We start from the raw sequence: 144,179 nt of genomic DNA, 5'->3' as shown, positions 1-144,179 counted from the left end.
GGATAAAACCTTTGCTATTCCTTATCTGTGTCTCATTATTTTATTAACCTACATAAGGTCATCCCTCAACCTCTTACCTTCCCGTGAAAGAAGTTCCCACCAATCCAGCGTATTTTTATAACTCAACGCCTCCATTCTCGGCAATATCCTGGTAAGTGTTTTTCCAAACCCACTCCAGTTTAGCAATATTCTTCCCAGAACAGGACAACCAGAGCAGCACACAGTTCTCCAGAAGAGGACTCTCCATCATCACTTCCCAGCTCCTGTACTCAGGCCTGAGCAATGAAGATAAGTGTGCTAAATGCCTTCCACATACCGTGTCTACCTGTGATGCAAATTTCAAATAATTATGTGCCTGAAACCCTCGGTTTTTTCTGATCTGCAACACTACCCAGAGCCCAACCATTAATTGTGTCAGTCCTGCCTTTTGAAGTATTGCGTTGTGGTAAAACAAACATTTATCCAAACAAAATTCAATCTGCCATTCCTCAGCCCATTGCCCCAATTGATCAAGATCTCTCTGAAACCCAGAAAGCTACGAGGCCATCTCCCTTACTTTGACAACAAATAATAATCAGTGAAATGATGTTCTCCTTCATTTGTACAAGGAAGGGGTCAGACCAAATCTCGAATACCATATGCAGGTTTTGGTCTTCTGTTGTTTTATTCAAAGTGGCTCAGAGGAGGTTTACTAGATTGAAACCTGGAATCAGTGGGTTGTCTGAGGAAGATGGATTGGGCAGGAAAGAGGGAAAAGGGTTTGTCAGGAGCTGCTGATTAAAACAGGAAGCTGACGTGAGCCAGGATATAGGGTGTATTGTATTTTATAAGGTGAATTTATTCAAACTTGTGCCGCATGCATGCGGAAGAGGTCTATAAGCCTAGCTCGGAGACACTCTTCCATTTCCAGCTACTCGGAAACGGCATATTAAGGCATTTTCACGTCAGAATGGTTGCATGTAACATTGATATAAAATAAATTTCAATGTCAGTTACTTACTACAAAACAGGATGCCGTTCAGTTTCTGTCAACGTTCTGAGTCCTCGAATTTCAACAGGACTGCCACTTCCATACTATCTTCAGAGCTTCTCTACCCCACCGTCAGCTCACAGCTGGGTGAGTAATACTTACATGACTATCAGAAGCTATACAGATAGTTTCAGAGCCCTAAGTAACTGTTGATGTTTCGCTGTTATGGACCTGCAGTTAAACTGTCTGAGAGATGTTAATGTGAAATCATCTCATTCATTTACATACTTCTATAAATTAAAGTCTTTTGTCTTCATTTGATTCCTACGCAGAGGCTTTAATTTATAGAAGTAAACTCTTATCTACCGACACATCGGTATGCAGACACTGCCCTGAAACTTCCTGCCCAGCTCGGAATTCAGTGTAATGCTTTTGTAACTCCTTATCTTCTCACACATCGGTATGCAGACACTGTCTTAAGCTTCCTGACTAAATTAAAACTAGAATCAAACTGTTTCAAATAGGGTTCGGTGGGGAAATTTTGTAAAGGTGTGAAACCTCTGAAGCATGTAACTTCTGTCACTGGCAAAGGGGCCAGGGCACTGATTTGGTTCTAGCAAGACAAACTGGCCACTTGAAATCTCAATCTGTCCCAGTCAACAACTCGAAATTGCCTCCTGCCATTAGCAGCCACTTTACTAGCAATCGATACTGTATCCTGGTCTTTTATGTTGTTGATGTAATAATTGTTTGGTATCCTGATTTTGTCTGTTGTAGTAATCGTTTTCTGTATCATGTCATTGTAAGTTGTGAAATCGTTTTATGTATCATGTCTTTTGTAAGTATAAAAAGCGGGGACTGTCCGCTGCTCGGGGAAAATTACTTGCGAGACTCCGCACTCTGAGTACAGTGATTCTCCACAGCTTGTGCTTGCTTGGTAATAAAGGGATTTGTGTTTTTTAAACAGGTCAGTGTCTTGTTGTTATTGCAGCAAGTCCATGAGGGTCTCCAAAAACGAACTTGACATTTGGCGCAAGAGCAGGGTTCCAACATGTACAGCAGTCTCACCTGGAGGGCTGAATAAGTGATCGTTCGAGTGTCAGTGGAGTCAGACAGATGGGCCCGCAAGGTACGATTCACCTTGGTCTCTCTTACTAACCTGCCATCTGTGCGACCCCCTCATCCCTGCGTGTCTCTGTACTGACGGAACCCGGGATAACTCATGGCCTTGAACACTGCTAAATCCTGATGCCTGGAGGTTCGAGTCCCCTGGTGGCCGGGGTTGGAGTCCCCAGGTCAGATAACGGGTAATTTTATAAATCCAGGAGGATAGATTTCACCCGGTGACCGGGGGGTGAAATCCTGTGTCGGGCAATAGGGAAAAGGTAGGGCGTTTCTTGTAAGACCTAGGTACAGTGTAGTTACCGTGTCTGTCTGTTTCCACCACCCTGCGTTCGACCGGTTGTTAAGAGGGGAAATCCCCCACGCGAAGGTCAGGACCCTGAAGTGGGTGTTGAGACTAAGTGCACTGCGGTAGTATACAGGGATAGTAAAAAGTGAAAGCGCTAATAAAAAAAAAGCAAAGGAAAAAATGGGACAAACACTGGATAAATGAGGTGTTGGCACTCCTTTACATCGATTATGCTGGGATAATCCCGAAAATGAAGTACAGTACAGACGCCTGTCAGCATGCTTAAACAAAAGATTGGGAAATGAGAATTGGCCATTGGGGAGAACGCGGGATATCGATCTATGCACTAAAGCAGGAGAGGCACTGGAAAGGGTTAATGTCATTCCAGAGAAAGAGAGCTGAGGAGCTGACTGAAAAATCAAAACTGGCCAGTTGGGTGGATAATGCACGTAGCAGAGGGATCAGTGCCTGTGATAACGAGGGGAAACCAAAAACTTGGGAAGTTTTAAAACTGCAGTGTGAGGATCATGAGATGATGAAAGGGAAAGAGTTAACCAAGAAAGACAGGAGAGAGAACAACGAGACAAGGAATGGGGGCTAGAGCGGCAGGCCGCATTGACAGAAAACAAAAAAAAATCGAAGGTACCTCCTAACGTATCTGGCATGCCGATGTTCCAAATTAATGACATGGATGAGCAAGACCGAGGAGGACTGGGGAAGGCATCCCTGTGCCTCATCGGGACTGCTTCCCCCTCCAGAACCCTACCCGTCCTTGGCCAATCTACATCTGCAGGCAGCCCAACACCGCCATCAGTCCCAGCAACCGCCACCGTACGCTGCCCAAACTAAACCTCCCATAGAATCTCCAAGCGCTTCAGTAGGCAGCCCACATGAATCCCCTGGCAAGCCCACGGCTTGTACAGACCCAAACCTCCTGTCATACCAGATCTAAAACAAAACAGGGAAACAGGAAACAGGGCGCAGGCCAGACGGTCAGTGAGCAAAAGGAGGGACGACAGGATCCTTTTAAAACCCATGAGAAGCCCAGGAAGACATAAGTCCTGGGTGCAGCCTCCTTGACCCTCTAACGACTGTTTACTGTTTCCTGGGGATTCCACAAGTAGTGAAGAATATGATCGTCCCAACTCACATGCAGAGGATAGTGAATGTGAGGACAGAGTTTGGAAGAGATCCTCGAATAGCCCTCGCCTAAAGAAGGACCCCTGTCAGAAAATAAACCCGGCAATTCCCTAATCTCAGACTCTCACCCGAGCCCAGAACAAGGGGGTCAAAATGCAATGCAAATCGATGCGCCTTCGAAGCCACAAAAGATGTGTTTAATTATGTCAAGGGCTCCTGATCGAGCCTGTGCTGCATCTATGCTGCGCTCTCCAGCCCGAGGGGTCAGTCCCAGGAACTTGACCTCCCTCAACCCTATCTGTGCCGCCTTCGGGTTTACCTTCAACTCGCTGTTGCGCAGGAAATGTAGCAACTCCCTCAGTAGGGGGCCATGTTCCTCACTCTTGTCTGTGAACAACAGGATGTCATCCACGTACTGTGCAAGCCTGTGTGGCTCACTGAAATCTTTTAAACAGTCTGCCATACACTGGTGGAGAATGCTGGGGCTATAATGGAAACCCTGTGGCAGACAGCTCCACGTGTACTGTTGTCCTGTAAAAGTAAATGCAAATTTGCACTGGTCCTGCCGAACCGGGATAGACCAGAAACCATTCGAGATATCCAGCACTGTGAAATTCCACCCCACCCCGTCGCTTTAAGGCAGGAGAGCGCCTTTCCATCAATGGCACACGCCACTGTTTTGAAACTCACGCCCATTTCTCCAGGTAATGGATACCTCTTGAAACTTGCAGTTTCTCCCATAGCTATGGCTCCGCTGGGTCCGAGGGCCCACCTGCAACATTAATTCTTTTTTTCCCAAGAATTTCTGATTTTTGTGTCTGGTAAATTTTTGGGGTTTTTTTTAGCATGTATAAATCCAACTCTAGCTTGAAAATTTTTGAACGAACTTTAGTTTCCTTCCCCTCCTGCCACACTCTAAGTTCAGGACACCATTGTAATGTTAGTGCCCACACTGCCTCCCTGGTTCAGTTTGGTAAATGGGATATGGTGACACTGTGCAAATGAGACATGACACGGGGCAGAGATTCCTCCTGTGTGCTCACCCTGTTGCCCTTCCTCCTGACTGATAGCAATCGTCATGCGGAGTGGGTATTGAAACTGCCCTACCCCGTGTGGTACTACATCACTTACACACGCACAGACATCATACCGAAACTGACAGGTTTACAATAGCCCTTTAAACTTGAATTATAACGACCAGTTGCCTCCTACTCCACTCATCTGGACACTGTATCTCAGGGATTACCCCCTTGTTCCCAGGTTCTCCCTGCGATTTGTTCCTTATCTCTTCCTGCTCCAGTATTAACCCAGCCACATTTCTGAGCGAACCCCCACATGACTGCCTGCTGAGAAACCAATTTCTAACCTCTCCCTGCCCGGCCCTTACTGATGCCCCACTTCCTTCTCCGGATCCGGTGTGGATTTTTAACGTCCTCAGGTACACCCACCCAGGATTCCCTGTCTGTTGAAAACCTCCAGGCATTCCTCCTCCCTAAACAATTTCACACTTAAATCTAAACAATTGGCTATTCTCAAATGCGCTGCCCATGTCTCTGTTGATTCAGTAGTTACTCGGGGCAGCGCTTGGGCTGCTCTGGCTGCTAAACAGGCTGCTGCAGACCAAATTTTTATGATACCCTCTATGAACAAGCAGGCGGTAAATCGCACGCCTTCAGACAAGACGGGCATGCCAGATATGGTCACTGTTCGGCACTTACAGGGGGACGCCCCTGCTTCTGAAAAGAATATTTGGAAGACGCATGGATGTTTTCATTCTGCGTCCTCAGGCCTTTGGGTTACACCAATCGGCCAAGTGTGCGTACCTGATACTTTATTACCTATGCTTGGTGACTGTGTGCTTCTGACACCCACATTGACAAGGAGGGAATGAGTGGTATTATGCTACGTACCTGGTGGCAACCCTGAATGACTGAGGCAGCCCAGTCTCGTATAGCATCTTGTCCCACATGCCAGCAAAACAATGTGGGTCAGGGGGTGAGACGCTCACCAGGAAAAGCACCCTTGCCAGGTGGGCCGTTTGAATGCATTCAGCTAGATTTTATTGAACTGCCACGCGTAAACTGTTACGAATATTGTCTTGTCATCGTAGATGTATTCAGTAGGTGGATAGAGGCTTTCCCAAAGACAAACAACAAAGCCTCAACACTAGTAAAACTGTTATTAACTGAAATAGTACCAAGGTTTGGAGTACCGCGACAAATTAGTTCGGAAGACGGCTCTCACGTTGTGGGGAAAATTAATAAGGAACTGTGTGGTACATTACACATCCAACAACGATTCCACTGTGCCTACCACCCTCGGGCAGCAGGGATAGTAGAGAGAGCTAATGCAACACTTAAAACCAAACTAACCAAGTTGACATCCGAAACCGGCCTTAATTGGTTAAAGGTTTTGCCACGAGCCTTGTATCACATGCGAATAACACCCCACTCTACTACTGGGCTCTCAGCAGCGGAAATAGTCTATGACTGACCCAGCAGAACAACATGGGATGCCAATACCAGCCCACCCAGCAAAACAGACCTAAATGTGATGGGAGAAGAAATGCGAAGACACTTCTGACAACTAACATCATCTTGAAAGTTTCTCCATTTGCCGGTGAAGTGCGCCTTCGGACCACCTCCGCAGACACCGGAACAAGGCCTCGAGATTCAGGATCGATCATCATGGCCGCAGATTGGAGATTTTGTACTTGTCCGGGACTGGGGTCGCCCCAAGGTGGAAAGGACCGTACCAAGTGTTTCTTCAGACTCCGACAGCTCTTAAAGTTAAAGGACAGAATCGCTGGATCCACTTAAGTGACTCTAAATGATGGATTTCCTCATCGGCATGCAGTTAACCATTGGACTGAGTATTAGTCTGACCATGCATGGCCAGCAGGACAATTTTGTTTTATAAAACACACATACGGCTGCACGGGAATCGGACAGCATGTTACCCGTTGGCACGATCTGTAGAAGCATTATTTGTGGCAACATCTGCCTGGAACCCTAGTCAGCTTTATGAAATAGAGTATTCCGGTAAGCCTTGCTGAAGGGAGAGGGGATGTTGGACACAGGTGTGCAGGGTACATGTGTGAAACTGGTAGTTAGTGGTCTCTCTGGTTGTGTGGACACTCGACCTGGGCATGGGAAGGAAGGGGCTAGCTGTACAAATCCCAACAGCTATCTGTTTTGCTTTAATGGAACTGGAACTTGTTGCGTGCCTGCTCTCGTTACTCATCACCCCCAAAATACTTCCTGGCCCCATCGGTGCATAAAGAGAAATTGCACCACTATAGGAGAATTGTTGAATTGCCCCTGCTTAGAATCTAAGCCCATATCTGTGACCCCGGGCATACAGTAGAGTTGTGGGGATTGCAATGGCACTCATGTAGAAACAGACTATGGGTCATTTCCATTTAACTCCACAAGTTTCCATCCACGTAAGGATCAGTCCTCCTGGCACAGCTATCAAGAAATACGTGAGTCTGTTTGCCTTCTTAACGAGACCTTCACTGCTACCACTCCAACTCTGCCAGTGCTGTTTGCTGTTGGGACCATTGAGCCCCTCACTGTCCCTTGTCCCCAACAAGTACAAATTCAATGGCGAATTGTCACACGATTCCTGAGCTGGGAGTTTTGCGCTGCATGGCAGAATCCAGTTGTGTTGGGCTCTTCCTTAGGATATGGTTTCCTGGGAACTGTCGGCTTGGGATGCTCTCCTGGGGTGGTGGCCACAAAGGAAAATTCGAAATTACCTTGTATGTTGACTCACCGCCTTGGGAAACAGCACAATGACGGCATTGGAGGCAGTCAACCAAGAATTAGCCGAACTTTGGCTCTATGATCAGCAAACCCAATATGCAGTGGACTATCAGCTGGCTCAGCAAGGAGGTGTATGCACTATTATTGGGGAAAAGTGCATTACCTACGTCACCAACGAGTCCTATAACATTACCCAGGCTATCCAAGCCATACAGGGGCAGTTGGAACAGTACAGTGAGGGAGTCCAGCCTGGACAGGGTTTGTTGGGATGGCTTCTGGGTGGTTCTTGGGGTTCATATTTGCTGCATGGGTCAGTTGTTCTAGTGGTTGACATAGCTGCCTGCTGTACATTTATGGCATGCATGAGCCCTTGCTGCAGATTTGTGTTTGACAGGTTAGCAGCTCTCCTCTCGGCCCTGTTATAAGTTATCATGAAATGATAGAAGGAGGGAATGAGCTGTTAATGTGATAACATCTCATTGATTTCTATACTTCTATAAATTAAAGTCTTTGTATAGGAATCAAATGCAGATAAGAGACTTTAATCTATAGAAGTAAACTCTTATCTACCGAAACATAGGTATGCATGCACTGCCCTGAAGCTTCCTGCCCAGCTAGGAATTCAGTGTAAAGCTTTTGTAACTCCTTTTCTTCTCACACATCGGTATGCAGACACTGTCTTAAGCTTCCTGACTGAATTAAAATTAGAACCAAACTGTTTCAAATAGGGTTAGGTGGGGAAAATTGGTAAAGGTATGAAACCTCTGAAGCATGTAACTCCTGTCGCTGGCAAAGGGGCCAGGGCACTGATTTGGTTCTAGCCAGACACACTGGCAACTTGAAATCAGAATCTGTCCCGGACAGCAACTCGAAATCGCCTCTTGCCATTAGCAGCTACTTCACAAGCAATCGCTACTGTATCCTGGTCTTTTATGTTGTTGATGTAATAATTGCTTGGTATCCTGTTTTTGTCTGTTTGTAGTAATTGTTTTATGTATCGTGTCATGGTAAATTGTGAAATCGTTTTCTGTATCATGTCTTTTGTAAAGTATAAAAAGCGGGGACTGTCCGCTGCTCGGGGAGAATTGCTTGCGAGACTCTGCACTCTGTGCTGGGTAACTACAGTGATTCTCCACAGCTTGTACTTGCTTGGTAACAAAGGGATTTGTGTTTTTTTCTAAACAGGTCACTGTCTTGTTATTGCAGCAAGTCTGTGAGGGTCTCCGAAAACAAAATTGACATGTGACACAGAAATAAGAGGAGGCCATTCAGCCTTTCGAGACTCTTACAGAGCAACAAGAAGCCACTCAGCCTCTTGAGCCTGTTACACATGAACAGGAAGAGTTCGTTAGACCTCCCAAACCTGCCACAGTGTAATAGGCCATTGAGCATCTTGAGCCTTTCACAGGTGAACCTGAGGTGGCCATTCAGCCTCTCGAATCCAAGGATGATTGATGAACAAGATTTACTGTGTTACAGAGATAGCAGGAGCTGCCGATGGTGGAGATCTGAGATAAGGTGTCGAGCTGGATGAACACAGCAGGCCAAGCAGCATCAGAGGAGCCTGCTGTGTTCATCTCGCCTCACACCGTGTTATCTAAGATTTAGTCTGTGTTCGGATGATAGAAATTATTGAATGAGGTTTTCTTCTGTGGCGTTGTAACTGGGAGTGGAATCAGAGCATTTGACTCCTTTTGGCTAAATCTTACATTAATATGGTGGTGTCATTTTCATTGTGTTTGACGGAGGGTTTCTCTCTGCGAGGCCAGGCTGGTTTTCTGGTGCTATCTTATTGACCTCCCTTCATGATATACCTACCTCACACCATGACATCCATTTCAGTCAATGCCAGCCCCATTCTCCCACCCATCACGGCTGAAGCTACTTCCTATTGCCGGGTGCTGCTGGATATTCAATTATCCCTGGCACAGGTGCCATCTTTAAAATGCCAATGGGTACATGGTTGAGCTTTCTCATTTCAGTGCTGCCAGACTCAGTTTGCTGCAGCCTGGCTGGGCAGGGGCAATGGAAAAAAAAAATGCAATGGAAAGCTCGCTGCCGTGGAAAGGCTGCCAATATCATCAAAGACCAATTGCACCCCGGTGATGATCTTCAACAACCTCTTCCATCAGGCAGTAGATAATGAAGCCTGAACACGCGCACGCACGTGTAGGCTCAGGAGCAGCTTTATCCTGACCATCGTTGGACTGATGAATGTATTTTTTCATCTCAAATGATGCTGTTCTTGCAAATGTTGGTCTTGCCAAATACACACCGGTGCATTGCAACCTGTCTGCCTCTGTCTAAGTCTATTTGATCTGTCCATCCTTTGCTTTCTGTGATCTGCCTGTGAGATAAACCCAAGTTTCTCCAACCTCTCCTCGTAGATAATGCCCTCTATACCAGGAAACATCCTGGTAAATCTTTTTCTCTACTCTTTCCAAAGCCACCACACCCTTCTGGTAGTGTGGCAACCAGAACTGAACACAATATTCCAAATGCAGCCTAACTAAGGTTCTATGAAGCTGCGACATTCCCTGCCAATTTTTACCCTCAATGCCTAGGCTGAGATAGGCAAGCATGCCATCTACCTTGCTGACTACCTTTTCCATCTGTGTAGCCACTTGCAGTGACCTGTGTACCTGGACACACAGATCCCACTGCCTATCAGAAATCTTTAGGGTTCTGCCATTTACTGTGTATTTTCCATCCGGATTAGAACTTCCAAAATGCATTACCTCACATGTTTCTGGAATGAACTCCATCTGCCATCTCTCTGTCCAAGTCACCATCTAATCTATATTCAGCTGTATCCTTTGACGGCCCTCATCGCTGTCCGCAATTCCACCAACCCTTGTGTCATCGGCAAACTTACTGATCAGACCAGTCATATTCTCCTCCAAATCATTTACATACATTACAAATAGCAATGGTCCCAACACTGATTCTTGAGAAACACCACGAGTCACTGCCCTCCACTCAGAAACACAGCCTTCCACTGCTACCCTCTGTCTTCTATGACTGATCCAGTTTGTTTTCTTTTTCTATCCATTTTTCAAGCTCACATCTAACCTGGTGCAACTTTACCATCTCTATCAGTCTGCCATCAGGGACCGTGTTAATGGCTTTACTGAAGTCCATGTAAACAACATCCACTGCTCTACCCTCATCGATTATCTTAGTCGCTTCCTCAAAAAACTCAACGAAGTTAGTGAGACACAACCTCCCCTTCACAAAACCATGTTGCCTCTCGCTAATACGCCCATTGATTTCCAGGTGGAAGTAAATCCTGTCTCAAAGAATCCTCTCCAAGAATTTCCCTCCCACTGACATAAGGTTCATCAGCCTGTAAATAGCTGGATTATCCTTGCCACCCTGCTTAGACAAAGGAGCAACATTGGCTATTGTCCATTCCTCTGGGACCTCCCCTGTAGCCAGGGAGGATACGAAGATTTGTCTCAAGGCCAGAGAAATTTCCTCCCTTGCCTCTCTCAGTATTCTGGGGTCTATCCCATCAGGCCTTGGGGACTTGTCTACATTAATGTTTCTCAAGGTCCCCAATCCCTCCTCCTTTTTGATCTCAAAATGAGCCAAACGATCTGTACACCCTTCCCCAGACTCATCATCTGCCAAGTCCTTCTCTTTGGAGCATACTGATGCAAAGTACTCAGTTAATACCTCGCCATATTCCTCTGGCTCCACACATAAACTCCCTTCCCTGTCCTTGTTTGGGCCAACCCCCTCCCTTGCTACCCTCTTGCTCTTTATATGCATATATGGGATTTTCCTTCATCTTGTTGGTCAATGACTTTTCATGACCCCTTTTTAGCCTTCCTGACTCATCGCTTAAATTTCGTTAATCTTTCCTTGTATTCCACACTCGCTTCATAACTTCCCAACCTCCTGGCATTAATAAATGCTTCCTTTTTCTTTTTGATTAGGCTGACAATATCTCTCGTTATCCAAGGTTCCCTAAACTTGCCGTACTTTTCCTTCATCCTTTCAGTAATGTGCTTGCCTGGAATTCCCAGCAGCTTACAATTGAAAGCCTCTCAATACCAAATGTTAATTTTCCCTCAAACATCTGTCCCAATCTACATTCTTCAGTTCCTGCCTAATAATGTTATAATTAGCCTTTCCCCAATTTAACACTTTTACTTGATAAATACAACTGTCAGTATCCATCAGTACCCTTTAGCTTACTGAGTTGTTATTTCTGTTTCTGAGCTATTCCCCTCGCGAGACATCGACCACTTGGCCAAGTTCATTCCCCAATACTAGGTCCAGTAAGGCCCCTTTCCTAGTTGGACTATCTACATTGTTTTTGAAGAAGCCATCCTGGATGCTCCTTACCATCTCCACCCCATCTGAGCCCCAAGCACTAAGTGAATCCCAGTCAATATACGGGAAGTTAAAGTCATCCACAACAACAACCCTGTTACTTTCAGAGCTTGCCAAGTTCTGGCTACATGTCTGTTCTTCTATCTCCTGCTGGCTGTTGGGAGGGTTATAGTAAACCCCAAACATTGTGATTGCACCCTTCCTGTTCCTGAGCTTTACCCATATTCCATCACTGTATGAGCCATCTGAGGTGCTCTCCCGCAGTACAGCTGTGATATTCCCTTTTGCAATTAGTTCAACGTCCCCACGCCTTCTCAACTCCCTCAATCCCGCCTGAAACATCTTTTTCCTCGAACGTTAAGCTATCAATCCTGTCCCTCCATTAACCACATCTCTGTAATAGCAACAACATCATAGTTCTATGTACTAATCCAAGCTCCAAGTTTTTTTGCCCTACCTGTTACACTTCTTGCATTGAAATGGGTGAACTTCAGTCTACTAGACCTGCTTGGAACAGCAACTACACCCAGTCTGTTCTTTCTCTGAGCCTTACTGGCCCTATTCTCCAGTTCCCTTTCAGTCCATTCACTTTGCATTGATTCCCACACCCCTGCTAAGCTAATTTAAATCCTCCCGAGTGACACCAGCAAACCTCCCAGCCAGAATATGTGTGCCCTTCCAGTTTAGATGTAACCCGTCCTTCTTGTACAGGTCCAGCTGCCCTGGAAGAGACCTAATGGTCCAGATATCTGAAACACTCCCTCCCACACCGTCTGATTAGCCACATGTTGAGCTGTACTATCTTCCTATTTCCAGCCTCACTGGCACGTGGCACAGGGAGTATTCCCGAGATTACAACCTTGGAGGTCCTGCTTTTTAAACTTTCTACCTAACTCCCTGAACTGCTGCTGCAGGACCTCGTCACTCAGCCTACCTGTGCTGTTAGTACCAATATGTATCACAATCTCTGCCTGTTCACCCTCTCCCTTCAGAATACTTTCTACCCGTCCAGAGACATCCTGGACCCTGGCACCAGGTGGGCAACATACCATCATGGAGTCTCTTTTACATCCACAGAAATGCCTATCTGTACACCTAAGTATAAATTGCCCTATAACTACTGCTTTAGTGCTCTTTGTCCTTCCCTTCTTGGGAACAGAGCCAGCCCTGTGTGCCTGCTGCTGCTGTTACCCTCTGATAGGTCATTCCCCCCAACAATGTCCAAAACAGTATGCTTGTTACAGAGGGGATTCCTGTACTGGCTGCCAGCTCCTTCTAGCAGACACCCATCTATCTGCCTGCACCTTGGGTCAACACATCTCTAAAACTATTGTCTATGGCACTTTCTGCCATCCTTGTGCTCCGAAGTGCATCCGATTACTGCTCCAACCTTTCAATAGGGTCCGCAAGGAGCTGCAATTGGGTGCACTTCCTGCAGATGTAAGCATCACCAATCTCCCACATCTCAACAGTGCAGTACTTAACCCCACTGAATGATACTTCTATTCCCAAACCAGAAAGTTTATTTAACACTTAACCTTACTCATTGCTGCAAACATCCAATGTAGGTCTACCCTCACTCACCTTCCCAGGCTGCAAACCCCATCCCCCTCTTTGCCTTTGCTGTCACTTTACGACAGCCCCTCCACAAACCATCTTCTGGAAGAAGTGAATGCGCTGATGCAGATCTTCCCATGTTGGCAGATCAGCATTCACACTCTGCTGCCATCTTGAAGGTGACTTGTTTTCAACTTTTCAATAACCTGTGCTCATGTACATCGAGGACGCTCTGCTCCTGAAACCACTTTGTAACAGTACAGCCTATTTTATATTGTCTTTCCACCAACTGCATCGCATCACTCTGACCTATATTGGTCCTCTTCTGCCATACACTTGAACACGATACCACCTTGTCTCTGTCCTGTTGGTTTTCCGCACTGTCCTTCACACACTTTACAATCCTTCTAGGTTTGGTGTCTTCAGGCATTGAATTGGTAACATCGCCCCCTCAGAGCAACAGAAATATTGACACACACACACCAGACAGATTGAGTGAAATATTGAGAAAATCATCACAGAACAAAATAAATGTTAGCAGACACCCCTTATCCGTATAAATGTCAGTGCATTAGTTTGTATATCTGTATTTCTCTATTAGTGCCTGTGTGTCTTTGACTGTGGTCTGTGTGTGTGTGTGTGTGTGTGTGTGTGTATGTGTGTGTTGGGGTGGGGGCGGTGGGTCTGGCAGACTCTGCGGTGCGTAATGTGATGCAATGTTTCCCTCTGCTGGCCTTTACACCATAATGCACCAAGGGCAACTGAAGGTGAAAAGGGATTCATTCAGTCTGTGAGGGAGAGTGGGAGGGCAGCAGCTCAGAGCACAATCTAAACTGACAGCCCATCAACACAGCCATACACACAGACATACACATACAAGGCTAATGTCGGGAGGATTGCATTTGTACTAAGGTCCTGAACAATCGGAAATGCTCATGTGGAGAACTGTCTCTGCCCTCCCTGCAAGGTGGAAGTGATTTGTCTTTGGACATTATTTGTGGCTCTTGGTGTACACATTAAAGAGTATTTCCACTGCAATTGTATCCAAACAATTCTGAGTGAACCATTTTGTAAGGAGATGAATTGAATTTCATTCCATGGTCTTTAGCTTGCAATGTTTTGTAATGAACTCTTACAAATTAAAAGTGAGAAAGGATTGTAAAGTGCTAAAACATACACGACGGTGATGATAATGTGTCAAGAACAACGTCGCTAGTTATCGAATGAGACTGATTTGTGCCTCCAAGGATATTATTGAAGAAACAAAAGGTCGTATAATGTAAGAGATTCAGTGTTTGATGTTGTCTCAAAGAAAACTGCAAACTGTGTAGTGGTGTAGGGAGGCCAGCAGGGGGAGAGATTGTGTGATTGTAAACACAGCAGGAACAGACAGCGTGAACGAGTGGAGATAACAAGGTGTAGAGCTGGATGAACACAGCAGGCCAAGCAGGGAAGCTGACGTTTCGGACGTAGACCCTTCTTCAGAAATGGGGAAGGGGAAGGGGTATCTGAAATAAATAAGGAGAAGGGGGAGGCGGACAGAAGATGGATAAAGGAGGGAATAGGTGGAGAAGATACGGACCAGTCAAAGAGGCAGGGATGGAGCCAGTCAAGGTGAGTATAGGGGGAGGGGAAATTTTAAAGCTTGTGAAGCCCACATTGACACCATTGGGCTGCAGGGTTCCCAAGCGGAATATGAGTTGCTGTTCCTGCAACCTTCGGGTGGCATCATTGTGGCACTGCAGGAGGCCGAGGATAGACAAGTCATCTGAGGAACGGGAGGGGGAGTTGAAATGGTTCACGGCTGGGAGGTGCAGTTGTTTAGTGCAAACCGAGCGTAGGTGTTCTTGAAAGCAATCCCCAAGCCTCCGCTCGGTTTCTCCGATGTACAGGAGGCCACAACGGTTACAGCGGTGGAGTGGGTTTGATTCCTATTTCATTGGATTTCCTGCAAACACAAGTGGCCTCATTGCACAGGGATGCAGATAGTGATTCACACACGAATACACACAATACATATGCACAGAGATATGACACACATCAAATGCAAATACATAAACAAACGCATACACACGGACACAATGGTGTCTTTAAGACAGAGATCATATGTTTTCCATCAATAAGGGGATCATTGGTCAGTTATAGAAGGCAAGGGAATGGGGTTGAGAAAAAAAGCAGACATGATCAAATGGCATTGCAGACTTGACAAGCCGAGTAGCCTAATTCAAAATGCTGCTTGGCCTGCTGAGTTCATCCAGCTCCACATTTTGTTATTATTGTCCCTGGACTTGTCTTTCTGTGATTACAGTGGAGGTTAAATTCATTAAGTAATTCATTAAGACCGTACCCGAAACGTCAGCCTTCCTGCTCCTCTCGTGCTGCTTGGCCGGCTATGTACATCCAGCTCTACACCTTGTTATCGCAGATTGCAGCATCAGCAACTCCGACTATCTCTGAGGAAAATCTAGAATGAAACCAGTTCACTTGATGGCCATTGTCAGTACTGCCCTCTCCCTGGTGCATATATGGCGCACTCTGTCAGTGTTGAAAATGCCTTGCTCTCCTTAGTTTATTTTCTTGGCTGATAAACCGTTATATCCCTATGCAGTTGCAGAAGCCTGAAATATTAATTGGCCTGCTCTTAATAGCAGCTGTTGACAATGTAATTGCACAATTTTCTGTACCAGTCACGATAATAGCACCACTATTGCTGCTGGAATTGACTGGTGATGTTGGGAATGGGATGGCCTTGTGTTACTATTTCTAACTATAAATCCACGAACCCGGGTAATGACCCAGACCCCGATTCAAATCCTGCCACGGCAGAATGTGGAATTTGAATTGAATGAAATACCTGGAATGGTGAAACTATTAAGCCATCGTTGATCGTTGGAAAAACCCACCAGGCTCACTAACAGCCTTCAGGGAAGGAAATCTGCCATCCTCACCTGGTCTGGCCTACACGTGACTCCAGGCCAACGGCAATGTGATTACCTCTCAACTGCCTTTTGGAATGACCAAGCCAGCCACTCAGTTATATCTGTCACCACAAAGTCTCAAAGGAATGACACAGGACAGACCTATGTACCAGCAATGTCGTGATTCAAGAAAGCAGCTCACAGATACCTTCTCAAGGGCAACGAGGAAAGGGAAATAAACGCTGGCACAGCCAGTCACACCCACATCCCATTAATGAATAAGTGAAGATGACCACACTCAGGGAAGACAGACTGAGGGGTCATAACTTACTTTAGACAGGGATTTCGAGGTTTACCTACATGGGCATGAGATTCACGAATATGGGAAAAGGTGAAAAATGAATGTAATTAATTTCGCATTTTATTTCCATCCACCTGATCATCAACAATCCCTTTCTCTGATTTTCTTTTCCCTCTATCTCTCTTTCTCTATTCAATTCATTCCTTCTCCCCTTCCAAACTAATATCCCTGTCACCAGCATAAATCACAGCAGTTACCAGCTGATTTCAGTTCTGATGTCTGTTCAGTGGAATTGAAGTGCGAACGCTGTTTAAATTTCATCAGAGCCTGTCAAACCTGTTCATTTTCCTCAGCACTTTGTTCCTTTTTGTTTCAGATCTCTGACATCTTTTTTTCTTTGATTTAAATGTTATTTTTTTTATTTCATGGGATGTCAGAATCACTGGCAAGAGCAGCATTTGTTAACTATTGTTAATTACCTTTAACTGTGACCATTCCACAAGGCAGTTTGGAGCCAAACACATTGTTGTGGGTCTGAATTCACACTTAATCCAGACCAGGTAAAAATGTTAGATTTCTTTACCAGAGAAGGTCAGTGAAATGAGATGGGTTTTTAGACAAAATGCTGCTGGTTTTATGGCTGCTATTAGTGAAACTCACTTTGTTTACAAATCTGATCATTAGAATTTAAGCTCTACCACCGACTGTGGAGTTATTTGAAACAGTATCTTTAGTGTAATAACCCTTGTATCTGACTTACCTGCTGAGTGACTTAACTACTCTGACATGGTGTCTCTATCATTAGTTACTTTAAAAACAAGAACAAGGGTGTGATCAAATTATTTGTAACTTGGAAGACTGGTCAGAAGACAGCTGGAACCATAAAGTCTTAATTTTACCACAGCGCAGACAATGGTTTATCCAGGCACAGCACAGAGACAGAGGGGGAGAGTGGCGATGTTATGCAGCTGCTGTTGGACAAATTTGGTGATGGAGACAACAGTAAGACATAAATTAAAAAAGGCCGTCAATGTTGTGAACAAGCCTTGTTCTCAGATGCTTGCGAAGGATGAGTCTGAAATTCATGTACAATGAAGTGAGGTTTTAATTGAAACTGAAGATAATTTTTTCCATCTTTTCCAAATACAGGTAACAGAAACAGCAATAAAGTTGTATATGCCTTATGGAAGTAATAACTGGACAGAGATAGAGAGACTTACCAGGAACACCACTTATAGCGAGAATGGGATAGTAACCAGCCTGAATTATCATCAGTACAGCTCCTATCCGAACTAGCAATAATGACCAATACACACTGAGATAGTAAAGACCCAAGGATAAACTCCTGTCCATTGTTGTAACATTCCAGTCTATTGTTCTCAGATTCTGATCCATTGTTGTAACATTCCAGTCTATTGTTGTCAGATTCTGATCCATTGATGTAACATTCCAGTCTATTGTTCTCAGATTCTGATCCATTGATGTAACATTCCAGTCTATTGTTCTCAGATTCTGATCCATTGTTGTAACATTCCAGTCTATTGTTGTCAGATTCTGATCCATTGATGTAACATTCCAGTCTATTGTTCTCAGATTCTGATCCATTGTTGTAACATTCCAGTCTATTGTTCTCAGATTCTGATCCATTGATGTAACATTCCAGTCTATTGTTCTCAGATTCTGATCTCTCCGCCCCCTCTCTCTGCAGCTGCTGATCCCTGTTAGTGCTGTCGCTGATGCTCCCACTCATACTATGGGATAACAAACTGAATGGAACCCTTTAGTAATAGAAGAGGGAAAGCCTCCTCTGACACAGCTAGAATCCATGGAGACTGACATCAATCACAGTCACTGAGCAAACATTCCAGTCAACACATTTCAATACACCTTCAGTGAACCTTCAGGTCACAATGAAAACTGGACTGGATTACATGTTAGTGATAATGGGAACTGCAGATGCTGGAGAATCCATGATAATAAAGTGTGAAGCTGAATGAACACAGCAGGCCCAGCAGCATCTCAGGAGCACAAAAGCTGCTCCTGAGATGCTGCTTGGCCTGCTGTGTTCATCCAGCTTCACACTTTATTATCTTGGATTACATGTTAACATTGTTGGCTATAATCTGAGAAACCATCGCCAATTGTTCTAACAATATCTGTGGTGAGGGAGAATGATGGACGTTTTCATTTTGCAGGCTAACTGGTTCTGCCCTGTTATCCATGTGCAATGCTGTAACCACCTGCATCTACACCCTCCCCCTCCAAAAAAATCAAAATGTTATTACTGTGCTGATTACCTTTACACAACCAATGGAAAAAGAGATCGCTGGCATAGGTGGGCTGACCTTGCAGAGAATGTGTGGATTTCTCACTGATGTAACAAAACAATGTATCTTCAACATGCAAAGTTCTTCATTGCAGTTTATGTGCTTTAAAACGTAACATTTACATTTCTTGATTCATTTCACCAGAACTATAATCAAACATGGTGTGTACAATGATGTTGTTCATTAAAGCACACCGACTGAAGAGCCAGGGACAGAATGAATGTGACATTGGTTCGGAGACAGAGAGGAATGGGGGCAGTGGCTGTAGAGACTGGACAGGACAGTGAGATCCCAATGTCGCCAGTATTTGACTCACACTTACGCTAACAGACAGAATGAAATGTCATGCAGAGCAAGAAAACAGGTTATATTTGGGAGATGGAATGCCAATGAATGATGTGAACACACCATGATAATTTTAAATGTGATGCAGGAGATGAAATATCAGGAAAACACTGTTTAATCGTGGGGTGTGCAGAATGATAAAATTGCTCATATGTGCACAGTATATTCAGAATTAGAAGCAGACAAAGATTTCAAAATGTTAGGTGTATAGGGAGATTACAGGATAATAATAGTCGGGATATCATTCACCCCCAGCTGGTGCGGAGATGATGGACTGAGTGACCACTGTAATTATTGCCGTAATTATTCTGAGATATGTATGAAAAGTTTTCAGAGCCTGAGGGGAAACACTTTCAGGAGAGGCACTAGTTGTGCCACCATGAGTAAGCCATTTCTGTTGTCTCGTGAATTGCAGCTGCCTCTAAAATTTATTTTTAATCAATATCGATTTCCTGAAATTCATGCATTTAGGAGGGTATTCGCAATTTTGTTTTGGAACTTAAATAAGGGACAGACCCTGATGTAATACAAATGTAATCAGCACAATAGCTCTAATGGAAACGGGAATGGATGATATTGCCCAAATATAGCCAAGTCAAGCATCTGGGTGCATCAAGAAACGCAAAATACTGGAGATTACGGAAATCTGAAATGGAAACAGAAATTGGTGGAGAAACACAATAGATGAGGCAACATCTGGAGACAGGTTTTGAGTTAACATTTCCAGTCTGTTATGAACCTGTTCTGAAAAAGTCACATTGCAGATGCTGCTAGACTTGATTTTTTTTTATTCCAGCATTTCTTTTCTTTGTTTTGCACTGCCACAATTGGACTGTCTGATCTGAACCAGAACAGTGAAACTGCCATTTGAGTTGACACTCAAGTATTTGTGAATGGCCATTAATTGAGGCATTTTTTCATAAAGATCCGTAAAATCGATGGCGCGTTGCATTGAGATAAATAGCCATGAAAAGTTTGAACTCAGTGGCACTGATATTGCACGATCAGTCCTCTCATTGAAAACGATGCAGACCCTTACCTCAATGTCATGATGCACTTATGATATCGTTGGGGTTACACTCATCTAGCAAAGTGTTACCTTTCTGAGACTTTAGACTAAACTGTGAAAATATAAAATATCTTGATCTTTCTAATAGGACACACTTCTCCATGGGTTTTAGTGGGCACGAGCAACGGCTAAGTTTGTTTGACATCACCAATATCTCTGGAGAAAATAACATAGAGCTGCCTTCGTGAAACACTTCTAATCCAAGTGCTGCAGAAGTAGACACAAAGTTGTTTATAAGGGGTTCAATGATTTTTTTTCAATACCTCATATAGTCAAGGAGCAGCAGTTTAATGCCTATCCAGGATGACAAGTGACTTGAATGACAACTTTCAGAGATTGATTTTCCCTTTGTTCAATCGAGGACATTACTCGTGCAGGATTCTCCCCAATTCGCATCGGGCACATTTTTGTTCGGGGTCCTTGATGCTGCAATGACAGAAGTAACATGGGCGGCATGGGAAGTTACTCTGATCTCACTTCAAATGATGTTGGAACATTGGCTGAAACAATAAAGAGCGAAAGTACAGATCACCGTGCTCACTGTCCTCATAATATTCCAAAGAAATTTTCGGTATGGACTTCGGATTCTGTCAGGAGACGTTTGTCCTATTTGTGATGAGACTATGTGCTGTCTGGAATCCACTGCTTAGGAGGGTGGCTGAGGCAGGCAACATCCCAAACTTTAGAAAGCACTTGTATCAGCACCTGGTGGTGCAACCTCAATGAGTCTTTTCTCAATTGTATGATTCCATGTGGTAGCAGCCATGAAAGGTCTGATATATTCAGACGTAGTAGCCAATGGCACTTGTTTGTCTCTTCCATCAACTGTGCTCAGAAAGTGTTTCTTTTTCAAAACCACATCGCTCATAAAGTGTCAGCACTTTCTCAGCCTAGGAAAGTCCAGCTATCTCTGAAAACATCCAGGATTTTTCAATGGTCAGTGCCAGATTATTCCAGCAGTTTATTGCCATTATTTTAATGAAACCAATAAAATGGATACAGTTTTCCCTTCATTATAATAAAGTATTTTCGCTGTTACGGTGTCATTCCTCAAAGGAAGAATCAACTCCTTCTTCTCATGTAAAAATTTTGAGAATGCATTTGTTTTCCTGCCAGTTCTTAATCCCCACTCCCCTCCAGTGCTGTTTCCATGATCTGGTTCCACGTTCGTGCCACTCGAATGTGCATTTCGAAAGAGAATGTCTCTGTTTGAGCCAAGATTGTAATGCTCACAAACAGGCCATATTGACAGGGAGTGAAAACATCAGTGACACAACTGTACTGAAACTGATTCCTCAGCACAGTTTCACAGTCCTCAGTTACTGCAGTCGTCTGTGTTGTTATTTCAAAATATGTAGGCACCATTCAAGTTTAGCTGATGAATGGCAAACAAGAATAGTCCTTCAATATTGCCGGGCTGGGATTATCTCCAACAGAAGGCAATGCAAAAGCACCCTGCTTGATATTCAATGGGATAATCAACTTCCAGTAACAAATATCCTGTATGTAACTAGTCGTCAGAAATTCACCAAATCATTGAGTCATAAAGTTGTGAAGAATGGAAACAGACCCTTCAGTTCACCTCGTCCATGCCAACTGCATATCTCAAATAAATCTTGCACCATTTGCCAGTATTTGACCCATATCCCTCTACACCCTTCCTAAACACAGACCCATCCTTTCAAATATTGTAATTGTACCAAACTCTATCACTTAACCATGCAGCTCATTACACACACACACCACCATCTGGGTGAAAAGGCTACCCTGACGTCCCTTCTAAATCTTTTGCAGCTCACCTTAAACCCACACCATCTAATTTTGGGCTCCAATGTACCAAGTGAATATATATTTTGGGGAACTTGGTGGCAACGCGGGAAGTCAGTGCAGAGGGTAAGAGGTGCCATTTGCTTGCTTTTTTTGCCTGATAGTTCATAAGCATTTTTTTTTTGAGACAGGGTGAATTGAAGCCAGAATCAGGGACCGAGAGGGTGAACCAGGTTCATTGGTTGGTGATCGCTACTGGTTTAAGAATCTATTATCGGTAGCTTTCAGATTGAAAGTAAATCGGAGAAATATTTACAGGCTACAAACTAAAAGACCAGAATGTTTTCAAATCAAATTAAGATCGAAGTAATTGAAATGGAGATGCCAGGCCAGATGATGATTTGTACCTACATGACGGGCGAGTGGTCAGGCCCCAGACTCCAGCTTACGGTTGATGAACTGGAATCTCAGTTTTGACCAATCAACAAATCATGTGGGGCAGAGTTACCAGGGAATGCTGTGCTTCAGGAGGCAGTCACACACCTTAGATTAACTAGCTGAAACTCGGTCAGTGGCCAATGACAAAGAACAGGGCAGGTGGAAGGATCCAGGATGTAGTGCAGAAGGAACCTTGGCCTTTGATCTTATCTAACAGGTTTGAGATTCTTTCTTCCTGTGTGGATGAGAGTGCAGGGTATAGGGAAGATGAGTAAACTGACTGTAGCACTGTGGTACAGGTGGGACATTCAGGAGGGGATAAAAAGTGAAATGTGGTTATAATCAGAGGTAGTATAGTTCGGGGAATGAACACTGTTCGTTGTGACCAGGATTGAGAGTCTCGAAAGTAGTGTTGCCTGCCTGGTGCCCAGGTTCAGGATATTCCATCTCGGCTACAAAGGAACTTGAAGTGGGAGGAGTAGAAATCCAGCTATCGTGGTCCACACAGGTACCATTGATATGGAAGAAAGAGGAAAGAGGATCTCCTGAGGGATTATGAGCACCGAGGTGCTGAGGTGAGAAAGCAGAACCAGAATGGTAATAATCTCTGGATTATTACCTGAGCAATTTGGCACGGTGTGAACATAATTATAGATGTACGTTGTTCAAATGGTGGCATGGCAGAAATGTGTTTGAATTCATGGGACATTGGCATCGGTATGGGGAAGGAGGGAGTCGTTCTGGTGTTATAGGCTCGACGAGAATCATATTGGGACAAGTATCCTCGCAAAATACAGAGCTAGGTCTGGGCTAGGGCGTTAAAATAAAAAGTGTGGAGTGGGTGAGCTCAGTTGCATGGAAAATTGTGGAAAAAGTTAGAAGCTGGTAAGTGCTCAGCAAAGTTTCCAGAGCAAGTAATAGGACAAAAAGTATGGAAATGGTCAGGAGTCTCACTTCAGCTGCAGCAGATAAGAAGGGTGGCTGCAAATGCCAGACTGAAGATCTTGTATTGAATTGCAGGGAGTGTATGAAACAAAGTGAATGACTTTGTGGTGCAGATTGAAATTGACAGATGCATCACTCTGGGTATCACAGAGAGGTGGTTGTTAGGGGATAAGTGTTGGGAACGAAATAACCAATGATTCATGTCCGATAGAAAGAACAGGCAAATGGACAGAGATAACAAAGTGTGGAGCTGGATGAGCACAGCAGGCCAAGCAGCATCTCAGGAGCGTAAAAGCTGACGTTTTGTGCCGAGACCCTTCTACTTCTGTGTGTTCATCCTGCTGCGTTCATCCAGATCCACACTTTGTTATCTTGGATTCTGAAGCATCTGCAGTTCCCATTATCTCCGATACAAATGGACAGAGATGCCAGGGTTGGCTTGTCGGTAAGAAATGAGGTCGCGCTGAAGGAACCACAGCTCTTGTGCTTGTTTATTAATGACTTGGAGGAAAGAGGTGCATGTGCTGTGGCTAAATTTGTAGATGACTGAAAAATTATTTAGAAAGACAAGGCATGGCACAGAAACAGAGATTTACCAGGATGTTACTTGGATCGGAATGTATTAGCTATAAGGAGGGTTTGGTGGAAATGCTGTGTCATGATAAATGTAATGAGATCAACCATGATCTCACCGAATGATGGAGGAATATTCAATGGGGCAAATGACTTTTTTTTTGTGAGTCTTCTTGTTTGACAATGCATTCATGAAGGTGTTTTTTTTTCTCTCTTGGAGAAGATGTGAAAATGAAATGTATACGAGATAATGGGAACTGCAGATGCTGGAGATTCCAAGACAACAAAATGTGAGGCTGGATGAACACAGCAGGCCAAGCAGCATCTCAGGAGGACAAAAGTGCTCCTGAGATGCTGCTTGGCCTGCTGTGTTCATCCAGCCTCACATTTTGTTGTCATGAAATGTACACACTTCCTTTTCATCTGGGAATAAATAATTGTTCTGAACGATTTCCATTGACTAATAGCAATCTGACAAGCTTCGCAATGTCAAGAGATTTTTAGCTTCTTTTTCATTGTAAAGATATTCTTTGGAATTAATTTGGCATATATTATTTGCATCTCAGGAAGTATGTTCATCACTGCATCTCAAAAAGTGCTCTGTTGTATGACAACAGCTTTTTAAAGATCACTTCAATGGTTGTGATTTTGAGTTGCCATAACACACATTAAATTACACTGTTGGCCAATCTGTCCATGATTATTTCATTATGTTATGCTTCAAACAGACAAGGAAATATTGATGATGCAATGAAGTGTTTGACTCTCAAATATAATTGCTGTTACAGTTTCCACTTGGAAGAAAGATTCACATCAAATTGACTGGCCAAGGAAATGGGACACTGACTGTGAGTACTTTGAATGTTCGAGTTATTCCGAAAATGAAAGTTATGACCTTGATGATTTCTCTTTCATGCAGACATGAAGAGACTCTTTTAAAATATCCTCTAGGTTAGTGGTTCAGGCATAAAAGTGCAAGATGTATATTTATGTATATACATGTACATGCGTCATCTGAAAAGATAATGAGTATAAATCACTTGTGACAAGGTGAGAATGAGTTATCCAGATAGTACGAACTGCCAATGTTGGTGTCTGAGATAACACATTGTGGAGCTGGAGGAACACAGCAGGGCAGGCAGCATCAGAGGCTCAAGAAAGTTGAGGTTTTGGGTCAGGACCCTTCCTGAGAAATGGAGGGTGGAAGGGAGCTCAGAAACAAATAGCGTGGAGGGGGAGGAGGTGCTGGGGAAGGTAGGTGGGATGGTAATAAGTGAGTACTATCCAGATTGGAACAGATTTTCCCCAGCGGGTATTGAGTACGAATTCCAAATCACTCTCAAAATCTTAATGACCGTTAACATTGATGTTTTTTGTCTGTGTGTTTCAGTATTTGCATGACAGTTGAATGATTCGTTGAGAATGAGGAACCTATGGACTCTCAGACACCAAGATGGAATTTAGTTCAGAGAGTGACTTCAAAATAGTTGCTTGCTTTTAAAATCTTGACCGTTTTTGCTGTCCAGTTGAATGAATTTAGCTTCATACTGCTTCAATAGGAATTAGTGTTTAATAGGAACATATTTGTGAAACTTCCAGTTCCGTAAGTTTCAGCATAAACTGGTGGAGACTTTCGGTGCTTGCAAAAAGGCTCACCTCTCCGTTCATACCGAAGGAAAATTGGAGTTTAAAATTAAGTTCACCCGCTGTCAGGGAATGAAATGTTAATGTTGACTCGAACTAATTTTTAAAAAAGTCATATATTTGTGTAACACTGAACTCAAATTAAAATTTGGATCTGCTAGTTTTACAGATGGTTGGATATTGAATTCATTTTAAATGAGGGTGAAGATCACTTTAAAACCAGCATATTTGTGAAGAAAAGAAATAGCATGTCAAATAAAATTAACTGCATGACTCTTCATAGCCCTATATGTAGAATTTCATTCTGAACTATGAGACAGTTGTGACCCCATACTACCTCAGTGCTCATGGCAAGAGTAAGACTCCCGTTTGACGTGCTGTGCACTGCACGGAATGGCGGCAACATCAGATTCATTGATGCTTGAGAATCAAAAGAATATGACGATAAGATTTCAAATCAAAATCCCATTGAACACTTCAAGGAATGTATTACAGGAAGATGGGGAAAGCATGTATGACTAATAGAAGGTGGTGGCGCAGATCACATAGACCTGTGTGCGAAAACTTATGACAAATTTCACATTGAATGGAACAGTTTAAACAGGCTGGAGGAAGCAGACATGCCAGCCCAAACTTTTTGAATTTGAGCATTCTGTTCGTAAACATCAGCAAAATTGTGGGAAACATGTTTATTCTTTCTCTTTTATTGCACAGAACCATATGATTAGACTGTTTTGATGAGGAATTTAAAGATTATGTGTCCCATCCGTTTGACTCACAGTTTGGGACCATCGGTTGGTACGATCTTCGTTCGAGAAAGAAAAGGGATGTTCCAGATACAGAAAATCGTCAAACCATTTACTACAAAGTCTGTTTCTGGTCAGTATTAATTAATGCAGTGAACATTTTTAGCTCGACATGATTGCACAATGGAGTCAATAAGAAAATTCCATCTGATATTCCACATAAATTTTAAGTGGATATTAAAGCAGCTCATTTCTTTTTCACGCTGTTTGCTGCTTTTAAGAATGGTTGTCTTATTGTCGAAATGTTTAGCTTTGACTCCATTAGCTTCTTCCATCAGCTCACATTGAAACACATGTTTCTTCAGCCAAAAATGCACGTTTACCCGGTGTAGCTTGACTAACCTTCCCCTGTGGTCGTTCCCCTGAAAAACAACGATACCATTTTGGATACTGTTCCGGGCGACGACTTAGCAGGGGTATGCAGTAGGGTGCAGGTCTCTGGCACAGAGTCTGTCCCTCTTGCACAGAAGGGAAGCGGGGATAGCAAGAGAGTGATAGTCATTGGGGACTCAATAGTTAGAGGGACTGATAGAAGATTTGCCGGGAACGAAAGAGACTCACGATTGGTGTGTTGACTACCAGGTTCCAGTGTCTGTGATGTCTCGGATTGTCTCTTTCGGGTCCTGAAGGGAGAGGGTGACCAGCCCAAGTCGTGATCCACATAGGCACCAATGGTATATGTAGAAAGAGGGATAGGGATGTCAGGCAGGATTTGAGGGAGCTCGGGTGGAAGCCGAGAGCTGGAACATCTCTGGTTTGTCACCTGTAGACGTGATAGCGAGGCAAAGAACAGGGAGAGATTTCAGCTGAACACGTGGCTGCAGGGATGGTGCAGTTGGGAGGGCTTCAGGTAGATGGACAATTGGGGCTCATTCTGGGGAAGGTGGGACCTGTACAAACAGGACGGTCTCCACTTGAACCAGAGGGGCACGAATATCCTGGGTGGGAAATTGGCTAGTGCCATTCGGGTGGATTCAAACGAGCTCAGAAGGGGGATGGGAAACTGAGGTGTAGTCCTAGTACACAGGAGGATGAGCGTAGGGAGGACATGGTCAGGACCTCACTGTCACAGGACTGTGCTGGCAGACAGTAAGCTGGATTGAAGTGTGACGACTTTAATGCCGGGAGTATCCGGATTAATGTAGGTGAGCTTGCAGCTAGGATAGGTACCTGGGACTTCGATGTTGTGGCCATTTCGGAGGCACGGATAGAGCAGAGTCAGGAATGGATGTTGCAGGTTCTCGGGTTTAGATCTTTGATTAACGTCTGGGAAGGTGGTAAAAGAGGGGGAGGTGTGGCTTTGTTGGTCAAGGACAGTACAACGGTGGCTGAAAGAACCTTTGAGGACTCGTCTACTGAGGTGGTATGGGCTGAGGTTGCCAAGGAAGGTTTGTCGACTGAGTCAGTATGGGTGGAAGTTCGGAACAGCAAGGCAGCAGTCACTTCACTGGGGGTTTTCTACAGACCCCCCAAATAGCAGTTGGGGGATCAAAGAACTCATTGGCCGGCAGATTGTTGAAAAGTGCAAACGGATCAGGGTTGTTGTTATGGGTGACTTCAACTTTCCCAACATAGATTGAAACCTCCTTAGTGCAGATGGTTTGGATGGAGCCGTTTTTGTCAGGTGTGTTCAGGACGGTTTCCTGAATCAGTATGTGGACAGGCCGACGAGGCGGGAGGCCATTTTGGATTTGGTGCTCGGCGATGAGCCAGGACAGGTGTCAGATCGCATGGTGGGAGAACACTTTGGCGACAGTGACCGCAAGAGCCTCACATTTACCATAGCCATGGAAAAGGAAAGGAGCAGTTACCAGGGGAAGACATTTCACTGGGGTCAAGGAAACTATGATGCTATCAGACAGGAGTTGGAAAGTACAGATGGGAGCAATTGTTCCACAGAAGGGGCGCGGCAGACATGTGGAGGCTGTTCAAGGAGCAGTTGTTGCGAGTGATGTATAAATTTGTTCCTCTGAGACAGGTAAGAAGGGGTAAGATTAAGGAGCCTTGGATGACGGGTACAGAGGTGCTTCTTGTCAAAAAGAAAAGGCAGCATACGTAAGGTGGAGGAAGTGAGGGTCCAGCACAGCTTTAGAGTATTCCAGGCCTGCTCGGAAGGAGCTCAAAAGATATTGCCTGTACAATTGTTACCTGTTACAACCTTTGCGTCCACGCTTGCTCATTCAATGGTGTCAAGATGCCAGCAGTGCATGTACCTTCTCCATCCCCTCATGCTGTCAGCTCACACAAGACATAGTCCTTACTTAAAATCTTCTGATCAACCAAAGTTCATTGTAATGGACATTTTAGTTATCTGTCATGAAACGAAAACTGATTCTGACTGGCATGACCTGCAGTGCAAATGAATATAATCTGCGAAACGAGATTCCTTATGGGCTTGCAGCCGCTACAAATAATCGCTTTTCAAAGACGTTGCATACATACATTTTTTTCTCCTATCACCTTAGTTTTTTTTTGTTTATGCATGTTGTGTGGGTTTCCAGTCAGGCCCATAAACACAGGTTGATGCAGTCACTGTTCCAACACGGTATTGAAGGAGAATTTGTGATCTTTGGAGTTTCATTCCAGTGTCTGAAGGAGTGCACCATCAAGCCACTTCAGAGCACTACTGGCGACGAATTGTTGCAAGTTTTCAAGTGTTACCGATCGTCACATAAAATATGGCCTTTTTGTTGTTGCACTATTCATTTTAACTGCACCATATCTAGTATTTAGGCTTGGAAACTATTTCAATTTTTTTGATTTACTTATTCAAAATCATTTATGATTGTTGTCATGATATCTACAAGATGTTATTTTGATTGGACGTAGAGGATTGGATCTGTCTTAATGGAAATAATGTATGTGCTTATAAAACCCCTTCTGGGCAAAGTAGTTGCTCAGTGGTTAGAGCTGCTCATGCACTGGGGAGCCAATTGAGATTCCAGTCTTGGGTAACTATCTGTGTGGAACTGACATGTCCTCCCCGCGTCTGCGAGGGGCTTCTGCCAGGTGCCGCAGTTTCCTCCCATTGTTCAAAGATGTGCAGGTCCTTATATGTGATTTGTGAAGCATTTCTTAAATGTTTCAATCCTGCCAGCATCCAGTGCCTTGGACAAAATAACTGGAGATGAATAAAAGATACTGTGCCTTTTGACACCATTTCCTGCTGGATTTTCATCAATCCTGCTTTATATCGGTGACAACTTCCATGACCTTTTTTGATGTTATGTCTGAATTGACAGTCTAGTTCCAAATATTTGTTGTGCAGTATTTCAAGGTCTCTGTTATAGCATACCCATGAATGTCCACTTCAAAAGATACTTCCATGTCATAGAATCCCTACGGTGTGGAAACAAGCACTTTTTGACCCAAAACGTCCACGGCCACCCTCCAAAGAGCATCTCACCCTGACTCATCCCCCGACCCTTTCCTCAGTAACCCTACATTTCCCATGACTAACACACCTAATCTACACATCCCTAAACACAATGGGCAAGTTTGGCATGGCCCATACACCGAGCCTGCACATCTTGTGGGAGGAAACCAGAGCACCCAGCAGGAACCCTTGCAGGCATGGGCAGAATATACAAACTCCGCACAGAAAATCGTCCAACGGTGGGATCGAACCTGGGTCCCTGGCGCTGTGAGTCAGCGGTGCTAACCACTGAGCCACCGTGCTGCCCTTGGAGTTAGACAGAGCTTGCTTGTTCCTGGGTGGCCTCAAACTGCCAACCTCCACTTAGTGGCAAAAGTGCTGACCAACTGCACTCATCTTCACTGGTTTTTGCTTTGTATCATTGAATTCAATCCTTCAAACTCTATGATAAATATTAAATTTCCATTGATATGTGAGGGTTGTTTTTAGTACGTAGTATTGGTTTATTATGTTTCATTGGTACATAATGAATATTGTATGTATATGCAAATGGGCAAGTTGGTAACGATGCAGTCCGCAGACCTGGAGGATAATAACACTGTCCTTCAATCGCCCACGATGCCCTCTGCAAATTGGTAGAAAACAAAAATTTCTATAAAATTCATCTCCTCCCGTCAGTCGATCAAAATTAATTCAGGATTTTGTACAGGCCAATAACCGTAAGATTACACGAGCCTAAACAAAACTACTGGCTCATATTAGTTCAGTAAAGTGAAAGGGCAACAATAGAGGCAGTAGGAACTGCAGATGCTGGAGAATCTGAGATAAGAAGGTGTAAAGCTGGATGAACACAGCAGGTCAAGCAGTATCATCCAGCTTTACACCTTGTTATCTCAGATTCTCCAGCGCCAATTTTCTGAAGTAGGGTCTCGTCCCGAAACATCAGCTTTCTTGCTCCTCTGATGCTGCTTGGCCTGCTGTGTTCATCCAGCTCTCCACCTTGGGCAACAATAGAGTATGTTTTAAGTGACTAGATATGTTACGTGGGTTTGTCTTCCTGAGGGTGGAGTTAGTGGAACCGAAAAAGTTGTCTCCCTCACAGCGTTTGTGACAAAAGATTTGCATCGTTCCTTGGCGGCCTTTCAACAGAAGAATATTCAGAGATTTCACGAATGGTAAGAATGTAACTTCTTTCACTTCTCTTTATCTCACTTTTTCCAACAATTGGAAAATAGATTTTAGAAATAACATCGAGCTGATGAAGTGTGAAAAGAATAATAATTCCAAGCAGTGGTGGGAGTTGGTCAGTGAGGTGGGAGGAGTGGATAGGTGGGAGAGAAGGCGGACAGGTCATGGAGGCGGGGATGATGGGAGGAACGAGTCTTGGGATGAGGCTGGCGGGTGGGGAGATTTTGAGGGTGGCCAAGTCCACATTGAGGCTATTGAGTTGGAATCTCCCGAGGCGGAATATGAGGTGCTGCTCCTCCAGTTTGTGGGTGGTTTGGTTGTGACACTGGAAGAGGCCCAGGATGGACATGTCATTCAGGGATTGGGAGGGGGAGTTGAAGTGATGCAATGATTTGGATATGAAAATAGAAGGTGTGGTTAGTAAGTTTCCCAATGATTGAAGGTGTAGTAGCCAGCCCACAAGGTCACCTCAGAATACAATGGGGCATTGACAAGGGCCAATAAACTGAGGACTGGCAGATGGTGTTGAGCTTAGACAAATGTGAGGTGCTACATTTTGGAAAGACAAATCAGGGCAGCACGTTTACACTGAAGGTTGTGGGGAGTGTTGCTTAATAAAGAGACGCTGGAGTGCAGTTTCGTAGTTCCATCAAAGTACAGCCACCGGTCGAAAGGATATGAAGGAGACATTTGGTGTGCTCGCCTTTATCGGTCATTGCATTGAGTATAGGAGTTGGGAGATCACTTAGCAGCCATGTAGGACGTTGATTCGGCTGCTTTTGGAATACTGCAATCGATTTTGGTCTCCTTGCGAGAGGAAGGATGTAGGCGCAACATTGAGGGCTGAGGGGCCTGTTCTGCGCTGTATTGTTGTATGTTGTAAACTTGAAAGGGTTCAGAGAAGATCTACAAGGATGTTACGAGCACCAGAGGTTGGAGGTATACCGTGGGCTTGAACAGGCAGCTATTTCTTGGAACTTTGGAGTTCAGGGCTGACCAGAAAGAAGTTTATACAATTACGAGGGACGTGGATAGAGCGAACAGCCAAGATCTTTTCCCCGGGTTGCTGGAATCCAAAACTGGAGGGAATAGGTTAAAAATGAGAGAGGGAAGATTTAAAATGGACCGGATTTTTTTCATAGTGGTGCATGTATGGAGTGAGCTGCCAGAGGAAGTGGTGGAGGCTTGTACGTTTAAAAGGCATGTGGATGGGTATATGAATAGGATGGGTTGAGAGGAATATGGGCCAAATGCTGGCAAATGGGACTAAATTAATTTAGGATATCTGGTCAACATAGACAAATTGGGCCAAAGGATCTGTTTCCCGACTGTACATGTCTCTGATTCTAAGTGTCTTTTTTCTTAACCACGTGGCCACAATTAGAAAAACTTGAATCAGGATTTGGGAATGTGACAATTCTAATTGGATCTGTTTGATGAAATTAACTCTGTAGGTAATGGTGGTTGAATTATGATTTGTCAAATTTGAGTTTATTGCAGCATCTTATAGAATAGAGGAAACACATGTAATCAAAATTGAAAATCAAAACTTGGTAAAATTTTGCATTGGAAATACATGACAAGCCATTGGAGGAGATTCATGACCATTGCATTCAAGTGAGAACAACAAATGCGATTCAGTGACTCAGTGAAACGGGATGCAGTGACTCAGTGAAACTGGATGCAGTGACTGTGTGAACTGGGATGCAGTGACTGAGGGTAATGGGATGCAGTGATTGACGGTAATGGGATGCAGTGACTGAGTGAAATACGATGCAGTGACTGAGGGTAATGGGAGGCAGTGACTGAGTGCAATGGGAGGCAGTGACTGAGTGTAATGGGATGCAGTGACTGACAGTCATGGGATGCAGTGTCTGAGGGAAATGGGATGCAGTGACTGAGTGAAATAGGATGCAGTGACTGCGGGAAATGGGTTGTAGTGACTGCGGGAAATGGGTTGTAGTGACTGAGGGAAATGGGATACAGTGACTGATGGAAATGGGATGCAGTGACTGATGGAAATGGGATTCGTTGACTGATGGAAAGGAGATGCAGTGACTGTGGGAAATGGCATGCTGTGTCTGAGGGTAATGGATTGCAGTGACTGAGGGGAATGGGATGCCGAGACTGATTGAACTGGGTTGCAGTGACTGAGTAAACTGGGATGCTGTGACTATGTCTAATGGGATGCAGTGACTGAGTGAAATGGGATCCAGTGTCTGTGGGAAATGGGTTGCAGTGTCTGAGTGAAATGGGATGCAGTGACTGAGTGAAATGGGCTGCAGTGAATGTGTGAACTGGGATGCAGTGACTCATGGAGATGGGATGCTGTGACTGAGTGAAATGGGATGCAGTGACTGAGGGTAATGGGAGGCAGTGACTGAGGGAAAGGTGATTCCGTGTATTTGGGAAATGGGATGCGGTGACTGTGGCGAATGGGATGCAGTGACTGAGGGAGATGGAATGCAGTGACTGAGTGAAATGGGATGCTGTGACTGAGGTTAATGGGATGCAGTGACTGAGGGAAAGGAGATGCAGTGACTGTGGGAAATGGCATGCTGTGACTGAGAGAAATGGCATGCTGTGACTGACGGTTTTGGGATGCAGTGACTCTTAAATGGGATGCAGTGACTGCGTGAAGTGGGCTGCAGTGACTGTGCGAAATGTGTTGCAGTGACAGTGAAATGGGATGCAGTGACTGAGGAAAGGAGATGCACTGACTGTGGGAAAAGGGGTGCTGTGACTGAGGGAAATGGGATGCAGTGTCTGAGTGCAATGGGATGCAGTGAATGAGTGAAATGCGCTGCCCTTACTGAATGAAATGGGATGCAGTAACGGAGGAAAGGAGATGCGGTGACTGTGGGAAATAGCATGCTGTGTCTGAGGGGAATGGGATGCAGTGACTGTGGAAATGGGCCGCAGGGACAGAGTGAAATGGGCAGCAGTGACTTCGTGAAATGGGCTGCAGTGACTGAGGAAAGGAGATGCAGTGACTGTCTGAAATGGGACGCAGTGACTGAGTGAAATGCGATGCAGTGACTGAGTGAAATGCGATGCAGTGACTGAGTGAAATGCGATGCAGTGAGTGCGTGAAATGGGACGCAGTGACTGTGTGAAATGGGACGCAGTGACTCAGTGAAATGTGATTCAGTCACTGTGTGAAATGTGATGCAGCCATTGAGTGAAATAGGATGCAGTGACTGAGGGACATGCGATGCAGTGACTGAGGGACATGCGATGCAGTGACTGAGGGACATGCGATGCAGTGACTTAGGGACATGCGATGCAGTGACTTAGGGACATGGGATGCAGTGACACACGGACATGGGATGCAGTGACACACGGACATGGGATGCAGTGACTGCGTGAAGTGGAATGCAGTGACTGAGTGAAATGCGATGCAGTCACTGAGTGCAATGTGATGCAGTGACTGCTTGAAATGGGATGCATCACTGAGTGCAATGGGATGCAGTGACTGGGTGAAATGGGATGCAGTGACTGGGTGAAATGGGATGCAGTGACTGATGGAAATTGGATGCAGTGACAGAGTGACATGAGCTGCAGTGTCTGATCGAAATGGGATGCAGTGACTGAGGGAAATGGGATGCAGTGAGTGTGGGAAATTGAATTCATCGTCTGTGAGATACGGGAAACAGTGACTGATGGAAATGTGATGCAGTGATTGTGGTGAAGGAGACGCAGTGATTGAGTAAATGGGATGCAGTGACTGAGTGAAATGTGATGCAGTGACTGAGGGAAATGGGATGCAATCACTGAGTGAATTGTGATGCAGAGACTGAGGGAAAGGAGATGCTGTGATGATGGGAAATGGGATGCAGTGAGTGTGGGAAATTGAATGCAGTGTCTGTGAGATAAGGGAAACAGTGACTGATGGAAATGGGATGCAGTGACTATGGTGAAGGAGATGCAGTGATTGAGTTTAATGGGATGCAGTGACTGAGTAAAATACGATGCAGTGACTGAGTGAAATGTGATGCTGTGACTGCATGAAATGGGATGCAGTGACTGTGGTGAAGGAGATGCAGTGACTGAGGGAAAGAAGATGCAGTGACTGAGGGAAATGGGATGCAGTGACTGAGTGAAATGCGATGCAGTGACTGAGTGAAATGGGATGCAGTGACTGAGTGAAATGGGATGCAGTGACTGTGGGAAATGGGATGCAGTGAAAGTGGGAAATGGGTTGCAGTGACTGTGGGAAATCGGATGCAGTGACTGAGTGAAATGGGATGCAGTGACTGAGAGAAATGGGACGCAGTGACTGAGTGAAATGGGACGCAGTGACTGAGTGAAATGTGGTGCAGTCACTGAGTGAAATGTGGTGCAGTCACTGAGTGAAATGGGATGCAGTGACTGAGGGAAATGACATGCAGTGACTGAGGGTAATGAGACGTTGTGACTGAGTGAAATGAGATGCAGTGACTGAGTGAAATGGGATGCAGTGACTGAGTGAAATGGGATGCACTGGCTGCGTGAAATGGGATGCACTGGCTGCGTGAAATGCGATGCAGTGACTGAGGGAAATGGAATGCAGTGACTGACTGAAATGGGAGGCAGTGACTGAGTGAAGTGGGAGGCAGTGACTGAGTGAAGTGGGAGGCAGTGACTGAGTGAAATGTGGTGCAGTGACTGAGTGAAATGTGGTGCAGTGACTGAGTGAAATGTGGTGCAGTCACTGAGGGAAATGAGACGCAGTGAAAGTGGGAAATGGGTTGCAGTGACTGTGGGAAATGGGATGCAGTGACTGAGGGAAATGGGATGCAGTGACTGAGGAAATGGGATGCAGTGACTGCGTGAAATTGGATGCAGTGAATGAGTGAAGTGAGATGCAGTGACTGAGTGAAACGGGACGCAGTGACAGAGTGGAATGCATTGCAGTGACTGATGGGAATTGAATGCAGTGACTGATGGAAATTGAATGCAGTGATTGATGGAAATTGAATGCAGTGACTGCGTGAAATGGGATGCAGTGACTGCGTGAAATGGGATGCAGTGACTGCGTGAAATGGGATGCCGTGACTGAGGGAAATGGGATGCCGCGACTTTGGGTAATGGGATGCAGTGAGTGTAGGAAACGAGATGAAGTGACTGTGTGAAATGTGATGCTGTGACTGCGTGAAATGGGATGCAGTGACTGCGGGAAATGGGATGCAGTGACTGAGTGAAATGGGATGCAGTGACTGTGGGAAATGGGATGCAGTGATTGAGTGAAGTGAGATGCAGTGACTGATGGAAATTGAATGCAGTGTCTGATGCAAATGGGATGCAGTGACTGTGTGAAATGGGATGCAATGACTGTGTGAAGTGGGATGCAGTGTGTGAAGGAAATGGGATGCAGTGACTGAGGGAAATGGGATGCAGTGACTGAGGGAAATGGGATGCAGTGACTGAGGTAAAAAGGATGCAGTGACTGAGTGAAATTCGATGCATTGACTCCGTGAAATGGGTTGCAGTGAGTGAGGGAAATGCTATGCAGTGACAGATTGGAATGCGATGCATTGACTGTTAAATGGGCTGCAGGGACTGTGGGAAATGGGATGCACTGACTGAGGGGAATGGGATGCAGTAACTGAGTGAACTGGGATGCAGTGACTGAGTGAAATGGGATGCAGTGACTGATTGAACGGGGATGCAGTGACTGATTCAACGGGGATGCAGCGACTGATTCAACGGGGATGCAGTGACTGAGTGACCTGGGATGCAGTGAGTGAGGTTCATGGGAAGCAGTGAGTGAGGTTCATGGGAAGCAGTGACTGAGGGTCATGGGAAGCAGTGACTGAGGGTCATGGGAAGCGGTGACTGAGGGAAATGGATGCACTGTCTCAGTTGAATAGGATTCACTGTCTCCGCTAAATAGGATGTAGTGACTGAGTCAAATGCAATGCTGTGACTGAGTGAACTGGGATGCAATGACTGAGTGAATATGATAAAGTGGCTCAGGGAAATGGGATGCAATGACTGAGTGAAATGGGATGCAGTGGCTGAGTGAAATGGGATGCAGTGACTGAGTGAAATGGGATGCAGTGACTGAGGGTAAGTAGATGCAGTGACTGTGGGAAATGGAACGCTGTTACAGAGGGTAATGGGATGCACTGTCTCAGTTGAATGAGATTCACTGTCTCAGTTAAATGGGATGCAGTGACTGCGTGAAATGAGATGCAGTGACTGAGGGAAATGAGATGCAGTGACTGAGGGAAATGAGATGCACCGTCTCAGTTCAATGAGATTCACTGTCTCAGTTAAATGGGATACAGTGACTGAGGAAAATGGGATGCGCTGACTGAGTGAAATGGGATGCTGTGACTGAGGGAAAGGAGACGCAGTGATTGTGGGAAATGGGTTGCAGTTACTGTGTGAAATGGGTTGCAGTGACTGAGGAAAATGGGAAGCAGTGATTGAATGAAATGGGATGCAGTCACTGAGTGAAATTTGATGCAGTGACTGAGTGAAATGGGATGCAGTGACAGAGTGAAATGGGATGCAGTGACAGAGTGAAATGGGATGCAGTGACTGAGTGAAATGGGATGCAGTGACTGAGTGAAATGGGATGTTGTGACTGAGTGAAATGGGACGCAGTGACCAAGGGAAATAGGATGCAGTGACTGATTGAAATGGGAGGTAGTGACTGACTGAAATGGGACGGAGTGACTGCGTGAATTGGGAGGCAGTGACTGAGTGAAATGAGATGCAGTGACGGACTGAAATGGGAGGCAGTGACTGTGCGAAGTGGGAGGCCGTGACTGTGCGAAGTGGGAGGCCGTGACTGAGTGAAGTGGGAGGCCGTGACTGAGTGAAGTGGGAGGCAGTGACTGAGTGAAGTGAGATGCAGTGACTGAGTGAAATGGCAGGCAGTGACTGAGTGAAATGGGAGGAAGTGACTGTCGGAAATGAGATGCAGTGACTGAGTGAAATGGGATGTAGTTACTGAGTGAAATGGGATGCAGTGACTGAGTGGAATGGCATGCAGTGACTGAGGGTCATGGGAAGCGGTGACTGAGTGAAATGGGATGCGGTGACTGAGGGAAATAGGATGCACTGACTGTGGGAAATAGGTTGCAGTGACTGTGGGAAATGGGTTGCAGTGACTGAATGAAATGGAATGCTCTGACTGAGTGAACTGGGACGCAGTGACTGTGTGAAATGGGATGCCATGACTGAGTGAAATGGGATGCAGTGACTGAGTGTAATGGGATTTAGTGACTGAGTGTAATGGGATGCATTCTCCTGAGTGTAATGGGATGCAGTCTCCTGAGTGCAATGGGATGCAGTGACTGAGTGTAATGGGATGCAGTGACTGAGGGTAATGTGATGCAGCGACTGAGTGAAGTGGGCTGCAGTAACTGAAGGAAAAGAGATGCAGTGACTGTGGGAAATGGGTTGCAGTGACTTTAGGAATTGGGTTGCACTGACTGAGGGAAATGGGACGCAGTGGCTGACGTAATGGGAAGGAGTGAATGAGGTAACAGGGATGCAGTGCCTGACGGGCCTTGGGGTGCAGTGACTGAGTGAAGTGGGTTGCAGTGACTGAGGAAAATGGGATGCAGTGACTGTGGGAAGTGGGATGCAGTGACTGAGGTAAGTGGTATGTAGTGACTAATGGAATTGGAGTGCAGTGACCGCATCAGATTTGGTCCTGGGTCATGAGCCTGGCCAGGTGTTAGATTTGGAAGTAGGTGATCACCTTGGTGATAGCGATCACAATTCTAAGATAATAAAATGCCAACCTCAGCGATCACAATTCTGTTATGTTTACTTTAGTGATGGAAAGGTGTAGGTGTACACCACTGGGCAAGAGTTATATCTGGGGGAAAGGCAATTACGATGAGATTTGGCAAGATTTTGGGAGCATAGGATGGGGAAGGAAACTGCAAGGGATGGGCACAATAGAAATGTCGAGCTTATTCAAGGAAAAGTTCCTGTGTGTCCTAGATAAGTATGTACCTGTCAGGCCGGGAGGAAGCTGCAGAGCGCGGGAGCCGTGGTTTACGAAGGAAGTGGAATCTCTGGTCAAGAGGAAGCAGAAGGCTTCTGTTACTATAAGATGTGATTGCTCAGTTCGGGTGCTTGAGGGTTACAAGGTAGCCAGGAAAGACCGAAAGAGAGAGCTCAGAAGAGCCAGGAGGAGACTTGAGAAGTTGTTGGCGGATAGGATCAGGGTAAACCATAAGGTTTTCTATCGGTATTTAAGAAATAAAAGAATGAGAAAAGTAAGAATAGTCCCAATCAAGGATAGTAGTGGGAAGTTGTGTGTGGAGTCAGATGAGATAGGGGAAGCGCTAAATGAATATTTTTCAACAGTATTCACTCGAGAAAATGACAATGTTGTCGAGGAGAATACAGAGATACAGGCTACTGGACTAGGTGGGATTGAGGTTCACAAGGAAGAGGTATTTGAAATCCTACAGAGGGTGAAGATAGCTATGACCCCTGGGCCAGATGGGATTTATCCTCGGATCCTTGGGGAATCCAGGGAGGAGATTGCCGAGCCTTTGGCATTGATCTTTAACTCGTCATTGTCTGCAGGAATAGTGCCAGATGACTGGAGGATAGCAATTGTGGTTCTCCTGTTCAAGAAGGGGAGTAGAGACAACCCTGGTAATTATCGGCCAGTGAGCCTGACCTCAGTTGTTGGTAAAGTGTTGGAAAAGGTTCTAAGGGACAGGATTTATAATCATCTAGAAAAGAATAAATTGATTAGGGATAGTCAGCACAGTTTTGTGAAGGGTAGGTCGTGCCTCACAAACCTTATTGAGTTCTTTGAGAAGGTGACCAAACAGGTAGATGAGAGTAAACCGGTTGATGTGGAGTATATGGATTTCAGCAAGGCGTTCGAGAAGGTTCCCCATAACAGACTATTGTACAAAATGCAGAGGAATGGAATTGTGGGAGATATAGCAGTTTGGATCTGGACAACTGCACAATATTCAATGAACGTTCATGTCTCCACTTTGGTTCAAATGAAGACATGACTTCAACCAGTGCAGGTATCCAGTGAATGCCACTGACTCAATTTTCCATTCCTCTGCTTCACACCACATTCAATCAGAAGTTGCCTTGGTGGAAATGACAGATTGCACTTTCCTTCCTTTTCAAGCTCAGTGTCTCTGATCATATTTGTGGTCAATCCTGAAAGAGGTTACGAGAAGTGTGGCATGACGAAAAGTAAACTGAGCCGAAGTGTGCAGCTGTTTGACAGCACTGTCATCCAGATGTTGCATTACTTTGCTGATGATTGAGAATACATTGAGGTCATAATTGGTCAGGGCAATTTGTCTGCCGATTGCGTGACACGTCATCTTTCTCTGAAATGTGAGTGTTGCAAGTGTTTAAAAATGTACTGGAGAACATTTACTGTTGGTGTGGTGAATTGGGGCACATTGTTCCAGTACAGTTTGTGGGATGCTGCCAGGTGCCATGGCATTTGCAGTATCCGGAACATTCAGTCTTGTCATTGCATGAAATAATTTGAATTGCGTGTAAGTTAAGATCTGTGATGCCTCCTCAGGATGAGGGCAAGAAGATCATCCAGACTGGTGAATGGTTTCATCTGCTCCTACACCTTTTGTTCATAACATCTTGTAATAACTGCCATGTAGCCTGATGAGAAACTAAAGCTCATCTTGATTCATTTGCATTCGAAGGTGCCTATTTTTCCCAAACAAAAGGACCCATCACTGAGCGGGAAGTATGGAGAATGTTGTAGACATCAGTGGTGAGATAATGCTGGATCTTGACCAGCAAAACCACTGTTGTGTTGGTGAAATGCAAACAAAAATCTATATGATGTAAACTTTATTGTCAGCTAATCCCTTTGTCAAATGACAGATTCTGATGTTGGTTCCTGGAAAGCCTCCATTGTTGGAGGACGAGAAGCCGTATCCAATTGAAGCAGCACAGGCTTCTGCGATGACTGTGGAAACCATTGCTTATGCCTTGCTTCAAGCATTGTCAAGGAATGACATTGACTACGCAACACCGATTGCGAGGTGGCCAACGATGCAACAGAACTATGGTGGTGGATTTCACTCGACGCAGGTAAATGCTTGAGATCACAACAACAGGCATTCAGATATTTCCATTGATCATGTTACTAACTGGTGGTTGTTGCAGTTTGCAATCAAACTGGACACTGCATTTTCATCTGCAGGTTTGGTGCATTAGCACAAATTCCAGTTCTTCAATGGTGTTAATCCTTGGTTAAATTCTTACATGCACTTTGCCTGCGCATCACTTTTCCTCTTGGCATTGTCCTTGAAAACTATCTGTTTCTGTAAACCTTCACTTACTTGTTATAGGATCATTGAGGGACAGCATAATAGAGTGCGGTGGCAATGGAACAGACCCTTCAGCAAATTGTATGTGCCCTCACAAGATGCAAGTCCCGAACTATTCTCATCACATTTCCCAGCACTCGACCCAGAGCCTTGTATGCCTTGGCATCGCAAATGCCCAATCAAAGACTTGTTAAATGTTATCACGGTTTCTGCCTCTACCACCCACACAGTCGGTGCGTTCCACATTCTCACCACAGTTTGGGTGCAAAAACAAGTAAGCTTCCTCAAGAGATAGTAGGAACTTGCCAATGCTGGAGAATCTGAGAGAACAAGGTGTAGAACTGGATGAACACAGCGGGCCGAGCAGCATCAGAGAAGCAAGAAAGCTGATGTTTCGGGTCGAGACCCTTCTTCAAAAATGGGGGAGGAGAAGGGGATTCTGAAAAAAATAGGGGGAAGTGGGGAGGCAGATAGAAGATTGGTAAAGGAGAAGTTAAGTGAACTGTCCTGTGCTGTCCACTCACTGTCCCCTGCTCCAGAATCATAGAATAAGAGAATTCTCCAGATTTAGACCATAAGGCCATGAGACATAGGAGTGGAGGTAAGGCCATTCGGCCCATCAAGTCCACTTCACCATTTAAATCATGGCTGATGGGCATTTCCACACCACTTCCCTGCACTCTCCGCGTAGCCCTTGATTCCTTTTGAGATCAAGAATTTGTCGATCTCTGCCTTGAAGGCGTCCAACATCCCGGCCTGCACTGCACTCTGCGGCAATGAATTCCACAAGCCCACCACTTTCTGCCTGAAGAAATGTCGTCTGATTTCAGTTTTAAATTGATCCCCTCGAATTATAAGGCTGTGCCCACGGGTCCTCGTCTCCCCTGCTAACGGAAACAACCTCCTAGCGTCCACCTCTTCTAAACCATACATTATCTTGTAAGTTTTTATGAGTTCTCCCCTCAACCTTCTAAACTGCAGTGAGTGCAATCCCAGGACCCTCAGCCATTCATCATAGGTTAAGCCTACCATTCCAGGGATCATCCGTGTGAATTGAACAAGCACTTCATTCCATTGTGTCTGTAACCACTGAAGCCACACTAAGTTCACATTCGGCTCATGTTTTTGCAATAGGCCCGTTGCCATGAATGTTATTTCATTTTAAGTGCTGTACCAACCCTTTTTCTTTAATGTGAAAAGATTATCCACCACCTCAACTAAAGTCCCAGACAATGAATTCCAAACACCCAGCACCTTCTGGGTGTCTTTTCTTTCCTGAAATTCCTTCTGAGCCTTTTAGCTTAAATGTATGTACCTCTTCCCCCCCGCACCCCCGTGACCTCCCACCCCATGAATGGTCGTTCTGCTTCCCTCGCCTAGACCCATCAGAATGCAAACCATTTTTTCAGGACCTTCTTCAACCTTCTCTATTCGGAAGAAAACAAGCCAACCTTATCCAGATAAAACAGTGATGCTGCCTGGCCTGCAGTGTTCCTCCAGCTCCACGCTGTGTTATCTCAGACTCCAGCATTGACAGTTCCTGTTATCTCAAACTTATCCAGACTCTCCATCGAGTTAAAATGCTTCACCCCCTCAGAACATCCTGATGAATGTCCTCCACACATGCTCAAATGCAATCACCTCTCTTCTATAATGAAGAGACCATTAGAACATAGAACATTACAGCGCAGTACAGGCCGTTCGGCCCTCGATGTTGTGCCGACCTGTCATACCGATCTGAAGCCCATCTAACCTACACGATTCCACGTACGTCCATGTGCTTATCCAATGACGACTCAAATGTACCGAAAGTTGGCGAATCTACTACCGTTGCAAGCAAAGCGTTCCATTCCCTGACTACTCTCTGAGTAAAGAAAGCGCAATGTCCAGTTTAGAATAACAAGCTCACAAGAGAGATGACCTGGTTTTGGATATCACTCGGGACCACAGACTCAGAGAAAAAGCAAGACGACTCTGCGATTTGATGTAGAAACTGCTGACACTCCGAAGCCTGCAGCCCTCCTCCAATTCTCAAGTCAGAAGTCTGTCAATGACGGTGCAGCTCCAACAACACTGAAAACAATCTTGAGTCTAGGCCAAAGCAGCCCCTTGATTGGCACCGTATCCATTCTCTCCACAGCCAACCCCAAGAGACAATAATGTGTCCCTGTACAAGATGCACTGCCACATTTTTTACCCACTATTCTGACACACACCTTTCCAGACTTAGAAACCTCATCTTCAAGGGCAAGGACATCAGACATGGTAGCACTAACCCCAGTAAAATTCACCTCCAAGCTACTCACAAACTTATTTGGAAATGAATGGTTGTTACTGAGTCAATCTTCGTAATCTCTTTTGGAACAGCATTGTGGGTCTCTGTACAGCAACATGAAGCTGTTCAAGAAGTCAGTTCATGCTGGACAATCAGCAACAGCTATGTCTCATTAAAGAATAAACAAATCGGAAAGAAATCCATCTGAGAGTCACAGGCAAATGGGTACTTTTTTTGTTCACTCAGCAGATTGTGGGCTATACCAATTTTGAAAATTACAAATGAAGCTTTTGTTTGGGTGGGTATTGACAGCAGCTGCCCCCAAAATAAAAAGAAAATGGGAACTGTAGATGCTGGCGAATCCAAGATAACAAAGTGTGGAGCTGGATGAACACAGCAGGCCAAGCAGCATCTCAGGAACACAAAAGCTGACATTTCGGGCCGAGACCCTTCATCAGAAAAGAGGGAGAAGGAGACGGTTCTGAAATAAACAGGGAGAGGGGGAAGGCAGATTGAAGATGGACAGAGGGGAAGATAGGTGCAGAGGAGACAGACGAGCAATAAGGAAGGAGAGGATCAAATATGAAGGTTGGCTAGCTAGTCATATTAGAAATCACAGTGAAAGCTTCTTTCAATACATAAGAAACAAACATGAGGCAAAAGTACACAGTGGGCCGCTCCAAATTGATGCTGGAAGGCTAGTGATGGGAGATAAGGAAGTAGCTGAAGGACTTAATAAGTACTTTGCGTCAGTCTTCACCGTGGAAGACATGAGTAGTATGCCAACACTTAGGGAGAGTCAGGGGGCAAAGTTGAGTATGGTAGGCATTACAAAAGAGAAAGTGCTAGAAAAGCTAAAAGGTCTAAAAATTGCTAAATCTCCTGGCCCCGAAGGGCTACATCCGAGAGTTCTGAGGAAGGTGGCTGAGGAAATAGCAGAGGCTTTGGATGTGATCTTTCAAAAGTCCCTGGAGTCAGGGTAAGTCCCAGATGATTGGAAAATTGCAGTTGTAACCCCCTTGTTTAAGAAAGGATCAAGGCAAAAGGTGGAAAATTACAGGCCGATTAACCTGACCTCGGCAGTTGATAAAATTCTTGAATCATTGTCAAGGATGAGATTTGGAAATTCCTGGAAGTGCAGGGTCAGATTAGAACAAGTCAGCATGGATGTAGTAAGGGGAGGTCGTGCCTGCCAAACCTGTTAGAATTCTTTGAAGAGGTAACAAGTATGTTAGCCCAGGGAAACCCAGTGGATGTTATCTATCTAGACTTCCAAAAGGCCTTACAGAAGTGTCTCACGGGAGGCTGCTGAGCACGGTGAGGGCCCATGGTGTTCGAGATGAGCGACTGGCTTGGATTGAGGATTGGCTGTCTGATAGAAGGCAGAGAGTTGGGATAAAAGGCTGTTTTTCGGCATGGCAACTGGTGACGATTGGTGTCACAGGTTTCGGTGTCGGGGCCGCAGCTGTTTACCTTACATATTGATGATCTGGATGAAGGGAGCAGGGTCATTCTGGCGAAGTTTTCCGATGATACGAAGATAGGTGGACAGGCAGGTAGTACTGAGGAGGTGGAGAGGCGGCAGAAAGAGTTAGACAGTTTAGGAGAGTGGTCCAGGAAATGGCTGATGAAATTCAATGTGAGTAAATGTGGGGTTTTGCACTTTTGTAAAAAGAATACGGGCATGGACTATTTTCTGAATGGTGAGAATATTCGTAAAGCTCAAGTACAAAGGAATCTAGAAGTGTTGGTCCAGGATTCTCGAAAGGTTAACTTGCAGGTAGAGTCCGTAATTAAGAAAGCGAATGTAATGTTGTCCTTTATCGCAAGAGGGTTGGAATATAAAAGCAGCGACGTGCTTCTGAGGCTTTATAAAGCTCTAGTTAGGCCCCATTTAGAATACCGTGTCCAATTTTGAGCCCCACACCTCAGAAAGGACATACTAGCCCTGGAGCGTGTCCAGCGGAGATTCACACGGATGATCCCTGGAGTGGTAGGTTTGACATATGATGAACGGCTAAGGATGCTGGGATTGTACTCATCAGAGTTTAGAAGGTTGAGGGGAGATCTAATAGAAACTTACAACATAATGTCTGCCTCAGAAGGGGTGGACGCTAGGAAGTTGTTTCCGTGAGGCCGGGAGACTAGGACCCGTGGGCACAGCCTTAAAATTAGAGGGGGTAAATTTGAAACGGAAATGAGATGACATTTGTAAAGCCAGAGAGTGGCGGGCTTGTGGAAATCATTGCCACGGAGTGCAGTCGGGGCCAGGACGTTGGATGCCTTCGAGGCAGAGATCGACAAATTCTTGATCTCACGAGGAATCAAGGGCAACGGGGAGAGTTCAGGGAAGTGGAGTTGAAATGCCCCTGAGCCATGATTTAAATGGTGGAATGGATTGATGGGCCGAATGGCCCTACTTCCACTCTGATGTCTTCTGGTCTTAAGTAAAAGGGGCGGACATGAAGCCACTAGCGGTGAGTGTGGGTGTGGAGGTAGGGAAGGGATAGGTCAGTGTGGGGAGGACGGACAGCTCGAGCTGGTGGGAAGAGGTTTGGAGGTCGGGCATGGGGGTTTGGCTTGAGCTGGGAGGAGGGGATCGGTCAGAGGAAGAACAGATTAGGGGACGAGCTGGGCTGGTTTTGGGATGCATTGGTGGGAGGGGAGATTTTAGAGCTTGTGAAATGCACGTTGATACCATTGGTCTGCAGAGCTCCCCAGGCTCAGTTAAGGAAGGACAATAAACACTGGTCAGTCAGTCACACATCCAGCGAAAAAAGTTTATTTTTTTCAAAAAATGGGATGCACCTGTTAATCAAGTGGCAAAGCATTATCGAGTTTTGAGAAGATTTGTAGCTCAGGGTTGAGGTTCTGGGTGTAAGATTGCTCACTGAGCTGGAAGGTTAGTTTGCAGACGTTTCAACTCCGTTCCCGGTCAAATCATCAGGGAGCATCCGGGGAAGCGCTGGAGTTAGGTCCCGCCTTCTCTTTAAGTGTTCCGGTTTCCTCGGGTTGGTGATGTCATTTCCGGTTCCTTTTCTCAGCGGATGGGAGGGGGATTTGGCGCCAACGTGTTCTCCCGAGTGTAGCTTGTGTGTGGCATGAACTGCCAGAGGAGCGGCAGAGGCTGTTATACTCACAGTATTTAGAAGTCACCTGCAGGGACACATGAATAGGAAGGGGCTGGAGGGATGTGGGCTCCAGGCTGGCAAACAGAACGAGTCAGTTACGGTGTCTGGTCGGCCTTGTGGAGTTGGACTGAAGGGTCTGTTTCCCTGCTGTACAACTCGCGACTCTGTCTCTCTCTCTCCCATTTCCTCCAAACCCACCCCCCGCCACACACACAATCTCTGTCTCTCCATCTCTCTGTATGTGCCTCACTCTGTGTCTCTGTCTCTCTCTGTCGTCTTGTCTCTGCCACCTCGCTGTGCACTTCTGTCTCTCTCCTCTCTCACTCTGTCTCTTTGGTCTATGTGTGCGCCCCTCTCCATCTCTCGTCTGGTATCTGGCTCCCTCTGTGTGTGCTTCTGCCGTTCTCTCTCCCGTCTCTCCCTGTGAACATGTCTGTCCCCACTTCCCTGTGCCTCTCTTCCTCTCTGTCCGAGCCTCTCCACCTGCTCAGCAGGGAGCGTTGAGTTTTTTTGAACAAAGTTTAAAAATCTCTGTTTAAACCCAACCCATCCGCAATCAGACTGCATTTCTAATCCCCTCTTTCTCACACACACACAGAATCTGTCTCTTTCTCCCTCTCAGTCAATCCCCTTCCTCTCCTGTTCCTACTCACGCCTTTCTTCCCCTCTCCCTCGACGACGAGTCCGCTGTCTGGAACCCTTTTCCCGGGAGGGTTCTGAGGACCCAGCTGTTCGGCACTAGGGATCATCGCACCATGCTCCCGGACCCCTACAACCTCCTGTTCTCCAGCGGCCTCCAACATGACCACGGGGCTGGGAGCAGGCATCTGGGCTGCTGGAGTGCTCGCTGCTCAGTGGCTCGGCCCTGCGCCGCCTGTGCCGGGAGCGGGGATCCAAGGTGGGAGAAGGCCTCTTCGCCCGGCGCCTGGGCACAGCTGCCTGGCACCGAACCCGCGCACCCGGCCGCGGGTCCGCGACGCCTTCCGTAGCTGAGCAGCGTACAACTGTCTCCTACTGCAAGGTAAGCTGGGGGTGGTGGTTTGGGGTGAAGGGAGGATTGGGGACATGAGCACGGTCCCTGTTTCACATCCTGCGCCGCTCCTATCCCAAAGCGAGGTGTTGGGAATGGATGTTTTGGGGGTGAGAATTCCCCTCCCCGGGTGAGGGGAAGGCTGGGGACATTGGGAGGGTGTCTATTATCCAGCCCTGCGCGGGTTTCCGTAGCCGACCAGCCTGCAGCTCTCGTACCACATGGTAAAGGGAAGGAGGCGGATGGGATGGGGTCGGGGTTGGAGGATAGCCGCCCTGGAAGTGAGTGGACATGGGGAGAGTCACTATTGTGCAGCCCAGTGACTGAGTGGCCTACAGCTACTGCAAAAGGGTCGGATTAGGAGAGGGGTGTTGTCGGGAGGTTTGGGGTCACGGGCAGCGCCGCTTTCTGCAGCCGAACAGCCATTGCCACAAGATTGGATGGGAGGGGGTGTTTTAGGAGCGAAGGGATGCCCCCTCCCCCTGCTGCTGTGGGAAGTAGGATCTTTATCGCACAGCCCTCCGTAGTCGAATAGCACCCCGGCGACAAGGTGAGAAGGCAGGAGGGGCTCCCGGGGATGAGGGAAGGACACAACCACTGTCAGTATAAGGTTAGGGGGTGATCATACCCCTTCCTGGGGCTGAGGGGAGCTCCTGACGCCAAGCGAACAGCCGAGATCGACCCGCAGCTCTCCGACCTCAAGGGGACCCTGTCTCAGAGGCTGGAGCATTTCTAGCCAGAGCTCGAAGGGAAAGGGTCATCGCACCCAAAACGCTACCTCGGGACTTTTTCTTCACAGATGCTGAGCATTTCCAGCAACTTGTGTTTGCATTTCCACCCGGAGGTGGGTTTGTGGAGAGACACCATGGGACGGGAATGGGTGTGGGGTTTGATGGGACAGTCGCAGAGACTGTCGAGAGAGAGAGAGGCAACCCCTGTGTCAGGGTTTGGAAAATCTCCGGCAGTTCTTCATTTCTCTCTCAGCCGAAGGCGCTGCGTGCTTTGGTTTCCTTTCCTCTTGTACTCTCTCCCCCTGTGAATAAAGCCAGAGTGAGTTTGTGGGCGGAGAGAGAGAGAGAGAAGGGCCAGAAAGATGGAAATAAGGGAACATGACAAGGGAGTGAAATTAGAGCCAACAGAGGTGAGAGAGGGGGTGAGAATCAGAGGGAGGGAGGAAGAGCAAGAAAACACAAACAAAGGAGAATGGGGGGTAACAAGGCGTTGATGTGGATGAACACAGCAGGACAAGCAGCATCAGGGACGCAGGGAAGCTGATGTCAGAGATGATGGGAACTGCAGATGCTGGAGAATCCAAGATAATAAAATGTGAGGCTGGATGAACACAGCAGGACAAGCAGCATCTCAGGAGCACAAAAGCTGACGTTTCGGGCCTAGACCCTTCATCAGACAGGGGGATGGGGTGAGGGTTCTGGAATAAATAGGGAGAGAGGGGGAGGCGGACCGAAGATGGAGAGTAAAGAAGATAGGTGGAGAGAGTATAGGTGGGGAGGTAGGGAGGGGATAGGTCAGTCCAGGGAAGACGGACAGGTCAAGGAGGTGGGATGAGGTGAGTAGGTCGATGGGGATGCGGCTTGGGGTGGGAGGAAGGGATGGGTGAGAGGAAGAACCGGTTAGGGAGGCAGAGACAGGTTGGACTGGTTTTGGGATGCAGTGGGTGGAGGGGAAGAGCTGGGCTGGTTGTGTGGTGCAGTGGGGGGGGAGGGGACAAACTGGGCTGGTTTCAGGATGCGGTGGGGGAAGGGGAGATTTTGAAACTGGTGAAGTCCACATTGATACCATTAGGCTGCAGGTTTCCCAGGCGGAATATGAGTTGCTGTTCCTGCAACCTTTGGGTGGCATCATTGTGGCACTGCAGGAGGCCCATGATGGACATGTCATCTAAAGAATGGGAGGGGGAGTGGAAATGGTTTGCGACTGGGAGGTGCAGTTGTTTGTTGCGAACTGAGCAGGGGTGTTCTGCAAAGCGGCCCCCAAGCCTCCGCTTGGTTTCCCCAATGTAGAGGAGGCCACACCGGTTACAGTGGATGCAGTATACCACATTGGCAGATGTGCAGGTGAACCTCTGCTTAATGTGGAATGGCATCTTGGGGCCTGGGATGGGGGTGAGGGAGGAGGTGTGGGGGCAAGTGTAGCAATTCCTGCAGGTGCAGGTGAAAGTGCCAGGTGTGGTGGGGCTGCAGGGGAGTGTGGAGCGGACAAGGGAGTCACGGAGAGCGCGGTCCCTCCGGAAGGCAGACAAGGGTGGGGAGGGGAAAGTGTCTTTGATGGCGGGGTAGGATTACTGATGGAAGTGTCAGAAGATGATGCGTCGGATCCGGAGATTGGTGGAGTGGTATGTGAGGATGAGGGGGATTCTTTTTCGGTTATCGCAGGGACGGGCTGTGAGGGAGGAGTTGTGGAAAAATGCAGGAGACACAGTCAAGGGTGTTCTCGATTACTGCGTGGGCGGGGGGAGAAGTGGTGTGTGAGGTTGCGGTCCTTGAAAAACAAGGACATCTGAGATGTACGGGAGTGGAACCCTGGGAGCAGATGTGGCGGAAGTGAAGGAATTGGGAATAGTAGATGGCATTTTTGCAGGATGGTGGGTGGGAGGTGGTGTACGGTTACTAGATGGTTGCCCAAGTCGGAAACGGAGGCCCAGGAACGTGAGAGGTGTTAAGAGATGGTCCAGGTGAACTTAAGGTTGGGGTGGTCGGTGTTGGTGAAGTGGACGAACTGTTCAAGCTCCTCGTGGGAGCACAAGGCAGCGCCGATACAGTCATCCATGTACCGGAGGAAGAGGTGGGGTTCAGGGCCAGTGTAGTTATGGGAGAGGGTTTGTTCCAACAAAGAGGCAGGCATAGCTTGGGCCCATGCGGGTATCCATGGCCACCCTCTTTGTCTGTCAGGTGTGGGAGGAGTTGATAAAGAAGTTGTCGAGGGTGAGGATGAGTTCGCCTAAGCACATAAGGCGGGGGGGGGGGGGGGGGGTGTCAGTGGAGGGGTACTGATTAGCCCTGCAGGACAGGAAATAGCATAGGGCTTTGAGGCCATCTGTATGGGGAATGCAGGTACAAATGTGGTATACTGCATCCGCTGTATCCGTTGTGGCGTCTTCTACATCGGGGAAACCAAGCAGAGGCTTGGGGACCACTTTACAGAACATCTACACTCAGTTCGCACTAAACAACTGCTCATCCCCACCTCCCTAACCTGTTCTTCCTCCCACCTATCCGCTCCTCTCATCTCAAGCTACACCCCCATTTCCTACCTGCTAACCTCATCCCAACCCCTCGACCTGTTCGTCCTCCCGAGACTGAATATCCCCTCCCTACATCCCCACCTACACTCACCTTTACCTGCTCCATCCCCACCTCTTTAACTTGTCTGTCTCCTATCCACCTGTCTCCCCCACTCTCCCTGTTTATTTCAGAAACCCCTTCCCCTCCCCCATTTCTGAAGGGTCTAGGCCCGAAAACGCCAGCCTTCCTGCTCCTCTGATGCTCCTGGACCTGCTGTGTTCATCCAGCTGCACACCGGGTTATCTCGAATTCTCCAGCATCTGCGGTTCCCATTATCTCCCCCGATTGGTTGGAAGAATAACCCCAACCCACCCGCAGCACGAATGACATGAACAAAAACAAAGCCCAGCGGGTCCGGCAGCATCTGTGACAGAGTAAACAGAGTTAACGTTTCGGGTCTGGTGATCCTTCCCTGGAACTGTGCCCTGCCCTTGTCCTCTGGTTGGAAGCAGGGTGCTGCTTTCCTTCTCAGTGGAAGTCTTCAGCTTCTGCTTTGGGCGGGCCTCCTCCGAATCTCCCTGGATCTGCAGGGAAGAGGGACATCTTGCAAAGGATTGCTCACAAGAAAAAAAGCTGCAACCATTGCGTGGAAGCCGGCCACCTCTTATAGGGCATGCCGCGGCGGGGGACCACCTACGCCCAAGTTGCCGGCAGGGGCAATGCGGGGCAAGCCTCCCTGGAGGAGAGAAAGGCACCAGGCCCCTGCAAGGACCCCCCTAATGTGCAGGAGGGCCAGGTCGTGCAGGAGGGACAAGCCCCGCAGGATGGACCCGAGGCCAGCAAAGCGCCCCTGCAGATTCCGCTCCCCCCAACAACCCGGAGTTGATGGAGGAGGTGACAGGTGACCCAGGGGAGTGGACGACAATCCGGAAAGCGAGGAGGATGGCGCGCCAGCGGGGCACGGCCCCGCAGCCATCAGGCAGGAAGAGGCAGCTACAGAGGGGCTGTGAGAGCTCCTCTGATGAAGGGCTATAAGAGCTCCTCAGAGGAGGCCCGCCCAAAGCAGAAGCTAAAGATCTCAAGGGAGAAGGAAAGCAGCACCCCGATTCCAGGTGACGGGAAGCGTCATGAGGCTTTGTCCGACACCCAGCCACGCGCTGCTGGGACCCTGGAGAACCACCCCCGGAACATTCAGGCAGGAAGCAGGAAACATCATGTCCCCAGTCTGACCCAGAGCCAGACTCTCCTGACTCCATACCCGCGACGGGGGGGTGCCGTCTGGAAGGCAGCACGGATGGTTTCCTGAGCCCGGAGAGCGTCGGGCAGTTAGCCCGGGCAATGGACATGAAGGGACAGATAGAGGGGGCTGGACCTTGGAATCGGGGAGGGTACTGCGGTCACTGCGGGTACGAGTTGCGAGCATTAATGTGCGCAGGGTCAAGTCCACCGCAAGATGTGTGTCCACCTTGGCCGACCTGACCACCGTCAAGGCAGACCTCCTGTTTCAGCAGGAGTGCGGGATACCGCAGCTCAGCAGGTACGGGAAATGGTTGGGTGCCTGGACCTGTGGGCCTTCGATCTGGTCTGGGGGGCGTAACGACTGTCACTTCTCGGGCCTGGCTATTCTGCTGCGCGGGTGCAACTTCATAATCTCTCAAGTTCAGGTGGTGGTGGTGGAGCGCCTCCTAGTGGCTGATGTCACCTACAGGAACGGTCCCCTGAGGCTGATCAACGTGTACGCCCCAGCGGTACGGAGTGAGCGGTTCGCCGTCATGCAGCAGCTTCCACCTCTGCTGGCCATGTCCAGCCCGGTCATGCTCGGCGGAGACTTCAACTGCATCATCGATGCAGATGGAAGATCCGGCCTGGGGACAGCGGGTGGGGGGAGTCAACTGGACGTCACGTCCCAGATTCCTGGTGGGCACGGTGAAGGACGCGAAGCTGCTCGATGTCTTCAGCACCCCTGCAGACAGAGCGCAGCGGAGATACACCTGGTGGCGGCCAGACGTGTCTATCCGCTCAAGGATAGACTTCCTGTTTGTGTCACGGGCGTTCTCGGTCAGGTCCACCGGCCTCGAACCGGTGTTTTTTTCTGACCACTGCCTCCTGCTGGCCGACTGTCACTTACAGGACGACCAGCCGGCCGGCAAGTGGACGTGGAAGCTCAACACGACTGTTGACCCCAGAGAACGTCAAGGAGCTGAAGAGGGAGGACGCTGGTTGGAGAGCCGTGAAACCCCTCTTTGAGTCTCGGGGCGACTGGTGGGAGACGATGAAGGAGAACATCGAGAGGTTCTTTGTCCTCGAGGGTGTTCGGAAGGCGAGAGAGGGGCGGGGAAATCTGTCGCAACTCCAGAAAAGGATGCAGAACCTGCTCTTCCTGCAGTCGATGGGGGTCGATGTCACGGAGGACCTCCGCGAGGTGAGGGGCCAGCAAGCCTCGCTCTTCGCCGCGGAGGCCTCCAGGATTATCTTCCGGTCCAGGGTCCGCTCTGTGGAGCGGGACGAGATGTGTTCGCGTTTCTTCTTTCAGAAGGTGCACAAAGAGAACTCTGTGCTCAGCCGGCTCAAGGAGCACGACGGCTCGGTGACGTCATCTCGGCCCGACATTTTGAGGACCAGCAGATTCTTCTATGCCAGACTGTACGACGCGAAGCCCACGGACGGCACGGCCTCCGAGTCGTTTCTCTTGTCTATCACGGTGGTCTTATTCGATGGCACGATGGAGTAGCTGGACCGGCCGATATCCCTGGAGGAGCTGACCAGAGCCCTCAAGTCCTTGGAGAGGAGAATAAGGCTCCCGGGAGCGACAGACTACAGGTCGAGCTGTATTCTGCTCTGTGGGACCTGGTCGGCCAGGACCTGCTGGAGGTGTACGATAGTGCGCTTCGGGCAGGGGAAATGTGCAAGTCCATGAGGAAGGGCATCATCACCCTCATTTACAAGAGGAAGGGGGAAGAGGGAAGAAATTAAGAATTGGCGTCCCATTTCACTATTAAACGGGGACGACAAAATCCTGGCCAAGGTCAGAGCCAACCGGGGCAGGTCTGTCCTGGAGTCGGTTATTCACCCTGACAAAACCTGTGCTGTGCCGGGCAGGAAGATCGTTGGGAGCCTCACGCTCATCAGGGATACGATCGCCTACGTGCAGGACAGGCGGGTGGACACCTGCCTCATCAGCCTGGACCAGGAGAAGGCCTTTGACAGGGTCTCTCATGCTGACATGAGGGACGTCCTCGCCAAATTGGGGTTCGGGGAGGGCATCCGCAATTGGATCCGGTAGGTCTCCACAAACATTGTTAGTGCAGTCTCGATCAACGGGTGTGAATCAGACAGTTTTCCTGTCAGATCTGGAGTCAGGCACGCTCTCTCCTGCCTTGTTCGTGTGCTGTGTGGAGCCCTTCGCCACATCCATCAGGAAGGACATGAGCCTGAAGAGCGTGACTATCCCAGGCAGCGGAGGCCTTCAGGTCAAGGCGATGTCGTCGTCTTCTGCACCGATTGTTGGCTGGTGAGTAGGCTGTCGGACATCTGCAGCCAGTTTGAACTGGCCTCGGGTGCCAACGTCAACGGGGTAAGAGCGAGGCCATGTTCTTTGGGAACTGGGACGACTGCTCCTTCATCCCCTTCACCGTCAGGACAGACGACCTGAAGGTGCTGGGTGTTTGGTTCGGTGGAGCTGGGGCATGCGTTGAGACTTGGGAGGAGCGTATCACCAAACTGAAGCAGAAGCTGGGCAGGTGGACGCTCCAGTCCCTCTGCATCACGGTTAAGAACCTGGTTGTCAGGTGCGAGGGGCTTTTGGTACTGTTGTACGTGGCGCAGGCCTGGCCTATTCCCTGGACCTGCGCCGCTGAGGTCACCTGGGCCATCTTCCACTTCATTTGGGGATCAAGGATGGACCGGGTCCGCAGGGACACCATGTACAAAGACCTGGAAAATGGGGGAAAGGGCGTTCCGAACACCACACTCGCCCTGACGGCTACCTTTGTGTGCGGCTGCATCAAGCTGTGCATAGATCCTCAGTACGCAAACACCAAGTGTCACTACTTACCGAGGTTCTACCTGTCTCCGGTGCTGCGAAGGATGGGCTAAGCCTCGTTGCCGCGGAATGCTCCGAGTAGGTGGACTGTCCCGTACCACCTGTCCTTCATGGAGAAATTTTTGGAGGGAAACATCTTTGACCACAAGGCCGTCAGGCAGCGGTCAGCACGTAGTATCCTCGAGACCCTTCGGGAAAAGGAGAGGGTGGATCCCATCGTGTGGTTCCCCATGCAGACTGCCGAAGTCATTTGGCAGAATGCCTCATCACCAGAACTTTCAAACAAGCACAAGGACATTGCTTGGCTGGCAGTGAAAGGGGCTCTGCCAGTGAGATCCTTCATGCATGCCCAGAATCTCTTGCACCACCGCACGCTGCCCTCGAGACGGCTGCGGGGGCGGGGGGGGGCCGCGAGACTGTCGATCACCTCCTTCTGGAGTGTGCCTATGCGCATGAGGTCTGGAGGGGGATGCAGTGGTATTTGTCGAGGTTCGTCCCGAGCAGCTCCGTGACACGGGACTCCGTCCTCTACAGGCTGTTTCCTGGGAGGCACACTGAGACCAACATCAACTGCGCCTGGAGGACTATCAATGTGGTCAAAGATGCTCTTTGGTCTGCCCGCAACTTGCTGGTCTGCCAGCTGAAAGAACTGACACGGACTGAGTGTTGCAGACTGGTGCACTCCAAGGGACGCGTTAAGCCTGGGGCAGCCGCCGCCGAGGCACTGTGGGGAAAGACCACCGTGTGAAACCCCTCGTCCAGAATAGGAAAAAAAGAGCCCTATCTGGTAACTGGGCCCAGCTGGCACCTCCCCCAACTGGTCAGGGGGCCAAATGGGACTGCGTGGGGAGACAACTGCCGGGGTATTTTCTTTGCTTTGTTTTTTTCTTCTTTGTTTTGTTTTTTTCCTTTAGTTGGTGTATGCACCCCCGGGTAACCTGGAGCGGCTTGCATGACTGGGTAGGTGTATAAATATGTTTTTTTTTGTACATCTTATGAATAAAGTATATTTTTTCAAATAAAAAAAGTGACGAAACGTGTGAAAATGAGCCTTCCAGCTCAGTGAGCAAATTTACATCCAGTCTTGTTGTCTATTCCAAAACGTAATACCATGCCACACCTACCACAAAACATGGCAGTGGACAGACAGAAAGGAAATTAGCCGTCAGAATATGTGAACGTCAGCTAGCAGCAAAATGGCACGATGAATTCTCCTTGATATCTGTGCATTCAGACAATGAAGGCCGTCAATTTAACTGAGGCTAAGTGGCCATAGTAGCCCACGCCAAACACACACACGCATGGGAATTCCTGGAGGCATGATTCTCCATCCATGCTTCAATCAACAAATACATAGAATCGGACGCTACTTACAAACCCATACAGATCAAAACTGAAAATGACAGTACTCACCATAACGGACCGGACAGCATAAATTCCCAGCAGAGTAGAATAACATCGGTTCAAAGGCTGTCTCCAGGCACGGTGACACAACACCTGAACAAATACAAGCCAGTTCGGTGAGCAAGTCAACAGTCTTATCCACAACCCAAGCTATTGAACTTTGCCAAAATTTTAGACTACATTTTTCATTCTGTCCCTTTGGAGAACAATTCTTGTAGCTCACAAAACTGCTACTTCAAAGTAACATCAAAAAAAAAGTCCAAATGAATGCATTGATGAGGGGAGTTCTGGCCAGTCATGCAGACGTGGGTATCATCTGATGCATGGAGAATGCTTTCTGACCAGAGCTGCAGCAGATGAGTGTCAGATACACAGACAGACTGGGCAAATAGATTTACATCAGAGCTCACATCTCCCAGCCTGGGAATCTGAGGCGGCGCTCAGACATTCAAGTAATGAGCCTCAATATCAGCTCAGCAAGATCTCACAATTGCATTTGCAGATACAAACGATTTTGTTTTACAATTTCATGATGCAATCAGGAAAATCTATGACACAAAATGTAACCTCCTTCTCATTCCACACCTTTTCTACCTCGGTACCATCCGACAGGTAATATACATCCCCCGATCTCTAACATTCTGCAGGATCCCACCTTTTCCTACATTTGCACTATTCTCCCATGTCTGCAAATGTCCCTTTCTCTGGAACATGTCCAGGTTCTATAACCTTCCTATCTCTGAAACATCCCCAGAACAGCACCGGAGGTAAATGGAGGTGACTGAGATCAGAATGATTTTGTACACATGAGAATTTTACATAAATACGGAGGGTTGCAATCACAGGAAGGGGTTTCAGGGAGCTACAAAGCATGTGATCTGAATGCGTTAATACAAATAGGAAGGGTTGTCAGGAGTAGAGGAGATTACACAGACGTCAATAGATGTCAAGATTGGGAGGGCTGTGCTAAGTGGACGAGATTTCATAGGTAGACAGGATCTTAGAACTAAGAGGAGTTCACGTCAAGACAAAGAGATGTAGGGGCTGCACGAGTTCATCGAGAGGGGGAGGTTAGGAGGGCTGGAGCAGTTTGCAGGGATAAGGACGCTTACAGGATGGGGGTGCTTTACAAAAACAGGGAATGTTTTATGGAATGGTGCATTGTACACAGAAAATAGGATCCAAAACAGAAATGGACACCTGTAGCGACTGAAGAAATGCAATGTAGAGATGGAGCAAGACTTAGATGGGAAGGCTGGAGTCCAAAAGTGTCTTCAAAGAGACAGAAACAGCAATAGGGGCTGGAGACAGTTATACAGATAAAGTAGCATTGAACAAACCGGATGTGATCCTGAGACACAGAGTTGTAGGGGTGGGTGAAATTTGCAGAGCTATTTACAGAGAGGGGGACATTTTTAAGCTACAGTAATAGGAAACATATTGCAGCATTACACAAAGAGACAGTGTTTGAGATGCTGGTTTACAAAGAATGGCAGGGCTCTAGGCAGGGGAGGAGCAAACAGAGAAATGGAACATTGCAGCGGCTACAAAAAATGTACAGAGTGTAGGGAGATTTATTGGGCCGAGGGGAGGTTAGAAAGACTGTGGACTGCAGAGTTTGCAGGGACTGGAGGAGGCCTGACAGATGGGGAGTGAGACAGGGGCTGGAGGCCTTTACTGGAGATAGATGTTTGCAGGAAAATGAGGAGTTTACAGATATAAAGGAGGGCAACAGAGGCTGGTTCAGATTGCATACACAGGGTGGGCTGATGAGCTACAGAGCATCAGACAGGTTTAAAGGAGCAGGAAACGGTAACAGAGATAGGGAAAGTTTCAATGTTGTAAGAGGTATGAGCGTGTGGGACGAGGTCACAGAGGCAGGGGTGGCTATAGGGATTGGAGGAGCACACGGAGGTCGGGACACTGGAGGATATAATGTTACACAATAGGGAGAATTCCAGCATCTGAAGGGAAAGAAAACATGGAAGGCTATTGGGCTGCAGGAGGAAACAGACCGTGAGTAATGCAGGTACTGGAGCAGGTTTGAGATATACGCAATACTCTGCAGTGTAAGAAAGTTCCAGTGATAAGAGGCTGTGTAAGTTACACATAGGGAGGATAGCAGGAGCCAGAGGTGGTTATGGAGAGAGGCAGTGTTACACAGAAACATAGGAAAATGGGTTAGGTGTAGACTATTCAGCCCCATGGGCCTGCTCCACTCTTCAATCAGATCACGACTGATCATTTAGCTCAGTTCCCTCTTCCTGCTTTCTTGCCATACGGAAACGGTCATGACTGGAGCAATCTACAACGATCGGGAGCGTTGGAGTGAGTGGAGTAAGTTACAGAGATAAAGAGAGCTGTGGAGCACTGTCAAAGTTAAAGACACAGGGAGAGTCATTCAGCCTGGAGAAGATTACAATGTTACACAGAAGTGTACAGGCTGAAAGAGGTGACAAAACTGGAGGTATGTAGGGGTTAGAGGAGGTTACTGTGACAGGGAGGATGGTAGAAGCTTTTCTTGGTTATAAAAGTAATTATCTTCTTTGTTTTTGAAAGAGATAACAGACAAAGGTTTTGAATGACTCAGGAGATTACTTGCACAAGGAGGAGTAGAGCAAGATGGTATCAGAGATAATGGGAACTGCAGATGCTGGAGATTCCAAGATAATAAAATGTGAGGCTGGATGAACACAGCAGGACAAGCAGCATCTCAGGAGCACAAAAGCTGACGTTTCGGGCCGAGACCCTTCATCAGAGAGGGGGATGGGGGGAGGGAACTGGAATAAATAGGGAGAGAGGGGGAGGCGGAGCGAAGATGGAGAGTAAAGAAGATAGGTGGAGAGAGTGTAGGTGGGGAGGTAGGGAGGGGATAGGTCAGTCCAGGGAAGACGGACAGGTCAAGGAGGTGGGATGAGGTTAGTAGGTAGCGGGGGTGCGGCTTGGGGTGGGAGGAAGGGATGGGTGAGAGGAAGAACCGGTTAGGGAGGCAGAGACAGGTTGGACTGGTTTTGGGATGCAGTGGGTGGGGGGGAAGAGCTGAGCTGGTTGTGTGGTGCAGTGTGGGGAGGGGACGAACTGGGCTAGTTGAGGGATGCAGTGGGGGAAGGGGAGATTTTGAAACTGGTGAAGTCCACATTGATACCATATGGCTGCAGGGTTCCCAGGCGGAATATGAGTTGCTGTTCCTGCAACCTTCGGGTGGCATCATTGTGGCAGTGCAGGAGGCCCATGATGGACATGTCATCAAGAGAATGGGAGGGGGAGTGGAAATGGTTTGCGACTGGGAGGTGCAGTTGTTTTTTGCGAACTGAGCGGAGGTGTTCTGCAAAGCGGTCCCCAAGCCTCCGCTTGGTTTCCCCAATGTAGAGGAAGCCGCACCGGGTACAGTGGATGCAGTATACCACATTGGCAGATGTGCAGGTGAACCTCTGCTTGATGTGGAATGTCATCTTGGGGCCTGGGATGGGGGTGAGGGAGGAGGTGTGGGGACAAGTGTAGCATTTCCTGCGGTTGCAGGGGAATGTGCCGGGTGTGGTGGGGTTGGAGGGCAGTGTGGAGCGAACAAGGGAGTCACGGAGAGAGTGGTCTCTCCGGAAAGCAGACAGGGGAGGGGATGGAAAAATGTCTTGGGTGGTGGGGTCGGATTGTAAATGGCGGACATTTTCCATCCCCTCCCCCCATTTACAATCCGACCCCACCACCCAAGACATTTTTCCATCCCCTCCCCTGTCTGCTTTCTGGAGAGACCACTCTCTCCGTGACTCCCTTGTTCGCTCCACACTGCCCTCCAACCCCACCACACCCGGCACCTTCCCCTGCAACCGCAGGAAATGCTACACTTGTCCCCACACCTCCTCCCTCACCCCCATCCCAGGCCCCAAGATGACATTCCACATCAAGCAGAGGTTCACATGCACATCTGCCAATGTGGTATACTGCATCCACTGTACCCGGTGCGGCTTCCTCTACATTGGGGAAACCAAGCGGAGGCTTGGGGACCGCTTTGCAGAACACCTCCGCTCAGTTCGCAAAAAACAACTGCACCTCCCAGTCGCAAACCATTTCCACTCCCCCTCCCATTCTCTTGATGACATGTCCATCATGGGCCTCCTGCACTGCCACAATGATGTCACCCGAAGGTTGCAGGAACAGCAACTCATATTCCGCCTGGGAACCCTGCAGCCATATGGTATCAATGTGGACTTCACCAGTTTCAAAATCTCCCCTTCCCCTACTGCATCCCTCAACTAGCCCAGTTCGTCCCCTCCCCCCACTGCACCACACAACCAGCCCAGCTCTTCCCCCCCACCCACTGCATCCCAAAACCAGTCCAACCTGTCTCTGCCTCCCTAACCGGTTCTTCCTCTCACCCATCCCTTCCTCCCACCCCAAGCCGCACCCCCCGCTACCTACTAACCTCATCCCACCTCCTTGACCTGTCCGTCTTCCCTGGACTGACCTATCCCCTCCCTACCTCCCCACCTACACTCTCTCCACCTATCTTCTTTACTCTCCATCTTCGGTCCGCCTCCCCCTCTCTCCCTATTTATTCCAGTTCCCTCCCCCCATCCCCCTCTCTGATGAAGGGTCTCGGCCCGAAACGTCAGCTTTTGTGCTCCTGAGATGCTGCTTGGCCTGCTGTGTTCATCCAGCCTCACATTTTATTATCGTGGAGCAAGATGGAATGTGTTATCGATACAAAATGAGTTTATTGTGATCGTGAGGGTTGTAGTGATGAAACGACATGACAGCAAGTGTAGTAGAGAGTTGATGGTGGTACCGAGATAGGGAGGAGCTGCAAGAGGTGATGGCGATAGTGAGTTTGTGGCGGTGTGGGATGGTTACATCAAAAGCGAGGGGTTTGGGGGATGAAAAAAGAAGTTATCAAGGTAGAGAGGTTTCTCCTGAATGGAAGAGACTACATGGATGGCGATGGTTCAAGCGACTGGATTTTTTTCACAGATACGGAGAGTCAATGGAGCTGGTGAAGGTTTCGAGGATCGAGAGGGTTGAAGGAGTCAAGTCGAATACACAGGCATGGAGGGTTGTGTTGATGGGAGAAGCTACAGGGATAGGGACTGTTGTCGGGCCATTTCTTAGTTTTGTGTCTTGGTTACCTGCCTCACATTCATGAGTCACTTCAGTACCTGGGTGATCTGTAGGGGTTTACATAGAACTCTCCCTGTCTATCTCCATGAGAAGGTTACACTGGTACAGACAATGTTAGGGATTGGAAGAAACTGACAGAGCCACTATGCATTCTACAGACTAAAGATGGTTACGAACACAGCAAAGATTACAGGGTCTAGAGGGGATTACAGACAAAGGGAGGGTTGTAGGGTGGGGAAGAGGTTAGAAAGACAGTTGGTGTTGTAAGGATGGGGGGCACTGATTGTGATCAATTGGCGTAATTGACATAGAGAGGATCTGTGCAGGTTACAGTACAAGAGAGGTTTGTACAGGCAATATATGAGTTTACACAGACAGGAATGGTTCTCAGGGCTGGAGGAACTAACTGTGAAAGGGAATGCTATAACGAATGGAGAAGGTAACATTCACGGAGAATTTCAGTGGCGAAAAGAGGTGACAGTCATATGGCCCTTTGTTTGGACAGGAGAAGTTTACATTGGCAAGCAGCACTTTGGAGAATGAGGGGCTTGACAGAGAGAGGGCGATGAGCAGGAACTAGATAAGGTTTGAGAGAGAAAGACAGTTGACAGCTTTGGAAGATGATGCAACATACAGAGCATGACAGAGTTTGGGCAAGATCTAGAAGTTCACAAGGGTTATAGGAACAGGAGGAGGAGGAGGATGCAGATAAGTTGCGGTTTGGAATGGGATAAGGTTACAAGAACAAAAGAAGGTTCCAGGAATGTGAAGGGCTATGGGGGCTGCAACCAATTCCAGAGATAGGGAGGGATTCACATGTTGCAGGTTACAGAGTTCAGGATGGTTTTTGCAATTGGATGAAGTTAGTAATACAAAGTATTGTAGACACTGGATGAGGTGACAGTTTGCACGGATCTTCGGACTGAAGGACGTTAGAGAAACAGAGAGATGTAGGGGCTGGAGTTGGATACAGCAATCAAGAGGATTTTACAGGTATATGGATGGTTTTAGTGGCTTCAAGAGGTTAAAGAGTTAGTAAGGCTAATAAGGCCTGAAGGATGGAGAATGAGGAGCATTGTCACGATAGGAGAGATTGTACAGACTGAACGAGGCTGCAAACATGAGGAGGATTAAAATGGCTTCAGAATGCAATATATTGGAGCAGTTTACACAGGCAGGAAGAGCTATCAGACTGGAGAAATTTAGAGATAGGGAGGTCTGTAGGAATGGTCAATTGTCACAGAGGTCATGTGGTGCTGTGTTACGGGAGGCAGGAGTGTTCTCGGGACTGGAGAAGGTTACAGTGATATCATGTGTTGCAGGGGCATGAGGATGTCGTCCAGACGGGGAGGTGAGTTGGGGCTGGAGGATATTACAGAGACATGGTGGACTGTAAGTAGTGGATAAGATGACAAGTGTCAAAATTATTGTTATGACTTGAGGAGGAGGACAATACCAGGATTGGACACGTTATCAAGACTGGAGCAATTTGCAAAGATGGGAAGGGGAGTCAGAATTGGCAGAGGTTTTAAATATACAGAGGGATTTTAGCGAGGACTGGAGGAGCCAGAGATATCAAATGTTCGAGGAGTTAGAAGGATTCAATGCACTGAAGATGATGAGTTGCAACAAAGGATCTGTAGACTTACTATATGACTGACTGTTGGAGAGAGAACATGGAACGGAAACATCCCAGGGTTCAATGCCACCGTCTTGAGAGAGGCCCGCTTTTAATTCTGCTGTTCTTATCCTCACGAAGACAGCACAGGCCTGGATTGAGAATTATGGACTTCCTATGCAATCCTCGGAAGCTTTAGTACAGAGCTGAAAGTAGGGTGGTGAGGTTTTTGAGAAGACTTGCAGCTCAGGTTGTGTATGATGTTTTAGACTTGCTCGCCGAGACAGTGTGTTTGATTGCAGATGTTTCATCACCCTGCTAGGTTACGTTGTCAGTGTGCCTCCAGTGAAGGGCTGGTGTTCTGTCCCACTTGTTATTTATGTGCCTCGGTTTGCTGGGGTGGTTGGCATCACTTCCAGTTTTGTTTTCCAGTGGTTTGTATATCGGGTCCAGATCAACGTATTTGTTGATGGATTTCCAGTCGGAATACCAGGCCTCCAGGAATTCCCTAGCATGTCTCTGTTTGCTTTGTACTATTGTGGATGTGTTGTCCCAGTCAAATTGGTGTCCTTCTTTGTCAGTGTGTACTGAAATCAGTGAGAACTGGTCATGTCTCTTGGTGGATAGTTGGTATTTGTGCATCCTTGTTGTCAGTTTTCTTCCAGTTTGGCCTGCATAATGTTTCTCACTGTCCTTGCGTGGTATTTCGTATTGGTTTTGGGTGTGGGATCCCAGACATTTGTCAAGAGCAGTCGTAGGTGGTTGTTGGTTTGTGGGCGAGCCTGATACCTCAGGATCTGAATAGTCTTGTGGTCACCGCTGATAGGTCTCTGATTTGTGGTAGGATGACTGGTGTATGTGGCTGTATTGTGCCTTATTGTTGTGGTCTGTCCTGTGGGTAACAGTGGATTGTGCCTTTTGGGTATCCATTTCCTTTAAAAACTCCGTATAAGTGCTCCACGTCTGATATGAGCAGTTCCAGGTTGCTGCAGTGTGTTGTGGCTCGTTTGAATTTTGTCCTGTTGTATCTCCGTTTATCACACCAGCAACTATCCACCAATACCTGTAAAGTATCTGGTCCGTATGAGCTGTACACATTCCGTACACGATGATCTGGAGTTCCCTGTTGCTCTTACATTCCACCACAGCTGAGGAAGGGTTATTGTTCTCTTCTTTTATGAATTTTATTCTAGTGAGGATGTTGTTTATCCGTCAGTGGGTTTCTTCTGGTCTTCTAGATGTGATCATCAAGGTGTCATCTACCACAGGGGACCCAGAGTTTGGGTTAGATAGTGGGGAGCGTTTTCCATTCTCATCTTTGCATTACCACTTCTGCAAGCTGTCCTGATATAGGGATCCCACTGGTGTTCCATTGATTTGTTTGAATTTCGGGAGGTGAGACACATATCCAGCATTTTCAGGGTGCTGTCCTTGTTGATTCTGTTAGTTTGCAGCGCCTGCCATCCTGGTTCATCCAGCAGAGTGGCCATTGTCTCTTTGGCTCAGTCAGTGTTTATGGATGTAAATCGTGCCGTAATATCAAAGAATATCATCATCTCCTCCTCTTCTGTTCTGGTGTCCTTGACGATGTTGAGGAATTCTAGGGAAGAGTGTATTAGGTGGATAGTGTTGTCCATGAAGTATTTCAGTTTCCGTTATTGTTCTTTGGCTAGCCTATATGTTTGTCTACCTGCTCCTGGCTCGGTGAGCAAGCCTACAACATCAGCAGGTTTGTGATTGAGTCTGGGGTCTTTCTGCACTGTGCGCCCCCTTCTGCACTGTAGCTACATCATACCTCATGGGTCAATGTTTTAAGCCTTCTGCTCTGCTCTGCTCACTGTGAGTATCTTACCTGACTGCAAGATCTGACGAATGCTCCAGATCTCCCTGTCCGTTGTCGCTTGCATTGACCAGTTGACTTCAACATGGTGATGGACCAGACTGGAGTCAGGAATTCTGCTCAGTCAGCAACTTTCAGTATTTGCCGAAGACAGAAGCATAAACAGACCGAGAAATTAGACTGATGCAGTGAGGATTACAGATGTGGAAGAGGGCTGAGCACTGCAGATATCTGGACAATCCCTGTCTCCATCCCTGGCCTCTGCTGCCACATCTCTGGAGTGGAGAATTCTGCTGGCTCAGGATCTCATTGCAGCGGCAATCATTAGATCCACACTGTGACAGTTACTGTTTGAAGAGATACTGGCTGATATCACCAGGAAGGTGTCAGGATCACCCAATGGTCAGGAAGAAGGAGTTTTGATTCATGGTGCACTGGTATCAGTACTCAGGGATACACGAGCTTCGAGTGGGACAGGCGATGGCCGTGTGTTCCTCTCACGAGACTATTAATCCATAAATTAATGACAATGTCTGAAATACCCATCTGATTCCATGATATCCTTCAGGGAAGGACATCTGCTCTGCTCACCTGGTCTGGCCGACATGTGACTTCAGACACAGAGCAACATGTCTGACACCCAACTCCCTCTGAAAAGGCCCAGCAAGGCACTCAGTTCAAAGGCAGCTTGGGTTGCAAATAAGAGCTGGCCGGCTTGAAACACCCACATCCCGAGTGAATAAATAATCACGGAACGGTGTAAAACATTCAACAGAAGGACATTCCATTGGAGCAGACAAAACCTCCGCAAGAAATTCCCATTCTCTCTCACTCAGGGAACCAAGTATCGGATTCAAAGAAAACCAAAGAAAGAATCAAAGAAAAAAAAATTCTGAAGTGAAGGAATGTGTTCCAGCAAATGACAACGGGCCATTGTATATGGAAGTAGGTGTTAAAGGGACTGCAGATGGGCTCCTTGCAAGAGGAAACATTGTTGGGGCTCAATGAGATGACAGGACCAGGGAGAGTTGAAGGAGCTGGAGGTGGTGAGAGCGTTAGAGAGTGGCAAGGGCTTGAATGATGTTACAAAACCAGTACAAATTGCTGCAATGCTTGCAGAGGGTGGGAAGGGAAATATACCCTATTATTTCTTCATTCGTGGAATGAGGGTGTCACTGGAAGGACCAGCATTTAGTGCCCATTGATAATTGCACTGGGCAATTGCTAAGGGACAGTTATGAGTCAACCATTTTGTGGTGGGTCTGGAGTCACATTTTGGTTAGATGTGGTCAGTTTTCCTTCCCTTAGGGACATTCGGTAAGGAGTTGGGATTTTGTTTTTCAACTGATAATCAACAATGGACACATCATTACAGATTATTTTTATTGAATTCTAATTCCACTATCTGCCACAGTGGGATTCGAAAGGAAAAATAAAACAGTGGATTGACAATCTTCTCAGTTCAGGGGAATGACTCGGAGCTGGCTGGCCATAGGCAGTGTACTGAGCAAGGGTAAATAAAGGGTGATTTGATGATAGGACACCGGCCTCTGTGCAGTTATCTCTCATGTACACAGACAAAAGCAGTTTGCAACACAGGATTGACCAACTGCAGGTCACAGGTTGGAAACAACTCCTCACACAGGACTGAGCAAGTGCAGTTTGCACACATACAATTGTGAGCAATCACAGTCCACAGAACATTTAAAAAAAAAGACTCGTTCCACTCAGGAAACTGACTGTTTGCTCTCATTGCACACGTTAGCAATTGCTGGGAGAACACAGATTGAAAACAATCACAACTGAACATGCAGAGGCCTGGCCACTCTCAATCTGCAAGAAAATAAAGCACAGTTCTCTGGACAGAACTGGCCATTCATCATTGACAGGACAAAATAAATGTTCCCAAACACCGAACCGATATTTTGCAATGAAAAGGAGTTTTAAAAACAACAGCATCCCACAGAATACGTGCTGTCCATCTGCACTGCACAGGTCAGCATTGTCTTGGAATTCCCTTCACTTGTCTGGGTGAATGTAGCTCCAACAATATTCAATAAGCTTGACACCATCCAGCACAAAGCAGCCTCATGTTTGGAACGATATTAACTCACTTCACTCGCAACGCAACGTGACAGCAGTGTCCACAATCTACGAGGATCATCAGCAGCAGCATTTCACAACACCATAAACAACCTGGAAGGAAAACAGCAGCAGGTGTATGACACCAGCAGCATTTACAAGGTCCCATCCAAGCCATGCTCCTTCCTAACAGCCCTGTGGCTGTCTGCAACCCAAAGGATTTCAGTGGGCCAAGCAAGGCAGCTCACAAAAAAAAAAGTTACTGGAAAAGGTCAACATCTGTGAAGAGAAACCAAGGTTTACATTGCTTAGAACCACCACCACCAGCTTCAGCAATAAAAGATGGGAAGTAAATAATGGCCACATCACATGCATGAACATGCGATAGAACTCAGGGACAATTCATGTCCCTTTAACAGCTTTGTATTCTCTATGCAACTCACAATCCTATGTTTATGCCATCAACAAACATGGAAAAAAATTATTTGATCTGTGCATCTAACTGATCGACAGATACTGTGAATAGCTGGAACCCAAACATGAATCCTTCCTCGAACTCTCAAGGTACAGCCTGCAAACTCACAAATCAACAAATTTATAAGCACGTGCTTTACCATCTGTTAAACAATTTTCAACACATGCCAGCACATCACCTCCAAGTCCATGTGGTCCAAATTTGTTAATTTGCTTTTTCAGTGGGAACCTTTAATATGCATCTGAAAAAGCAAATAAAGTTTCCTCCTACCATCATTTTTTTGGAGATAGATATAATAATTCTACGTTTGGATGTCATAATGGAAAATGACAATTTAGTACCGAAGTTAAGTGTCTAAATTCGAGGAATGCAGCTTATTATTAGATTACCTCTACCACTAGGCATTATCACTTTCATTAGACAGGACCTGGCACATATCGATGTGGGGGAGGAATTACTTGGATTTGAGTCTATATTCGGAAAGTTGGACTGTTATAAAGTGATACAATGAGAATGCATGATAAAATAACAAGGTGTAGAGCTCGATGAACACAGCAGGCCAGGGAGCATCATAGGAACAGGAAAGCTGACGTTTCGAGTCTGGAACCTTCTTCAGAAAAGGTGGGGGGGGGAGGAAGGGGATTCTGAAATAAATTGGGGGGAGGTGGTGGTGGAAGTTTGCTAAAAAAACAGATTAGTGGAGAGAAAATGGACAGGCCATTGAGGCAGATCTGGAGCCAGTCAAGGTGAGTGTCGGCAGGGAGTCGGGATGGGGACAGTCAGTTGAGGGAAGATGGACAGGTCACAGAGGCGTGGATGCGGCTGGTAGGTAGGCGGTGGGAGTGGGGAGTGGTCAGTGAGGTTGGAGGAGCAGAAAGTTGGGAGAAAGGACGGAGAGGTCAAGGAAGAGGGGCCAAGCTTCGCTGGTTTTGGGATGACGTCAGAGGTGGGGAGATTTTAAAGCTTACAAAGTTCACACTGAGACCATTGGGCTGCGGGGTTCCCAAGCAAAATATGAGGTACTGTTCCTGCCGCCTTCAGGTGGCATTGTTGTGGCTCAGGATGGTGAGGATCTCCAACATGTTCCGATTAATAAGGAGCAAGAATTAAATGCTTTTCAGGCATACTGGTGGATAAATTACCAGCGCCCATTGAAACTTATCCCAGGCTACTATAAGAGGCAAGAAAGGAGATTGCAGAGGCCTTGCAGATATATTAAATCGCTTAGTGGCCACATGTGTAGTGCTGAATGACTGGAAGATAGTTAATGTGTTTAATTTGTTCAAGAAGGGGAGCAAAGATTGGCCAGGTAATTGGAGAAGAGATCGCCTGATATCGGTCGCAACAAAATTATTGGAAGAAATTCTGAGGGAAAGGACAAATCAACACTTGCAAATGAAGGAATCATTGGGCTAATCAGCAGAGATTTGGTCAAGAGAGATCCTGTCTGATGAATTCAGTTGAGTTCTTTCAAATTGTGTCAAAAATTATTGATGAGGTCAGTGCAAATGAAATGGTTTGCATGAAAATCAGTGAAGCCTTTGACGATGTTGAACATGGAAGGCTGGTTCAAAAGGGAGGAACCCATGAGATTGAGACAAGTCGGCAAAAATAGATCCTAAACTGGTGGAGAGTTTTTTTTGTGATTGACAGCCTTTGACTATCAGCAGACTGCAGGGATCGCTGCAAGGCCCATTACTGTTTATTCTGTACATTAATGTCTTGGTTGTGAAAGTAGATGGTATCATCAGTAGGTTTGTAGATGACAAAAGTTGGACGCGCTGTCCATCGTGAGGTGGATGGTCTCAGACGACGGTCCGATATTGATCGGCTGATAAACTGAGCAGCGCAATGGCAGACAGAACTTATTTCTAATAAGTTTGAGGTAATACACTGTGCGAGTTACGGCAAGTGAAGGACATACATAATGAACAGTAGGTACAGGCAGAGTACTGAGAAACAAAAGGACCTTGGTACACAAGTCCATAGATCCCTGAAGGCATCAGCACAGGCAGACAGGGTGGTGAAGACACATGAACTGGGGCCACGTCCTCACAAGGTGAATTAGTAGAGGTACCCGAAAGGATCTATCCAGCCTCGCAGGGGTGTTGGATCCGAAACAGCAGAGACTGGCAAAGACGTTGAAGACAGCAATTTAAATAGACAAGGCAGGCAACAGCACGGCAAGAAATGAAGTAAAAGTGATAAAATTGAACTGTACTTATTTCCATGCAATGGACCTGACAGGAAAGGCAGATAAACTCAGAGCATGGATGAGGACATGGGGCTGGGACAGCAAACATATTACAGAAAAAAAACAGTGAGGGGAAAATAAGGACAAGCAGCTCAATGTACCAGGGTACAGACACCACAGGAAGATTCGAAGGAGAGGCAAGTTAGGAGGGGAAGAGGTATTTTTGAATTGGAGAATATTCCTGGGGTTTGCCCAGCAAAACTATTTTTGTGGAACTGAGAAATAAGAGTGGGCGATTGCTTTGATATAATTGGACAACCCAACAATTGGTGAGAAATTGAAGAGCAAATATGTTCAGAGGTCTGAGCTGTCTATCAGAACAATCAGGGTGTAATGGTAGGGGATTATAATTTTCCAAACAGAGACTGATACCGCACAGTGTTATGCGCTTTCGATGGGAGGAATTTGTTAAGTGTGTTTAAAAATAACTCCCTCAAACAATACGTAGACAGCCCGACTGAAGAAGGGGCAGACCCTGACCTCCACGTGCGAAACAAGGTCGGGCAAGGGACTGATGTGGTATTGAGGCAGCACTTTGGCAAAGAGATCACAATTTTATTAGTTTGAAAATTGCTATGGAAAAAGATTGGCCTGGTCCACAAAATAAAGTTATAAAGTAGGTCAAGAGCAATTATGATGGTATTTGACGGGAATTTTCAAAAGACGGTTGGGGAGGCTATTTGCAGGGGCATCTGGCAAGTTGGAAGCTTTCAAAAATGAGAGGTCAGAGCCAGCATATTTCTGTTAGTGTGATGGACGATGCTGACAGAAGTAGGAAACTCTGAATGACTTGTGATATAGAGGCTCTGATCAAGAAAAATGGGACACTGCTGGATCAAATGAATCCCTTGAGGACTATGGGAGTGTAGGAACAAACTTTATGAAGGAAATCGGGAGAGCAAAGATGGGGCATGAGACAACTTTGGCCGATAAGGTTAAGGAGAATCCAAAGAGATTCAATAAGGATATTAAGGGCAAAAGAGCAACTGGGCAGAAAATGGGGATTCATACAGATCAAAGAGGCCACCAATATGGGCAACCACAGGAGATGGGTGAGATGCTAAACAGTGTTTCATATCAGTCCTCACTGTGGGGGAAAAACCAGTAAATTCAGGTAAATAAAGAGTAATATCCTGAAAAGAGTTTACACGACAGAACAGTGATGTTAGATGTCTTAAAAAGCTTGATCAAGTGTACCTGATGTCTTTTGGGGAACCAGGGACGAATCTGTTGTACACCGAGCAGAGATATTTCACTCAAGCACAGGAGGTTGTGGGGTGACCTTTTACAAGTTAATTAATGCCTGAGGAGCATCAATAAGATGAATAGCCAACATCTCTCCCCCAGGGTAGGGGTGTCCAAAGCTAGAGGCCATAGGTTTGAGGTGAGAGGGGAAAGGTTTAAGGAGACATGAGAGGTAACATTTGCCACACAGTGAATGGTGCATATATGGAACGAGCTGCCAGAGAAAGCGACAACATTCAAAAGATAATGGGGCAGGTACATCGACAGCAAAGTTTTGAAAGGATAGGGGCCAAACTCAGGCAAATGTGACTTATTCCGTTCAGGAAACCTGGGCCTTATGGATGAATTGGGTCACACAGTCTGTTTCTGTGCTGCAAAATTCTATGACTCCAATTACTGGAGAAAGAGACGACTCAGACGAGACAAGTTGCAGACATTGAAGCAAGTTATAGAGATAGGGATGGTAGTCAGGATTGGAGTATATTTCAAATATATGGAGGGACTGTCGAGCGGGGAGGTGGTTACAGAAATAGGAGCAGTTAGAGGAGTTGGAACAGTTGAAGACTCTGGTCCACAAGAGTCTACATTTGACCACATAGACACAGTCATGGAGGAGGAACACAGAGTAGAAAGATCAGAGGCAGCATTACCGCCCTCTTGTTGGAGCTTTCACTTTTATGTTGAACCTCACAAAGACAGCACAGGCCTGCAATGATAACTGAACTTCCTATGCTATCTTTGGAAGGCATAGTGCAAAAATGCTTAAAGTAGGCCTCCCATGACAGTAGTGAACGAGTCTGGCTCAGTAATTAGGGAAAGAAGTCTGCCATTCTCACTTGGTCAGGTCAGACTCACAGGCATGTGGCAGACTCTCAACTACCTTCTGGCTTGCTGTGCCATTTCATTCAGTTCAAAACAGTTTAGGCTGGGTAATAAGTGCTCTCCAGGCAGAGACACGCACATCTCGTGAGTGAATAAATAATAACTGGCACCACTGTCCTGGTCAATCAAGTCGGCAGGTTTCTGGACAGTCCTGTAAACTGACAGAGAGGATGCTGAGACTGGGGTCAGGTGAAAGGAGATTCCCAGACCAAAGCAAAAGCTGAAGAATTATAGCAGCACGGTGATGTTGGTGAAAACAAGCATATCGGGACAGGAAGTAACAGGGTTTCACAAAAACAGTACATTTGTGAACCGGTATGTGTCGGGGAATTTTGGTAAAATGTACCTTACGATGTTCCTTTTGGGAAGGGCAAGGTATATGCAATAAGATAGTGTCATTCGAAGGGGAGCTCGGGGATTGTTTTTGTCAGTGTTCCTTTGAATAACACGTTGTGCAACAGGCTAGGGATGTAACTGTCCCAGATCGACCGCTGTATCATGAAGTTGAGTAAATGAGTAATGTCACACCGAGAGATCCTCAGGGAAATTATGAAAAAGTGGAATTCAAAGTAAGTATGAAGTTTTGAAGTGATCGTACAAATTACAAACAAAAAGAAACAAGGCCAATTGCATGAGTTTGGGCGGGGGGGCGGGGGGGAGAGAACCGGCCAAGTTAAACAGTGTAAAGAGACTGTAATGTATGGCCGCAAATGAACACAGAAAAACATTTGAAGGAACATTGTAAAATATTTTTTAAAACATGATATTCCACTGAAACAGGCAAAACCTCAGCAAGAAATTCCTATGTGCTTGTCAGGCGGAGTAAATGAGCAGATGCAATTAATACAGGCTGAGAAGACAACCCAAAAAAATACCCTAAAATTCTGAAGGGGAACAATGTGGATCAAAAAAATGACAGCAGACTACCAAAGTATAGAAGTCGGTGTTAAACAGATTGTAAGGGGTCTCTTCGCAGGAGGAACATGGTAGGAAGTGGAATCATTGTTGGGGTTCCATGAGATGACAGGAGCAAGGAGTGTTGAAGGTAGTGAAAGCGCTGCAGGGTTTGGCAAGGGCCTGAACAATGTCACAAACCCAGTACGAATTGCTGCACTGTTTGCAAAGGGTGTGGAAGGAAATACACCCTTTTATTTTTTCATTCCTGGGACTCGGCTATCACTGGATGGGCCAGTACTCAGTGCCTATTGCACTTTTGAGTTAAGCGTCAGCCATTTTGTTGTGGGTCTGCAGTCACATGTCAGCCAGGCCTGTTCAGATGCTGTTCCCCAAAGGGCATTCGTGATTGAGATTATCTTTTCTTTAAAAAAAAATATCAACAACGGACATACCATTCGTGATTATTTTTATTGAATTCTAATTCCACAATCTGCCCAGGTCCCCAGAACATTATCAATGTCTCTGGATGAACAGCCCAGTGGTATTATCACTAGACTGTGGCCGACCCCACAATGGAGTTGGTTGAAGTGATATGGAGTGTCACAGAACATGGAGACCATTACAAATGCAAAGCACGTTGTGTAATCCATAACAGACTTCAAAAATGGAAACTGTCAAAGCGGTATGAGATATACCAGAGACCAACAGGGCAGGTGGCGATGAAACAGGTTCAATATTGCGAGGAGATGTCTCAACAGGAGAATGTTAGGGCTTCTGTCATTTACAGACGTAAGGAATGCTGCAGGGACTGGATGAAGTCACAGTAATAAGGGTGTGTTTGTTATTTGAGGAAGAGGTGCCAACACAAGTACAAAAATGGAGCATTCACCGAACACACAAAGACCACACATACGAATAATCACAATAAAGATCAGCTCCACATTCATGTCAGGTGTGTGTGATCTTACTACTCAAAACTCCTAGGCATAAAACCTGCTCTCCACACAACACTGACTATTTACAATTCATTTGATGAACATTAGATCATAAATAACTGGCCATTTGAAGTCCACAGGATAAATAAAAGCTCCCCACAGATCACTGACAATTTGTAATTCACAACATACGAACCAGCAGTCCACGCAGAATTACCGAGACGCAGGCGTGAAAGGATGGGGAGGCTTTCAAGAGGAGGGAAAAAGAACTTAACGAGATGTTAAATGGGTGCGAGTGTATGAGCGAAAAGAACAGGGTGGACAGACTTGGATTGTTTCTGCTTGAGGGTCAATGGCTGAGCGGGCAACTTGTCGAAATATATAAAACTGTAAAGCAAGGATAGTGAATAATCGGAGTCTCTTCCCTCAGGTGAAAAAATATCAAATACAACGGTAATAAGTTTAGGCTGAGAGGGGAAAGTTTAAAGCAGGCATGAGAGTTTTTACTCTCATGGTGAGTGAGTGCCTGGAACAGATTGCCAGGGTATTTGGTCAAAGCAGAGAGGAGAGCAATGTTTAAGAGGCATTTGGACAGATACATCAATGGGCAGGGAAGGGCGGGATATTGATTATGTGCAGCCAGATAGCATCAGTTTCGAATAGTGTCATGGTCATCGCAGAAATGATGGGCTGAAGGACCTGCTCTGGTTCATGACTGTTGTATGCCCTAACAGGTGAAATTAAAGCTTTAAAATTAAACATAGAACTGCGAAATCTGAAGATCTGAAACAGAACAGAAATTGGTGCACAAAGTACGTCGGTTGGCAGCGTCTGTGTAGAGAATTGAGCTCTTCAGAAATGAGAGACATACAGATGCACACACACACACAGACATGTCTAGCCATTAAAAAAAAACAAAGAATAAACTCAGTTCCCCGCAGAGAAATTAAACGCAGCTCTGCGCAGACAACTGACCAGAATCCACAAGATCAATTGCAGCCTTCAGACAAAAATGACGACAGTCCACAGAATAAAATCAAGATCTACAGGCAGAACTGATCATTTACAAATGTGTAGGATTAACAATGCCATACACAAAACTACCTGCTTACAGTCCGCAAGATAAATAAAAGCTTCCCAGACAGTATTGACCATTCTCAGGCCACCGGTTGAGAACCAGCTTAATTGATCCACCTAACCATTCAAAATCCAGGGATTAAACCCAAACCCTAGTCACAATTAGCCAAACACAATTTGTTGGTGTGAACCCACTCCCCACTTCTGCAGTGTTGGGGAAAACAAACGAAGAAGAAAAAAAGAAATAAAAAAAGAAGAAAAAAATAGCAAAAAGAAAACAGCGCTTTTATAATCTCCTGAGTGCTGGAGAATGACTGAGAGCTGGCTGGGCATAGGCAAAGTTCTGCGCAGGAGTAAATAAAGGGTGACTTAGTGATGGCATACCGGCCTCGGTGCAGTTATATAGAACATGGAACATAACAGCACAGTACAGGCCCCTCGGACCTCGATGTTGTGCCGACCCGTCATACCGATCTCAAGCCCATCTAACCTACACTATTCCATGTACGTCCATATGCTTATCCAATGACGACTTAAATGTACCTAAAGTTGGCGAATCTACTACCGTTGCAGGAAAAGCGTTCCGTTCCCTTACTGCTCTCTGAGTAAAGAAACTATCTCTGACATCTGTCCTATATCTTTCACCCTCAATTTAAAGCTATGCCCCCTCGTGCTCGCCGTTACCATTCTAGGAAAAAGGTTCTCCCTATCCACGCGATCTAACCCTCTGATTATTTGATGTTTCAATTAGGTCACCTCTCAACCACCTTCTCTCCAATGAAAACAGCCTCAAGTCCCTCAGCCTTTCCTCGTAAGACCTTCCCTCCATACCACGCAACATCCTGGGAAATCTCCTCTGCACCCTTTCCAAAGCTTCCACATCCTTCTTGTAATGCGGTGACCAGAACTGTACACAATACTCCAAGTGCGGCCTCACCAGTGTTTTGTACAGCTTCACCATAACCTCTTGGTTCCGGAACTCGATCCCTCCATTAATAAAAGCTAAAACACTGTATGCCTTCTTAACAGCCCTGTCAACCTGGGTGGGAACTTTCAAGGATCGGTGTACGTGGACACCGAGATCTGTCTGCTCATCGACACTACTGAGAATCTTACCATTAGCCCTGCACTTGGCCTTCCGGTTACTCCAAAGTGCATCACCTCACACTTGGCTGCATTAAACTCCATTTGCCACCTCTCAGCCCAGTCTGCAGCTTATCTATGTCCCTCTGCAACCTACAGCATCCTTCGTCACTATCCACAACTCCACCGACCTTAGTGTCATCTGCAAATTTGCTAACCCATCCTTCTACGCCCTCATCCAGGTCATTTATAAAAATGACAAAACAGCAGTGGACCCAACACCGACCCTTGTGGTACACCACTAGTAACTGGTCTCCAGGATGAACATTTCCCATCATGTCTGTGTGTGTGTGCATCTGTATGTCTCTCATTTCTGAAGAGCTCAATTCTCTACACAGACGCTGCCAACCGACGTACTTTGTGCACCAATTTCTGTTCTGTTTCAGATCTTCAGATTTCGCAGTTCTATGTTTAATTTTAAAGCTTTAATTTCACCTGTTAGGGCATACAACAGTCATGAACCAGAGCAGGTCCTTCAGCCCATCATTTCTGCGATGACCATGACACTATTCGAAACTGATGCTATCTGGCTGTACATCATCAATATCCCGCGCTGCATCCTGTCAATGTCCTGTTGCAACCTCCAACAGCCCTCGATGCTGTCCACAACTCCACCAACCTTCGTATCATCAACAGACTGACTAACCCACCCTTCCACTTCCTCACCCAAGTCATTCATAAAGTGCACAGGTCCCAGAACAGATATGGAGAAGCAAGCTGTTTGAGATTCTAAACAGTTTCTCATCTGTACTTACTGTGCAGAAAGAAACAAAGAAACCTACAGCACAGGAACAGGCCCTTCGGCCCTCCAAGCCTGCGCCGATCAAGATCCTCTGTCTAACCTGTCATCTATTTTCTAATGGTCTGTGTCCATTTGCTCCCTGCCCATCCATGTACCTGTCCAAATATATCTGAAGAGACGCTAAAGTGTCTGCGTCTACCACCTCCGCTGGCAACACGTTCCAGGCACCCACCACCCTCTGCCTTATCTAGACAGAAGGACCAGTAAATTCAGGGAAATAAAGAGCGATGTCTTGAAAAGAGTCCACACGACAGAAGAGTGCTGTTGGAGGTCAAGAAAAGCTTGATGAAGTGTATCTGAGGACGTTTGAGAAACCAGGGCTGAGTTTGTGGGAACCCGAGCACAGATACGTCCCTCAAGCAGAGGAGGCTGTGGAGTGACCTTTTAGAGGTTCATGAATGCCTGAACAGCATATAAAAGGTGAATAGACAGGTCTTTGCTCCCAGGGTAGGGGAGTCCAAAAGAACAGAGTATCGGCTTGAAGTGAGAGGGGAAAGGTTTAAAACAGACCTGAGGGGTAACGTTTTCCACACAGAGAATGGTGCAAATATGGAATGAGGTGCCAGAGGGAGTGGTGGAGGTATGTACAGTTACAAAAGTGAAAAGACATTGGGGCAGGCACACATACAGTAAAGGTTTGTAAGGATGCAGGCAAATGTGACTTGTTCAGTTCGGGAAACCCGGTCAGCATGGACGAGTTGGGTCAAAGGGACTCTTTCCGTGCTTCACAACTCAATGACTCCAGTTACTTGAGGAGGAGACGCCTGAGATAAGGCATATTGCACAGACTGAAGCAATTTACAGGGATCAGGATGGTGGTCAGGATTGGAATATGTCTCAAATTTATGGAGGGATTGCAGAGAGGAGAGGTGGTGATAGAAATAGGAGTTAGGATGATTGAAGACACTGGTCCACAAGACATGACACAGACTCAGTCATGGATGGAAAGCACAGCACAGGAAGATCAGAGACAGCATTACCGCCCTATCGAGGGAGATTTGCTTTCACTTCTGTTGGGCTGATCCTCACAAAGAAGGCACAGGCCTGGATTGATAACTGTGAACTTCCTCTGTCGTCTTCAGAAGGTAGAGTATCACAAAGCTGAAAGTAGGCCTCCCACGATGACGAGTGATTGAGTCTGATTGTAACTAGGGGAGAAAATCTGCCACCTTCACTTGGTCAAGCCTACATGTGACTTCAGACCCACAGGAATGTGGTTGACTCAGAACCAGCCTCTGAAATGGCACAGCAAGCCATTCAGTTCAAGGGTAGCTCGGGGTGGGTAATAAATGCTGGCCAGCCAGAGACACCCACATCTCACAAGTGAATAAATAATAACTGGAACCGTGCTGGGACCAGTATCCTGGCCAATCATGTTATAATGTTTATGGACAGGGCTTTAAACTGACAGAGAGGATGCAGGGACAGGGTTCAGGGGAAAGGAGATGTCCAAATCCAAACAGAAAATGTGATTGGAACAGCATGGTGATGTGGCTGAAGACAAGCAGAAAGGGACAGGAAGCACAGAGCTTCACAGAAACTATACATAAGTTTGTGACAGGAAATTGTAGTATAAAGTACATGATAATGTTACTTTTTGGAATGTTCAAAGTATGTGCAATAAAATGGTGGCATTCGAAGAGGAGCTTGGAGAATATTTTTGTCAGTGTTTCTTTGAATAACATGTTGTGCAACTGGCTAGGGATGGAAATATCCCAGATCGACTGTTGTGTGATGAAGCTGAATAAATGAGTCATGTCACACAGAGATCCAAAGGGAAATTATGAAAAAAAAGTGGAATTCAAAGGTATAATGAAGTTTTAATGTGACCAGGCAAAGAACAATCAACAATTAGAAACAGAAACAAAGCCAATTGTATGACATTGAGAGGGGAAGTGAGCAGTGTAGACAGAGTAAACTAACTGAAATGCAAATGAACAGTGGAAAACATTTGAAAGAACATTGTAAAATATCCAACAAAAAGGCCATTCCATTGACAAAAGCTCAGCAAGAAATTCCTAGCTGTGTCTCACTCAGGGTGTAGAGGAATATATTCAATTGAAAGAGCCCTAGAAGACGACAAAAAAAAGAGCAAAATCAGAAGAAAGAGACTGTTCAGCAAAAGAGGGCTACGAAAGTATGGACGCAGGTATTAAAGGGATTTCCTAGCAGAGGAATGCAGTAGGAACATGAAACATTGTCGGGATTTATTGAGATGATAGGAACAGGGAAAGTTGAAGGTGCTGGAGGTGATAACTATGTTATGGAAAGTGGCAAGGACCTGAACAATGTTACAAATCCAGGAGGAATTGCAGATCTGGAGGTGTCTGTAGAGGTAGGGACGGAAATATGTACTTTTATTTAAATCATTCATGGCATGAGGATGTCACCAGCTGGTCGAGCAATCATAGCCCATCACTAACTGCCATAGCACAGCTCAGAGTCAGCCATACTGCTGTGGTCTGAAATCACATGTCGGCTAGAGCAGCTAAGAATGTCAGATGTCCTTCACTAAAGGACACAAATGAATCAGTTAAGTCTTTCCTGATAATTAAGAATGCTTTTATGGTGGCCTCATGAATATCCTGTACAGCCACAGCACGACATCCCAATCTCCTATTCCCAATGCTCTGGCCAATGAAAGCAAGCATGCCAAATGTCACCTTCATCACCCCATCTATCTGTGATACCGCTTTCAGGGAACTATGTATCTGCACCCCTAAGTCTCCTGCTTGACAACACCATCTGGGGCCTTAACATTAGCTGTGTGTGTTCTGCACTGGTTTGTTTTTGCAAGATTCAACACTTCACATTTATCCACCTCAATCTCCATCTGCTATTCCTCATCCCAACAACCTGATAGATCATGATCTCGCTGAATTCTTAGATAACCTCCTTCACTGTCCATGATACCACCAATTTTACTGTCACCCACAAACTTACTAAACATGACTCCTATATTCTCATTCAAATCATCAATATAAATGACACATAACATAACCGAACCTGGTGGCACACGCATCGGCCTCCAGGAAGAACAACAAACCTCTGCCAGCACCCACTGTCAAGCCAATCTTGTACACAACTGGCAAGCTTTCATCGGACGCCATGTGATCTAAACTTGCTGAGAACCAAGTACCACTCTGCCTTCATCTATCTCCTGGCTACCTCCTCAAAGCAAAATCAATCAACTTTCAAAGCCACAATTTTCCACACACAAAGCTGTGCTGACGAGCCCTAATCAAGACTTGCCTTTCCAAATGCATGAAGATCCAATCTCTCAGGATCTCCCCCAACAAACTACCCACCACTGACGTCAGTGTCACTGGTTTGTAGTTTCCAGGCTTGGCCTTGCAGTCCCTTGAGTGATGCAACAACATTACCCACCCTCCAGTCTTCTGACATCTCACTGTGGCTGTTGATGATATAAATATCTTGCTGGAGCAGCTCACAATTTCTTACCTAGCCTTCCACGATGTCCTGGGATAAACCTGATCAAGGCCTGAGGATTTATCTACCTTTGTGCACTTTAAGACTCCTAACACCTCATTGTCTCAATTGTGGACTCTTTTCTAGTCATCACTATTTATTTCACCAAGTTCCTGAGGTGCTATGTTTTTCTCCACAGTAAATACTGAATCCTAGCCATTTCCAAAGAGTGTTGTCACTCCCTTTCCTTTCCTCACAGACGAGGGTAACCCCAACTCCAGCCTGTCTGCCAATTCCAACAGCTTTGCCGTGGTCACTTTTTGCAAAGACCCCAAAGTCACTGCTTCCATCCCCAGAAATCTGAGTGATGACTGAAAGAGCCATTCCGACACAAGGCACGCCCTGTTTAAACCAAGGGAATGCAACACCCGAACCAAAAGACACTAACAACTAGCACTCACCACCCTGGAGTCAATTAACCCTAAACCCAAAGTGGAATTGTAGAATTATTGCAGCAAGAGCGCCCAATCTGTTATGGGCCAGGCGGGAATTTCCTCATGATTTTAACAAAGTAGCCTAGACCCTAATTTTGAGATAGTCAGAAGGGTCCCAACCTGAAAGATAACCAAGTGTGGGGCTGGATGAACACAGCAGGCCAAGCAGCATCTTCGGAGCACAAAAGCTGACGTTTCAGGACGAGAAACGTCATCAGAAAAGGGGCGGTTTCTGATGAAGGGTCGAGGCCCAAAACGTCAGCTTTTGTGCTCCTAAGATGCTGCTTGGCCTGCTGTGTTCATCCAGCCCCACACTTGGCTATCTTGGATTCTCCAGCATCTGCAGTTCCCATTATTCCAAGCTGAAATGCTAACTTTTCTGCTCCTCTGATGTTGCCTGTCCTGCTGTGTTCTTCCAACTCCACACTTACCTTTCGACCCTAACTTTCTTATTTTAAGAGGCAAATGTCATGTGGGTGCTCCAGGTATGATGCACTTGGTTTGAAGCAAAACAAATTTATTTAAACACAACAATTAAAACATGAACAGAAGAAAGTGGAATTTAGAACAACAAAATATCGGAAAGCCGAACACACCCAATACAGTAACTATTACAAATTAACTGCTCCAATCTTGTCACATCCCATAAACACACCCGTTGGCTAAAAGGTAATTTCAAACACAGATTCTTAAAGGCAGGAGGGAACAACATCCAGAGAGAGATTTCCGAGAAAGCCAATTACGAATTATTTATTGAAGCTTGCAAACCTTCTGGACGCACAAATCTCATGGCTGCTACAGCTGAAATATAACTAGAGAGCCTGAACTGGCCACTCCTCTTCCATTGTTAAGTTGCTTTTAAAACAAAAAATCCAAAGGCCTCCTAAAACCCCTGAACACTTCGCACTTCTGCCTTTACAAGCAATCTTAAAAAAAAAACGACAAAATAACCTTTTTAAAGTCATACACTACACCCACCTACTACGAGCTGAGACCCTTGAAAAATTGGAAACAGCTTCAGTTCATCCAGCATGGTGCTACACTCTGTACATACCCATGAAAGACCGATGCATCCCCTGGGACCCGCCATAAATACTGATGCAATGCCCAGGACCCCTGGAACCCACTGGAAACACCAACGCACGACCTGAGACCCACAGTAAAAACTGATGCAATCCCCAGGACACCATGGGACCCACCGTAAATACTAACACATTCCCCATGGTCCCTTTTACATCCTGGCCTGCTCACTGGGGCCCCTAAACATGTGTAAGAACATAAATATGACTGAGGAGCACAAGGAGAAGATATCTGCCCACTCAAAACTTGTGCTACCAATAACTATGGCCATGACTGGTTCTCGAACTCAGTCCTCTGATCTAGCTGACTCCCTGTATCATGTGCTCTCTTTATTCCCGTAACTAGATTAAACTTCTTCTTGGAAACATTCAATGGTTTGGCCTCAACCACTTTCAGTGGCAGTGAATTCCACAGACTCAGACGCGATGGCCTAGTGGCATTATTACTGGACTATTAAACAACAGACCCAGATAATATTCTGGGAACCTGGATTCAAATCGCACCATGGCACAGGGTGGAATTCGAATTCAACAAATACCTGGAATTTGGGGTTTAATGATGACTATGAATCCAGTGTTGATCATTGAAAAAACCCATCAGGTTCATTAATGTCCTTCAGGGAAGGACACTGCCATCCTTACTTAGAACATAGAACAGTACAGCACAGAACAGTCCCTTCAGCCCACAATGTTGTGCCGACCATTGATCCTCATGTATGAACCCTCAAATTTCTGTGACCATATACATGTCCAGCAGTCTCTTAAATGACCCCAATGAGCTTGCTTCCACAACTGCTGCTGGCAACGCATTCCATGCTCTCACAACTCTCTGCGTAAAGAACCTGCCTCTGACATCCCCTCTATACTTTCCACCAACCAGCTTAAAACTATGACCCCTCGTGCTGGCCATTTCTGCCCTGGGAGAACTGTGCTGGCCTACATGTGATTCCACAGCCACAACAATGCGGTTGACTCTGAACTGCCCTCTGGGCAATTAGGGATGAGCAATAAATGCTGCCTCGCCAGAGGCGTCTTCATCCCATGAATGAGTGAAAAAAAAATCTCTGGCAAAGACATTTTTCCTCATTTCAGTTCTAAGTGGCCTATCCTGTGTCCTCAGACTGGAAGCCCTGCTTCCAGGTTCTTTAGTCACCGGGAATATTGCTCTTACTGTTATTATGTCTAGACCTGTTAGAATTTTTTTACATTTTCATGAGATCCACCCTCATTGAATGCTCTCCTAATCAATCCAACGTCTCTTCATATGTCAGTCCAACCTAATATCAGTCTGGTAAGCATTGCCTCTATGGTCAGAGCATCCTTCTTCAGATAACAGAAGCCAAAACTGTACATAATACTCCAGATACAGTCTCACAATGGCCCTGCACAAATACAGCAAGATCTCCCAGAATCCTCTCCCTATTAAGGCCAACATACCATTTGCCTTCTTCAACCCCTGCTGCACCTGCACCCACTGTGTAAATACGAACACGCTCACTGGGGAGTCTCTATACACACTGACTCATTACCCCACAAATCCTTTATAATTATGAACACAGTCCGAAAGGCACAAATTCCTGAAACTGCCCTTGGACTCACCTGAAAATTACGGTCAGTCACTGGAGACTCACTGTGCAAGTCTGTTACACAGGCACACCACCCCCGGACCCATGCAAACGTGGACACCATCTTATGTAAATGATGACACACTGTCAACAACATTCTGTGAAATACACCCTGAGAGAATCCTGGCGAATACTAACAATTTCCTTGTGAGAAGCCTCTACAAACTGACACACTTCTTGGTGATTCCTTGTGAACTCTACCTCATTACATTGGAACACTTTTTAAAATACTGACAGTCCCACTGAACAGAAGTAAACAACATCAGAAGAAGGGTCCCAACCGGAAACATCAAGCTTTCCTGCTCCTCGGATGCTGCTTGGCCTGCTGTGTTCATCTAACCTCACGTCGTGTTATCACCAGAGTCACTCTAGACCGGCTGTAAATGCTGACAGACTTCCCTGGAGATGCACTGTAGAGACTGTTGTATTCCCTCTGGAACACCCAGTAATTATTGACACGCTCCCTTTGGATTCGCTGCAGATACTGATATACTGCCCAGAGACCCCTCAACACACTAACATATCGTGCACGAATTCCCTGTCAACATTACTCACTCCCCAGTCCTCCTGTAAACACTGAAACACTCCCAGTCAGGTTCCCAGAAATTGTTAACACACTCCCAATGGTTTTGTTGTAAATATTGATGCACTCTCCTGGGATTTCCTGTAAAAGTCCGTCACACTTCTCAGGAATGCCCTTTAAATATTAACGCCCTCCCCAGAAACACCCAGGACATGCTGAAAATCCTCCCAGGGCATGCTGTAAATACTGATGCATCCCCTCTGGAACCCCTGTAAATATTAACGCACTGATCCTGGATTCCCTGTGGATACTGCTTTTACAGATACAGAGCCACATCGCCTAGAATCAGATCCTTCAGTCCAAGCCGACCACAAACCCAAACTGAACTGGGGCCAAGCACAGGAAGGTGGGACATGCCCCTCCAAATATTTCTTATTCGTGTACTGACCCAACTGCCTTTTAAATGCTGTAACTGTACCCGCACCCAGTACTTCCTCCGGAAGGCCATCCCATACATGAACCCTGTGTAAACAAAAATAAAATTCCATGCATTTATTAAAATCTTTCTCCTCTCCCCTGGAGAGTGTGACCCAGCCTTGAAATCCCCACCCTCTTGAATTGCAATCTGCCATTCACTTTATCAATACCGCTCAGGACTTTTAAACCTGTCGGGTTGCCCCTCAATCTGCTCTGCATGGAATCCATCAAAATGCTGTAACGATTCCCTGTAAATACTGACGCACTCCCCAGGGATACTGTATTAACATCAGAATCTCCCCGAACACCCCCATGTAAATAGTGATACACTACCAGGCACCCCAAGTAAATAATGACAAAATCCCTTTGGACCCACTGTAAATACTGAATGAATACCCCAGACACACTGCCAATACTGTCACACTCCCCAAGGACACCTTAAATATCGTTCACTCACTTCAGTGAGGACAAACTCCCCAGCACCTTCTTGGGGTACGGAAATAGTTCCAAGTGATCATTCTGTAAATAGCACTCCACACCAATCACTGGAAAAAGTCTATAGATACTGACTCATTAACCACAGGCTCACTGTGAATACTGACACACTCACTGGGAAACCTGCACAAGTACTGATTCAAGCAGGACCCACTAAAATAAATAATATAAAAAAACACCAATAGTAAAACATTTTAACCAATCCTGCGTTTTTAGGCAGAATCCTAGACTTCCAAACTTTTCAAAGAGAGAGTTGGACTGAATCTGCGAGAAATACACAACACAATAATCATGCCTGGGAACAGAGATTGCTGTGTGGGTTTATTGAGATAACAAGGTGTGGAGCTGGATGAACACAGCAGGCCAAGCAGCATTAAACGAGCAGGAAAACTGACGTTTCGGGCCGAGAGCCTTCTTCAGAAAATTATTGTTCGGCCTGGAATCTCACGTTGCACATCCTCACTCAAAGGACAATTAACCGAAGCCAACAGACCCTGATCCAAAAGGAACTGATCCAAGACAGCTTTTACACCTCGGGCTACGCAGCACAGACGGGACAGCGCCTACAGAGATACTTGACATTCCAATCCATTCACACACACTCTAACCATCGGAAAGCTAAATAACCTCAGAAAAGAACATCAAGAGCAGAGTGAAAACTACAGATCTGGTGTGAAGATAATGGGACTCTCAGTCAGTATAACTGCCAGCCCCGATCTTATGGGAGGAGGAAACTGAACAAAGAGCTTCCGAACACGGGATCCAAACTTTCTGAACTGAGAACACCAACAGCAAAAACCTGACCCAGGCCATCCAAACCAGACACTGACTAGCACAAGCAATCATTGACTTCACCGAAGCCACGAGTCCTCAGTCACAACCTGAGGTGAAAACCCAAAAGGTGAAGAGAAACGGCTCCTCACCAAAACACACCGTAGCGCATCAGCTGACTCAACCCAAACTTAAAAACCCACACAGTCCCAAGTCTTCATCCAGGCTCTTGGTGTGGTGATCCAGAATGACCACTGGGACTTCAAAATCGCATTCTGGGATGGGAGTATAAACCCCGAGATCCCAAATTCCAACATCAGTGGCAGTGCATTGGGACCCTATTGGGAGGAATTCAGGCAGACAGTGTAAATGCTTGTTTTCTGTGTGTCATAAAAAATGTCTCATAGTGGTGGTCTCTTTCCATCGTGTATTGTATTAACTTCATAGAATTTACTGAGATACCCATTTCTTAAATTCTAATTACCTTTATGCTACTAAATAAAAAGAGATTCCTTTACCCTTAAATACTTGTCTAAAGTCTCCTCATTCACATCCCCATAAATAAATCCAGTGTTCAGAATCACAGGTTTGGAAGCTGCCTAGACATCAGGAAAGTTCTGCAAACCAGAATCCGATACTCATTCCCCACAGACACTCTGTAAATGCTCATACACTCACTGGAGATTCTCAATAAACACTGACACCTTTCCACAGGCACATTTTGATCGTCCCCGTAAACACTGACATTTCCGCTCCCCCACCCAACTCCGAGAAAACACTGATACATTTCCCGAGGAGCTCCCTGAAAACAGTGACATGTTTCCTCAGAAACACCCCTAAAGACTGATACATTCCAGCTCCCACTTGAAATAAAAACTACAGGCACATCCATAAATGATTAAAATGAACAATCCAGACAACACAGTTCAATTACTTCTGCGAGAACAGTGACGGCACTTCAAGCAGTCTAGACTTCACTATAACTAAATATTTTGTCAGGAATGTGTTCTGAGGGAAAATGTGGATAGTGGGTCTATGCTGGTTTGTCCCATATATAGGGAATGTGTGTACATTGAGATCCTCTTACTCAGAATCATGAAGCTGGGGTGTGGGGAAAGACAGGACTGTTTGAGTACAGTCGAGCACATCTGACTGTGTTAATCACAAAAATAACCTCTAGGTATGAGTCCTGTCATGGTCATTGAGGATCAGTGATCATGCCCTGATTCCCTGCGTAGGAGAAAGCCTTCCTGATCTTCAAACAAAAAAAACAGCATTTTCAATTGAAGATTCCAGTGTATCAGAACTCCCCTCCAGTCTCAGCGATGAACAACAGACACTAATTTATCCCAAGACATAGAAAGTGTCTTTTCTGTTTCACTAGTGCACTCTCAGTGCCACGATCAAACAAACGGGAAGATTGTCTCTCTGAAAAAGAATTTCAGAGATAGAGATAACAAGGTGTAGAGCTGGATGAACTCAGCAGGCCAAGCAGCATCAGAGGAGCAGGAAGGCTGACGGTTCGGGCCTGGGCCCTTCTTCAGAGACTGAGTCAGATTTACATTATTTCACACCTGGAGCCTGACTTGCATTTTAACCACACTGTTTGTTCCGAAGGAGAGTCACATCAGACCTGAAACTTGAACTCTGTTTCTCCAGCTGATCACTGACCGGTTTAATATTCTGCTCACAATGCAGAATGTTGGAGGAGAAACATAAAAGAGGGGTCGAGACACAATGAGTCGATATTCGTGATGCCTGTAGAACTGTACAGTGAAATATATTTACTTTGATTCATGGATTTGATAATAATGAAACATATTCTGTGATTATTAGAATACAGAAGAACAAAGTGTGACATTTTAAAGATGTATCAGAGATAATGGGAACTGCAGATGCTGGAGATTCCAAGATAATAAAATGTGAGGCTGGATGAACACAGCAGGCCAAGCAGCATCTCAGGAGCACAAAAGCTGACGTTTCGGGCCTAGACCCTTCATCAGAGAGGGGGATGGGGGGAGGGAACTGGAATAAATAGGGAGAGAGGGAGAGGCGGACCGAAGATGGAGAGTAAAGAAGATAGGTGGAGAGGGTGTAGGTGGGGAGGTAGGGAGGGGATAGTTCAGTCCAGGGAAGACGGACAGGTCAAGGAGGTGGGATGAGGTTAGTAGGTAGCTGGGGGTGCGGCTTGGGGTGGGAGGAAGGGATGGGTGAGAGGAAGAACCGGTTAGGGAGGCAGAGACAGGTTGGACTGGTTTTGGGATGCAGTGGGTGGGGGGGAAGAGCTGGGCTGGTTGTGTGGTGCAGTGGGGGGAGGGGATGAACTGGGCTGGTTTAGGGATGCAGTGGGGGAAGGGGAGATTTTGAAACTGGTGAAGTCCACATTGATACCATATGGCTGCAGGGTATCAATGTGGACTTCACCAGTTTCAAAATCTCCCCTTCCCCCACTGCATCCCTAAACCAGCCCAGTTCATCCCCTCCCCCCACTGCACCACACAACCAGCCCAGCTCTTCCCCCCCACCCACTGCATCCCAAAACCAGTCCAACCTGTCTCTGCCTCCCTAACCGGTTCTTCCTCTCACCCATCCCTTCCTCCCACCCCAAGCCGCACCCCCAGCTACCTACTAACCTCATCCCACCTCCTTGACCTGTCCGTCTTCCCTGGACTGACCTATCCCCTCCCTACCTCCCCACCTACACCCTCTCCACCTATCTTCTTTACTCTCCATCTTCGGTCCGCCTCCCCCTCTCTCCCTATTTATTCCAGTTCCCTCCCCCCATCCCCCTCTCTGATGAAGGGTCTAGGCCCGAAACGTCAGCTTTTGTGCTCCTGAGATGCTGCTTGGCCTGCTGTGTTCATCCAGCCTCACATTTTATTATCTGTGACATTTTAAACTTCACTTAATAATAAATTGACATTCATTTTATATATCTACAGAGCTGAAAGTAGACTGATTATTAAAGTGATATTTTTTGTGATCACAGCAAAAAATATCATTCGGAGCTAACAATAATTAATAGAATAAGCAATATGATTATTTGCACTAATTCTTGTATTGAAAATCCAGCCTTGTTTAATGCTTCTAAAATACTACGCTAGTCATTGTAATTCAAGAATACAGTAGCAATGATGTCAATTAAAAAAGACTTTAATTTTAGCTTCACTGTGATAATGGACCAATGCAATTATTGGATGACTGCACTGTAAACTGGAAAGATATATAATATCGGCTCTGATGAGAAAATTAATTTGGTTTACAAGGTGTTTTGTACTCGGAATAATTAGAAATTATTTGTGGTTATGAATTAGCCATTTAAAAGATCATTACTGTAATTGGCTAAAAATATTTACATTTTGCTAAGATAATTGGACCAAGGAGCATACAGGTTGAAAATGTGTTTATTCAACAGAGTACACAAGAGATAGTTTTCCCCAGGAACTAATTGTAAATACACAGCTCCAAGTAGCTTGAAAAAGATATAGAAGCCAAATGATCACTGAATTGAGACAGTCAGGCAATCTGGGAAGTGACACCTGGGACCCAATCACAAGCAGGAACATGGGCTATTATCTGTAAACCCTGGAAAAGATCAAAGGCCCTCTCATTCCACCGCAAAAAAACAGTTCCCCATCAAAGCTGGGGCCAAGGAGGCAGTAATTGTGATCTTGAACAATTGGTTGAAGCAGGTAATGGTCAGACCGACAGCATCCCAAACTAATTCACTGAAGCCTGATGACTCAGATTGCCTCCCTATTGATTATACCTCCCTGAACACATTTGTCACTGAAGAGTATCCTACAGTAACAAAAGCACACTGTACTTGATGGGCTGAAATCGCAACAGGATGCTATCTGAGTCCAGGTTCATACCTGTGTACCTGGAATCCCAGAATAAGCTGTTGTTTACTCTCTGAGGAAAACAGCACACATGTTCCCAGTTGTTCTGGCAATTCCACAATAATCCGGCCATATTCCACTGACGTATGGCTCATGGAATTGGCCAAATTGATCTTACCAAGACGCCATCACCTGAGTCAGTCAGAAAGAGCATATCTGGATCTTCAATAGAGTATTGAATCACATCTGCCATGCAGGGCTTAAAACTAAACCACAGAAAGCAAATTGGAATGACAGAGAACGATGTTTCTGGGAGATCAGTCAGGTAGGGACACAGAATAGTCCCGTAAACACAAAAGAATGCGATTTTAAACTACCCAGTCACACACCGTATAAGGAGTAAGGCAAACTTGAGGGTTGTTCAATTATTGTAGGAATTATGCAGAAAATGTTCAGAACTGGCACAACTACTAAAAGCCCTGACATCAGCCAGGAACCAGAGAGTCAACATATACACAGAGAGTCCTGACGTCTTTGGTACAGTTCACGACCATATATAGGCCTGGCCTCAGCGCGGGTACGTCACCTTGTCTGGGGGCCACATATAGCACGAAGACCAGATTAAAGAGTTGATCAAGCAGCTAATTTTGTGACTGAAGCAGCAGTAATGAAGATTAGAGCTCACAGGAAAGTAGAAACCCCACAACAACAGGGCAATGAGTATGCGGGTCAGGCAGCTAAAATACTTACTGAAACAGTACAGATATTTGAGGAAGTGGCAGTGGCAGCAGTTACTGGAGTAAGAGAAGAAAGTTTGAAGACATTTCAAGAAACAGCCCCACAACACGAGAAATTTGAATGGGAAAAGGGTGGGACAATGAAAGGACAAGATGGAATCAGGAAGACAGAGGTTCAGACAGTGCCACCACATACCATCGGCTGGCCCATGCTGGGTGGTATAAAATTCAACATCAGATGCCTCATTGCTGGTGGTGGCCTGGAGTAGGGGATGATATAATAAAGTGTTATCAAAGACTCTGGACACACAGTGTCAGGGAAAAGATTAAATGCAGACAGGAGACATAACCAAGGGGGCTCATGGGACCAATTGCAGATGGATTCAACGGGTTCCCTACCCCAGAAAAATAAATGCTGAATGTCTAAACATTCAGAAACAGAAACGTAGATGCAGGAGTTGGCTATTTGACCCTTTGAGCCTGCACAACCATTCAGTATGATCATGACTGATTGTGTAATCTCAGCAGAACATTCCTACCCTCTCTCCATACTCCTTCCTCCCTTTAGCCATAAGGGAAATGACCAGCTCCCCCTCAAATATATCTAATTAATTGGCCCCAATAGCTTTTTGTGGGAGAGAATTCCACAGGTTCACATTCTTGGTGAAGGGATTGTTCTGCATCTCAGTCCCGAAGGCTTTATTCTTAGACTGTGACCCCCAGTTTGAGATTTCCACATCATCTGGAATACTCTTCCTGCACCTAGCCCATCCAGGCTCATTAGAATTTTATGTTTCTATGCCATCCCCCCTCATTCTACTAACTTCCCATGAGGATACACCCAGTCGATCCGGTCTCTAACCCAGCTGATCTAGTCTTTCCTTAGATCGTAGATTGTAGAATCCCTACATTTGGGATGGGTCATTCAACCCATCAAGTCCACACTGACCCTTTGAAGAGGGACCCATTCCACCCTATCCCTGTAACCACGCAACTACCATGGTTAACCGATTGAGCCTGCACATCCCCGCACGCTATCAGTAATTTTGCATGGCTGCCTCACCCGAGATTTACTAGGTGGGTGGAAACATTCCCCTGCAAATTCTGAAAAAGGGACACAATTACAGGGAAAGTAATTAAACAGTATGTGTGCTGTGAGGTACTGAACGGAGATTCCATCTCCCGTACCAGCCCCAAAGTTCACATCGAACAAATTAACCGAACACTGGAAACTGGTCTAAGACCCTGACAGAGACAAGGCAAGGATGGTTTAGAGTACACCCCACCATTCTAATGAAACTGAGGTTAACCCGAGCAAAGCCGCTGAGGTTGACCCCCTTTTGAATTTGTGACTAGACAGGCTATGCAGCTGCGGGAGGGTGTGGTAGGAGAACGACTGGAAATGTACGATGGAAATAATAGGGTGAAACAATTGAGAGAGAACTGGCAAAACAGCTGCATGAGCTGAGAGGGCAAGTTGGAGACGGACAGAGAATCAGAGATTGGGAAAGGGAGCATAGCAACATCCGAGCTGGCATTCCTAATCCAGGAGATCAGGTCCTGGTGAAAATATTATCCCATCATGTGGCACTGTGACCACGATGGGTCATACCCTACTAGGTGATTATTACATTGAGATATGCACTCTTGTAGATATTTAAAAAGTGGGGGCCAAAGTGGAAGCAGTGGTCCCAAGTGAAGTTACACAAAGTCCAAACACGATCGTTCACCCTTTTGGCAAGTTGTGTTGGGTTCCTGTTCTTTCCAGGCTGGTGGCCACCGCCATCACCCGCTTGGAATTATTCACATTCAAACCTCACTGGCCTTTGTCCTAATCCCATAATTCAGGCTTGATTATATGTAATACCTATTGGGGTCCATATTAATCAATTCACTTTCATTCTTATTTCAGTTTGCTGCATGCCTGCCACAGCCAGCTTCACCCCTTCCCTTTCCACACTGCCATGAAGCCCATTTCTATCACTATCACTCCTAGGGTCATGTGCTGCACACAATTCACAATTTAACCTTCTCATTACATAGCCAGGAGTGGGGACAAAAGATGGCTGTAAAAACGCAGTAATTAGGACTGCAGAAGGATAACCACCCAGTGATCAACGGAAAAGTGGCAGAAACAGATTACAAAGTAGAGTGAAGATGTGGTTATGTCGCCTAGAAATTGAAGAATATAAACAAGTTTCTTTTAGTGACTTGGTAAATTTGTGAAGAGATTGAATTTAACTCTCATCTGTGGAATTCTAATTGATGCTGTCTCACTAAATAAAGAAAATTAGTGATGCAGAGCGTTTAGAGAAGTGGCAGTAAAGATTTATCCATGAGTTAAATACTGATTCAAAACTCACTGGCCACATCTGAGTGCTGGGGCTTGTAACTGGAACTGCAATTTAGAGAGACTGTTTGTTTGATTTCTCAGGCCAAGTGAGAGAGCGGCTGTTCCCAATCTGTCAGCTGTCACAGAACTGTAGAAACGTTAGCGTTTATTTTAAAGAACTTACAATAAGTAGTAGAAATTAATATCATTTCTAATCTTATGAATTCGGGTTAACAGCGAAAATAAAGCCCAACAAAATTTGCAAGTGCCCTCAGCGATAAGGGAGTATTGAGGTTATTCGTAATTAATGTGGTGCAGCTGGTAAATATTTGGGAAGGATTATAAAACTGTCAGGATTGAAATGTGGTTTAACAACAGGTATTCTAAAGGCAAATAATAAAGGAATCAGGTAAACATCAACAGACTGTGGGAGCACCAAGTTCTGCAGAGCCATTAACCATGTGTTTACTGGACTGGATGTATCGCTTCGGCAAATGTGACTAACGATTACATTATAACATTCCATGTCATTGCTGTAATGTGAAATGCATAAAAATGTTACACTTGGTTGGGGGGAAGAGAGACAGCACCAGAAAATCTCCCACAATGAATTGCTAAGGAGCTCCACATAAAGGTTGCCCGTGCTGCTGAACACAGAACACAAGACTCCTGTTTGATATTTCACCCGTCAACAGTTGTGGACTGTGTTTTTCTGACTGGAGGTCAGGGCTTGCGTGGTCCCACAAAGATCAGACCTGAGACCATACATGCACGCACACGTAACTGTGAGCTGATGCATTCTGGGAGGCCAATTGCAAGGGGAGTGTAAACCATGAATGGAAGAACCCTGAGTAGCAAAGATATACAGACGGATCTTCAGGTCCAAGTCCATTGGTCTCTGATAGTGGCAACACCTATGCATAAAGTGGTAAAGGAGGATTATGGCATGCTGTCTTTCTTCTGTCAGGGGGCTGAATAGAAAGTTGTAATTCGGCCACCTTTGGAGTGACGTGTGCAGTTTCAATCACTACATTACAGGAAGGGCGTGGAGGCTTCGGAAAGGTTGCAGAAGAGGTTTACCAGGATTTTGCCTGGCTTGGACAAACTTGGATCGTTATCACCACACAGAGCGAGGGGCTGAGGGTCGACCTGAAAGGGAGACAGTGGACAGTCTGAGCCTTTTTCCTCAGGTGAAAATAACAAATTCTAGGGGCAAATGGATTAAGGTTAGAGGGGGAAAGTTAGAAAGAGTTGTATGAGGCACGTTTCTTATACAGGAAGTGATAGGCGGCCACAATGTACTCTCTTGGGAGGTGATAGTAGCAGAAACGATCAATCACGACATTTAAGAGGCATTTAGGCAGACATATGAACAGGCAGGGAAGAGAGGGGTATAGATCATGTACAGGCAGATTGTATTACTTCAGAGTGGCATCAATATTAGAACCGATGTGATGGGCCAAAGGGCTTCTTCCGGTGCTGTACTGTCCTGTTTTCCAAGTGGCAGGAATAGTGGAGCCACAGTTAATATTTTGAGTAAACATCTCTTCTTTAGAACACACAGTGAGTTTATGCATCTTGAGGGAAACAACGTGGAAGGGGAATATATATTTGAATGGCACAGATGCAAAGAGCAGGGAGCGGGGAGTTACTACGAACAAATCTTTATCGGAGAGAGAACATAACTAAAATGCATTGAGGAGACTGTATGGGATCTTGGGCTTCATTATTGGAACCTGCAGTTTCATCACAGTTCGACATGTGTTCGGCTATACGACCCAGCACTGTGAGGAGATAAGTAAGAATGTCTCCGGTGGCTATCCCTCTGCCATATATTCAGCTTTTGGAACTGTTGAGGGACGTGGTCTCTCTGAGGAAAACGCAATGGCCAGTCACTTTTTCGACACTTGGAATGATTCTTATGTTATGCAGAATTTCAGGAGATTTTATAGAATTATTTTTGTAGGGGACTCTCCTGTCAGAGGCTTAAACAGGAAATTCTGTAGCAGTGAGTGTAAATTTAGGATGGTTTGTTAATTGCCTTGTGCTCAGATTAAGGACGTCTCTGAACATTTCAAATCTCTTGTCAAAGGCGAGACTGAGAGGCCAGAAATTATTGTACACATTGATAGCCATGACATTTTTAGGGAAAAGATTAAAAGCACTACAAAGTGAATTGGACCGGTTAGGTAAAATATGTAAAGAAAAAACTTGAGGAGTCATACTTTCTTGTTTACTCCCAATGCCAAACGAGGTAGGGAGAACAAGGTGAAAGGAGACAAATCGATGGTGAAGATCTCGTGTATTGTTCAGGGATTCAGGTTTTTGGACAATTGCAATGTCTTATGGGGTAGAAAAGACAAAGAATGCGTCTAATGTAAACTGGAAAGGGATCAATATCTCAGCAGGTAGCTTTGCTCATTCCATTAAAGGAGACTTTATACTGACAGAGATGGGGAGTGGGGGAATTATACGTACCTGCATAAACAGAAGGATTGATGAGGAACGTTCTGAATGTGAGGAGAGCACAGCAATTACAAAAGAAAGACGAGAGAATCAGAGTATGTTGTAACTCTGAAGAACTTTTCTTTTCAATGCAACGAGTCTTCAAGTTAAAGCTGATGAACTCATAGCTATGGCATTAAACTTGTCTGAGAGATGCACAAAACCGGCAGCTCACTGTTCTAGGTTGTAGGTGATGTAGGAACAATAGAAAAGGGGTGTGTGTGTGCATAACAGCAGGAGCCAGCGAGTAATGGCAGAGGGTTGCTTTTCAGACTGGGAGCCTGTGACCAGCAGGATCAATTCTGGATCCTCTTTTGTCATTTTAGATAAATGATTTGGATGAGAATATAGAAGGTACAGTTAGTAAGTTTATGGGTTACACCAAAATAGGGGCATAATAGACAGTGAAGAAGGTGATCTAAGATGACAAAGGGATCTTGATCAAATGGGCTCAAAAAATGGCATATTGTATTCAATCTGAATAAATGTGAGGTGTTGAATTTTGGTGTAACAAACAAGGGCAGGACATATACAATTAATGGTAGGGCCTTAGGTAGTGTTTGAGAACAGGGGATCTAGGGTTGCAGGTACATTTCTTTTTAAAAGATTGCATCACATATACCCACAGGGTGGTTAAAAGGCATTTGGCATTCTTGCTTTCATTGCTCAGTCCTTGGAGTATAAAGAGTTGGGATGTTATCTTGGAGGTTGTACAGGACATTGGTGAGGCCTTTTCTGGAATACTGTGTCCAGTTATAGGAAGGATATTATCAAACTGTACATTGTTCTGAACAGACCTACCAGGATGTTGCCTGACATGGAACAATTGAACTATAAAGATAAGCTGGAACTTTCTTCATTGCAGTGTAGCAGGTTGAAAGGCAATCGGATAGAAGCTTATAAAATAATGAGAGCTATAGATAGAGTTGATGGTAGTTGTCTTTAGATGGGGAATTTCAAAACTAGGGGACATACTTTTGAGGTGAGTGGAGAAACATTTTAAAAGGTCACGAAGCTTTTTTTAAAACACAGAGGGTGGTTTGTGTGTGGAATGAACTTCATAAGGGTGTGGTGGATGCAAGTATAATCACAATATTGAAAAAAACATTTGGATAGCTACATGAATGGGAAAAGTTTGAAGGGTCAGGAAAAGGCAGATAGAACTAGGTCAGTTTGGGATTTTGTTCAGCTTGGACTGAAGGGTCTGTTTCTAGAGGGTCTGAAGGCTCTATGACTCTGGCTTTAAGAAATAATAGAGGTAATGAGAACACACTCACGGAAAAGATGCTGAACCTTGATAAAGCTCTGGTGAGGTCACAGTCAATCAGTGCTCCAATTCTGGTCAGAAAAGATACGAGGGCCCTTTAAGTTGCGGAGTACAGATTTACTGTGGTAGTTCATTGAGAAAGAAAACGCTTCCAACCCCCAGGTCCTCAGTGCAAAGCAGGGACCATTCTGTCCGAAACACGCGGGGCTTTGGGGCCAATAAATATTTTGGCGGTAACCTGGGCCTCTCGTGGCCGGAAACCTGCAGCCCTTTTCAGTTTACTGAAAACGCATGACCAAGAAGTTCTAATTCGGATCTAGTTGTACACAAGCGGTGATAAAGTCTCCCAGACCACACTAACCTTCACTGTTTCCCCAATAGCTTATTCTTTGTTCCTTTACCAGCTCTGACAAAACCGGTAATCACCAGCTTACGGCGGTCAGAATAACGCTGCGCATGCGTGCAAACACCAGCCGGAACGTTGCTGTTCTGAGGAAGGGTCACCGGAGATGATTTTTTTTTCTTTTTTCACAGATGCTGCCAGAGCTGTTGAGCTTTTCCAGCAACTTCTGTTTTTGTTCCTGATTTACAGCATCCACAGTTGTTTCAGTTAAGATTGAGCACCTGTCACCGCACGGCCACGCCCCTTGCTGTTTCCGAATGGTTGGAGGACTGACCTCTCCAGCTCAGTCCTCCAGGCCTTCCCCATCCGTTCTATTGGACCGAACCCACCGTCAATCACACGTGCGCTGTGCTTGAGGAGGGGAGAAGTATTCACCTGGGCCATCTCCAGTTCATCCCTCACCTTCCAGGTTCTCTCAGTCTCCATCTCAGGCAACCAGCTTGTAACTGTTGTCCATTTCAAGCCCACCTCCTCCCACCCACCCTCCTACAAAAATTCCATCCCCTGTTCCCAATTCCTCCGCCTCCACCGCATCTGCTCCCACGATGAGGCATTCCACTCCCGCACATCCCAGATGTCGAAGTTCTTCAAGGACCGCAACTTTCCCCCCACAGTGTCCGAGGACGCCCTTGACCGCGTCTCCCGCATTTCCCACAACACATCCCTCACACCCCGCCCCCACCACAACCGCCCAAAGAGGATCCCCTTCGTTCTCACACACCACCCCACCAACCTCCGGATACAACGCATCATCCTCTGACACTTCCGCCATCTCCATTCCGACCCCACCACCCAAGACATTTTTCCATCCCCACCCCTGTATGCTTTCCGGAGAGACCACTCTCTCCGTGACTCCCTTCTTCGCTCCACACTGCCCTCCAACCCTACCACACCTGGCACCTTCACCTGCCAGCGCAGGAAATGCAACACTTGCGCCCAACCTCCTCCCTCACCACTATCCCAGGCCCCAAGATGACTTTCCACATTAAGCAGAGGTTCACCTGCCCATCTGCCAATGTTGTATACTGCATCCACTTTGCCCGGTGTGGCTTCCTCTACATTGGGGGAACCAAGCGGAGGCTTGGGGACCGCTTTGCAGAACATCTCCACTCGGTTCGCAACAAACAACTGCACCTCCCAGTCGCAAACCATTTCCACTCCCCCTCCCATTCTTTAGATGACATGTCCATCATGGGCCTCCTGCAGTGCCACAATGATGCCACCCAAAGGTTGCAGGAACAGCAACTCATATTCCGCTTGGGAACCCTGCAGCCCAATGATATCAATGTGGACTTCACCAGCTTCAAAATCTCCCCTTCCCTCACCGCATCCCTAAACCAGCCCAGTTCGTCCCCTCCCCCCACTGCACCACACAACCAGCTCAGGTCTCCCCCTCCACCCACTGCATCCCAAAACCAGTCCAACCTGTCTCTGCCTCCCTAACCTGTTCTTCCTCTCACCCATCCCTTCCTCCCACCACAAGCCGCACCTCCATCTCCTACCTACTAACCTCATCCTACCTCCTTGACCTGTCTGTCTTCCCTGGACTGACCTATCCCCTCCCTACCTCCCCACCTATACTCTCTCCACCTATCTTCTTTTCTCTCCATCTTTTGTCCGCCTCCCCGTCTCTCCCTATTTATTCCAGAACCCTCACCCCATCCCCCTCTCTGATGAAGGGTCGAGGCCCGAAACGTCTGTTTTTGTGCTCCTGAGATGCTGCTGGGCCTGCTGTGTTCATTCAGCCACACATTTTATTATCTATGCTCCATGTTTCCCGTTTTCCCTGCTGTAGCTCAGCTTCAGGAGTGAGGGTAACAAAGTGTAGAGCTGAATGAACACAGCAGGCCCAGCAGCATCTCAGGAACACAAGAGCTGACGTTTCGGGCCTCGACCCTTCATCAGAGAGGGGCATGGGGAGAGGGTTCTGGAATAAATAGGGAGAGAGGGGGAGGCGGACCAAAGATGGATAGAGGAGAAGACAGGTGGAAAGGAGAGTATAGGTGGGGATATAGGGAGGGGATAGGTCAGTCCAGGGAGGACGGCCAGGTCAAGGAGGCGGGATAAGGTTACTAGGTAGGAGATGGAGGAGCAGCTTGAGGTGGGAGGAGGGGATAGGTGAGAGGAAGCACAGGTTAGGGAGGCGGGGACGAGCTGGGCTGGTTTTGGGGCTCAGTGGAGGGAGGGGACGAGCTGGGCTGATTTTGGGATGCAGTGGTCATATTCCGCTTGGGAACCCTGCATCCCAATGGTATCAAGGTGGACTTAACAAGCTTCAAAATCTCCCCTTCCTCCACTGCATCTCAAAACCAGCCCAGCTCGTCCCCGCCTCCCTAACCTGTTCTTCCTCTCATCTATCCCCTCCTCCCACCTCAAGCTGCACCTCCATTTCCCATCTACGAACCTCATCCCGCCTCCTCTACCTGTTCGTCCTCTCCAGACTGACCTCTCCCCTCCCCACCTCCATTCTCCCCTCCCCACCTCCACTCTCCTCTCCGCCTATCTTCTCCTCTATCCATCTTTGGTCCACCTTCCCCTCTCTCCTTATTTATTTCAGAACCCTCTCCCCATCCCCCTCTGTGATGAGGGGCCTAGGCCCAAAATGTCAGCTTTTGTGCTCCTGAGATGCTGCTTGGCCTGCTGTGTTCATCCAGCTTCACGCTTTGTTATCTTGGATTCTCCAGCATCTGCAGTTCCCATTATCTCTGCTCAGGAGTGACGGTTCATTGTGAGGTAGGGAAGAAATGTGTCTCAGCTGCTCTCGTCCATGGTTCACAGCTCCTAGACTCGGAACATTGCAGTCAGTTAGAACAATGGGAATGCTGAAAACGGGCTGTCAAGTTTAAGTTTCCAATTTGAAAATGATTGTGGCCGTGATGGTACGGGAATGTAAAGCCTTTGAGTGATAACCCTGTTCTTCTCAGTGTAAGCCAATAAAAAGCAACGATTTGCATTATTATGGAAAGTTTCAGATATTCATCAAACTAAAATGTTTCAAGCATTGAATAAAAAGGTTTAGTTTGCATTGTCTATCTTAAAGAAGTTTGTAGAGATTTAAGGAGGGAATTCCAGAGCTTGTCGTCTCCACAGCTAAAAATGGTGAATGTTGTGTTAGAATGGGGTTTCGGAAAATGTTTGTAGCAAGTGTACTTGGAGGAGTGCCAGGAACTCATTGGGCCTTAAGGCGGGAGGAGTTGAGAGAAACTGTAACAGACGCCACAGCTGTACAGGAGGTGTCTGCTGCCTGAAACAATGTGATGGATACTGTTCAGAGGACAGGTCAGTCAAGCCAAAACTTTAGCCATGATTTCTCTCTGCAAATGTTGTCAGACCTGCTGAGATTTTCCAGCAAATTCTGTTTTTGTGTTAATAACAGGTACTGTATCATGCCCTTACAAATTGTCACTGATTTCTGGCAAAGAGGTCTTGGTCTGATCGGTACTGACTGGTGTTCCAGAACAGGGTGTTGACCTCCACACAACGTTGTAGACTGGCACATTCAAAGTCTAGGACTTCATGATGAGGACTCACTAAAGCTTGGGGGGAACTGCTGCCAAGGTGCAGTGGGCAACAGCCACTGTACAGGGCTACCTGCCAAAGTTAAATGGGTGTCCATTCAGGTAGTGGACCCTCCTGGTGCCTGGAATGCATGTAAATACAGGTTGGGTGAAGTAAATGATGCCTTTGGTTTGGTTGGACGCAGACAAAGAGTTATGCTGCATGGACACAGACCCTTCAATCAGCCCATCCATGCCAATCAGATATCCTAAATTAAACTACCCCCATTTGGCCCACAACGAAACCCTTACTCCTTATGTACCCATCCAGATGCCTTTGAATGTACTTGCCTCAGCTTCTGCCATGTCCCATGCTATCTCATTTCATACAAGCAGACCTTCTGCATGAAAAATTGCCCCATATGTACCTTTTATTTCTTTCCCCATCACCTTTAGCATATACACTCTTGTTTTGTACTCCCTCAGCCCATGGAAAAGACCTTGTTTATTTACCATATCCATACGCCTCATGATTTTATAGACCTCGATAAGGTCACCCCTCAGTCTTTGATGCCTCTCTGACAAACATACCCCACCAACCAGGCTATTCAGCCTCTCCCTATAGCTTAAACCTAGCCACTGTGGCAACATCATTGCAATTTTACTTTCTCAACCTTTTCAATATCCTGCCTGCAGCAGGGAGAACAAAAGTGCATACAGTATTCCAAAAGTGGACGAGTCAATGTGCTGTGAAGCAACAACATGACCTCCCAAATCTTATACTCAAGGCAATGACTAATAAAAGCAAGTGTAGCAAACACCTTCCTCACTATACTGCCCTTAGATTCATCTGAAGCAATTGTCTCAGGCAATTGGTCTTCAAAATTACGAACCTCATCTTTAATGTCCAGTATGGACCAGCCACTTGTTAGTTTAATCCTGTATCATCATTAATTTAGTTTTACTAGTGTTCCATGATGCCACGCAAATTCAAGTGAGTCCCATTTTGTGACATCACACCACAGCCTTGTGCCAAACATCAACATGATTCAAAATTTGAGCTTCAGGTTAATTTCAGTAAGGCACCTTGGAATTTAAATTGCTTTTGGAAAGTTAATTGTAATTCAGAATTCACAGAGAAAGTAAAAAGAATGTGAATAATATGATTGGTATCCAACAATCATAATTACTAAAAACTTACATTCCAATTTTTCACGCTATTTTATCAAATGTATTATCAGGTATGAAGATGCAACATGAATGTTGGAAATTTGTCAAATTCAGAGCCTGACTAAAGTCTGAGTCTTTAGAAAAAGTGTATGCAGTCTGAAAATTAGATCAATTTCTGGCTCAACCTTCACATAAATTGAAGTTGCATCATTCAAATGGGCTGTATATCCCACAGTCACTAGTTTAGTGAAAGTTTTAGTCTCCGTTTGTTAGGAAATGTATGTTTGGTTGATGTGCCGCTGTGTATATACATATACACACACATATATACACACAAGACTTTTTTAAAGAATAAAGTATATTTTTGGAAAAGGAAAAGGTCTGCAGCAGAGTGGAGACATTGAGGTAACTGCTCCCCAAGGGAGGAGTGATGGAGGACACAGGGAACTCAGTTCTCTCCACAACCAAACCAACTGAATGCAGTTTGGTTTCGGGAAGTGGTGTTGAATGATCCTAGAGAAGTTACTTCAGTGCATATTGGTCTTGGTCAAAACTATTGCTGCTTTCCACCAATGTTGAAGGGAGAGAATGTTGAAGGTTTTCATTGGAGTTTGAATCACATAACTGATGCAGCACACAAGGAAACCATTTGACCATACTATCTGCACTAGCCTTCAGAATAAGAATATCTCACCCAATACCATTCTCCTGCCTTCTGCCTCTAAACCTGTACATTGTTCCTTTGCAGCTAATAGACTAATTCCCTTATTGAATCATTTGCTTCATGGACAAAGATTATGGTCTGCTTTGTGCAGGATGGATTTGAGTTGCTTAGTATTTTTGGAGCCACACTAATCGAGGCAAGTGGGGAGTATTCCATCACATTGCTGACACATGCCTTGTCGATGGTGGGCAGACTGTGAAGTCACTGTAAATTTCCTAGCCTCTGACCTATTGTAGTCACAAAGTTTATATGACTGGTTACTTTCAGTATGTGGCCAAAGAAAACTCCAAAATGTTGATCGTGCAGGATGCAATGATGAAAATTCCCTTGATTGTCATTGCAAGTTCCTTAGATTCATTCCTCTTTCAGATGACCATTGCCTGGCAATTGCCTGTAATCATTCCACGAATCGATCTTGTCAAAGTCTTGCTCTACATGGATATACACCATTTCAGTGATTGAGGCAAACTGAATAGCCTGGAATGTTGTACAATCATCAGGGAATATCTCCATTTCTGACCATCTGAAATAGGCAGATAACGCAGCTGAAGGCATGAGAGGCTGAAGACACCACCCTGAGGAATTCTTGCAGAGATGCCCTAGGGCTGAGATGATTGGACTCCAATAAGCACAATCATCCTCTTATTTGGTTCAGGAGTCCTCCAACCAATGTAATATTTTCACACTCATTCAAATTTTGGTTCTGGATATGACACTCCATCCAATGCTTCCTTCATTTCACAGGCAAACATTTCCCAGTTTACTCCCGGTCTGACGACAATTGTATGCAGTGAGTTGAAATGAAAGTTTGAACCCAGTCCGACAGTCAGAGTACTTGAATGGTGTCTTCCCATTGTGAAAGCTCTGGTGTATCAGCAGGTTGACTCACTGTGACTCCTTCCCTGCAGTCAAAGCAGAGTTTCTGCTGTGACTATGTCAGTGAATTCCCAATTTCAGATGGGAACGTGAATCTCTTTCCACATACCTTATGCTTCCATGGTTTCTCTGAGTCAACAGTATATTTATGTTCTGATCGGCTTCATGATCAGCTGAATCCTTGTCCAAACGTAGAACATGTGTATAGCTTCTCTCCAAAGTGAACAGTGATATTTCCTTTAATGTTCAAAATCCAGGAATATTCAGGTTACCATGAATTGGTTGTCTGTCAGATTCTGATCTGCTGTTTGGGTTGAGTTTCCCAACTGCACATCCAATCATGTATTCCTTACAATGCAGAAAGAGGTCATTTGGCCAATCAGGTTTGCACCAACCCGTCGAGAGTCATCCGACCCAGATCTACCTCCTATCCCGTTCACATAGCCCTACATTTCCCATCGTTAAACCACGTAACCTATACACCCCTGGATTTAATATGCAATTTAGCATGGCCAATCCAGTGGCCTGCACATTTTTGATCTGTGGGAAGAACCCACGCAGACACGGGGTGAGTGAATCAACCCACATGGTCAGCCAAGTCAGGAATCAAAGCCGGGTCCCTGGCCGTCTGAGGCAGCGGGGCGAAACATTGAAACACCGTGCTGCCTCCCTCTAATAAAATGTGAGGCTGGATGAACACAGCAGGCCAAGCAGCATCTCAGGAGCACAAAAGCTGACATTTCGGGCCTGGACCCTTCATCAGAGAGGGGGATGGGGTGAGGGTTCTGGAATAAATAGGGAGAGAGGGGGAGGCGGACCGAAGATGGAGGGAAAAGAAGATAGGTGGAGAGAGTATAGGTGGGGAGGTAGGGAGGGGATAGGTCAGTCCAGGGAAGACGGACAGGTCAAGGAGGTAGGATGAGATTAGTAGGTAGGAAATGGAGGTGCGGCTTGTGGTGGGAGGAAGGGATGGGTGAGAGGAAGAACAGGTTAGGGAGGCAGGGACAGGTTGGACTGGTTTTGGGATGCAGTGGGTGGAGGGGGAGAGCTGAGCTGGTTGTGTGGTGCAGTGGGGGGAGGGGACGAACTGGGCTGCTTTAGGGATGCGGTGGGGGAAGGGGAGATTTTGAAGCTGGTGAAGTCCACATTGATACCATTAGGCTGCAGTGTTCCCAGGCGGAATATGAGTTGCTGTACCTGCAACCTTCGGGTGGCATCATTGTGGCACTGCAGGAGGCCCATGATTGACATGTCATCTAAAAAATGGGAGGAGGAGTGGAAATGGTTTGCGACTGGGAGGTGCAGTTGTTTGTTGCGAACTGAGCGTAGGTGTTCTGCAAAACGGTCCCCAAGCCTCCGCTTGGTTTCCCCAATGTAGAGGAGGCCACACCGGGTACAGTGGATGCAGTATACCACATTGGCAGATGTGCAGGTCAACCTCTGCTTAATGTGGAATGTCATCTTGGGGCCTGGGATAGCGGTGAGGGAGGAGGTGTGGGGGCACGTGTAGCATTTCCTGCGGTTGCAGGGGAAGGTGCCGGGTGTGGTGGGGTTGGAGGGCAGTGTGGAGCGAACAAGGGAGTCATGGAGAGAGTGGTCTCTCCTGAAAGCAGACAGGGGTGGGGATGGAAAAATGTCTTGGGTGGTGGGGTCGGATTGTAGATGGCGGAAGTGTCGGAGGATGATGCGTTGTATACGGAGGTTGGTGGGGTGGTGTGAGAATGGGGGGGATCCTCTTTGGGCGGTTGTGGCAGGGGCGGGGTGTGAGGAATGTGTTGCAGGAAATATGGGAGACGCGGTCAAGGGCGTTCTCGATCACTGTGGGGGGAAAGTTGCGGTCCTTGAAGAACTTGGACATCCTTCCCCTGCAACCGCACGAAATGCTACACTTGCCCCCACACCTCCTCCCTCACCCCTATCCCAGGCCCCAAGATGACATTCCACATGAAGCAGAGGTTGACCTGCACATCTGCCAAAGTGGTATGCTGCATCTACTGTACCCGTTTTGGCTTCCTCTACATTGGAGAAACCAAGCGGAGGCTTGGGGACCGCTTGGCAGAACACCTCCGCTCAGTTTGCAACAAACAACTGCACCTCCCAGTCGCAAACCAATTCCACTCCCCCTCCCATTCTTTAGATGACATGTCCATCATGGGCCTCCTGCAGTGCCACAATGATGCCACCCGAAGGTTGCAAGAACAGCAACTCATATTCCACCTGCGAACACTGCAGCCTAATGGTATCAATGTGGACTTCACCAGCTTCAAAATCTCCCCTTCCCCTACTGCATCCCTAAACCAGCCCAGTTCGTCCCCTTCCCCCACTGCACTACACAACCAGCCCAGCTCTTCCCCTCCACCCACTGCATCCCAAAACCAGCCCAACCTGTCTCTGCCTCCCTAACCTGTTCTTCCTCTCACCCATCCCTTCCTCCCACCCCAAGCCGCACCCCCATCTACCTACTAACCTCATCCCACCTCCTTGACCTGTCCGTCTTCCCTGGACTGACCTATCCCCTCCCTACCTCCCCACCTGTACTCTCTCCACCTATCTTCTTTGTTCTCCATCTTCGGTCCGCCTCCCCCTCTCTCCCTATTTATTCCAGAACCCTCACCCCATCCCCCTCTCTGATGAAGGGTCTAGGCCCGAAACGTCAGCTTTTGTGCTCCTGAGATGCTGCTTGGCCTGCTGTGTTCATCCAGCCTCACATTTTATTATCTTTGATTCTCCAGCATCTGCAGTTCCCATTATCTCTGCCTCCCTCTAATATTGTCTGTCGCTTATTAATCTGAAATTTAATAAAAAAAACTAGAAAATAGAATGCAAGAGAACACACAAAAGCAAAGATAATAAAATGTGAGGCTGGATGAACACAGCAGGCCAAGCAGCATCTCAGGAGCACAAAAGCCTTTGTGCTCCTGAGATGCTGCCAGCTTTTGTGCTCCTGAGATGCTGCTTGGCCTGCTGTGTTCATCCAGCCTCACATTTTATTATCTTGGAATCTCCAGCATCTGCAGTTCCCATTATCTCTGACAGAAAAGCAAAGGGCAGGTTGTGAAATGGAACTGAATGAAGCTGGAAATTTGTGGGGCTGGTCGTCGTGAAATTTGTCGTGAAAGCTGCTGGATTGTCATTCAAAACACAGGTCGCTTCGCGCTGTCCTGCAGTCCCACCCCTCATTCACTCCCGTTGGTTGGAGGACCAGCCGCATCGGCTCAGCCCTACAGTCCCACCTCTCATTCACTCCCATTGGTTGAACTAATTGATTGATGGCCTTCCCTGCGGATCCAGCGGCATGTTTTGCAATCGCTTTGAGCAAGCACTGACCACTCAGGAAGCCGACGATTGCGTTTAGAGCGGTTTCTTTGCCTTTTGGAATTGTGGGATTGTTTTGCAGCCATTGGCCAGTATTTCTCTGGTATTTGCATCTTCAGCTGGAAAAGGGATCGAGAGAGTTACAACATTATTCAGGTGAAAGTTTATCTCCGACCAACAGCATTTATGAAGCTGTTGGTCAACTAACATTAACAAAGCAAACTTTTTTTTGCTGGAACAGAATAAGAAATTTCTGGATAAACGCTGGAAGTGTGGCAGCAACAGAACAGAGAAAGAAGTTACAATTTCAAGTTCAGTGGCTCTTTGTCGGAAATGAAATTATTTCAGTTTGTTACAGTAGTTGTTTGGCTCCAGTTCGTATTTTGATCAGAAGTTAGGAATAGAGCTCGATTTTTGACCCACTATTCCACACGATTCAGGATGCTGTCTATCTTCATTCACAGGATACCAAACCATCTAGATATTTCACATTTTGAAAAGCATCGTCCATCCACACTGACCCTTTTTCTGGTCAACAGACACAAAACGTTAACACTGACTCTTCTTCATAGAGGCTGTCAAACGTGGTCAGGTTTTCCAGCAACTTGTTTTTGTTCCTGATTTATGGTATCTGCAGTTCTTTCGATTTTTGTGAAGGGTCACTGGACCTAAAACGTTAACTCTGATTTCATTTTCTTCTTCACAGATGCTGCCAGCGTTGCTCAACTATTCCAGCATTTTTTGCTTTTGTTCCTGATTTACAGTATCCACAGTTCATACAGTTTTTAAAAAAAATTTATTTTGCATGATATCTGTTCTCCATCTATTCTCTTGCATCCACACAGTTTCCACTGATGTTTATTCAGGATTTTCTATTAGTACCAAGGACTGTGATCGAATCGGGGAGGTGGTTACATTGCAACTACATCTGAATCTTCTCCCAGCTGAGAAAGAGCTGAAAAATTAATCACAGTTTGTGCAGAGGCTATAAATTACAGAGGAATTGAATGATGTAGGCCATTTTCGAGACGAGAGAACTGAAAAACAGTGCCAATGGTTTAAATCCAAAAGACTAATAGTGAGTTCGAGTGACAATCAGCAAATCAGGACACACTCTGACACCGCCCCCCCCCCCCGACCAAGGCCAACAAGATCACCAGAGGAATGGGGAGGAAATTTTTCATTAAACTGGGAAACAGGGGCAACTGCAGACGGTTGGAATTGCTGGGAAGAAAACAATAGGGAAAAAAAAGCACATGATTGGGTCAGTGAAATAAGATCTCACAGTGAGGTATTGAGGTACTCACTTTGAATGATCCCACTCCTGGACATGGCTGTGTTAAGTACCTGGAAGCAGTGAGATAGAAGTTTGCTCTGAACTGGGCAGCAATTCGGGTGTGAGTGACAGGTCTGTGGGGATATTGACCCTGGGACATCGAATTGGTGAGCGTTTCTGAAATGTCTGGCCCTGTATTGGTCGGGTTGATGGATTTCAGTTCTCCGCAAGTGTTAGATTTATTTCCTTCCCCATTTTTGTTGTCGTTTCTCCCATTCCCACTTACAGGATGCAGGCTCTAGGTCTCGAGCGAATAAAGGACTATGGTCTACCTCAGCATTGATTTGGGTGTGCAAGAAGAATTTGGTGGCAATAACAGATCCTCCTCCCCAAAATGTCTGGCAGAATAGAATCTGATCACTGTTCATCAGCAGGGAACCACACACACCGCAAAGCTTGGGGTTAGATTCTTTGGAGCAAAGAAAAGTGAGAGGGGACATGATTGAGATGTGTAAAAATGATGAGGGACATGGATTGTAGATACCTGATGGACAGCACGAATAGTTCCCCTTGTTGGAGGGATCAATGCCGGGTGGCATGAACTAAAGTAAAGGACTGAAAGTTCAGCAAAAGTGGGAGACTTTTTTTTCACCCGAAGTGCAATGGGAATCTGGAACTCATTGCCTGCAAGTGTGGTAGGTGCAGAAATCCTCAGTACACTTAAGAAGTGTTCAGATATATATTTGAAATGCCAAAGAATTGGCAATGGTCCAGGTGCTGGAAAAAGGATTAGGGCAGTTAGTCTGTTGGTGTTTGACTGGTACAGACTCAATGGGTCAAAGGATCTCTTTCGTGGTTCTGGATATGTGGACCATGAATCCAGCCACGTCGGTGGGAACAAACTGGGTGAATGTTCAGGCCAGTGAGCAAGGAGTGGAGGTGACAGTGAACAAGAGGAATGAGTGGGTGAAGAGCAGGAAATATTCACTGACAAAAGGGTTCATGCAAAATCAGAGGGGATGATGGTGCAGAAGTTAAGAGATAAAAGAAGTGTCCGGATGAAGTGTGACTAGGCCGTGAGCAATCCCGAATGCATAGTAAAGACAATCAGTGAAAAAACATAAAGAAAAGGACCAGATGAAAACCATTTAGACTGAGGTGAGAAGATTTTCTTTTAACCCGGAGAGTGGTGAGCATGTGAAATTCTTTGCAAAAAGAAGTGGCTGAGTCGAGCACACTCACTGTTTTCCAGGAGGAGTCAGATATCGTTCCAAAAGCCGAAGGGATCGAAGGATATGGGGTTCCTGACTGGTCAATCAGTCATAATCATATTCATGACAGAACAGACATGAAGGGACAAGTGGTCAATACTTGCTGCTATTTTTGAAGTTTCTATGATTACCACAGAAATGAAGAAGAGTGACCAGAATAAGCAGGGAGCTGGGAACAACAGCATAATGTATAACTCGCTGGGAATGGAGAAATGGGAACAATACATGGGGTGGATTCAGAGAATGAGATCAGAGCAGAAAAGTGCTGTTCTGCACCAGAAAGGCCCAGACTAAGTCTGCACACCAAGGTCCATCAGGTATCTACAATCTGTGTTTACAGAGCCATGGAGATGGTTAGGAACTGAACAATTTGGGACGCGAAAAAGGTCAGGAGATCATCCATCACGGTCCAGCCACCCCCACCTAATTGGATACAGAGGCTCGTCTTGGTCTGATCCACTCCTGAACAGGACTGGGTCAAGCTTCAGGAAATTGCCAGCTAATAGATGGCTCTGTCAGCTGGGAGGGATTGGAGTGGTTCAATGAACAGGTTTTGAGCGATATAAGAGTAGGCATCTTCCCTGCTCCTCTTCCTCCTCCTCTCATGGCTCTTTTACTGGAGCTGTGTTGGTAAACGCTTCTAAAATCTTTTTTTTCCCGCATCCCCCGAATGTACCTGTAGGTGGTCAATGTGAGTATTAGAATTTTAAATGGGCGATGTTCTATCAATGTTTCTTATGCAGTTATTGTAACAAATCTTTCTAAAAAATAGAACTGCTTAATCCATTTCGCTCCGCCAGTTCTTTTTTTTTAAATAAAACTCCATTCATGAATGAGGACAAGTTTAAGGCCAGTTCTTTTTTTAAATAAAACTCCATTCTTAAATGAGGACAAGTTTAAGGAGCAAGAGACCAGGGAATATGGTTCATCCCCAGGAGTCTGTGAGCACGTGAACCATGAACATCTCTAAGCTTTCTTTCTGAGAATTCTCACACTGTAATGATGAATGAACTCTGATAGGTGTATAAGTTAACCAACAAAATTGACATTTATGTAGCAATCTCCGTACAATGAGATGCTCTCTGGAATTTCACAGACATTTGATATTGCAGGATTTGCCACCAAGAGACATAAAGCTGATGAACAAGAACATTGCGAAATCTATCAGCTTGAAGGGAAATTTTGAAATGGAGGGAGAGTTACAAACGTTGAAGGAGGCAACTACATAACTTGAGGCTGAAGTTCGAGGTTATAAATGGGTGGAAAAGGACAATTTCAGATGCTGCCAGAACTACCGAGTATTTACAGCATTTTGTTTCTTCATCTATTCTTAGTTCTGAGGAGTAAAGGGATCAAATTGTATAGGGAGAAAGCTCATTGGCTCCTGACTTGCCCACCTCGGTAGTTTTGTGTAAATACTGACTAATTTTTATGGTAATCATACAGTTTACATTTAATTTATTTTCCCCAAGCCTTGACTTCACAAATGGCCAGATTAATTTCTCTCAATTTTGCAACCCGTGTGTGTTCTTCCGTTTTCGATGTCTTTTTCTTTTCTGTTTGAAAGGTTGGTTTGCAATTTAAGATGCAGATGAAACCATATCCAGATCTGACAGTCCCTGTCTTTATCATAACCAAATTGTTAAAAGATTTTGAACATTGAAGGAAGAAACACTATTCGTAATGGGGAGAAGCACGTTTTCTCTGAGTGTGGAGGAGTCTGTGAAGATTCATCTAAAATGTCAAAACGCCAGTGCAGCCACACTTGAGAGAGTGTGGAAATGTGGGGACTGTGGGCATTATTTCTTTTCATTTTTCACAGCTGATAGCTCCCCAACTCATTCTGATGTGGGGTTATGTAGACTAATCGTGAATTTGAAGGCAGGAATTGGAATTTATTTGTAAAATAATGGATGTGCCAAGAGTGCATGGCCCCATTAAGAGGCATAGTGCTTTTCCTTAGCTTTGGGATTTATACAGAGAAAAAACAATGCCTGCATGTACCTGAAGATATACAGCCAGTTCTAAAACGGAAACATGTATCAAACATAGAGATAATGGGAACTGCAGATGTTGGAGAATCCAAGATCACTTGGAATATTGGAATAACTTGGAATACTGCGTCCAGTTCTGGGCGCCCTATTATAGGAAAGATGTGGATGCTTTGGAGAGGGTTCAGAGGAGGTTTACCAGGATGCTGCCTGGACTGGAGGGCTTATCTTATGAAGAGAGATTGACTGAGCTCGGTCTCTTTTCATTGGAGAAAAGGAGGAGGAGAGGGGACCTAATTGAGGTATACAAGATAATGAGAGGCATAGATAGAGTTGATAGCCAGAGACTATTTCCCAGGGCAGAAATGGCTAGCACGAGGGGTCATAGTTTTAAGCTGGTTGGTGGAAAGTATAGAGGGGATGTCAGAGGCAGGTTCTTTACGCAGAGAGTTGTGAGAGCATGGAATGTGTTGCCAGCAGCAGTTGTGGAAGCAAGGTCATTGGGGTCATTCAAGAGACTGCTGGACATGTATATGGTCACAGAAATTTGAGGGTGCATACATGAGGATCAATAGTCGGCACAACATTGTGGGCTGAAGGGCCTGTTCTGTGCTGTACTGTTCTATGTTCTATGTTCTATTACAAAGTTTGGAGCTGGATGAACACAGCAGGCCAAGCTGCATCTCAGGAGCACCTGAGATGTCGTTTGGCCTGCTGTGTTCATCCAGCTTCACACTTTGTTAACATGCATCAAATATTTGTGTGATTGGAAACCCTAGGCTTGTTTTGATGTTTTGGTAATGAGTTGGAATCAGCCCATTAATGTAAACCAGTGGGGAGCGCTGTTCATATTAATCTTTGTATTACTGTTTCTGCAGTCAGTCCTGATTTGGGTTTTTTTTTCCTATATTGTCATTGAAGGTGAAGTGTGTTGTGAGGCACAGATCTGGTAGTTACATGTTGGTGTCTTTTATTGAGGTTATTGGTCTTCTGGGTGCCTGGCTACCTTATCCTCTTCTAGCCTGGTGTCCTTGATAATATTGAAGAACTCCTGGGATGAGTGAATGGAGTGGGTCTTATTGCCGACAAAGTATTTCACTTTGTTGTAGTTCATTGTCAACTCAATATGTTGGTGTGCCTGAGAGTGAGACAATGGGTCTGAGAGGGACCCCCGGTTTGTGTACCTTGGGTGTCCATAGTTTTGGGGTATGTTGGATCCGTCTGCCTTCTGTTTTTTTGGTCGTCTGTCTTGTTGATGTCTCCAAAGTTGTGTAATTTCTTCAGGGTAATTATAATGAAGTTTCTGAACGGTGACGCAGTCGTATTAATGTTTAAAGAGGATATACACATATTATTGATGAAAGGTACTAACTCATGCAGTCTAGAACCCATGTGTAGATAATTGAAAAACAAGGTAACAAGTGTTAAATAGCGCACCAAACTGTAGTGATGATGTTGGGATGGCTTTAATCAGGAAATCAGAGATGCATGTGGTAAAACATTATCGATCGTTGTGAGAGATGTTACTCTTCATACAGATATGGTGAATAAGAAATAGCGTCAATACTGTGGAGGGGGAATTAGTAGAGTGTGTACAGGATGGCTTTCTTGATAAATAGTTTGTGGAACCAACGAGTGAAGAGAACATTTAGACTGGGGTATTTAAGCAATGTAAAATGAATAATCGACAATGTCGTCGCGAGAGACCATTTAGGAATGAATGAACATAAAATGACAAAATTTTTCATCAGGTTGAAGATTAAGGATACGATGATATGAGGCATATTTTGGCTACAATGGATTGAGAAATGTTTCTTACATGACAGTGTTCCAACAATGGCAAACATTCAAAGAGGGAATCAGTGAATGACAAAAATTGTCATTCCTGTGTACTGCAAGAGCACAAAGAAAAGAATGGTCAAACCATGGCTTATGTGACAAGTTCGAGTTAATGTTAGATACAAACAAAACAGGGCATACAGATGTGCAAGGAAAAAAAATAGATCTAAGGATTGGGAACAGTTTAGAAGTCAGCAAAGGAGGACCAAAAGATTAAATATTAAGGGGAAGTTGAGTATGAGAGTAAACTTGTGGGCACATAACAACTGGCTGTAAAAACATTCTGTATGTATATAAAGGGGAAAGTATTTGTTTTAACTAATATAGGTCTATTCCAGTCAGAAACAGGGGAATTGATAAAGGCAAGCAAAGGAATGACTGACGAACTAAATTCACACTTTGTTTCTGTCTTCATAAAATTACATACAAATAATGCGCCAGAAAAATTGGAAAACACAGGATTTAGTGAACGGGAGGATCTAAAGAAAATCTGTACTTGTGGAGAAATGACTTTAGAGACATTGATGGATTCAAAGTCTCATACATCCCCAGTTGACTTAAAGAAGTAACCTTCAAGATAATGGATGTATTTCTGGTTATCTTCTACGATTTCTTAGACACTTTGACACTTCCTACAGACTACTGGGTAGTTAATGTAACCAAACGATTTAAAAGGGAAGAGAAAAACCCTATAATTGTGGACCAGTGAGTTTGAGATATGTCGTATGCAAGATACTTAATTCCATTATCAAGGATTTTGGAACACAGTACTGAGAATACAATACCAGAAGCAGACAGTCACCATAGATTTACAAAAGGGAAATCATTCTTGACAAATCTGATGACTGTCTTTCAGGATGTCATGAGTAGAAGGTGAACATGGTGACCCAGGACATGCATTTATTTCGTTTTATGGAGGCTTTTGAAGATGTCATACATTAGAGATTAATGTGTACAGTTGAAGTGACTGGAATTGTGGTTAGTGCATTGAGTTGGTTACAAAACTGATCAGGAAATAGTCACTGAGGATTCAAAGTAAATGTGTCTTTCGCACAATGTCAGACAGTAACTAATGGGGTATAACAGGGGTCTGTTCTTGAATCCCAGCTGTTCACAATGTATGTTGCTGATTTAGATGAGGAAACTCAAATTTTTTTCAAACTTTTTAGATGGCACCAAGCTGGGTGGAAGCATGTGCAATGAAAAGGGTGCACACGTTGCAGTGTGATTTGAAGAAGCTTCGTGAGTGGGCAAATGAATATTGGCTACATTATATTTGGATAAATGTCAGCTTATCCACTTTGTAGCAACAAAATGAAGGCAGATTATTATATGAATGGCACATGGGAGTGTTCAATGAGACCAGAGGATCCTTGCGCACCAGTTGCTGACAGTAAGTGCACAAGTGCAGCAGGCAGTAAGGAAACGAATTATGTGTTGGCCTTCGCGGATTGAGGATCCGAATACAGGAACAAGAACGCTCTGCTGCAGTTACACAGGGCCTAAGTAAGTCCACAGCTGTTTTATTGTTAAAGTTTTGGCATGCCTATCTGAAGAAAAGTGTTCTTGCTTTCGGCAGAGTTCAATGTGTGTTTACCAACTTGATTCATGGAATGGTGGGAATAACGCATGAAGAGAGGTTGAGTCAGTTAAAATTGTATTCATCTGAGTATAGAAGAATGAGGGGATCTCATCGAATTCTCTAAATTCCAAACAGGACTGGACAGGTTAGATACAGGAAGGATGTTCCAATGATGGGGAATTACAGAACAAGGGGTCACAGTTTAAGGATTATAGGGGAAATATTTTAGGACTGAGATGAGGAGAAATGCCTTCATCTGGAGAGCGCCTGGAAGTGCATTCTTTATTTTGTTTTCCCTCCCTTTCAAAATAAATTAATCTCCATCCCTTGTTTTAGCAGTGTCTTCCTGATACCACACCTGCTTAACAGGGACCCATTTAGGAATAGCATCCCAAGCAGATATTATATGCCTTATTTCATTCAGTCAAATGTCTAAGCTTTTACTTCAACTTCTAATGTTTGAGCTTCCACCTGAATGTCTATGAATAGCTTCAAATGACCATACATACACATGTCTGCATCAGTAGCAGCTATGTGCCATTCAGACCCTCTCGCCTGCTGGGTCATTAAATAAAATCATGTCTGAACTGAGTGTAGCTTCAACTCCGCAATGCTAGATTTCATAATAACCTTTGATTTCTCTTGTTGATCATCAATATATTTCGCATTAATATCAAAAAACCTACCCCCGTCATCTTAGATACCGCTCACCAATGTTTATTTGTTAATTCGTTTGTGGGATGTGAATGTTGGTAGCTGGCCAGCGTCTATTGCCCATCCCTTATTGCCCTTGAGGGAGTGGTGGTGAGCTGGCTTCTTGAACTGCAGTGGTCCAACATTTATAATACACCCCACTATGTTTGAGGGAGGGAGTTCCAGAATTTTGACACAACAACTGTGAAAGAATCGCAATACAGTTCCAAGTCAGGATAATGAGAGATCAGCAGGGGGAATGGCAGTTGTTGATTTACCAGAGTATCTGCTGCCCCAAAACCCATAGATGCAACTGAAGGTCGGCAGTGGAGGGAGTGGATGTTTGTGGATGTAGGGCCAGTGATGCGGTTTTCATTGTCCTGGATTGTTTCAAGCTTCTTGAGTCTTGTTGGAGTTGCACCCGTCTAGGCCAGTGGGAAGTTCTTCCATTACACTTCTACAGATGATGGACAGGCTTTGGGGAGTCAGCAGGTGAGTTACTCACGGCATTATTTCCTCGGTTTTCACCTACATGTGTATTCACTGTGTGTATATGGCAAGTCTAGTTGAGTTTCTGGTAAATGGGACTCCCCTGCATGTTAATAGTGTGGGATTCAGTGATGGTCACACCATTGAATGTCAACGAATTGTGATTATATTTTGTTTTATTTGAGAATATCATTGCTTGTCGTTTATATGGAGCAAATAATACTTGTCACTTGTTAGCTAAAGCCACGATATTGTCCAGCTCTTGGTGTGTTTGGGCTTGTATTCCTTCACTGTGTCTCTGAAGTCGTCTCTCTCCACAAGGCAAGAATATTTCTGGATGCTCTTTTTTTTGAACAAAAAAGAAAAGTAACGCCTTAAAACATAGGATAGAAGTGCTAACTTGATGCGTGGTTGGAACTGTCATCTAACTCCTGCATTAAGCCTGACTGACAGATTAAACATGGAAGATATTTCCACTTGTGTGTGGACACAAATAAATAGATACTAGCCACAAATGAATCGATTGTACAATTCATAAATGAGTTCTTTGAAGATGTTGGAAATATTCAGTCTGGATGATAACATCTCTGGCTTAAGAAAAAGACTTAATGTTTCCCTTCTGTGGACTGATGCAGAGAAGTCATGTAATATAAAGTGCATTTCTCTCTCAACAGTTGCTGAATATTTCTAGTTGACTGAGTCTGCTTTTGTTTGTTCAAAGAATGTTGAGAATGAAACTCCTTACAGGAAGTGATTGACATCTCAGTCTGTTCTGAAGCTCGTGCATGACATTTCACGCTTGCCTAAACATCTTAATTTACTGGCATATCAGCACTGTCACCCCACAGGAAGACTCTTCAGACTTCAGTTTGAGATTGCATTTATGTAGTTTTCCTACTTGGCATCATTCAGCTTCGAAATTTGAAATGATTTTATCACCAGTAAATGCATTCTTCTTGCGACGAAATTCAAATATTCCACACAGGAAAGGTATATATTTTGTTCACCATACCCGTTGAGTGTGTGTTCACATCCCTTTGTTCAGCTGTTAATGCGAACCAGGACAGAAATATGCTAAGGGACCGTGCACTTGTATCAATAGATTCCATCATCATTTGTCTTAGCATATTCCTGAATATCTTTGTGATATCAATATCATTGCTCAATGGCAGCATTCTTTCCCAGCATTCCGGGCGGGAATGCATATGCCCACTTGCTTATGCGCAATCTGTTGCGTTTCAAACATGCGCAGTACCGGAGGCAAAGGAGAGCTGGAGGAATCGGACGTGGAACAGGCGCGATAAGGGATTGAAAGGAGAAAATTGGAAATCGCGTGAGTGAGTATTCCACGAAGTGAGGAGAGAGGCTTTATCCACTCTGAGAGTAGCCACCGACACTGAATTGGAAAATACCGATCCCGGTTTTGTCAAGAATAGCTGAATGTCTGGAAAGTCGGGAATTGCTAAATTCCTTTGTTTGCCGGGCCGGGATGGGTGCCGCCATGTGTATTGGCGTTAGGCGGCAGGATTTACCAACAGCAAATTCAAACCAAGAGAAACGTTTGTTTGTTTTTCTGTTCTGAATTTCTGTCCTGGAATGATCGTGATGGATTTTGCAATCTTGCAGATCAATGTCAGCAGTGGCAGACTTGAACCTCAAACCAAACTGCGAAAGAGTAATGCGATTGATGAGGATCTGACCATTATCAGCAAACGAATGTGGTAGCATTCAAATATGTAAGATATCAGAAAATGTATTGAGATACACTAAACTGTGGTTTGATTGCACTCGATTAGCTGTTTCCATTTCTCGGACGTGCTCTCAGGAACGATCTAACAGCCGTGGAGTGGATGTAGCACAGATTTCCCTGATTGATAACTTATCCTGTAGGTTCAGAATATGAGAAGGAACATATAAAAAAAGTGCAGACCATTCAGCCCATGCCAACTCTTTAGAGCAATCCAGTCAGACCTGTCCCCTTGTTTTATGCCTACACCTTTGCATATTTCTCACAAATACTAGTTCATTTTGTTTTGAAATCAGTCAAGATCCCATTTCCTTTGCTGACTAATTAATCTATTTTGTTACCTTCAAATATCTGTACATGTGAATCCCTCAGACTCTGCACACTGTTTAGTGTTGTGTTATCGCCTCTTCCTATCCCTTCTGCTCAAACACATCACTTCACTATGAGAGAGGTATCCCTGGAAATTGATTAATGAGAAATATTTTTGATCAATGTTTTGTGACTGATAGCGGAGTTACAGCGAAACTATTTCCACTGAGTAGGGAATTGAGGATGAGCAGTAACAGTCTGAACACGATGTCAGTACCAACATATTTTCATGTTAAGTTTTCCCGATTGTTAGAACTGTTTAATTGTGCAGGGACTGCAGAATTCCACGCTCAATCTGGAAGGTTGGAAAGTGTCAAATTGAAAGAAAGCTGCTGTGCCTTCAGGTCCTGTGAGCTTCATTAGAACGGTGCAGCAGTTCATCAGAGCAAACTGGTACAAAGGATGATGTCGCATGAGCGAGAGAGAGATACAGAACTACGCTTTTCACTGTCCGCTGGTACAAATGACAAGCAACCATCTCCACAAATGATGCCAGTCGTGCTGAGTTTGACCAGAAATTTCTGCTTTTATTCAAATATCTTTATTCCATTTTGATCATGAGACTGCAGCGAGGGTGTACTGGTACCAGCGGGTGTTCAGAGCTGGTCTTTCAAAGGGGAGGTGATGGCCCAGTGCTATTACGGCTCGACCGTTAATCCAGAGGCCTTGATATTATTCTCAGCACCCAGGCTCCAATACTGCCAAAACAGATGGTGTATCTCAAATATACTTTATTTAAAACATCTGATGACAACCATGAATCAATTATCAGTAAAAAAAACAAAACTGATCTGGTTCACGAATGCCTTTTAGGGAATGACTCTGCCATTCTTACTTCGTCTGGCCTACGGGTGAATGCAGAACACTGGGCAACTGGGATGGGCCTGGCCAGCAATGCCCTCATCCTCTTAATGAACTAAAAAAAAAGACTAGAATATTGTCTGGGCTTGACCACTTCCTCTGTGAAGATAGACGAGTCAAGCTAGATCTGTTTTTTTTTCTGAGAGCAGAGAAGGCCTAGTAGAGAAACTGATTAACGTATGCAAAAATATGAAGGGGTGAGAAACATGAGATTGGAATAAACTTTATCTTTTGAAAAAGGATGGGGAGCCATTGATGTAGATTAAAAGCAAGGCACAGAAGGGTTAAAGGAATTTTAGGAAGATGTGTTCTCCCCCAGAGAGTTTTGGGCATCTGGAATTCATTGCCAGAACTTGTGGTTAAGCTAAGAATGATCAGCACATTTTAGAAGTGTTTAGATGATCAGTTGAAGCGCCAGATCACACATGGATAGGAGCAAGGTTATGGAAAGTGGGCAGGGAGAAACAGATACAAAAGCAGAAGTTGCTGGAAAAAACTCGACAGACGTGGCAGCATCTGTGGAGAAAACGCAGAGTTAAGGTTTTGGGTCTTGTGACCCTTGCGCCCAAGGCCAAAAGAAAAGCAGATGCTTGTTGAAAGACGCAAAGATAATGCACAAAAGCCAAACTTCTGTACATTAACAGTTCAGTAACTGAGGCTGTGTGGTGCACTTGAGAGCATGTTGGGCTTCTATGTTTGTGTTAAAAATGCAATTCAAAGATTTGTGGGTTCAAGTCCCACCTTATTCAAGTTTTAATTAATGTTTGAGACAAGCCGATAATGATTTTCAGGAGTCGATTCATCGTCACTCTCTGTTGCCCAGAACATGTTGCTGACCAGAGGAAATTCACCGGATTTTCAGGGCAAGATTTCTGGGAATAATATCGTTTGAAAGACAATGAGACTAGAGTCTGTTGCTCACCCGACAAAACTGCAATTTCGTTGTGAAGCTCAACTGGTTGCCAACACCAACTTTCCTTTTCACAGTTGACAAGTTACTGTCGAGCTTTTCGATGGTGGAAATCCAAAAAAATTCTGATTCCCAACGGTAAACAGGTATATGTGGACAGTTGGGGAAAAGTCGTTGAAATGTTCGATCAACCTTCACTCTATCAAATTGTTCCCATTTTCAGTTATGTTTCCAGTGAAGAGTATGAAATCGTAACATGATGAGGACAATGTGAATCAACAGCATTGATTATCAACTCATCAACTTCAGTGTCCCTCTCACAGCTGGAATGTTCCAGCATCAGATCAGACTGTGGAAGATTTATTGAAATAAAACAGTTTCTGTGGGTTTCTGTGTTGAATGCATTAGTGAGGATTGTGCAATTTGCGATTTTGGAATTGCCCACTCTGTGCAAAGGTGCAGATCATTAATATCTGTCCAGAAGAGAAGTAGTCCCAAGACTGACACCAGAGAACAGCGTTGTGCGCCCTCATTGAATCTGGGAAACAATTCCTCACAGACAATGTTACACCCTGTCTCTCGTGGAGCTTTTCATTCCAACTGCGTCAAATCCTCACAGAAGTTGATTCAACAGATCTTGTCACTGAGTAATTTCTTTATTTGTGTTCAACTCATACAAGCAGAGTGTCACAGTGGGAGTGCGATGGGCCCATGAATCACAGCTCATATCATGCTTTGGAAACTGTCATCTACTTTTTATCATTTTCCGAACACCAGGGAGCGGTAGCTGCTACTCGGTACAACTTACTCAACCATTTTCAGAGACAAGATAAACTGACTCACTGTTTCCTGCTATCTGTAATTCGATGAATCTCTCAAATTGATTTTATCATCACATGGGCCATGGTTGTAAATGATGAAAAATACCACAGTAGAGACAGTGCGTTGTCGAACATCTCTTTTCTCTCCAGGAGCTGTCAAGATGATGGTCTGAAGTGCCTTCTCCCGTTCTCAGTCACTCTGGGATGGTTCGCAGAGTAAACTCTATTCGCTGAGCTGGGAATAAGATGGTGAAGTTTATACACATCAGGCGCAGTGTGCCTGAGGGACAGAGCTTGCTGTAGTAATACGCCACGATGAGTCGGACAGCAGTGACGGCCCTGTGATATTGAAAATGCCACAAGCACGTTTCCCCTAAATTTGGGAGGACTTCTCCTTCTTCAAATTAGCACTGCACTTTCTGACTATCTTAGATGCAATAATTTGGACAAGGTTCCCGACAGAATGTTCGTTCCTGCACGTGTGCAATCTCCCTTTTGCACAGCCTCCCAGACTTTCCATACCTCTCACTCCCACAGTAAACGGATCTCATCACGGGTGGTGAAACGTCCAATATAAACGCAACTCTCTTTAGCATTTCTGAAGAAGGATCCAGATCTGAAACGTCAGCTTTCCTGCTCCTCTGATGTTGCTTGGCCTGCTGTGTTCGTCCAGTTCTACAACTCATTATCTCGGATTCTCCAGAATTGGCAGCTCCTACTATCTCTCTCTCTCTTCTTTATTTTCTTTGTTCTTAGAATCCAGTTCCCTAGAAATAGTTTCTAACTGTCTGCTTCAGCCAAACTCTCGTGTCATCTCCACTTAATCCTCTTTGTTTTAAACAGAACAACTCCAGCCTCTGGAATCTCTCCACAAAACTGAATTCCTTCATCCCTAGGGATGAGGAAGACAGAGAAGTGCGACGAGATTTTGGGATAAAAATCAATTAGTAGTTGGAAACATGGAAAGGGGTAAAAAAAAACAAATACACGGTCTCCGGCTTCGTTATTCTTTCAATACTTTCATGACACAAGTTGAAGAAATTGATTTGATCCACCATCTGAGATGCCCAGTTCTGTGGAAGGGACAAACAGCACCGGCCCAGGAGCAGGGAGACAGAATGAGATGAAAATGTTGTTGAAACTGTTTGCTGCTTCGAATTCCTGGAGCAACGTGGGAGCTATTTCGCTCATAGCAATTCTCAGCTGGTTTGTAGCTGAGTAAGCAAGTATGGGGCTGGCCTTTTGGTCTCAGGGTATGATTCTTGCTGATGGCATGATATGGTATTGAGGAGCAAGAGGTCACTGGCTCAACTCCCCGACAAGACCCGCTTTCTCCTTTCCCTTTTTCCACAATGCCTGAGCAGCTTTTCCTCATAGCAGCTTCGTTGAAAGATGACGGATTGCCTGAAATGTGCATGGGGCAGAAGTACCATTGCAGTGAACACAGCAAAAGGAATCAACTGTTCAAAGTGAGAACAAGTGTTTCGGGTTGTTCGCCCACACAATCCGACTCTGAATGAATCTTCCAGCTGCATTATTGCTCAGTTCTGGGTGTTAAACTTCGAGAAACTGTGATTCAAAGTGATCAGAAACAACACTGAACAGATTCATGTGAATGGTGCCGCGTCTGAGGGATGCCAGCAATAAAGTTACATTGGAAAGTTGGGAAATCTCACCTTGTAGAGTAGAAAGCTGAAAGCTGGTCTGTTTGAAGCTTTGAACAGAGAAGGATCGAGTCTGCAAATCACTGTCTGACAGTTCCCAAGGTGCAGATTCTGTCGATATGAAAGGGTATTCAATGGTTATGTTAAAAGGAACAATGTGCACTGTTACACGGAGAAGGCAAGAGATAACATTAAAAGAGACAATCATTTATACGTTGTGAAGAGCAGCACAGATAAGAAGGGCTGCATGGCCTTTGTCTGCATTGTGATAAATTTTGTGATTCTCAGTGAAATCAGAGTTCAACCAACACAATGTGGTAAATTAGACAAAGGTTATGTTTATACAAGCGAGACACACCTACGCAACAGAGAATCACGCACATCAATGAAATCTTTTGAATTCATCCTTGAAGGTACATGCCACACACCAAATGGAATGCTGAATGCTTGCCTCAAAAATGCATTTTGCCACCAAGCAGAATGGTGCAGTGGGAGCATGCTGGGCCCATAGGCCAGAGGTTAGTGGATCAAAACCATCCTCTGCTATTTGCTATTTAGTTCTGTATCTCACGTTCTGATCAGCTTTCTGCTTCATAAATCTGTAATAAATTCTTCATGCTGATACACGGGTGAGGTGACCCACTTATCAAGTTCTCAATAGCCCTCTCCAATTTCATTTCTTTTTTCTGAGTTGAGATTAAAGTGGTGAAGCTGTAATACATTACTTCCTTTTCTTCCCCATGCCATTCAGTAATTTCCTACACCGTTTCAAAGGTGAATAAGAAGAGGAGCATCATGTCGGAGACAGCATCACGGCACATACACAGTTCATCAGTATTATGATAGACATCAATGAATGTGCATAACCACAGAGAAATACAAGTGACAGAGAGTCGCCAGGGTCTCGATGGGCTGAGCGGCTTCTTTCTGCACGGGAATGATATCGTAGGTTTAGGACGTCACTCTCCCTGTCCCTGTGATGGAGCGGGTGAGGGAGAAACAATGGTTCATTATTAACCCTCCCTTTTGCATTGTAATGTCCGCCGCCCCAAATCTCAGGGCCATGCGGGGTTTCTCTTAATCCGGAACTGCTGGTGTCACATAATAACTCCTGCTCTGGCAGTAGAAAACGGACGTACACCCGCATTGCCAAAGTGTTTCTGTAGGATTGCTGCGTGCAGACAAATCCTGAACACCAAACAGGATGCACAGAAAGATCCCACTATAAGTTGAAGAAGGGACTAATTTCCAGTTTCGCCTTGTTGCTCTCCCAGCAGCTGTCCATCCTTCTGTCTGTCTCTGATGAATGTCATTGAGAAAGTTCCAAATCACGGTTTATCATTTGCTGAACAAACCTGATTCCACCCCGTCTGCTCTTTCCCACTTCCAGCGATTGAGAGGGAGCTGTAGTGCATATACCATCTACCAGGGCTGCCTGCCTGTCAAGGGAAATGGTTTAATGCATCTGCCAATGGAGATAGCCCCGTCTCAGCGGAAGAAACAAATAACACTGTCCCGGGAACAGGGAGACAGAATGAGACGAAGTTGTTTATTGTTGTTTTCACTGCCTGAAACAATGGAGAATAATATTTCTGTCTACTCAACAAGTTCGTATATATTACTGCACATCTCTGGAACAGAGAGAACGTGAGCTCTGGTCTTTTACATGTGAGGTTATGGACACTATCACTGCCTGAGTGGCACCTGATGTATTGTTAAGTAGGACATCACCAGGCTAGATTGCTGGTTTTGTGGTCATTCCGGTGGATGCCAGGTGTGAGAGATGCTGCAAGTTTGAATTCTGCATGAGCCCTTGTAGCCTTTGAAGTGTTTTTATTTGATCTTCGAGAGAGCATGCAGGTGTTTCACAATGAAATATATTTCGGTGTATGAACCCAAAAGGGTCCTTGCTGTGAATATATTGCACCCATCCACTTCACCTGACGAAAGAGCCATGCTCTGATTTTTTGCGATTTCAGTTAAATCTGTTGGACTATAACCTGATATCGCGCGACTTCTGATTTTACATCACATTCGAACGAAAATGAATCACGTTTAAGCAATGTCTGCTATCAGTAAACTGGCTCCACAGTGCTGTTGATAAGTGCTATATAAATGCAAATACACCTCTTTTAAGTGTCTTTAAATCCATCTAATCTGTTTACTGACTCTGGTCAGTGAATAGAATTTCTCGCTAACAGATTAATCAAACTGCCCAAAACCACTGCTGCCCACCTCCAACATTATAAACAGCACCAACATTGTCAGTTGGTAGTTGGAACATGGAAAGGAAATAAAGCAGATAACCCAGTTTCCAGCCTCATAAATCCTTCAAAATGATTTGTGAACCAGACTCAGGGGAGAGACAAGCGTAAAATTTCTGATTGACCAGAGTCACTGAGAGCACTTTTCCCTTCTTTATGATGGGGGTTATTGAACCTTATGCTCTCGGTGTCATTATCTGAGCTAAAACATTGAGATAACAAGAATTCAATGCAGAAATCTGGGGATTGGCACCATCAGATACTTGGGAACAGACAAAAAGCAGGCAGGCTCGAAGGGAGGTTGACCTGGGTGCAGGTGAACCTGTTCATGGTAACACGGATGTCTCTGCTGTGGATGGGATCACACTGTTTCTGTGCCTCCACAATGAATGGCCCAGACTTTACTTTGGGAAAGTAAAAGTAACAAAGGACAATTGCTCTTCTTTGTCAAATCACAATTTCCATCTGAAATTTCATTGTCCATCTCTACTGACTCCATAGGTTCAGGTGATGAAACACTTTCCTGACATTTTTGGAACGTTACCTCTCTGTTTCAAACAAATTGATGCTGTCCAGCGTTATTGACATTAATAAAAATAAAAGCTACCACGTAAAATTGGCCAGAAAATATTCACGGGAATGTTACCAGTTGCAGGATTTGGACTGTTGGGCGAGGCTGAACCGACTTGGGCTATTTTTCCTGAAGCATCAGAAGCTGAGGAACAAGCTGGTAGAAGTCAGTAAAATCATGAGGGATATGGCTAGGGAGCATAGTCAATGTTATTTTCCAAGAGTGGGCCCGAGCACAAAATGAGCAGGCATACATTTAAGGAGAGAGAGGAATAAATTAAAAGGGAACTGAGGGGCATTTTTTCACGCCGAAGGTGGTGCATTTCTGAAATGAACTACCAGAGGAAGTGCTGGAGGCTCGTAAAAATTACATTTCAAATGCAGCTGAACCGTTTTGGCTTAGTGGAATGAGAGCTTTCCAGAGGTGAAGTGTTCATTCACTTTAGCCCCCAAGAACTATTCTCGGTGTCACCTCCCCAGGTTCTCAATGAGGATTTTGGATGCAGGACGATACCTTAGAAGCCGTGTTAGCGCCTCAGGTATCAAGCGAGTTCCCAAACAGACAGATCTTAACGTCTAAGTAAAAATGACAATTCAAACGTATTTCCAGACACACCGAAGCGTGAAAGCTTTCTGTGAAACACCTCCAGTTTTCTGCGTCACAAGCGACTCACACAACTGGCATCAGGGCAATTCCAAACTGCTCCTCCAAATGCGCTGGATGTTTAGTGCAACACCATTTACTGGAAACTGCTCAAGTCAGGAAATAAAAGAATAGCTTAGGAATGACCCACTAAAAGTGAATGCAAGCAATCACAGTCTCGATTAGATGAGGTTTCCGTTCTGGTGAACAATGTGCATGTGTCTGCACCAAGACGATTTCAGCTTATCAAGAAAGTGGCTCATCAGCTCACTTCAGGAATAAAGTGGAAGAAATTTCACACCTCAGTTACCGTCATTTTCACCAAAAAATGGCAAATAACTGTGTGCTGGTCCAATGCAGGATTTTGTTTCACAGGAGCGGTGAAATAACAATCAGCATTCACTTGCAGCATAGCCTGCTTGTCCCCACTGTCATGCTGGGGGAATTCTGCATGTGCTAAACTCTGCACCGTGGAAGCTGACCTGATGAATGCTGTGTGCTCTCCCACACTAAAGTTTCCGTGAGGCGAAACAAAGACAAGCTAAATGCAGCCCATCCTCTGTAGCCCCAATATAACAGCTGGCAGTGGTGAGATTTGAAACCACGCCTCCACAGAGACTGGAGCCTTAATCCAGCACCTTAGACCGCTCGGCCACACTACCAGTCTCCTGGTAGGTGACACTTTCCATTGTTGTTACTGCACACAACTAAAGCAAAGGCGCAGGGAAATGCTTGGAGGGTTGCTGTCTCCTCATCCATTTTCTTACCTGCCCAGCCTTGCCTGGCTACAATATTAATGTCGATAGCTCTTCAATCAAAACAAATACCAACAGAAAGCTGAATGCATCTTGTGAGATTCAGTTCAGCAAAAAATGTAATGTGCCAGGGAGAAAGTATGCTCGGCTATACTTCGCTACTTCAACAACGAACACAAGACTGCATCAGATTTCTGGAATTTGGATTTTTGTTTTGGTCAATGATTTCGCTCATTGCTCGAAACAGAATGACTTTCGCATTTACACAGAACATGAAAAGCCCTGCAATGCAGGGCAATGCCCCAAGCTGAGCAAGCCGTGTACGAGATCAGGCCGTGTAGTTTACTTACAGTTACCACGCTGGTTTAGCAGACCAAGTGGCTGAAAGAAAGTTTTCCATCTGATAAATCCAGGTTGGCATTAGAATCCCAGAATGATAGATCACGTTGCAAGGCCTTTCAAAACGCGGTGGAGGTACGAGTTGCTTCTTTTTTTGTCTTGCTTCTAAACCATCCATTTTCCTGAAGAGCTTTCCGGGCCTGGACATGAACAAGTGTCAGACGGCAGGCAGCTGGTTTGGAAACCTGTGTGGGAAAAAAAGAAAAGTGACTCACTACATTTCACTAAATTCCACTGCACTTGCGCAGACACGCACAAAAGGCACTTGGTAAACATATTAACAGAACGTAAAAGATGATCAGAGATGTCAAAGATGTGCTAACAGCACGTGATTGCGTTTTGTTCAAGAAGTGAAAAGCTCTCGCGCCTGAGTCACCTTCACATCTCTTGCTGCTGACGGAATAAGTTAGAAGTTGTTTCACCAGATCTGCATTGGCTGCGCTTTCCTATCCCTCCTTGTTTAGATTTTCTTCCTCCTTTGCGACGAAAGTGAAAACAAAATGGACACAATCTTATTTAGTAATCTGTCTTGTCATTTCTTAGTTTCAAACCCAACATGGCTTAGATTCAAGAGCGCACTTTAATTTCAGTTTCTGTACGAGAGCGCGAGCCTGTAAATCCATTCGTTCCTGTTGTTGGCTCAACAAGCCGCTAATATTGTGCCCGGTGCTTAGAAATGCGACCATGTTTCTCAACTCCAAAACATGATTGAGGACATCTGGTTCTGATTCACGAACTTTGTAACAGGGCAGACAGTAATGGAATTAGGCCTCTCAGAGACTACTTTGAGGTGCATTTGACAGAGAGAGTAAATCATGAATGAGTGGTGTACTGTGACACCAGCACATCAGGCTTCTCCTTGAATTTGAACCGGAATGCTCTTGCAACTAATTCAAAAGCGACACGACTGCACTACAGAAAAAAAAATCACGGGCACGTCAAATGAATTCATAAAAAGGTTGAGCACCTGTACTCTTCAAATCAGCCCATATTCAGGAGCAGGAAGGAGAGAAATTTAACAAAGTCTTCTACAGCAATACATTGCAACTACCCTCCTTTCCTCAAAGTGGTATGACAGCAGCAGTTTCAAGTGACTTCCCAGAATGAAAGGCTTGCTGATGACAAGGGCAAGGCAACTCTCTCCACAATAATGCAGAAACCTGTCATTGTCATAAATAGAACACCACCGCTTCTGCCTAGTTTTGGACCAGGGGCCTTGCGCATGTTAGATAAATGTGATAACCACTACACGACAGAAACACTGCACCCAAATTGTCTCCCCACTGTCCTTCAAACACCATTGAAATTTGCAGCCATCCAACGTTTGTTTTCAATAGATCGATGCTGTCCAGCGCTATTGACATTGTTAAAAGTAATTGATACCACGTAAAATTGCCCAGGAAATGTTCACAAGGATGTTGCCAGAGTTGCAGGGTTTGGACCGTCGGGAGAGGCTGAATCAACTGGGGCAATTTTTCCTGAAGCATCAGGAGCTGATGAACAACCTGATAGAATTTTGTAAAATCATGAGGGATAAGGATAGTGGGGATAGTCAATGTTATTTTCCACATGTGGGCCCGAGAGCAAAATTAGAAGGCATACATTTAAGATGAGGGGAGAATCAATTAAGAGTTCTGAGGAACATGTTTTTTCACACCGAATGCAGTGGGTGTATAGAGTGAACTGCCAGTTGAAGTGGTCTAGGCTCGTATAAATTACAACATTTCGAAGGCACCTGAATGCGCATATGAATCAGTTGGGCGAAGCGGGATGAGAGCCTCCCACAGGCGAAGTGTTTATTTACTTTTGCCAAAAATGACCACTCTCTATGACACCTTCCGAGGTTTTCAGTGAGGATTTTGGAGTCAGGAAGATACCTCAAAAATAGTAGTTGCACCTCATGTCTCGTGTGAATCCCCGAACAGACAGATAGTATCATGCAACAGATGCAAAAATGACAAGGCCAACATATTTCCACACACACTGAAGCATGAATGCTTTCTGTGAAACAACTCCAGTTCTCTGGGTTACAAACTACTCACACAGCAGGCAACGGGCCAATTCCAAACTGTTTCTCCAAATGCGCTGGAGGTTTCGTGCAATGACACTTACTAGAAACTGCTTAAGTCAGAAAATAAAGGAACAGCGTAAGAACGCCCTGTGAAAAGTGAATGCAACGCATCACAGTCTCGATTAGATGAAGTTTCCCTTCTGCTCAGCAATGCGGGTGTGCTTGCACCGCAACGATTTCAGCGTATCAAAAAAGTGGCTCATCAGCTCCTTTCCTGAGGGAAGTGACAGAAATTTGACATCTCAATTACCTCCCTTTTCACAAAAAAAACATATAACTTCAAGTAGGTTCAATGCAGGATTTTGTTTCACAGCACCAGTGAAATAAGGATCTGTATTCACTTGCAGCAAACGGGTGAGCAATGCAACTTGCCTGGACTGTGAAGCATCAGCGCAGCCTGCTTTTTCCCATTGTCATGCTGGGGAATTTCTGCACATGTTAACGACTGCACCATGGCAACACAGTATGGACGCTAACCCAATGAATTCTTTGCGCTCTACCACATCAAAGATTACATTGGGAAAAGCAGAGACAAGCTAAACACAGCCCATCCTACATAGCTTTGATATAACAGCTGGCAGTGGAGGGATTTGAACCCACATTTCTGGGGAAGGTGGGACCTGTACAAGAAGGACGGGTTGCATCTGAACTGGAAGGGGACCAATGTCCTGGGTGGAAGGTTTGCTCGAGTAGTTCGAGAGGGTTTAAACTAGTATGGCAGGGGGGTGGGAACCTGAGCTGTATACCAGAGGTGAGCGTTGATGCAGGTGAGGCAGTAGCAAGAGGTAGACCAGCTAGTGGGAAGGATTTTCCTGGGAAGGAACCAAGGGATCGGTTAAAGTGTGATTGCTTTAATGCAAGGAGTATCAGGAATAAAAGTGATGAACTTAGAGCATGGATCAGTACCTGGTGCTATGATGTTGTGGCCATAACAGAGACATGGGTTTCTCATGGGCAGGAATGGTTGCTGGATGTTCCAGGGTTTAGAACTTCTAAAAAGAATAGGGAGGGGGGAAAAAGAGGAGGGGGTGTAGCACTACTAATCAGAGAGGGTATCACAGCTACAGAAGCTTCCTTTGTCGAGGAAGATCTGCCTACTGAGTCAGTATGGGTGGAAATTAGGAACAGCAAGGGAGTAGTCACCTCGTTAGGGGTTTACTACAGGCCCCCCAACAGCAGCAGGGAGATTGAAGAAAGCATAGGTCGACAGATTTTGGAAAAGTGTGCACGCAGTAGGGTTGTTGTAATGGGTGACTTTAACTTTCCTAATATTGATTGGAACCTCCTTCGAGCAGAAGATTTGAATGGAGCTGTTTTTGTAAGGTGTGTTCAGGAGGGTTTCCTAACGCAGTACGTTGACAGGCCGACGAGGGGAGAGGCCATTCTAGACTTGGTGCTCGGAAACGAGCCGGGGCAGGTATCAGATCTTGTGGTGGGGGAGCATTTTGGTGATAGTGACCATAACTGCCTCACATTTTACATAGCTATGGAGAAGGAGAGGATTAGGCAGAATGGGAGGATATTTAATTGGGGAAGAGGAAACTATGATGCGATTAGACATGAGTTAGGAAGCATGGACTGGGAGCAGTTGTTCCATGGTAAGGGAACTATAGACATGTGGAGATGGTTTAAGGAACAGTTGTTGGGAGTGATGAGTAAATATGTCCCTCTGAGACAGGCAAGAAGGGGTAAGATTAAGGAACCTTGGATGACGAGAGCGGTGGAGCTTCTAGTGAAAAGGAAGAAGGTAGCTTACATAAGGTGGAGGAAGCTAGGGTCAAGTTCAGCTAGAGAGGATTACATGCAGGCAAGGAAGGAGCTCAAAAATGGTCTGAGGAGAGCCAGGAGGGGGCACGAGAAAGGCTTGGCAGAAGGAATCCTGGAAAACACAAAGGCATTTTACACTTAGGTGAGGAATAAGAGAATGGTCAAAGAAAGAGTAGGGCCGATCAGGGATAGCATAGGGAACTTGTGTGTGGAGCCTGAGGAGGTAGGGGAAGCCCTAAATGAGTTTTTTGCTTCTGTCTTTACGAAAGAAACCAACTTTGTAGTGAATGAAACCTTTGAAGAGCAGGTGTGCATGCTGGAATGGATAGAGATAGAGGAAGCTGATGTGCTGAAAATTTTGTCAAACATTAAGATTGACAAGTCGCCAGGCCCGGATCAGATTTGTCCTCGGCTGCTTTGGGAAGCGAGAAATGCAATTGCTTCGCCACTTGCGAAGATCTTTGCATCCTCGCTCTCCACTGGAGTCGTACCTGAGGACTGGAGAGAGGCAAATGTAATTCCTCTCTTCAAGAAAGGAAATAGGGAAATCCCCGGCAATTATAGACCGGTAAGTCTCACGTCTGTCGTCTGCAAGGTGTTAGAAAGGATTCTGAGGGATAAGATTTATGACCATCTGGAAGAGCATGGCTTGATCAAATACAGTCAACACGGCTTTGTGAGGGGTAGGTCATGCCTTACAAACCTTATCGAGTTTTTTGAGGATGTGACTAGAAAGGTTGATGAGGGTCGAGCTGTGGATGTGGTGTATATGGACTTCAGTAAGGCATTTGATAAGGTTCCCCATGGAAGGCTCATTCAGAATGTCAGGAGGAATGGGATACAGGGGAACTTAGCTGCTTGGATACAGAATTGGCTGGCTAACAGAAGACAGCGAGTGGTAGTAGAAGGAAAATATTCTGCCTGGAAGTCAGTGGTGAGTGGGGTTCCACAGGGCTCTGTCCTTGGGCCTCTACTGTTTGTAATTTTTATTAATGACTTGGACGAGGGAATTGAAGGATGGGTCAGCAAGTTTGCATACGACACAAAGGTCGGAGGTGTCGTTGACAGTGTAGAGGGCTGTTGTAGGCTGCAGCGGGACATTGACAGGATGCAGAGATGGGCTGAGAGGTGGCAGATGGAGTTCAACCTGGATAAATGCGAGGTGATGCATTTTGGAAGGTCGAATTTGAAAGCTGAGTACAGGATTAAGGATAGGATTCTTGGCAGCGTGGAGGAACAGAGGGATCTTGGTGTGCAGATACATAGATCCCTTAAAATGGCCACCCAAGTGGACAGGGTTGTTAAGAAAGCATATGGTGTTTTGGCTTTCATTAACAGGGGGATTGAGTTTAAGAGTCGTGAGATCTTGTTGCAGCTCTATAAAACTTTGGTTAGACCGCACTTGGAATACTGCGTCCAGTTCTGGGCGCCCTATTATAGGAAAGATGTGGATGCTTTGGAGAGGGTTCAGAGGAGGTTTACCAGGATGCTGCCTGGACTGGAGGGCTTATCTTATGAAGAGAGGTTGACTGAGCTCGGTCTCTTTTCATTGGAGAAAAGGAGGAGGAGAGGTGACATAATTGAGGTATACAAGATAATGAGAGGCATGGATAGAGTTGATAGCCAGAGACTATTTCCCAGGGCAGAAATGGCTAGCACGAGGGGTCATAGTTTTAAGCTGGTTGGTGGAAAGTATAGAGGGGATGTCAGAGGCAGGTTCTTTATGCAGAGAGTTGTGAGAGCATGGAATGCGTTGCCAGCAGCAGTTGTGGAAGCAAGGTCATTGGGGTCATTTAAGAGGCTGCTGGACATGCATATGGTCACAGAAATTTGAGGGTGCATACATGAGGATCAATGGTCGGCACAACATTGTGGGCTGAAGGGCCTGTTCTGTGCTGTACTGTTCTATGTTCTATGTTCTATGTTCTATTTCCTTAGAGCCTCGAACTTTAATTCAACACTTTAGATTGTTCGGCCACACTAGCAGACAGCGGCAGTGAAACATTTCCCAATGTTGCTACTGCACACAACGCAAGCGAAGGTGCCAAGAAATGGTTGGACGAATGCTATCCTCCTCGTCCATTTTCCTAGCTGCTCGGCAATGCCCAGCTACAATATTAATTTCACACCAGATGCTGATCGTTCTTCAATCAAAACAAATACCAACGGAAAGCTAAATACATCTTGCCAGATTCCATTGCGCAAAAAAAGTCATGTGCCTGTGAGAAAGTATTTTTGTTTATACTTTTATAAAGAACACATGACTGCACCATACTTCCGGGTGCACCCAGATCACTGCCTTTACAGCGTGAAAAATCGCAACTTTTTCCCCCTTTTGCCGATAATGAAAATTTTAATGATTAAACCCACGTGGCCACAAACTAAGATAATTTTCCCATTCAATTGAGTATCATTCAAGTAGACTTCAGTGACGTTTTCTGTGGTATCCTCAGAGTTACTTAATTCTGTTTCAGCTCCATTTGTCATGGACCCGCCCAGGAAGTGACCATTCTCATTTTGCGTATCTGAATATACTTATTGGTGCAGGATTGGAGTTGGATTGGTGCCTTTGTAAGTCTTGTTATTTATTACATAAGCGGCTGCATGTACAAACTGATCTCTGGGATTTCCAGTGAAGTGGAAACAATTTTTTTCAATTCACAACTGGAAACCAGTATTTTAATCGAAGCAGTAGAAGGGAGCTCATGCTTTCAGCACAGCAAAAGCTGCTGGTTTCACTAACAATACTGGAAAGCTGTGCTTCACTTCAGAAAGCAAAGCAGTAAGAAGCTAAGTCGCCCAGCGTGGGGCTCGAACCCACGACCCTGAGATGAAGAGTCTCATGCTCTACCAACTGAGCTAGGCAGGCTTGACCAAGTGATCCTTATCTTTTCATTTCACACTGTGCCATATTCCGTGCAAGCTCATTTCAAAGTGCCGAAGATGATCCACATCGAAAATCACATGTTTCCAGCTCGTTCCTCTCAATCACAAATAACATCATTTACATCTTCCACTTTTCAGCTGTTACTCCTTCAGACCATTATCATCCATTTTCATTTAACATTCAAAATTCATATTTTAATGTCAGCGCCCTCATCCTTTAGCTGCCCATATGACGGTCAATCACTCTGGGAGATGGTGAATCTGCTTCATTTCTGTTACAGACTGTGTGAAATGTGTATCTGTCAGCCCAGTCTCACTGAACACATCCAGCACTTTGTTTGCTCAGTGCATCAGCAAAATCTGCACCTTCACATTTGGGGACTGGATTTTCACAGTTCTGTTGAAAAAGCTTGGAAGATCAAAAAGAATTTGCTGCAATCCTGGTGAAATGTCCTCTTTCACAGGAGATGAACCAATCGTAAGGAACAGGTTTCCACTAGTTGTGTCAGTTGAGTTTTCCCAATTGGAGTTAAGAGAAATTTCCACTCACTCGGAGATTGTGTCGATGCTGCTCTGGGGTTTACTGAGTGGGATGTAATCTCCCTGTTTTTTTCTTGAGGCTGTGCTCGGTGGAGGGAGAAGATTGGCCCTCGTTGTAGAATCTTCCCTCCCAGATGCAGTGGACATGTTCTGCTGATAGCGGAGGATTGGACAATGTCGTGTCAAATTCTCCTGCTTGCCCCTGTCTCACTCAGTGTGGAGCTGTGGAAGAGACAATCATTGATGATTTTGTTTGATTTCAATCTCTTCATAAACGTTTGTGAATTAAACACAGGTACATAGCTGGTTTAATTATTAGATCACAATGTTAAGAATAACTACATCAAAACCTGTATGTCTGGGGTCTGACTGGATAACTGTGGAGCGCACAAAGTTTCAAAGCTACCTCGTGAAGGCACAACCACGATTGACAATCTTCTTTTTCACCGAAAACATCAAAGGGCAGTAAACAAAAGAGGCTGTGTCCCTGGGCAGTCTCAAAACACCATTCTTTCTCCCAATAAACTCATGCACTGACCATTTGTAGAGCATGAGGCTCTTCAAAAGCTCCTATGCAGAGCGTCAGCCTTGTTGCATAACTGAAGGTTTCTCAGTTTTCAAAACCTATTTCCAGTTTAGATGTGATGCTTATATTCCGCAGAATAGTAATGGTGACACAAACATGAGCAACAATGGTAACATTCACAGTGTGAACAACCAGTAAAAATAATCACTGCCACTGTTTCGCGTCAATGGTCCCCGCTCTGTGAGGCTTGAGTTTTACTGGCAAAGAAAACACATTTGTCATCACGCAGCTGCTTCAGGGTGTCCTCTTTTACTGCTGGATTCATCATGGAGTTCCTTTCTGCTCTTCCACAAGCACATCTGTTTCTCCTTTTCTTCTATTCTGATCCCTTCATTCCCACTTCAGTACAAATAACGAGGCGAGGCGGGAAAAAAAGAAACCTGCAGCCTTACTGGAGAATGTTGTGATAATGGCACAGATACCACGAGCTGATCACCCTCGTTCTCTGCCGTCACCATTCATTCTTTTTTACACCAGAAGTAAAGACATTGTTATAATCCTATAATTGTGGTTGCATTGTTTTTTTTTCTGGTGGATTAGAAATTCCATTTTGAGTTCTGAAGATTCACAATCTTTTCAGACAAGAAATGTCTCCTTACCTCAGTCATAACTGACAAACACATTACCTGGGGAATGTGAGCCCAGTACCAGACACTACGCTCTCAAAGTGTCTCTGAATTTCAGACTTTTCAAAGAGGTGAAATGGGAAATGAAAAGTATGGACAGATGGATTGTCGGAGAATGTTAAAGAGGGTGTGATGGATACAAAGAGACAAAGAGAGACAAATGGAGACTGATTTGAGGTAGACACAGAAAAGACCAATTCTCTATTCGACAAGGCTTCGAGCTGACACAAAAGAAATGAAAAGGCAGAGGATTTCACCACTTCATGGCAAGGGAAGCAACATTAGAGCTGATTAAGTCTCTTTAAATGTCAAAAGTTGACGTTTGTAAGCTAATGACAGCACGGTTTTGGTAATTACCTTGATTCGACAGATAAAGCAAATAATTCCTCCCGGCATTATACAATCAAAATGCATAATTTACAGATAGTTACGAATGGTCAGTGGTCCTCTCTTCAGATGCTGCTAGTCTTGCTGAGTTTCGCGATCAATTCGTCTTTTTTTTCTGTCAGATTTCTACAGTCCTTTGTTTTATGCTAATCAATAATACGAAGGTGAAAACTGATCAGCTGCTCACTCCTGAAAAATCAGGGAGAGGTGTTATCACTACGATAGATTAGTAGTACAGAACTCCTACTTACTAATGGGGAATCAAACCCAGGCGAAGGCAGTGAAAGGACCAAATCCTAACCACTGGGCCACCACTGAATATAACAGAAAAGCTCGTGCTTTTACGCATGACATTGCTTTTTGTTTTCCTTTCTGACCATTTTCATTGCAGAGGGAATTCTCCATCTCTGAGATTTTACAATGTGTAAGAAGACTACTTGGCCCCTCGTTTCAGTGCAACTCATCAAGCCTCCATTCATTCTAGTCCCACTTTCCAGCATTTGGAGCATCGCCTTGTGGGCTTTGTCTTTATGAAGGCAAATGTCAATGCATTTATCCCTGTGATGTCACACAACACAACAAATGGGCCCGAAGTTTGATTTGGTAAATCTGTGTTATTACCCCCTTGAGGATCTCATCTTCATTTTCACCCACAGCAGGAGACACAGGAGCACATTCCCGAGAGTGACAGAAACCTCAGGATTATACATGCTCCATGTCCTTCACGCCCACTCTAAGTCCCCAGGCAAAGCTTCTGTGATAAAAGGCAGCTTTAGTTGGAACACAAGTAACTTCTCCAGACAATGAGAACTTTTTCTGTGAGCTGGGATATAAATTGGACAGTTGAGCTGAAATAGACTCACAGGCTGCTCATGTGCAACTTTCAATTTCAAATACGCACTGACCCAATCACTGCAGCTCCTGGAATCTGATAGCACAGCCTCCGGCAGGTATCCCTAACTGAAAGCATCTGGTACACGACATGTCTCATCTCTTTCTGCCTGTGTGCCCATCTCACCTCCATCTCTCTCTGACTGCCCAACTCTGAGGTCAATGAGTTGCTTGATACAAACTCAGGCAGATTGTGAAGCCAATCTTTACCTGGAAAGCAGGGCCAGGAATTGTAAGGCACGAGGGATTGAGAAGCGATGGATTTGCAAACAGCTGGGTAAAGAGACACCAGGATCACACTTTCCTGATTCTCCAAGATACTGATTCCAGGAAGATGCACAGTGCCAGTTACCCCAAATCACACTGTCTAAATGCCTAAAGTGTCTGACAGATTGATCAGGGAGAGTTGTTTCAATCCCTTCCTGGCTCTGGTGCATTTTGTTCTATCACTTCACAATCTAAGCTTACTGCAGCTGACCTAAGAGATCCCCAGCACAGAAAAAGACCCCTCAGCCCATCAGGTCTGCAGCAGCTGAGCTCGAGCCCCTGACTGTTCTCGAACCCTTTTCTGGCACTTGCCTTATTGACTCACGCAAGTTAGCAACATCAGTCTAAATTAAAATGCACCTTAAATCGTATGAGGTTTACAGGCTTCTTGCTCTCTGACAGGCAGTGGTTGGCCTATGCGCCTGATAACCGATTTGGGTGAAATATTCGTCGGCCACCTCTCCTGTAATACCTTTACCAAACAAGAATACAAGGAGTAAATCCCTTTTAGCTCTCAACTGCAGTCAGCAAGACTCAAACAGAGCAGGGATAGCCAACTGATTTCCCGCTCATAGTCTTAGCCACTCAGCCACGGCTAAAAACGTCACAGCACTGATCTGCTTTCCAGGTCTCACTCTCTCTGTGCGTCTGTGTGTGTGGAGCAGAGGAAGAGTGAATCATTGCTCAGTTTGTTTCAATCCAATCACTTCTCAGATTTCTAAAGGGTTAAATTCAGTACATGATAGATCCGGCTGTTTCATCCCAATAGATGGGATAGACATTAATTTAAAATAAAAACATGAATTTCAGGAATAGCTCAGCAGATCTGGCAGAGAATCGGAGTCAACGTTTGAGGACTCTGTTTTATCCCACAGGTACTGCCAACCCTGCTGAATTTCTCCAGCAGTTTTTGTTTGTCTCATTGTCCAGTAGCCGAGATGGGATTTGAATTCCTGATGTGCAGGAATGAGAATTTTTTCCATGTCTAAAGTCACTTCATGTCCCATGAACATCAGAGTGAATGCCCAAGCCTTTAAAAGAAGGGGCAGGTGTCTGGATTGTTTGTGCTCAGTCGGAAAATTTACCCTTCATTCTCCTGTGATTCCCATTTCCAAGAGTTTCAAAAGGTTCAAAAAGCTGGAGATTGGGCTTTCTGTTTTGCTTTCTCAACACTGCCCCACCCCACCCCTCCTCACCCTCACCCTCCATCCAAATGTTAATATTTTCCCAAAATCTCTTCACAATCCTCTGCCTTGCAACGTATCTAGGGATGAGGAAATCCCGTTAAGTGGAGTGATTCCCGAGATCGGAAATGTTCTCTTTGGAGCAAAAAAGCTTACCCACAGATATCCAGGTGCTGTTCACAGCGGTGGATGAGGGGTGGCGGGAATAGGCGGGGTGATGGTCAGGAGAAACTGTAGCCACTGACCAGGATCAGTTACCAGAGGGCTGCAATTCAAAATAATTTATGCAAAACCATTTATATGAATTAAACACAAGAATATTGCAGAAACTCAACACATTTAGTGGCACGTGTGGAAAGAGAAACAGACCTCAAATTTTGAGTATGGTAAGTTTCTCGTTCAGAACGCGTGCTTCCTGAATGTCAATAAATGACCAGGGGGGTTGGTGAGACAGATTTTCTCGAGTTTGAGCAATAAGTCGTTGATCAGAAAGTTATTTAAAATAAAAAAAAAACAAACGTGCAATGTTCAGGAAACAGTTGGCAGGATTAGAGCCTGCATAGGGAAACCCCAATGAATTTCTATTCTATCACCTTAACCACTCAGATACAACTGGGCAGGCAGAACCTGCCACACTTTACTATTTCTCAATAAATGGCCAGACTCTCTACTGGGTTGGTGAGACAGGTTTTCTCGAGTTTAAGTGTTAACTCATTGATTAGAAAATCCTTTGAAAAAAAATTAGACGTTCTGGACATGTAGTGGACATGATTCTAACCTGTGCAGGAAAGTCAAATTAATTTCTCGTCCATCGCCTTAACCACTCGGCCACGACTACAGGGGGCATGCTACACTTTAACATTTCTCATGGAATGGTTTCAACAGGAAAGAGGAGCATTCGGCTTGTGTTGTGCATGCCACAACCCTTATATTTCTTGTCATCCAGTATTTGATCAGAGCGGAGATTGAATGGAACTAGATTACTGAGAAATAGAGTGAATTGCAAGAATCCAGTTCCATGAGCAGAGAGATTAATAGTCTGATCATGGATCGAAAAAGAAAGATGAATTTGTATTTTTAATGCGCCTTTTCCCACCAGCTAAATCACAACCAAATGAATAATTTTGAAGCATTATCTGCACTGGCCAATCTAATACGGGGAGAGTGCAGGGAAGTGGAGTTAAAATGCCTATCAGGCATGATTTAAATGATGGAGTGTACTCGATGGGCCGAATGGCCTTGCTTACACTCCTATGTCTTATGATCTTATGGTCTAATGTGCAAATCAGGGCACGTTGTTTAACCGTGGGTCAAAAAGGAAATTGTTTCAAATACTCACAATTGCCACTGGGTGTGCCAATGATTTCTTGACTGACTTTATGTGTTTGCTGTGCTCTGATTTACACCCGGGTGAGTAATCTCAGGGGAAGTCGTTGCCCAATTAATACAGAGATGAGGGGGATTTTCTCCCATTCAGAGAGTAACAAATCCGTCGAATTCTTCCAACAAAGTTCTGATAAGGCTAGGTGTATTCAAGGTTAAGAAAGACAGAGAATTAGTCATTTAGGGATTCAAGAGCCACTGTGACAAGGCAGAAAAATGGTGTTGATGTTTAGCCATGATCTCAATTAAAGATGTAATTGACCTAATGTGCCAAAAGACTTCCATCTGACCCAATGTCTTATTAATTGACATTTGAAAAAAAAGTGAGACAATTGTAAAGGAAGTAGTAGAGAACGTTTATAAAAGGTTATTGCAGTCAAACACAGTAAACATTGTTTGTTGAAAGGCAAATCACACTTGATAATGTTGCAAGGCTTCTTTGGTAATATTGCAAGCACAGCTGATAGAGAAAAGTGGCAGACGAATTGCATTTGAACTTTTAACCAGTACTCTGTAAGGAACCATATCTCACGTCATTGCACAAGATCGGGGTTTATGCTGTTAGGTATAAACGGGCATGGGCTGCCCATTGTTAATTAACATAAAATACAAAATGGGGATTACTGGATGTTTTTCACGTTGGAAAGATAGGATTTGTGGAGTGGCGGAATGATCAGCCATAGGACTGCAATTATTTATCTCCGTGTTAATGGCTTGGAAGAAGTGCAATGTGTTCAGTTTTGCTGAAGATACAAAATAGGCGGAGGGCATGCTGTGTTAATGACATGCAAATCTGCAAAGGGATATAGGTAGGTTAAGTGAGTGGACAAAAACTTGACTAATACGAATTCATGTCGGCAGTGTGAGTTCTTGTATTTTGGTAGGAAGATTCAAAAGGTAGACTACTATTAAAATCGAGAGAAATTTCCGGAAAATACGGTACAAAGTACCCTGGGTGTTCTTGTGCATGAAGCAAGCAAAGGGGAATGACATATTTATTTTTCTGGCAAAAAATTGCCTCATTTTCCTGAAGCTTGCAATGAAAGATAAGGTTTCCCAGGAAAAGACAGAAACTAAGTATAACAAGAATGTTGCCAGAACTGAATAAGATGAAACTTTGCGGAATGTTTGGTTAGGCTGGGACTGTTCTCCTTGGAACACAGGAGGCTGACTGGAGTTTATAATCATATAAAAGCATTTATTAACATTCAATATTCTTAGGGGCCTTGACAGTCGAGACAGGGACAAATGGTTTTGAAGAGCACAAGAGAGAGGAACGAGAGGGCATCATATCCGAATATGGTTTAGCCCATTTAATTCAGAAATGAGGAGGAATCTGTTCGCCCAGGGGTCAGTGAACTTGTGGAATTCTTTCCTGCAGATGGCTGTTGTGACTGGATTGTTGGGTATTGTCAAACTGAGCTGGACAGACGTCTAATCAGTAAGATGGTCAAGAGTCATCCAGGTCACGCAGCAGGATGGAGTTGAAGATTATCATTGAAATATGCAGCAGACTCGATGGGTCGAATATTTCTGCTCCTAATTCTGTCCTATTGCTCCTTCATCATGTTGTTCTTAGTCTTATTTAATAAATAGGTCCACAATTGTTTGGTCGGTCTTGGATAAAATTATAGTCTTAGTTTCACGCCGTCACGCCTTGTAGATAATCTCGGTCCTTTCACTCTGCTCCCTCTGTATTTGTTTTCCAGCGATGGCATTTTGGATTCTTTCAACTGAATTGAAAGTCATTTTAAATAAAACTGACTGCCACCACTCCACAAACACTCAACAACCTGGTTTATCTTTGTTAAGAAGCCCTGCCCACTGTGACTACTCACACAACAGCAACACGGAGTCATTCTCTGTCTGAACTTTAAAGCAAGGCTACAGTAGGGAAAGCTCGTTCCGAACAACGAGACCATTAAAGAAGCTACAACTTAACAGTAAAAGTTGGTTTATCAGCATTTCTTCTGCCTTGTTCCTTATTCCTTGTGTCAGTGAATCAAATGTGTCTCTCAGTCTGTCAAGGCTTTCACTTTTGCTGTTTTTACAGAGCCCTGCCTTTACACTTAGAAAATGCTGGGAATACTCACAATCCCTCCCTACCTGCGAATGAACGTTTCTTTGATCAAAATAAAACATGCCACACACGAAGGAGAAATCTTCAGAATCTTAGAAAAACTTCAGGAGGAGTCCTCTTAGTTTTCTTCTGTCATCTTAGCAAAAAGATGATTATCACTTGGATTCTGTTTGTCACAGAGAGTGCAGGGAGATCGTAAAGTTCCGATGCATCTTCTGCGCGTTCTGTTCCTTGAATTTCAAAATTAGGCGACTTTGAGGCTCCTGACTTTAGACTCATTGTCCTGTTGTCCTGGCAATTCATCCACATGATATATATTTCCTGGAGACTTTGACTGTAACTCACACAACAATCAGGAAGTGGACAGCACCAACCAGCATTGGAACTGAACCATTGGATTTTACCGATACAGTCGATAAAATTCAGCCTCACTCTTAATGTGGAGGGGTGGGGAGGGTGGTTGCGGGACTGCAGATTCATCCCCTGCTGTTCAGTAAGGAGCATTCCATCTGTAAAAGAATTTGTTGTTGATTGGAAACATTTCTTCCTGAACTCACTGCCATCTGCTTTAACAAGAGGAGCTGAAATATCGTTATAGATTGAAACGTAAAGTTGCATGTTCACAAATTAAGTGAGAAAATATCTGTATAATGTTTGCAGCATGACATTGTTACTGAAAGAATGATGCAGCGGCCCACAGGGAGGCAGGTGTGTGATTAAATCCTACGATGAACACGTTGTGTATGGGCAAACAACATCCCTGCAGCAGTGTTCCCAATATAAAGCTAACAGGGAAGTGCCATATGTAACTGAACAGGAGAAACGCTATCAAGCAGCACTCTGAATCAACAAGCTCTGCTGCCATATAAAGGAGAAGTACTTTCCAGAGCTGAGAAGCCATGAGCCTGATGTGATTTGAACACACAACCATCTGATCTGGATTCAGACACGCCACCGTGGCACCACAAGCCCACAGTCGATAGAGGCACTGCTGTGCAGAATAAGTGAAGTGGTCATTCCCAATGAGAACGTAGTGAAAAAAGTCGGTAGAAAGGTCGGACATTTCCTGCATCTTTTCTGCCCGCTCTCTCCGTGTGTCTCCAAACTTCTTTTTTTTTTCACTCTCCACCTGTTTGTCTGTCTCCTATTCCCCCTCATCCTGCCCTTCTGTGCTACATTCTTTCGGCCTCTCTTTTCTTGCCATTTAAGTTTCCCTTTGATACATTCTGATCTGAACTGGGAAGATCGATCTCGGGTTGTGTGTCACAGGGCGGATCTAGGAATTACTCTCGAAACTCCATCAGTTACAACGAGAAATAAACGATTTGGTTGTGGGATGGAGGTGGTGTAGGTTCCAAGACAGATATGCTCAGGCATTTTCCACAAATGTTGTTGTGAGTAAACAACAACATAAAGAAAAGCTGACTGTATTCCTGTATTTGCATCATTAGAAGCCTAATGTTCTTGGTTTTAAAAAAAAACCTGACTCGCTTTCTTCAACGCAGTCCGGGGTAGCACAATGGACAATGTAATGACGTCTGCTTAGGGATCAGGAGATTGCAGTTTTCTCTCTGGTCGAGTGCAGTTCATGAATTCTTTATCTATCCAAATTACTTTTTCTCATTGGCCTGAAGCCGTGATGCGGTTTGAATTACTTTTGCACATGACCGAGAATCCTTTCACAGTCTAAAATCAGTAAATGTTACCAGAAATATCTGAGTGTATGTCCCAGCATCATCAAAGGAGTGGAACATGAAATGGTGCCACAAGCTGCTCATGGGCACTTTTCAATTTCCCAAATCCACCGACCTAATCATGCAGTTCCTGGCAATGGCAAGGAAACAAAATAGAAAACCCATTCTGAGCTTTGTGAATCTTTAGAAGCACTTTGGGAAGTGGAATCAGAGAAGAATTAAAGATGCAACTGCCCCACTGGGCAGAGACAGTCGCCTTTGAGAATCTGGACAGTGACTCATGTTCTCAGGATCATTAACTGATCTGAGACATTGAAAGGATTCCTGCCACAGATGCTCTGCTTCTGCCGTCGTCACTATCAAGAACAATAAATCCTGATTCCCTCAACAGGAACGGAGATAGGCCATGGCGGTGAGCATGCCGAAACCTAACTGCTCGCAGGAAGGATTCAATTATATTTGCATGAATATTTCTTCTGATTTATTTTCATCAAACTCCCGTTCTGTCACTCATCTCTGTTTGACATTAGAATATTGTCTACATAGAAAATGAATGAAAACACAACTCTGGTGGAATTTGAACCAGCTAGATAAAAACAGGAATTGTATCTCCAAGAGCGGGTCCACTCCCTAATTATTAGGGGATGACTTTCCTTACCAATTGGGGAAAAAAAGCTCAGTTCCATTGATAATGCTTAACAGGGAAACATATGCCAAACATTTCAAACCATGAAATATTTTTACAGTCAACGCTATTCAGCTGCATGCGTTCACAAAATTTATTTACACCTAAATTTCAGTTATCTGTTTCTGAAAATCATGATCAGCTGTGTTGCAATTTACAATGGGCTTCACTTTCAATAATATGCCACACTTTTCAAAACCATGAGTGTTTTCACACTCAGCCTTAATCATCTGTTCACAAAATTTCTTTGCACCTAAGGTCATCCCCTCCCTACCTCCCCACCTATACACTCCTCTCCACCTATCATCTCCTTTACCCATCTTCGGTCCGCCTCCCCCTCTCTCCCTATTTATTCCAGAACCCTCTCCCCATCCCCTCTCTGATGAAGGGTTTAGGCCTGAAACGTCAGCTTTTGAGCTCCTAAGATGCTGCTTGGCCTGCTATGTTCATCCAGCTTCACACTTTGTTATCTTCAATTTTCTTTGACTGTTTTTCTTCATTTTTGAAGAAAATCACATGTTTCTGCACAATGCTTAGAACAGTGGAATACCATCTACTTGTGGTTGGTTGGCTCACTGAGCTGGTTCATTATTCTGAAGATGTTGCATTACACCAGAAAGAAAACGAGTAACTCTTCTAAAGACAGTGGGTTCCCAAAAAACTGGGTCAGAAGATGCCTATCACACGAACGACACCAGAAAGACACCACGCACCCCGAAATACTCATCAAGTTGCCATACATCAGGAACAAATTGGAATTGAGTGC

At 45.4% G+C, this 144,179-nt stretch overlaps 1 protein-coding gene, 1 long non-coding RNA gene and 1 other non-coding gene across 5 annotated transcripts; 1 reads left to right on the top strand and 2 right to left on the bottom strand.

Annotated features, from left to right (window-relative positions):
- Positions 1–700: 700 nt before the first annotated feature.
- Positions 701–41,050, top strand: LOC132209892 (complement C5-like). Of its 3 annotated transcripts, XR_009446037.1 has the most exons (4): positions 701–1,117; positions 1,938–2,099; positions 24,658–24,717; positions 26,228–26,490. XR_009446037.1 is itself a non-coding variant. In XM_059647707.1 (3 exons), the coding sequence occupies exons 1-3, from the start codon at positions 14,786–14,788 to the stop codon at positions 40,946–40,948; spliced, it is 297 nt and encodes a 98-aa protein (XP_059503690.1). In that variant the 5' UTR covers positions 14,764–14,785; the 3' UTR covers positions 40,949–41,050. The 3 variants fall into 3 exon arrangements, 1 of the variants encoding a protein (XP_059503690.1); XR_009446036.1 differs by lacking the exons at positions 24,658–24,717; positions 26,228–26,490 and adding an exon at positions 5,632–7,234; XM_059647707.1 differs by lacking the exons at positions 701–1,117; positions 1,938–2,099; positions 26,228–26,490 and adding exons at positions 14,764–14,800; positions 40,727–41,050.
- A 5,214-nt stretch (positions 41,051–46,264) lies between these two features.
- On the bottom strand, positions 46,265–96,823 carry LOC132209893 (uncharacterized). Its single transcript, XR_009446038.1, has 3 exons — positions 96,599–96,823; positions 56,309–56,392; positions 46,265–48,644 (listed from the first exon to the last, which is right to left on the bottom strand). It is a non-coding gene; the product is annotated as an uncharacterized LOC132209893 (long non-coding RNA).
- Positions 96,824–133,000: 36,177 nt separating this feature from the next.
- Positions 133,001–133,073, bottom strand: trnak-cuu (transfer RNA lysine (anticodon CUU)). Its single transcript has one exon. It is a non-coding gene; the product is annotated as a tRNA-Lys (tRNA).
- Between the last annotated feature and the right edge of the window lie 11,106 nt (positions 133,074–144,179).

The sequence above is a fragment of the Stegostoma tigrinum genome, chromosome 8, assembly GCF_030684315.1.
Source record: "Stegostoma tigrinum isolate sSteTig4 chromosome 8, sSteTig4.hap1, whole genome shotgun sequence".
NCBI lineage: Eukaryota > Metazoa > Chordata > Chondrichthyes > Orectolobiformes > Stegostomatidae > Stegostoma > Stegostoma tigrinum.
Note: the sequence above shows the minus strand (reverse complement) of the source record. Positions and strands in the feature narration are given on the sequence as shown.

Coding starts and splice junctions, on each gene's coding strand:
- LOC132209892 (XM_059647707.1), top strand. Junction 24,718..40,726: donor AAGGAAATGGGACACTGACT/GTGAGTACTTTG, acceptor GTCAAATGACAG/ATTCTGATGTTGGTTCCTGG.